The sequence below is a fragment of the Amphiprion ocellaris genome, chromosome 12 (assembly GCF_022539595.1).
Source record: "Amphiprion ocellaris isolate individual 3 ecotype Okinawa chromosome 12, ASM2253959v1, whole genome shotgun sequence".
NCBI lineage: Eukaryota > Metazoa > Chordata > Actinopteri > Pomacentridae > Amphiprion > Amphiprion ocellaris.
The window spans coordinates 11747206-11856002 of record NC_072777.1 but is presented as its reverse complement, the minus strand read 5'-3'; the positions used below and the strand labels follow the sequence as shown (position 1 = coordinate 11856002).

The 108797-nt window shown below is 40.0% G+C and overlaps 4 protein-coding genes across 5 annotated transcripts in view; 2 read left to right on the top strand and 2 right to left on the bottom strand.

Annotated features, from left to right (window-relative positions):
- Nucleotides 1–25230, bottom strand: part of hivep2a (HIVEP zinc finger 2a) — a 126860-nt gene extending 101630 nt beyond the window's left edge. For both annotated transcript variants that reach the window (XM_023267747.3, XM_035947031.2), the window contains exons 1-2: nt 24788–25230; nt 12362–12413 (exon numbers count right to left, since the gene is read on the bottom strand). The gene's annotated coding sequence lies outside the window, so the exon portion shown is untranslated. The remainder of the gene's footprint in view (nt 1–12361; nt 12414–24787) is intronic.
- An 18404-nt stretch (nt 25231–43634) lies between these two features.
- Nucleotides 43635–72491, top strand: aig1 (androgen-induced 1 (H. sapiens)). The gene is made up of 6 exons (XM_023267763.3): nt 43635–43942; nt 51156–51311; nt 56304–56405; nt 69260–69375; nt 70519–70685; nt 71922–72491. The coding sequence occupies exons 1-6, from the start codon at nt 43802–43804 to the stop codon at nt 71939–71941; spliced, it is 702 nt and encodes a 233-aa protein (XP_023123531.2). The 5' UTR covers nt 43635–43801; the 3' UTR covers nt 71942–72491.
- A 6215-nt stretch (nt 72492–78706) lies between these two features.
- Nucleotides 78707–81110, bottom strand: adat2 (adenosine deaminase tRNA specific 2). The gene is made up of 6 exons (XM_035947035.2): nt 80855–81110; nt 80512–80616; nt 80052–80202; nt 79851–79957; nt 79206–79278; nt 78707–78832 (listed from the first exon to the last, which is right to left on the bottom strand). The coding sequence occupies exons 1-6, from the start codon at nt 80945–80947 to the stop codon at nt 78804–78806; spliced, it is 558 nt and encodes a 185-aa protein (XP_035802928.1). The 5' UTR covers nt 80948–81110; the 3' UTR covers nt 78707–78803.
- Nucleotides 81111–82225: 1115 nt separating this feature from the next.
- On the top strand, nt 82226–93975 carry pex3 (peroxisomal biogenesis factor 3). The gene is made up of 12 exons (XM_023267777.3): nt 82226–82438; nt 83496–83627; nt 83736–83817; nt 84058–84101; nt 84298–84419; nt 87010–87076; nt 87167–87221; nt 87496–87634; nt 87725–87795; nt 87893–88015; nt 89861–89957; nt 91630–93975. The coding sequence occupies exons 1-12, from the start codon at nt 82366–82368 to the stop codon at nt 91711–91713; spliced, it is 1089 nt and encodes a 362-aa protein (XP_023123545.1). The 5' UTR covers nt 82226–82365; the 3' UTR covers nt 91714–93975.
- Nucleotides 93976–108797: the final 14822 nt, after the last annotated feature.

The following is a 108797-nucleotide window of genomic DNA, read 5'->3' as shown; positions in this document are numbered from 1 at the left end:
GAAAGAGAAGGCAGGAGAAAAAAATATATACAATGAGGAGTATTAAGAGAAAGGGGAAGAGGCAGCCAGAAAAGAGGAGAAAACAAGAGAAGCAAGGAAAAAGAGAGAAGAATAGACTGAATCAAAAGAGCTAAAGAAGTTGAGAAGACAGAAGAAGGGAGAACACATAGAGGCATGGATGCGGCAGAAGAAGACAAGAGATATGAAGAAAAAAGAGGAGGAGAGGGAGGGGGAGAAAAATGAGTAAAAGATGAGCAAAGTTGGAGGGGAGGAAAGAAAGAAAAGATGAGATTACATGAAGAAAGGAGAAAGGAGGGAGGGTAGAAAGACAGGAAGGAAGGGAGGACATACTAAGAGGATCGGACGAGGACTGGAGAAGAAGAGAAAGAGAACTAATGAGGAGAAGAAAGGGAGAGGAAATGAGAGGCACGAAGCAAACTGAGTCAGAAACGTATGGTGAGGCAGGTGAATGAAAAATGAAAAAGGAACGACAACAAGTATGAAAAGAAGAGCGGCGAAGCAACGAGAAAGGCAAATATAGGAAAGGGAGAGGAAAGAGGAGCACATCAGAGGGGGAGACCGACGGGGGAGAAACGAGTCGAGACAGGATGAGAACAGAGGAGAGGAGATGAGAGGAGGGAAGGGAGGAGAAGAGATGGAAGAGAGGAAAAGGGGGGATGAAAGAGAGGGGAGGATTGAATCCAGGGACAGATAGACAGAGCTTTGAAGAGGAGGAGGAGGGAGGAGAGAGGAGGATCAGAGCGAGCGAAGGATGAAACAGGAGGCCAACGGACGGAGTGGTTGAAAGAAGGGAGAGCGTGGACGGAGAGATGGAGGGAGAGAGGCACAGAGCGATGAAAGGAGCGATAGAGGCAGAGAGAGAAAGAAGAAAAGAGGAATCTTTTAGGGAAGTTTGAATCTTCTGGGTTACATATTTTACAAAATACGCGATGCTTAAATTCTGTTATCAGTAAATATACAAATCAAGACAATGCACATTTTAACTCCACACATGCTCACTGTTGACACATGTCACCAAAAGGAAGATCAGTTTGCAAATGGAAAAATGTATGTTTGAAAATAAATGTCTCTATTTGGACATGGGACTGTTTGTGAAAGAGGATCAATTTCAAAGGCGGACAGACAAAAGCACAATCCAGGAGTCTGCGGGAAAGCGGAGAACTCTGTATTATATTGGTGGTAATTGCATGTGACAGGTCTTGCAAAAATATATGCAAAATATTCATATTTTTTTTTCCACTTAAACCTTAAATGCAAGTAGGAAAAGCCAGATGTGACCTAACTTGAAGTGTACTGTAACAATAATAAGTAGTGTGCAAATGAGAGGGAACATTTCAGTAGCTGTCATCAACACTGATTTATCGAATGGCTTAGAATTCATTTGTCAAAATGTCCATTTTAACTTTTCAAATAACTCCACTGATCCACTGCTGCAGAGCACTGACACTGAATTAGCATTCTTTGTTATGCTGTGGATGTGTCATTTATACTGATACTATCTTCACAGTTTTGATTCTTATCTTATTAACAATATATCTATACAATGATGAACCTGGTTATTAAGAATGTACATAAACCCTCCCGTAATTTCAAAATTAATATAGATTAAAGAATCACAGCAGTACTGGAAGTGTACCAAGTTCAGGATGAACCTTTGAAAGGCTGCAATTTCAACAAGAACATGGTTTTATGAAGGACAGTCGATCAGTCTATCACACTTTATTTGGATGGTACCTTTCATGTAGAGATTGATTATCCATCCAGTTCCTGATAAATTTGTTAAAAATGCACCACATTGGCTCCGACCACTCTGTGGTCTTGGAGAATGTCCCACCCACAGCGCTATCTGATTGGTTATCAATTAATAACATTAATAACCTGAAGAATAAATGGAGAACAGTTCTCTTGTAATTAAACAAATGTAAATGTTGCGTGGTGACATTCTGTGGACCTTTTGATACTGTTTGACATGTTTTTGCTGGGCCACCATAGAAATCCTTCATAGCTGCATCAAGCTGACTACGCTCTGCAAAGTTAAAATCTTGTGTGAATGGTTTATGGTTGAATATTCCTTAAATAATTTTGTGTCTCCAAGAGAAAATCCCTTTGATTTTAGTTTGACCATGATGGAAGTTTATCCAGCTTGGGTTTCAAAGGGTTTTAAGAGATAAAAAGGGGGGTTAGGTTTTTTTTTGTGCACCTACAGAGAAACATTTAATCCGTTTACTGGAGTTAGAATTTGAAGAGAAATATTTGACAAAAGACTACATATAGATCTTTTTCTTTTATTTCCCATTGCCCGTTGGCACCTCACTATAAGCTGTATAAAAGAGACAAGCATTTGCAGACTTGTTAGTCAAACACTCATCCAGGTATTATATGTATAACATGCTGTACATTTCTCCATACTTAAACACTTCTGACTGCAGAGAAGACAGACATTAGAAAATTCAGCTGTTTTCAGGTCGCACCAGATTTACTTCCACCTCTTTGAAGCTCTAATTCTTAGCCTGCTAGACCGTTCTGAGTGCTAACCGTCGCTAGCATGTGCTAATCCCCCATCGCTTGACGGATGGGAGGCACAAGGTGCTAGCCAGCTGTGCTAGCTTTTAAGCTTTAATACTCTGAGAGTGAGTGAGCTAGCGTGGAGCTAATCAGTCTTAATGCCATGCATATGGAGTTAGCTCCGGAGATGGCTAGCAGCAGTAGCAACGGCTAATCCTAGCGGCTAAAGGAACATGCTCAATCCCCTCGTTTCACTAAATATGTCAATTTTAGAAACTGCAGCGTGAGATTAAGATTAGAGGAGGAGAATAAAAATAGTGCAGAGTACAGAGAAGGGAGATGTTATTTGGGAGGGATGCACATGCATTTTTTGAGGACAGCTCATGTTCATACTGAGGTCCAATGTGCTAATTCTCTTTAGAAAAAAAGTGAGGAGTTGAATATTGGCAGTATGTAAAGGAAAGGAATTAAATGCAGACATGGTAAAAGAAGGAAATTGAGGGAGAGTCTACCTACACATGGTGACTACCATAGAGGCCTTCAGGTTTCTTACATCTACAATCTCCCAGCATCAGAAGTGGACAATCAACATATACACAATCAACAAAAAGGCCCAGCAAAGGCCTCACTTTTTTACATGGTTGTAGGATTAGAAAATCTAATTTATTGATTTAGATGAACCATTATAATGGCAAATGTTGGTAACTACCTCAACTTATTATTGTTTAATTTAAACTGAAACAAAATGAAAGTTGACATAATGACATTTGCTTGATAAATTAACTTTTCTTCAGCTTGAGTTGTTGGTTGAGCACTATTTTATTAGAAGGTTCCATAACTCAAAAAAACAAACACATATACAAACTGTTGTTATTCGACCTGCCTCAAGAGCTGCTGATCTAATTCTGCACTGCCGTAATTCACACTGTTCTCTGAACTTCAGTTACTGTCTGCTTCGGATCCACCACCAAAAATGACTATAACACAACTACAACTGCAGAGAAGATCATTGGAGCCAACCTGCCTTCCATCCAGAACTTAAATATGTCCAGAGTTAGGGAACTGACAGGTAATGTCACTGCAGACCCATCACACCCTGGACACAAGCTGTTCCACCTTCTCCCTACCACCCAGTGGTAGGCACTGCAGAGCACTGAATGGCAAAACAACCCGACATAAGAACAGTTTCTTCCCACAGGCCTTCCCTCTGATGAACACTTAAATTAGTCAGGAACAACTCATTCTGTCCTGTCCATTCAGTCCTACTGTACATGTAGTTACACACTCATTTTCCTTTCTTTAACCTATTGGACTTGTTTAAATGCATGTGTGCTTTCTGTGTTGAACTTTGAGAGCAAGGAAAACAATTGAGTCAAATTCCTTGCATGTGTTCACATACTCGGCATATAGCACTGATTCTGATTCTGAGAGAAGACATTTTGAGCTTTTCCCAAATTTTTCCAGGTTGAAAAACAGCAAGTACCAGCTTGAGACACACAGCAGAGGCTCTGCGAGGACCGGAAATGATGTGATGCTGCTGTGGGCACAGAAATATCTCAGCGGCTCTTATCTTTAAGTGCATGTGTGCGCCTGTACAAGTGCTTCCTACTGAAGCACCTGCTGCTCTCTTTCTCTCCCTCAAAATCACAGCCTTCAGTTGGACCCCTCTCCTCTTCCTTTTCCACTTCCCCCTGCTCCTCCTCCTTCCGTCCATCACATGTTATAAGCCTGAGAGGCAGGGCGCTGACATGGGCCACAGTCTCTCTATCGCTCTCTGTTTCAGGCAGGAAGCCACCGAGTGGCACAGCAGAGGCGAGCCACCTGTTCCTCCCTGGCAGAGGAGATCATGGAGGGATGGAGGTGGTGATGAAAAGATGAAGGCGGGGGGGAAACAACAGGAGGAGGTGAGGTAAAGGGGAAGGCCGTGATGATGGAGCAAAGGAGTGGAAGAGGAAAGGCTGAAGTGGAAAAGGTGGAAATGGGAGCAAAGGGGAGAGGCAGGGACATGAGCATGAGGAAAACAGATTCAGAACGGGGTTAGGGAGATTCAGAAAAGTATGAAAATGTGGGAAGGAAGGTGGCAGGTGAAAACTGTGGAGGAAGGAAATACATGATAAAGAGACACAAGGTACAGAAAGAGGGAGAGGGTGGAATAAAGGACAGAAAGAGAAAAAGTCTGGGAAAAGAAAAGAAGATGTGAAAAGAAAACAACAGAGGGAACAATAAAGAAAGAGAGATGTTTGGGTGACAAATCAGGGAAAGAAAAGACTGACAACATGAGAGAAGGAGTGATGGGAGAAGGACAGAAGAAAAGAGAGATGAAGGGAGAAGGGAAAAAAGAGAAAATAAGTGATATGGCATGAAAACTGAGGGATGAAAGAGAGAAGAAAGTGGACAGTGGAGAAAAAATGATGCAATAGAAGAAAGAATAAGGTAAAACAAGAGATTGGGGACAGGAAGGGAGAGGTGGAAGGATAAGAGAGGGTGGCAGAAAAAAACTGGATAGCAGGACAAGATTGGAGGTGAGAAAGAAAAGAAGAAGACGAGAGATGAAAAGACGAAGGAGCAAATAGAGATAAAAGGAAAAAACAGAGATTACAGAGCAAAGGATGCTGAAAGCAGCAGGAGACAAGAAGCAGAGACAGTGGGGGATGCCTAATTACAATCCCTCCTTTCCCTCTCTTGACCTTGCCCCCTCTCCATTCATCACTCCATCTACACTCCCACAAACATCCTGTCTTTCTTTTCAGAATGGTTCTTGTGCTGATGGGTGTTCTACGTCATCCTGCAGCCACAAGTGATGCTCTGACTTGTTCTGAAAATCACCCTTGAAAAGGATGTCACTGCCAAAACACTCTAAAGGTCACATTTGCGGATGAACATTCAGTTCATGTTCAGATGGTCCTGTTTCCAAAACTCATACATATTCTGACTAACATTCAAACTGTTGAACGTGTTGGTTTCAAAATGTTGTGTGTAAAGCTTAATGCTGGTTACTCAGTGCTGTAGTTTCAGCTCTGAAAAATCCCATATTTGATCATTCTTATCATATTTTGGCTTCTGCCTGGTTTTGACTTTCACTTTCATGTGCTGCTTCTCTAAATTTGGGCACCGAACTTGGTTAAGTTTAGAAAAGGATTGTGGTTTGGGGGCAAAATACATCCTCTTCCTACGTTTATCACTTTGCTGAAGATTTAACACACACTTGTTCACAAGACCACAAGAGGTTGCCAGTGCTGTCAGTCATCAAAATGGATTAAAACACAGTTACTGAGCTTCATAAAAGGTGGGAGATGTTCTTAGTTTTGAATATGTATGACAATGCTAGCCATTGCTAACATGCTATTTAATGGGCTGATCACGTCTGAATCTTTCCTCTCTCAACAATCATGTGATGAGCAACAGTTGCATGCAGCTGACATACTGATGATTCACTATTAATAATCTAATAATGTCATGTATGATTAGAATCAGTCAGAGGGATGAAAGCAGGACTTTTACTTTAATACAGTGGCACATTTTGCTGCTCATAGGGAAGGATCTGAACACGTATTACACCACTGTTCTAGCAGTCTGATTTACAAGACACAGACTTCTGATATAAACGTACCATTTCTGACATGATTTGGTGCTGCTTTCTGCTCTGTTTCTGCTATCTATGTGCTGTTGTTTTCACTGATACAAACTCCAAGCAGCAACCTACGTGCTGAAAACGGTTTTGCCAAGGCTACTGATCATGCAGTATTTTAGACATCCTTTGTTCTTTTGGGGAAATTTCCACCAAAACAGTTCCCCTGATACCTGAAGGGGCACCATCGCTACATCCTGGGCCAACGGGGATGTAGTAATGTGGCTGGTTTAAAGAAATACAAAGAATCATAATGAGGCGCAGCCAGATCATTTTCCAGCCCCGAAATATCTGGCTATGTGGGAATACTCTCCTAGTGACGCTTAACTTAGCACCACCAGGAAGTCAAAGTTAGTAAAATATCTTGGCAGCAGATACAGACCATGTATTTGTACATACATGTGTGGTTGCTGCATGATATGATGATCTACAGACTTTTAATCAAACAGGTCAAACTTTGAGTTAGTCCAATGCTCTTGACCAAATAGCTACAAACTGATGACTGTTTTCTATGTTCAGCACAACCTGACAAATTTTAGTAAGCTCATAAGTCAAATCTTTCATTGACACCAAGAGACAACACAATATTACACCTGCAAAACAGACATTCATGCTAACATTTAGATGAAAAAACACAAGTACAGTCTCACAGAGCTGCTAGCATGACCTCAGTTTTGTTAGTATGGTTCGCTGCTATTAAAGTTTTTGCAATCAATCAAATGCTCTAACAGTACAGAGAAAACACACTAAATACAAAGCAGATACACACAAACGCAACCATATACTAACAGCTATGACACATGCATAAGTTAATGCAGCTATACATGCAGAAATGCACCCACTGAACCACATATGCAGAGTATCGTCTCTCTCTCTCACACACACACACACACACACACACACACAAACACACACACACCAACGTGTACAGGAAGTGTGCAGGCTGCAGAAGCAACAAAGCCGTCATTTGCATGAGGAATGATGCGGAAGTGAAACCAAAGCTCTTTATTGTGCCGCACTGCACTCAGACACACCGCCATACTCTCTCTCACACAGACACACACACACATGCTGCTTTTCATGCAATTTGAATGCACAAACAAAGAGGCCAGTGGACTTCTGGTTACCTGGAGGAAATGGGAACCAAACTAACTGCTGTTGTCTCGGCAATGTTCATATCCCATAATGCTATTCAAATTCTGTCGCTCTGTTATCTCACTCATGACCTGCACACACACACACACACACACACACACACGCACACACACACACACACACACACACAGACACACACACACACATGGTGGGATGCCATTCATTCTGACACAGCTGTTTGTCAGGACACATGAACGTCGCTCTGTCGTCCATGTCTGTGTGCGTGTGCTTCCGAACATGTGTTTGTATGCGTACATGTGTGCAAAGCTCGCTCTCCATGCGATGCTGTCAAGGGCACAGCTTGTATCCCTTGTACCAAGCTGTGGTCACCATGGCAACACAACATACACGTCTTCTCCCTTCACCTCCTGCCTTTTTTTTCTGCTTTCTTTATCAGACCATGCTATTTTGTAAGAGTGTGTGCAAATATGTATGAATGCGTCTGTGTGTCTGAGTGTGTGTGAGTTGTTTCAGTCACTTCTTGGTGTGTTTCAGCCAATGACTTGACAGAGACCAATACAAAGCTCTCACTGGTTTACTGTCCACCACTGGTGTGGTGTTTTTTGCTCGGACTCTTTTCAATGTACCAACTCTGTGGTTACCATGGTGCCCACACCTCCATTTGGTTCTCCATCTCTTTTTTTGGAATTTTCATTTTGTTATTTCACCTCATTTGGTGTGTTTTTCAGCTATTTTTTGATGTGATATGGTTTAAGCAGTCAGGGAGTTTGAATCTTGTCGCCTCTTAGCTGTTTGGCCATTTCTCTGTTAGGTCCTGTCTTCATATGCTCGTCATGCTTTTAGTTTTTTGGTTGCTTATTTTCGTCTATTATATTATTAGAATACAGAAATGATTATAATCCAGGCTTGGAGAATCAACAACAACGTGCATTAAAGCTGTTCAGGAGACTTACAACAATACCTCATTTAGACTGTTGTTTATGTATGGGGCCCATGTGCAGGTAATCTGACACACCTATGGAATTACAGCTGTTTAATTTGATATTCTTTTGCATTCTTTTTTATCCCCTCTTCATTTAGAAAGGTTTGCATACAGATCTTGCACCTTTTTTCAAATTTCAAACTGAATGTAGCTACTAGCATTTGTTTTGTCACCATCTTCATCTTTTGACATTGGATGTCATAAAGTAGCAAACCCTCCTTTATCATCTATTTTACCCTAAATGGGATCCTAATTTGCAAATTTAACCCCATGCTGTATTCAAGCAGTCCTGAAACTAGAGATTTAGATCATTTACTCAATTGACAAATGTTTACTGAAGTAACAAATCTAGAGAGAAATACGGAAACTTTCTCATAGACCTCAATACTATCTGAGATCTGTTACCAACCAGAGGAGGCGCCCCCTGCTGGCTATTAGAAAGACTGTTTAGGATTAAGGCACTTCTGTGTTTCCCTCACTTTTCCAAGCTGAAGGCTACGTCCATATTTTACATACAGTATATGCATCGAACATGTAATGTATGCGGACCATTTGGGGAGCAGCTGCTGCAGCACTTTGCTTTCACTCCAGTTGATGAAACATGTACCAGGCATGACAGAGAGCAAAAGTGGTGCATATGATCACAGAGATTCACTGTGGAGATTTGCTCTGTAAATGTAAAACTACAAGTCTCTTCTATCTTTATATATTCTTTTATGTTTTATGTCTTCTTTATGACAGAAATTAGTACTTTTGCATCAAACAGGGCTTCCATGTTGGGGTCTTGATCACCTGTGGAAATTTATTTTCTTGGTACCAGCTGATGGTTGCTTAGTGCCCTTATCCCTACATAGTCTGCTGTAGTTTGTAAAAGTTAACTCAGTGATATTACACAAACCTGAAGTTCCACACCACCCCAACCTTGTTTTGGGTGCAACTCACACAACAATACAGGTGTCATTAATGAAAAGCTACATTCCGCATCACAGTCCACATATGCTAGGTGTGCAATACTGTCAAATCATTAGACAATTAAAGCTCTTAATGATAATGCTATTTTATGGATTCCTCTATTAAAATAAAACAAGAATAGAGCAGAATCATGGGTATGCAGCCTAAATGATCCCTGCTCATTTACCCCTCATGCCCACCTTTACGACTGCAACATAAAATCCCACGTGTATCCATTTCCCAATAGACCACAGTTACAAAAGAGAAAAAAAGAACAGATTTTTTTCTCTTTCGATAGGAATCCTCTGACTGCAAACATTTTTTGATTATGGGTTGTTTATCTGCAAAGTTCAATATTTGCAAAACTTTCCCAGACAGAAGAGCTAGTTTTATGTGCAGGGAAAGAGACGCCAAGGCCGGGTGGAACAGGTCAGACAATACGGAAACAAAGAAGGGAAATAAAGAAAAGTCTCAGACCCTGTGGGAGTCTGACATCCAGTTGTCATAGCATATCCATGCAAAGAAGCCACAATGTCATTGTTTGCAGCTCAGCTTTCACCAGCCTTTTTTCACAGGTTCACTTTATCAATACCACAACTTCTAAACACCAATCAAGCACCAAATGTTTCAATATTTGTACTTTCTGCGACTTCCACTCAGTTTGCTCGAGCAGAAATCCAAAATGCACATAAAAAGATGTGGACGTGCATGGAAACGTATTTTCAGCCTCTATCGGTTTGAACAGGTCGCCGCAGTTTAAAGCAGCCGTTGACATTTGCGACACACAGAGCGTATGCATTTTACACCGCACACTCTGCAAGCGCTGACGCATATCCTGTGCAGGTCTTCAGTTGTGTGTTTGTGTGCATGTGCATGTGTGTGTGTACCTGTGTGCATACTAAGGTGACACTGAATGAAGTTTAAAGGCCCACACGCTTATGCTTTGAGGTGCAGATAGTAATCTCTGCTTTACATGATCTATTTCTGTGCACAGACTGACTCAACCACACACACGAATAGAGTCGTGGGTGACAGCATGTACTGTATAGAAGAAGGAATGATGTGAGAGCGAGACACACAGAGGGGAAAGACAGAGGATGTTTGGATGACATACAGTAGTTCGTCTCGTCCTTGATACCGATCCGCCTGCGACACAGGAAGACGAAGTGACACCACTGACACACAAACTCTCACACACACAATACGAGGTTTCCTCTGCTATCCATCGTATTTGCAAGCGCCACAAATTTGAAAAAGCAAAAGGCCAATCCCTGATCTTAAAACCTCCAGTACCACCACTTTTCCATCCAGAATTTATGGTTTAATCTTCACCACAGCACCCATTTCACAGATTCTCCTTCATGTATTATCCTCTGTCTGTCACAACTTCTATCAGCTCTACCAGTATGCTTGCAACACTCCTTTCTCTAACACTCTCTTAAAATGTCATACAAAATACAGCATTTGTCCTTCATGGTCATTGTGGGGAGATGCTTATGCTGCACAATATGTTTTCAAGGTTGTGAAGCCTCTTGGCCTTTGATCTTCCCAATCTTTTTTGTAGCATTGATGGTCTCCTACACAGAAAACAACTGCACTGTTAGCGCTCCTTAGATGTGAAAGCCACTATATTTCTATAGATGCAATATTTTAAAAAAATGCATCAACTTCTGGTTCTTTGCAGCACATAAAGCCAGAGAAGATGTTTCAGGGTATAATTTCAGCATTTCATAACTAATTGTGCCAAGATTTCTGTGATTAAACAGAAAATTTTAAAATTACTTTTCCTCACAATCACAGGATAATAAAAATGAGCATGTTTCAGATAAATACAGGAATGCAGATGTGTCATGGTGAGACACAACAACCTGAGCAATAATGACATGCATGTGCAGGTTCTAGCTCCAATATTAAACATCGCTGCCAACATAAGATTATTACTGTTTTCATTTTGTTATTTGATTTATTTTTCCATTAATACCACAAATTTCTGATTTTAACATGAAAATGATCTTACAACAGGATTCCCTGTTGTTTTTAGTTTTTTTTCTGGCAGAAAATACACAATTATTGTTGAAATAGCTAGCAGAGCTAAGTATATTGTCACATTTCATCAACATAACAGCAAAATACATCTCTATATTTTCTAAGTTTTTAGATAACACATATGTCTTGCCATTGTTAGCAACTGTTTTACACTGAATAACCAGTTCTGCCACTTTGGCCCAAAACTTTGGAGTCCCCAGCCTGATTACTGTGAGTGCAGAGAACAGAATTAGCTCATATAACAAACAATTTCAAGCTTGTAAAGGAAAGAAAATTACAGAAACTTTACATCATAGCAGGTAGCAGGAACATTAAAGTGAGCTTCGTCATTTACACTCCCAGCCGAGGTCACACCTCCAGTAATGAAGCTGGCCGGTTGCCTCGGCAACCAGCCGGGAAAAAACAGCGAGAGTAATTCTGGTTAAATGAATACAGCTCAACTGCCTCCTTGTCTTACCGTCTGTTTCTCTACGTGAGCCTCCCTCCCTTTCTCATGACAAAAGAATCAGCCATTTTAACTCACACTGATGGTTTATTAACACAACGATCCTTTTCTCTCTTTGTGTTTAAGCTGCTCTCTGTTTGTGCTGACAGACTTCACCTTGGAACACAATGCAACTCTTGTACGTTTTCCTCACTAATTTAGTTTTATCGTGTGAAATGTGACATCTCTCTACACTGACACCACATTTTGCTTTACAAATCTACTCTTACATTACATACTGTTTAATTGTGATGAAAAACACTTATTTCTGAACATCTCAAAACTGTTTAATGTGCAATACTTGAATTTTTCACCAACTTAAGGACACTTGCCTTCTTGTTTTGCTTTGATTTTTTGTTTTTTTATTACCATATTTTACTTTGCAGCCTTTTACTGCATTTTAAGGGATTAACTTAACATCTTTAGCCTTTAGTTACTAGATTGCTTTTTTAGTTACTAGATTGCTTTTGCCACTCACTTTCTCCTTACAACGACTCACTCACTACAATACGAAAAGCAACTTTATAAACCCATTTTATGTATTTTCATGTTGTACGTTTCCGTGTGTGAGTGCAAGCTATAACCATATCATACATGCGCACAGAGTTATTTGTTCTGTGGATCCTACCTGGTGTAACTGTTTGTCCTCTCGTCCAGTTTATCAAGTCCACAAACTGCCCCTGAGGGAGGAAGAGAAACAGAGAACCTGTATGTAAATCCAACAGTTGTAATCACACTCAAAGGCCACATGCATACAACATCTCTGACTTCTTTGCTTGTCCTGACATATCCCCAGATGCCCATGCAGTCTTTAGGCCTGGTGCAGACATGCACACAAACAGCTATGAGCGCCCACGGACTCGTAGTCGCTGCTCTTCTACTACTTTTACTTACTGCCGACCATGCATAGTATTATTCTGTATTATTCAGTAGCATAAGCATAGATAAAATTAAAATTTTGGGATGCACATGGACGCTAGCACAGGAGTTGGAGCAGATTCTTGTGGACACATCACATGGACCCAAGCAGACCCTCATGGTCTCACAGAGACTGAAAATTTCACTGTGTGGTGAGACAACATCAACGTTACCCTCATGTCTGTAAGTCGAATGTAAAGCTACACCCTGCAGTTGCTTAACATAGCTTAGCACAGGAGTTGCAAAGATTAATCAATTAGCCGTCAACTATTAAATTATTCGCCATCTATTTTGATAGTCAGTTATTCGGTAAATTTTTTAAGCCACAAAAAGTCGGAATCATCTGAGTCCAGAATCTTAAAACAGACAATGTTGGTTTTCTTTCATCTTCTGGTAGTAAACTGAACCTCTTTTGACAGAAGAAGACACTGGATGATGTCAATTATAGACTTTGGGAAACAATGCCGGCCTTTTTTTTTTTTTTTTTTAACCTTTTTTGACATTGTATAGACTAAAAATCAAATTAATCATTGAGAAAATAATACACAGATTAATCAATAATACAAATAATCCTTAGTTGCAACCCCACTTAGCACAACAGCAGTAGGAAAACCAGTCTTACTCTAAGCTAAGCTAACAAAAAATCTGCCTAAAGCATCGTTAAAGTTCAACCAAACTTAAATTGCATCAAATTAATCTGGAATGATCATAAACTTCTCGGAGTCGGTGCTGGCTGCCTAGCAACTGCTGCCAACTAAAACTATTTCCCTACAGTGTGCAAGATAATTCAAACAATAGTTTGCTCCATGGGTTAACTTTGTGGCAACAGTTTGGGGAAGGTCCTTTCCTGTTTCAACATTACATTGGCCCCAAGCATGAAGCCAGGTCCATAAGGAAACAGTTTGCCAGTTTGGTGTGAAAAGGCTTTGCTGGACAAAGTCTTGACCTCAACCCCATATAACACCTTTGGAATGAAAAGGAACACCAGTGGTGATCCATGCCAAACCAGCAGACATCACTGATGGACTTCAGCGAAGCTTTTTCCACAAAATATAAGCAAATCCCTGATTAATGCCCCATGACACTGTGTTTAATGTGCAGGTGTCCACGTACTTCTGTTCATGTCATGTAAAAATTAAAACATGGATTGTGAACATATCTTGAATAGTTTCAAAGGTCACGAGCTTCTCTCAGCGCATAAATATCAGTGTGGAGTTTAAATTGATGTCAGGAAATTTATTGAAAAAGCAGTTTCATTTTTGTAAAATCTCCACGACAACACTAGTGACATGTTGATCCTGTGGTTTGTAATCATCAGTTTCTAAAAACACTTCTTCAGTCCCTGAAGTCTCTTGTCTTAGAGGATTCTGAGCGTTTGGCACTGACATTTCAAACTCCGCGATAAATCCAACAATAAACAAATAAAAACAGATGACATTCTGTCTTAGCAGTTTCAGATCACTGGTGTCATCGGTATGTCATCTTGATTTTCATTTTTCTTTTGTCACTTTTCTTCTTTGGGTGATGATGTTTTTTTTTTTTTTCTTTTTTTTTAAGCCCACTGGGGTTTCTGTTCAGCCTCGCCCGCTGAGATTGGATTTCTTTTTATCCCCTGATATTTTTTGAAGTGTTTTTATCTTTTGTATGGATATGCAAATAACTCACCCTAAACCTACAGGAGTAACTGTGATGGTGTTTTCATCGTGCCACCACAAACTCCATGGTAGCAGATAACACCACACTGAGCTGCAAAGCCTGGGACTGAGTCAGATGGTTTAACATTGTTACAAACATTCTTATTTAATTGTATTATTTTTGGGGGGGGGAAATGGTTAAAATAAGCAGTAAATAATATCATCTTGCAACAAGGGCAGCTCAGAAGATATTTCTAACAATTACAAATGAAGGAGTTTTTTTTTTAAAAATGTAAAAAGTTTTTAATTTATTTTTGTTTAGCTATTTTTCATTATTTTTTTAGGCTGCAAATAAATGTTTTACATAGCTCAATGGTTTTAAGAAAATGCCATGTACAGGTATATGAGTTGTGATAAACAGATGTTTTGTCATGACGGTTCAGTAAAAAAATCCCCTCAAATGCATTGCAAACCATGTGTTTGCAAAGTTCAGCTCATTAAAGGAGTTGTTTTATACCCTAGTATTGACACAGCGGACCTAGCGTGCGTCATTTAGTGAGAAAATGAGTGAGAAAGTGAGAGTTTGACACTTTATGAACAACTCAACAGTCGATTTTGCCACTGATACGTATTCTGGCTCTGGTTTCATTTCTGTGGGTGCAGAAACCCATATAGTTTCCGGTCTGACTGTAGAGTGTCGGGGCAAAATAGCGGCAGCAAATTCAAGGGCGACTGACATCAAAAGCTGATGATCACTAGTGCTTTAGATCACAGGAACCTTTCTTTTGTTTTGTCATACTACACTGGAGCTGCTGGAAAAATGATGTCATGTCATCTGCATTTGGGCAGTTATTCATCTATGAAGAAGAAAAACGACAAAAACCAAACAAGGAAATGGTTGAGTGTATAAGAACTGTTTAGAGTCGGCATTTCAGTCGTTTAATTCTAGTATCTATGGCAAGTTTTACTAACTGTAAATAGCTAGATATATGTAATTAAATTCTTCCTACAGTAGTTCAGATATCCACGTCTTTTACCAGTCATGTATATGAGGTTTCTTATTACAGATATTCTCAATTCAGCAATGTGAACTGCAGATATCTGCAGCTGAAATATGACAGATTGTAATTCCAGTTCAAGATATCTACACTGTCCTATTTTAGAATACCATAAAAGTTAAGTTTGAATGAGTCAGAAGGACGTTGTAGATATCTTGAAGTGGAGTTATGAAATGACCAGCTGAAATGACACTGCAGATATCTGTAATTACATCAGAATCTACGGCAAGTTGGAGGTGGGAGCTGTTTGCTTTTTAAACACACAACGACACTGCAACTGTGACCACATATGACATATTACTGCTGTCAGAGCAGTCTGAGGCCAAAGGTCTAGTAAATTTTGACCACAAGTCTCTAATGAATGAAGCCTTTGTTCTCTACAAACTTCTTGATGATAAGCTCGTCCTATTTCACATTTTCTGACAATCGCATCCACCACAACAACCACCAACTTCTTCTCACGCTGTTCAAATTCTTTTCTGAGCCAGAATCCAATGCGAAACCTGGTTTGAGTGACATCAGGCACAGTAATTCTGACTAGTCATAATGACATTTGTGATACTGGCTGTTAAATCTTAGAACGGCTAACCAAAAGTATCAATTAAAAACCAGCTAATCAAATTCAAACCCTTTCAAATGCCGCACTGAAACTCTAAAGTTGCAAATAACTTATTATTGCACAAGAGTTGATAGACTGCTATCAACTGTTTCGTCAAATGACTATCACAATGTCTTTAGGTTCATTTGTTTGCTTTGCTACAGGAAACAAGAATGCAGATATCCTGTTTGCTTTTGTGTTTGTTGGTCTAGCAAGTGTTTAGCCTGGCTAGCACTAATGTATAAAGGCGAGGGTAAACTGCTAGCCAAACTTTTTCAGAGGTGTCTTCTCGCAATGCAGAAGTTGTATTTACAGGTTATATCTCAATTATGTCACATTTGTGCAAACAAAAACAAAGACATGTTAGTGTGGGTGTTGTTGGCTTACTGCTAGCTTATGATGTAGGGCCTAGTTTCTTCTTAACATCCACATTATCTTTACTCAGCCCAGTTGGTCCTTAACGGTGACTAACTTTCTAGCTAACAAGCTGCTACATGCGATATCGATCATTTTGGAGCCTTTAGAAGATCTTTTCCTTCTGACAGAGAGTAGTTGCTTTGCTTACAGTGTTCCATTTACTCTGTGCTCAAAGAATTGGACTTACATCCATTAAGTATGATTTACTGTTATTTTTTGGCACTTGGACTTAACATCAGCATCAATTCATGGTTAATACGATATTATTATTATTATTATTATTATTATTATTATTATTATTACAAGGTTGGAACCCTACAGTATTGTTTTTTATGTGTATTTCCCTAAGTAATGTATATGTTCCAATTAAAACCTTACAATATTGTTGATATAATATTAATTATGCAAAAATGTAACTAACCTAACTGATGTAAATCTTGTGGTTAGGACCCTACAATATTTTACATAATACAAATTAACCAGGCTAACTGAAATGTTAGGAGTAAAAATCTAAAATCTAAAAATATTATAAATTCTAACAAATTGCCTAACTAATTAAATAATTATAGTAAGGCCCTAACAAAATCAAACCGGATAAGCAGAAAATCTTGTCATTTTAGAAGCTACAACCTGAAAATGTTTAGAATTGTTCACTTTTTATCTGAAAATCGATCAAGCTTATTATTTAAATTTAATCTTGTTTTAAACACTGCAGACAGAGTGAACTGGTTAGAGGAGGTGATATATCCTCAGATCACTATCACATATCGTCAAAGAAAATTACAGTGTTACTCGAAAGCATCCAAGCATATCTTAAGCGATCGTATTGGAAATGTAATGTACAGCAGAGGAAACTGATTGTTGCTTGTGTCTGTTGGGATTTCCTGATTACAAAACACTGATTTAGCTTCACTGTCTGATGCATAAATGCATGAAGTGAAGCTAATTACAAGCTGTTGAGAAAGTAGGCCAGTTTGGGTAAAGGTCTCTCTCTGTCTCTGCTCCCTCTCTCTTCCTCCGTCTATCTCTGCATCATCTCCTTGTCCATTTAAACAGCCACAAACACACCTGACAGTGCATCCAGCGCCTCCCTTTGAGTGCAGACGGATTGTATTTCGATATCAACCTCTTTATACCCATCACACACAAATCAACACACAGTTTCCAGCAGGCGGCTCAGAGGTAGAGAAAACAATCACATTTCCCTTCTTGTTAAAAAGCAGCCTTACAATTGGCTGATATGGAGCCACAGAGTTTTCAGGGAGCTTCAAGGTGATCACTGATTGGCTGAGGGATGAAAAAAAAATGTCCTCAGCTGGCGGCGAGGACGGAGAGAGACGGAGGGAGAGTTTCCTTTTTGTACAGCTGAGGACAACAGACACTAACACACACACACACACACACACACACACACACACACCCCGCTGAGAAAAGTGCTTCAAATGTTCAAATGAAAAGTGTGTCAGCCGACAGAAGAGACAAACTCCTCTGTTGGTGCAGCTTGGAAACCTCTCATCCGTTCTCCTCTCCTCTTCCTGCTCTCTGTTACTTCTCACGTCCTCCTCCTTCATCATCCCCCACTCCTTCCTTCCTCCTCTCTGGTTTCCTCTTTTCACCTCGATTCCTCTCCTTTCCTCTGATATCCTCAGCTCTTCTCTTGCATCCTTGTTTCATTTCCTCTTCCCTTCCTGCTCTGTTATTCCTTGTTTCCTCCTCTTCCTTCCCCTCGTCCTGCCTCATTATCCACTCTTCTCATCTCATCCTTTCTCTTATACGTTTGTTTCCTTCTCTTTTCACCATTCTTTAATCTTCCTTTCTTGTTTCCTCCCATCTCCTCACTTGTGCACTTGTTTCTTCAACTCTTCTCTTGTGTCCTCATTTCAATTCCTCTCCTCTTTCTGCTCTGTTAGTCCTTGTTTCCTCCTCTTCCTTCTCTTTCTCCTGCATCATCCACTCTCCCCTCATTCTTTCTCTTAAACACTTGTTTGCTTCTACTCTCACCTTCTTTCCTTTCCTTTCCTTGTCTCCTTTCCTCTTGTTTCCCCTCATATCTGTACACTTCTTTCCACTTCTATTCCCTAATTTCTTGTCCTTTATTTTTCCCAGTTACTTTTCCTCATCTTCCATCCTCTCGGTCTCTTCCTTCTCCCAGCGTTTCCTTTCTTTCTTCTTCCCCCACCTACCACTCTGCTTCTTCTCTTGCTTTCTTTCTTTCTCTTTCCTTCCCTCCTTCTCTCTCTTCTCTCCTTATTTCCAAATCTATTTCTTCATCCCTCTTTCATCCCTTCTTGTTCTATTGACAGCGACTCCTCTTACTTTGTCCTGTTCTCCTTTCCTCTTCTTTCCTCTCCCCGTTTCCTCACCTCCTCCATCATTTGTATATAGATAAGAAACCAAACCACAGAGGAACAGTTTACCTGCAGAAGCTGGTCAACCAGCTCATTAGGCTTTGTGTGTGTGTACACCTGTGGGTGTGTCTTAATAATTTAGCCGTCGCTGTCAGGACCTCGGTCACCGGAGCGCTCTCAGGTTCCTTTACAGCTCTCAGGTGATCACACACACACACACACACATACACACACACACACACACACACACACACACACACACACACACACATGCTGGTGAAATTGTGCAATTGAATTCAAAACAACACAATGTTCACCATGTTGTACGTGCATTATGTTGCAATACAGATGCGGTTTGTTGGCAATAAACAACTCTGACGTGTCTGATAACAGACTGGGTGAGTCAAAAGAAGTTAAAATATAAAGCTTAGCAATGTCATGTCATATCTTTTTGAGGGTCAAAGGTATATTCTAGACCTCTTGCCCTTTAGAAGAAACTAGCAGACTAAAACCGCATCTTTACACTACTTTTTAACTAATTAACAATCAACATGCAGTTGAAAAGAGGCAATAACGAACAAAAGTAGAGCAATTTTCAGAGGCTGGGTGATCTATGTAATTAACTAATTGCTTCAGCAGTAAATACAAGATGTACTCTCGGCTGCTAATTCTATCAGAGGAGAAGATTTATTGCTCCGTGGTGTTTAGCCTCATCTGCACACGCTCTGCACATCAGTGACTCCGAGCTGTAATGAAAGCTGTGTGTGTCTGCGCGCGACAGTGTGCTGCTTTTTCACACCATGCCATACATCTGCAGTCATTTCAAATTCTCCAGCTATGATGTGTGCACTGTGATAACTGACGGCAAATGCAAACTTCACACATCTGCAGCTAACCGGCTGACAGACAGACAGGCAGAGAGACAGACAGAGAGACAGACAGAGAGACAGACAGACTGCTGCAATAAGGAACACATAAGATATGTGAAAAAGGATAGATAGTTGAATTTAACATGGCGGGCTGCTGCTGCTGTTTTGTTTTTTAACATAATGGCAGCTTTAGCTAATGATTTTGAGCCAAAATAGACTTTGTGAGTGTCAAACTACTGCAGCACACTTAATGTAAATCACTTTGGTCTAATGCATCTTCCACAGGACTGAAATGTAATCAAATGAGGGAGCTGCTCACATCACAAATCAACCAACTATACGGTATATGACCACATGACAGCTGACAATGAATCTATCTCCATGACAGCTATGCAAAATCCATCAAGTGCAGGAGACTGTTAGATGTGTTTGAAAGTCATGAAAACGATGAGAGGACCTTCAGTTATGATTTTTTGGGAAACCAGTTTATTATAATATCTGAATCTTCTAAAATTAGGCTCCCTAGTTTTGCAAATTTGCAATATTACTTTGCAATATTAAATATTTTTAGAGAGAATTATTCAACTTTTTAGGCTAAACACAATAGTTAAAAGCCTATTCTGTGAGCAGGAAATGTACTGTCCCAAATGTGAAAACAAAGCTGCATTTCTTAGCTGACATTTCAGAGGTTTTCATAGGACTTTGACAATATGCTTGTAAACATTAGCATATGCAACAGCCTTATGTCACTGGCATATGCCATGTTGGTAAATAGGATGACACTGCTTCACTGACATATACAACTTCTCAAAGACAGGCGCTGTTTGGATGTGGCAGACTGATTCATGCAGGCAGCTGTCCTCGGGCTAATAATTATAGGTCAATTTAAAACCATGATTACAAATCACTCCGCTCTTGAATGTTGTTGTTTTGAACTGTGTTCTATTGTTGTCTGATTTAATTGTGCTCCTGGCATCACTGAAAATGAGGGCATGCCCTCACTGGTTTCCCATGGTTCAAATAAAGGTTGGATTGAATGACTGAAAGAATGAATAAATGGAGAAGCGTTGTTAGGACCTTGGCATACTGGGGGCTCAGTTCCAGCAGTCTTTATACTTTACTGTGATAACTGCATCACTTTCAAGTTATTTCAGAATAAAATACACACAAAATAGGAGACACAGAGCTCTTGGCAATGTAAGGTCATGCCACTTTCTTTCAAGGTGAACCCATGTTCCACATTAACATCACAACAAGTTTAGGCTAGCAGTGGTTCTCAAACTGTGTGCCTTGGAAGAAGTCGATCCATGATGATTTACAACTATATTCCTGTGTAAAGGTATTTCTTGGAAATACTTCGATCCATCAATCCTTTAGCTATATTCACTTTATTCTCTGGAGGTAGGACAGGTCACCAGATCATCGCAGGGGTCCTTGAAAACACTATCCATCCATCCATCCATCCATCCATCCATCATCTATACACCACTTAATCCTCATTAGGGTCATGGGGGGCTGGAGTCTATCCCAGCTGACTTATGGTGAAGGCAGGGGACACCTGGACAGGCCACCGGTCCATCACAGGGCTACATATAGAGACAAAAAATCACACTCACATTCACACCTACAGACAATTTAGAGTTAAAAAATACACCAGAGCATTATTTTTGGACTGTGGTAGGAAGCCAGAGTACCCAGAGAAAATCCACGCATGCACAGGGAGAACATGCAAACTCCATGCAGAAGGATCTTGGAAAGGCAGGGATCCTGTAGACACAAGGTGAAAGTGCTAACCACCAAGCCACTGTGTAGCCCCTGAAAACAACAGTTTAGATAAATCTAATTTACTTAGAATTTGGGTGACCTTTATATAGTCCATGAGAAAAGATTCCGATGCAGGCAAGTGGAATAAGTTTGCTGATAAAGTCATATAAAAACAACAACCCAAATTAATAATTATCAGACAAAATCTTCTGTCTTTGTTGTTGACTAAAAATATGTTCATAGCCTAACGATACCTTGTGACCTACAGCAGCTTTCAAAAAGAAATAAAATGTGTTTTCATTGCTATTCAGCTCACTTTTGTTATAATTTCTAATGCAATTTTATGATTAGAGAAGTCACATTCCATAAGTATTTTTATTTATAAATATTTTAGTAGTTATACAGAAGCATCCATACACACAATATTGTGTGTGAAACTGAAAAATCTCTAATAAAAGACTTAATATGAAAGAAAAATATTTGGACTTTAGAAAAAAATAAATGAAAATCAGACTGTAAAGAAGAGTAAAATGGCATCCCAACAATTTTGATTAACTACACCATATCAACGAATGTGGGCTGCACAGTGGTCAGTGGTTAGCGCTTTCGCCTTGCAGCTAGATGATCCCCGGTTCGCATCCTGGCCTTCCTGGGATCTTTCTGTGCAGAGTTTGCATGTTCTCCCTGTGCATGTGTGGGTTTTCTCTGGGTACTCCGGCTTCCTCCCACAGTCCAAAAACATGTTGAGGTTAATTGGTAACTCTACATTGTCCGTAGGTGTCAATATGAGTGTCATTGTTTGTCTCTATGTGTAGCCCTGTGATAGACTGGTGATCTGTCCAGGGCGTCCCCTGCCTTCACCCTAAGTTAACTGAGACAGACTCAAGCCTTTAAATAAATAAGATTAATATTTATTTTATCAATCTTACTTTTGGGAAACGACAAACAAAAGAAAGCAGATCTCCGGCTATTCATACGTCCAGGCCTGATAAATGAGTGAACACATCTGTTGTGGTGAAGCCAGCAGCCTAGTCCGAGCTAAAGGTACTTGGCCCTTTAAGACTCGAGTGGCCCAGATGCAAACACTTGGCCACTTCCAAACTGAAATGCTCCCAAAACACTGTGGGCCCCGGTGCAACAGTGATTACTGTCAACAAATCTTCAAGGCAAAGGATCAAGAACTGTTGGCTCTGGCGATCATTCCAGCCCCACTGGCTGCTGCTGCTGCTGCTGCTGCTGCTGCTGCTGCTGCTGCTGCTGCTGCTGCTGCTGCTGCTGCTGCTGCTGCTGCTGCTGCTGCTGCTGCTGCTGCTGCTGCTGATGCTGCTGCTGCTGCTGCTGCTGCTTGTACAACTGCAGCATGTTGTTGCCTCAGACACACATCTACACACAGAGTTCCCACAAGGCCTAAGTAGCAAATTAATTGAATGTTTAGTGCAGAATATCAACTCACACCTCATGCATGTTCTCCATACGCCTGTCCTCCCTGGTAACGGGCGCATGTGTGCGTGTGTGTGTGTGTGTGTGTGTGTGTGTGCGTGTGTGCGTGCGTGTGTGCATGGATGTGTGCTCCTACGCAGTACACCACGATGCCCATCTGAGGTGGCAGCAGGACAGATGGTACGTAGGTCGGCCTTCCCCCGTGCACACTCTCAAACACGCATCTGCCAGAGACGTGCACGCTCACAGTCACCAGCATGTGTCCTGACAGCAGAATACATACTGTAATGATCTCTTCAGCTACACACTGCTAACCCCACCAACACCGCAAACACACTCGGGGCCAGTCTCAGTGGATGCTTTTTCTTTTGCAGCTCAGAGACACAGACACAAAGCGCTCACTGACAGTTCTCTCTTTATTTCACAGCTCATTTATTCCTGCCGTTTTCTCTAATTAGTTTGCAGTGCGCACAGCTTTATTTTGTTTCCAAAAATATCACCTTTACTGTGTCAGTTTAAAATTAGCTGCCTTTCTTGACAAAAAGCCAAAAAAACACACAGATGTGACAAAACAGCTAGTGAAATTATTTCTTACCATTAAAATCCTGCTTTCACAACAAAATTTTTGTGGATATTTTGCAGTTTTTACTGGTTTTATTTCTAATAATTTATTATAAAAATAGTAATTATTTAATTAATGCATGCCTTTGACGTGGAAGCTGCTTGATCTTAATTGGTCCTGTTGGTTGGGTTCTAATGTTTTCTTTTGTTCTTTCTGTGACAAATTAAAGTCTACATTTTGCTTTCTGCTCTGAGAAGCAGAGTCATGTCGGCACCAGCTATCCGGCACAGTGTCCTTCAGCTGTTGCAGACCTGCAGCTCAAACCTCACCCTGCCAATCATCTGCCCCGCTGTGCAGCGTCCTTGAGCTGGATCTCCAGCACCTGTTGCATATCTTGGTGTTTGACCCTGACCTTTAACCTCTGACCTCTCTTTGGAGGAGGTGAAGGTGCAGGAAGAAAAGAAAAAAAGGGGGGGGGGGCGCTTCCCTGCAGAGATGGATTATGACGTGCAATAACACACGAGATCTCTCCTCTGGAAACGCAGTGAGGAAAGACTGACATATTTTCCAGCACAAGAGTGTCAGCAGGCTTGTTAAAGGGAGAGAGGGACAGAGAGAGGAGCAGGGCCGGGCCGTGCGTCGCAGTCTCCCCGGCCGGGGCCCCTCACTAGACGACAACACGTCATGGAACATTCCCGGAACCAGCCAGCGCACCACCCACCATCTCTCTCTCCCTCTCTCTCATACACAGACACATACACAGAGGAAACAAACGATGAGCATATGAGATAAAGTCACTCCCATCTGAAAAAGAACTCGCCTGTGTTCCAGCGTTCATTTCTGAAGACATAACCTACTGTACAGCGAGCGTCTATCTGAACATCTGCAAGCTGTCACAGCACTGTAGCAGCAACAAGGAAACGACCACAGAGAGTGCGCTAAGGTCACAGCTTCAACTCACTTTTGAACACTCCGCAGGAACTGCACAGTGATTATAGGATATGAATATTACAGGGATTTGCAGGTGAAAGTCTGTTCAAAGCAACCTGCTGCGGGTTTGTTTGTGTTCCCACAAATGCACAATATCGACCTTCCACACGCAAAAATTACACCATCATACCTATCCGAGCTTCTACTTTCACAGCTTAATACCCACCAACATGCCCCCTCCTCCTCTCCCTCTATCTCTCTTTCCCCCCCGGCCTTGTAGCCAGCCTGGCCGTGCAGGCTACTGCAAATTCCTCAGGATATTACGCAACCCGGGTAATCTGCATGCAATGCAATGCGTGCCCGGGGTATTCCCCCTGCATAGCCTTGTCCTTATAAGCTAAGCAAAAGATCAAGTGACTTGAAAACACATCATAATGTCCGCCATGGCGCAGAAAAAACCCGCTGTCACTGTGATATGTGTGAGAATATGTCCGGTAAAGGGTTTTCCGCTCTTACCTTCTGCCTGCGCTCCGGCTGCGCGTCTCCGTCTCCGTGCGAGAATGACAACAAGCAAACCCCGGTGACAGGAGATCCGATTCCGGGCGGGCTTGCACTCCTCGCTGGTTGCCCGTTAGAAACAGCCGGGAGATGGTTGTTAGAAATCCAAAACAGTCGAGGGGAAGCGGTGGAAACGTTGCGGCGAGGCGGCCGACGGAGGAAAAGTTGCGCGTAAAAATGGAAGGAATCCTTTCCGACCGGATTTCTGCTGCCGGAGCTCCACTACTGCAGTCAGACAGACTGTAAATGTGTGTGTCTGACTGTGTTGTGAGCGTGTATGTGTGCGTGTGTCAGGGTGAAACCAGGAGACACATACACACGCACACACACACTCTTACGCACACGGGGGTTATTCCAAGCGCCACTTCCCAGAATAGCAGCATAGAGGAGAGTGAGAGTGAGAGAGACGGAGCGGCAGAGAGAGAGGGAGAAAGAGAGAGAGAGAGAGAGAGAGAGAGAGAGAGGGCGTGTGTGTGCGTCTGTGTGTGTGTGTGTGTGTGTGTGTGTGTGTGTGTGTGTGTGCGCGCGCTTGCGTGACGTCGTTGGATCCCCCAACGCGCAACCAGGGCAGAGGGAGGGGAGGGGAGGGGAGGAGGAGCAGTGGCCGAGGAGGAGACTCTGTCTGCCGGCACAGAGAGCGCAGGATTCCCCGGTCACCTCTGGAGCGACCTGTCTGTCTGACTGTCTGTCTGACTGTCTGTCTGACTGACTGACTGTCTCCATGCCTCCTTTTAGCATGTCTGTGTATACATTCAGCTATGGAAGTGAATACACATTTGAATACACATCTGACAATACAAAATGGCATATCCTTTTAGATTTATAATATTCTTGTAATTTGAGGCACCATGTGGGGATGTTGGACTGTTGATCTCACATTAAAAAACGTCACATTAGGATCTTGGAATTCGTGATAGGATTTTTATAGACTAAACAGGTAATTAATTAATTGGGTGATTAAATTAAAAACATATTATGTATTCCTTAAAACTCTGTTTTTATAAATTGCATTTTCAACAACTGCCCTGCTGTTATTAATAGTCTTTAGCACCATCATCACTGCCTTTGTTATTGTTGTGTTAAGGCTTATATTAATACTTGCAATAATGTCTATTAGTAAATCTTTACTATATTAAAATCTGTAAAATTAGTTTGTAACATCCACCCTCCTAAACTATTTATGATCATTGGACAATTGCAGTTAATTTGGACTTAAATTTGCCAAAGATGCATCACACGGCTAGAAATTGGCAGAATGTGGCCAAATAAATTCTGTCCTATGGCAGAAAATGAATTTTTGGGGCCTCCATGATCCCCTCTGTGTCTCGCCCAGTGTGTACAGTCTCCGCTGGAATACTAATTGGTCTTACACACTGTATGCTGGGTGTTGATTTTATTAAACAGGAATAATTGGGGAATATGCAAATCATGAGATCAAAACTTAGTAATGAAGGCAACATCACAGTGACAGAGGAAATCAGTGCACTTGGCTGCTGGCCTCTGAGAAACTGTTGAGCACGTACGTAATCCGTTGTAAAACTACAACTTGAGGGTTTTACACTTCAATTAAAAAGGCAAGACACAATCCTTGCATTCCAAATTGCATGTTTTTTTCCTTTCAGGAAGCACTAAAGTTGCCCCTTGAAAGTACACACTGTTGCATGCAGCATGCACACAATTGGCTCAAACTGCTTCATAATAATAAGCTTTGATCATCTTGCTTATATATCTGTTGCAAGCTGCACTGTGAAAACAGACACATGCCCATACCATACTACCATAACATGCACTATGCCAGAAAATGATTTAGCATGTCGCAATACATACTACGGCAAATCGTTTATGCCAAGAATAACAGGGTCTCATATTACATCTGGTTGCATTTTATACTATGCAAGCCTGTATGCTTTTCTGGCCATTCTGACCCACAATCCTCCTCTGTGCAGTGGAAGATACATCACATGTGTCACTGTGTCTTGCTTGAGTAACAAGCTTGAGCTGCTGAGAGTGCACATTTCACACTGCAGACTACAATAGATACACAAGTGAGACAGTTAAAACTTCAGGTGCAATATTATGACACAGCAGGTTCCAGTTATATGCATACTGCACGCAATGATATCTGATTTTGGAGTGCAGGACACCTGTTTATACTCATTTGGAGGCTTGTAACTGGATTGAGTCTTTGTGACGTATGTGACTTTGCAGTGGATTGTGGGTCAGAATGGCCAGAAAAGCATACAGGCTTGCATACTTCAAAATGAAGCCGGATGCAGCCAGACATCCTGGCATTTTTGGCATACTGAATTTGATATGGCTGCACAGTGGCTTGGTGGTTAACACTTTTGCCTTGCAGCTAAAAGATCCCCGGTTTGCATCTTTCTGCATGGAGTTTGCATGTTCTCCCTGTGCATGTGTGGGTTTTCTCTGGGTACTCTGGCTTCTTCCCACAGTCCAAAGACATGCCGAGGTTAACTGGTAACTCTAAGTTGTCATAAGGTGTGAATGTGAGTGTGATTGTTTGTCTGTATATGTAGCCCTGTGATAGACTGGTGACCTGTCCAGGGCATCCCCTGCCTTCGCACTGTCAGCTGGGACAGGCATGTATAGGTGATGGATGGATAGATGGACGGATTTGATATATGATGTATTGCAACATACAGAATCTTTTTACTACATATTATTGGTATTATGGGTACTACAGTTTTTCTCAGTAGCTTTGGTACATTTCTCAGATCAGAATTGAAATTCTCCAAATACTTGTTCAATCTTCACATCATTGTGTCTCTTGTGCACATCAAACAAGCAGTTTCTCATTTCTTTGAACAAGTTGCAAATGCTTTGGTACATCCATGCAAATGATTTTGTACAATTCTCTGCTGTTTCCTTCATTATGTCATGTTGATCAAAATGTACTGTAATGGGTCTCTGTTGAATAGTCTCACCCTCCACAACATTTAGGCATTAGTTCATTGCATAAGTCTTTACATGCAAAATGGTTGAACAAGTTGTCATAATATGTCAGGATATTTCTATACATTTCCATTAGACTTTTTTTCTAAATCTGTCCTGAACTGGTAAATCGCTTCCAGGTGAATCTTGATTTTCTCTAACAAAGGGAATTGTGTGAAGGGTTAGGATTTTCTGAAATCACTCAAAGATGCAAGAGAAGATATTTATGATGTGGATGAGAATTTGTGGCCCAACAGACAGGAACATCAGGAGGTGTAGGAAGACTGCACTGTAATTCCTACAGCACTGCATGTACAGTTTTCCATAAGGAGATTGTCCCATGTTCACATTTATACTTTTGGTTTTTTTTCTGTACTATGCAGCCTGTTTTCTTTTCTGTAGCACAATGGCATGGTCTGTCACCAAATTACAGTACAAACAGTAAAATTGTAAATGTGAATCTTGTCCAGTCTCTTGCAATCAATCTCCCACATACACTGAGGTGTAACTTACAATTTACAATAACTGTCATCAAAACTTTAGCCATAGTTTACATCAGAACATCCCTCCAGAGAACACTGTTAGAATGACAGCATGACTAAGCAATCTGACTGTCTTATCCACACAATGACACAAAGACTAGTCATTCTGATGGCACTGATACGTTCATTGACACAGATATTTACTTTTGAGAGATGAAATAAGGATTCTGAGCAAGAGACTGGCTTTTGCAGGTAATCCATGGTGTTTTGCTATTTGTATGAACTGTTTTGAGAAATGCACTTACTGCTTTGCAAATGTCGAGGATGATTTGAGAAATGTACCAAAGCGACTGAGAAAAACTAGAACATGCACCCAATGTGTTAATTTGTGAGCACTAGAGGTCTTAGTTGGTAGATCTTTTGACTTCTGGACAGAGTCAGAAATTGCTTACAGCATTCATGCTAAGCTGACTGTTTCTTGGCTATACAGTATGCAGCAGAAAGAAATGACGGTAGCATCAATCTTCTCATCTCAAAGATGCAAAAAGGCATATTCCTGAAAAGATTCAACTATTTTTAAGGCCCTTAGCTTTTCTGTTGATTTATAAGGTTACTAGTTTACATTCCCAAGACCATATATTATAGCTCATACAATAAAAGTTTCAGTTAGTTCAGTTCAGTTTATTTGCCATTTGCAGTATAAAACCACATTGGAAAGAGGTGCAAGAAGCTCAAGTGCATTGTCAACATCTAAAAACAACAAATACAGGAGAAAATAGGACAGTAAAAAGAACAGAACAAATGCCACATAAAATACTTAAGGATAAGGTACTAAGATCCAATAAATAGTTCATAAAAAAACATGTTAGAATCAAGGTGCATTATTCAAAGTCATCACAGCTTGTGGGAAGAAGCTCGTAAAATGACGAGACGTGGTGCATTTAATTGACCGATATCTTTTCCCTGAGGGAAGAACTTCAAACATGGCCCTGGCAGGATGGCCTGAGGAATCGTCAGTTAGTGCAGGATATTTTGACAAGAAGTTACTCCTTTGGAACATGACCGTAATAAACAAAAGAGAGAAGTGCCTATTCTATCAATGCACATATTTATGTCATTTTCACAGCTCTTGAGGACCAAGAAGGTCAGGGCATAAATGCACAGCGATTGCATCCATTCGGTTGGCTGTGCCAGATTTTCAGGTGGACCCAGGATTTAAACAATACACCTCCTCGAGCTACTTTCATCTGTAAAACACATTTAGAAATACAGAAGAGCTCATTTCAGAAACCTTCCCGCTACTAAATTAAACCATCCATCCATCCATCATCTATACACTGTTTAATCCTCATTAGAGTTGTGGTGGGACTGGAGTCTATCCCAGCTGACTTAGGGCGAAGGCAGTTGAGACCCTGGACAGGTCGCCAGTCATCACAGGGCTACACAGAGAGACAAACAATCACACTCGCCTTCACACCTATATGGACAATTTAGAGTTACCAGTTAACCTCAGTATGTTTTTGGATTGTGGGAGGAAGTCAGAGTACCGGCAGAAAATCCATGGATGCACAGAACATGCAAATTCCATGCAGAAAGATCCTTGGAAGGCCGGGACGCAAACCAATGACCTTCCAGCTGCAAGGCAAAAGTGCTAACCACCGAGCCACTGTGAAGCCGTAAATTAAAGCAGCCTCCATCAAAATCCTTTTTTAAGTTGAATAGGTTCACATTTTTCAATCCCTTTTGTACTCTTGAACTACATTGGGTTGTGTAAATGCCTTTCAGCAACAAGTTTTTATAAATGAAGGGTCACTGAGCACCCCGTTCCTGAAGCATCACAGGTTTGATCCCTCTGGCATTTACAAGATACAGACCTTAATGTAACGTTCCACTGTGGTAACAAACTAGTCCAACTTTTGCACAGACCTCAGATGTCAGACTTCTTCAAATAGCCCCATTCTACCTGGGAACAGATAATGACACATAATGGTTTCATAATTGCCTCGATGGCATCCATTCGGAGAAGTTACCCAGAGAGAGAGAGAGAGAGCGAATGACAAGGAGGAAAAGATGTGGTTTGTCAGGGCTAAAGCCATCAATGCAATAACAAGAAAACACAGCGACTCCTTGTTGTTGAAGTTTCATTGATGTCACAGTCTATAACATCACCTAGTTTAATCTCAAAGGGTTTTATTTGTAGCATTTATCCTTTAAATTTGGAGTCTCACAATACAGAGAGGTACACTGAGATTCACACAGTAATCATCCTTTGTTGGATTTTACCCGCATCACCTGAGCTAATGGAGCTACCAGGAGATGCGATGGTGTCGTCCTGATGAACTTTCCAATGTTCCAGCATGCAGTGTTTGTCAGTTGTGGTGTGAATATGCAGGGTGTGAATCCCACCTTCCGCTAACAGTTTTGATGCCAGTTAAGCTGGCAGCTTCCCTGTAATTCCAGCTTTTAAAAAACGCTTTGACTGGCTGCACATGATCAGCAGTCTGAGTTGCAGTCGCATTATATGGAGGAGCAGAGTCAAAGTAGAGACCAGGTGAATGCTGGCAACTCGTCAGATATTTTGTATAATTTATAGCCAAGAACTGCCAAAGTCATGCTGAAGAAAAGCCAACACGGACAAATCAAAAACTTTTGTTTCTGCAGTAATGAATCCTATGCTGACTTCTGCTTTAGCCAACACAGAAACTGCAAGCGAGTACATTGTTTCAAAATACTGTAAATTTCTGTGCAATCCAGGCGGCTAATTCGTCATCAGTCACACTCAGAGACATTTTTTGAAACAGAGAGTGTCTTGAGAGTGTCTTTTCTATCTCAACTCTGCCCTGACCCTAACTGCTCAAGGCGGACAGCCGTCCTCCCTGAGCCTGGCTCTGTCGGAGGTTTCATCTGGTTAAAGTGAGTTTTTTCATTCCACTGTTAGCAAGTGTTGGCTCAGAGCACATTGTTAGGTTACTTTTTGCAGTTTAATATTATAAGGTTTTGATGGTTACTGTGTGACGTGTCCTGGAACAACACATGTTGTGTGTTTTTCACTGGAGTTCATGTGTGCAAAAGTGCTACAGCAAAGGTGATGTGCAAAATTTGCATAACCCATAGTCACAATGGGCACAGTTATGAGAGTAAGACTGGAATTAAAAAAATAACTGCATTTTTCTTGAAGCAGAAGACTGAAGCAGAGGCTCCAGTCAGCAAATCTAAGCCAGACCCTTCTGTAATAGATATAAATATACCTGTAAGCTATACACAAATTCAAATTGGGCTTAGTTTTATTGCCTTTATGTTATTGTTGATAATGTTGCTTCTACAACACTAGTCCTATGATGAGAATATATATATGACTAGTGACTATATATTGATCGACAGACAGACAGACAGACAGACAGACAGACAGACAGACAGACAGATAGATAGATAGATAGGTAGGGCCAATATATATGCTATTCCTTGTGTGTGTGTGTGTGTGTGTGTGTGCGTGTGTGTGCGTGCGTGCGTGCGTGCGTGCGTGCGTGTGTGTGTGTCTGTGCGCGCGTGTTTGTGCTGGCTAGCGATAAGTGGATTAACGTCTGCCATCTCCCATAAGAGGCTCATCGGGATGTGACCTCATCACCAGTGACCCCGGAGTCCCCATGGCGACACCGTGGCAACACAGCACCATGGCGACAGAGAGCTGCAGCAGCTTCTGATGCTGCAATTTGCATCTGCTTTTCATATGAAGCCCAGTAGGAAGGTGCATGCAGTCTGGGGAAACTATATGCTGTCTTTCAATGCACTCTTTAGAAACTGTATGTAAGTAAGGAAATGTCTGCAGGGTTTCATCCAGAAACACTGTTCAACAAAACACTTGAATGTCATTAGTGGACCTCTGAAAACTGATCTTCAGAACTATTTCACTAGCAAATGTCTCCAGATGACTCACAGCTGTAATTATTTGTTTTGCTTTCAAGCATGCCATTTCAATTCAGTAGGTGTGAGTTTTTCACAATTCAGTTTGATGAAACTCAAACATCGTCTTCTTGTTAAATGATGTTGGTGCGACCGTTAAAATGTCTCTTTGGATAGTTAGGATAGTTTGGATAAACTGGATACCTCTGTAACCTGACTGTGTGAATACATTAGGGGCATATATGTCTGCTACTGGGTACTGAGCAGATAGCATACAGTCAGTGCCATCAGACCCTTTTCTCCAAAAACACTTTCCTGTCACTGCTGGAAATCAGGTTGATGAACCACTGAGATTGAACCAAACTAACAAATGTGATGTAAAATCACATTTGTTAGTTGGCCATGGCCTCAGTTGGCCATGGCCTCAGACTTTTACACTTGGCTGCAAAGCCAAAGGAACTAAAAATACAATTTAAACTTCAGATAGAACTATAGTATTTCGCCCTAAACACCTCAGCAGCACACCATCTCATCATACATTTACTCTGGATCACGTTACCTTGGCCTCTAGCCCTACTCTGAGACCAGAATATGTCCTTTCACTCATACATAACAAGTGTTTCTAAGATGGGCTCACACTTGTTTTGTCAAAATTAGGAACATCCTGTTTCAGAGAGATGCTAAAAACTATTTCATGCATTTGCTCCTTCTAAGCTGGACTGTTGTAACTTCTTATTATCAGGATTTCCCAATAATTCTGTGGAAAGTCTCCAACTGATGCAAATCATTGCAGTGAGAGTGCTGATGGGAATTAGAGAGAGAGAGTTTCTAATTCTTCCATACCAGCCACTCTTCACTGGCTCCCTGTAAAATCCAGAATAGAATTTAAAATCCTTCTCCTCACATACAAAGCCTTTAATGACCAAGCTACATCACATCATAAAGACCTCAAAGTACCATATAATCCCAATAGAGCACTTCACTCTCAGACTGCAAGTTTACTTGTGGTTACTAGAGTTTCTGGTAGTAGAATGAACACAGAGCCTTTAGTTATCAGGTTCCTCTGTAGTGGAACAAGTCACAGTAGGAGTTAGTGGAGCAGACACCCTCTCTGGTGACCCTGAATGATACCCTAGTTCTGCCGCTACAAGCCCGGGCTGCTGGGGGACCTCACATGATGTCCTGAGCACCTCTCTTCTACCCTCCCCTCCTTCAGTCATGCATGGATTTATACCACCACTGCATATCAGTAACTTTGTGTCCTCTCTCATCCTGTACCTTTCTGCAGGTATCTGTGCCTCTCAAGCTGAATGTTTCTGGTCTCTGGCTCAAGTCTCACCAACCTGCACAGTGTTTATTGTTACATTGTTTGTTGTTTGTTGTGTCTCATCTTTTCTTGCTCTCTTTTCCACTATCCCCTCACCACAACTAGTCAAGGCAGATGGCCACCTTCCCTGAGCCTGGTTCTTTCTAAGGTTTCTTCCTCTTTAAAGGGAATTTTCCCACCGCATTGTCAGCAGTGGAAACTGATGGGTTTGTCTCTATCATATTGTAACACCTTGGTTTTACGACACAAAGTGCACTGAGATGACATATGTTGTGATTTGGAGCTATATGATTAAACTTGAAGTGAATTAGAAGCAAGTAGAGATGCAGAGTTGGTGATAATTCTCTGTGGGCTTGTAAATCCACAAAGGCATTTGGCTCATTTGATTACAGCTAATGTAAGAAATACTGAGTGGAGCATTATGAGATCATGACACAGATGACTCAAATTTAATACTAATTCTCTACAGCTACTGAGCATTAGCATGCACAGAGCTCTGTGTGACAAAGAGATGATTTTGGTGGCAATCCTCTCATCAGATTGAGTATTGGCTAAAGGAACGAGTGTGGCCACAATCCCAGGAAGTGAGTCATGTGTCAGGCTTTAATGTACTGGTTAAAGTCCCAGACTGAAACTCCTAATCCTTTCTATTCATGGTTTGCGTTCACTGTACAGTTTAAAGGAAAACAACCATGAACGAGGAACCTGCTGAATGGTTACGGGAAGTTGTGATTAATCCATTACATCACAGAGGTGAACATACACACACACACACACACACACACGCACACACACACACCCCCATATGGACACACAAACAGCTGAGCAGTTGCCTCGAGCTTTTGTCCCGGAGTCGAACTGTAACGCTCTGCAAGACAAAGCATTTCTGTGACAGCTGACTGATTACTAATGCTTACTCATACAACAACACACACCAGAAACACGCTCAAACACACACATAGACACACACACACAACAAGACCGCTCCCCTCACCACCACACCTAGTTTCCCACAGACTGACAGTTAGCAAGTTGTGTTTGCCTGACACACAGTTCTTAAAATGCACACACACACACACACACACACACACACACACACACACGTACACATCTTGCCATCTTCCAGTCTTTGATTCCTTTTACAAAGCCTCATTAATCCCTGACAGTGTGTCTTTTCCCTTTGCTTACACACTCCCACACAGATGTACAGTATGTTGAGGTGTGGCCCAAATCTTATGTAAGGGTAGGGGAGGGTAAAGGTCAGAGCACCTGGGAGATAACCGCTTCAAGAGGACATCTTCAGACGAAGTGTGTTAGAGTTCACAAGTAATAGATAAACAGAGAGAGAGAGTGACACATATGGACCGTACAGTTCAACCATCAACCTTCGCACCATACTGTTTGGGGCTCAACAGCGCCCTTTACTGGTCAGCATCATACCGACACTGGCAGACGGTGTGGTCAGTGTACACCTGTAATTATGTTTGCTTTGAAAAGATCTCCTTTTACTTAAAAATGCATTCATTGCATGTATTTTTTGACTAAATAAAACAAATGAATGTGAAAAAATAAATGTTCTCAGTTAAAAATCTATTGGTCGTTTTAACTTGTTTCCCCTTTCCATTACTTCAGTATTATTGTATTGTAGTTATTTAACTGCATTTTAGATTTCTATTTTTCTCAGTCACTTTCTCGCTTTGCCTTTAATAAGCAAATTATGGGACTAGTTTGAGATGTCTGCCTCCATCCCATTTTTACTTTTAGCAGCCTAAATAAAATAATGTTAGCTTTTAATGTTATTATGCTACATAAGTGCTGATATCTCAAAATGAAAGCATGTAAAACTAAAAGTATCTGCAGAATTATGGACCACAGGGGCTAAGTAAGAAAATGTGTTTCATATTCTGCAGACAGGCCTCTTTGGAGACTAGATTAATTATATGATAACCAATTATATGTTTATAGAAATGATTGGACATAATGATGCAGCTGCGAAATTAGGCCTGGGTTTAATTTTTTTTCATAAGATTATTTTTTGGGTCTTTTTTGTCTTAATTGGATAGGTACAGCTGAAGAGAGGCAAGAAAGGGAAAGACAGCTTGAGGGCATCACATGCAGCAAAGAGACCAGACTGGAATCAGACCTGAACCGCTGCTGGAAGGCCTAAGCCCCAGTGCATGGAGATAATGGAACTCAAAATAAGTGTGATGAACTGTGTCTTGAACAGTTTTATGTACTTAACTTCAAAGGTGCAGTAAATATTATGACCAACAATATTTTTATAGTGGTAATCTGTACCTGCACGAAAACAATGTTTTAGGAAATGGTACTTCAGCCAAGGTAGCCATGGTATAACTGCCATTATTATTGTGTCAACTGTAGAATATGTGGACCTACTCTTGTTTTCTCTTTCTGACAGTCAGCTGAGTTTCCACAGCGGAACATTTTGGAGAATGAAGAAGGAAGATGAGAAGGTGGAAGAATAAGGAAAGAGGAAATATGTTGCTGCCAGCTCCTCGGGGACCCCTCATAGTTTGCAGTGTGTATGTGTGTTGTGGAAACTGACTTTCTGCTACTAGTGGCTTATTTCCACAATGGGGAAACTCACGTGTCCCAAACTCACGCAGACACACCAGCATGTTTATATGCCTACCCATGTGAGGACATGTACTGCTCTTTGAAAGTGTGTCAGACAGTAAAGAAGGCCAGACAAAATGGTTCTCACAAATATAGCTAAACACAAATGTGCATACTGACACACTCAGTTTTCTCCTGGATTCTCACAGATCTGCAAAGGACATAATATTCCATCCAATCATGCTGGCATTTCCCATAAACTTGTCCAAACCCCAAAACAGGCTGTATTAGGATCTTTCTCTCACTACAACCAGATTGCTGGTCCCCCAATCTGGACTAAACATTGTTTTTCGTGTTGTGCATTAACACACTAGAAACAGCGTGTTCAATAAATGCTCTCAGTGAGCAGCAAACTGACTGTATTTATGTGCGTCCAAAGCCTTTGCCATCGGCTGAGCCTTCACCTTTAGAAAGTTTTTCTTTTTCTTTTCTCCCTTTACAAATGTGACCTTGTGGCTATGATGTAGATCCAGTGGCCTTTGCAGCTGTGGAAAGTGAGTAAGTGTTTCTCTGTTGCATTTGTGTGAGAAGTGATGCTGCAGCCACTGTGAGATCATGTAGACCACGACCAAGTTTCACTGGAACATGACTTCCAAATGTTATCTACTTGGTTTGATGCCAAAGAAAAGGACATGAAGGTTCATGCCACATTGTGATGGACAGTTAGACAAAAAAACGGAACAGATCAGAGGTCTCCCTATAAGATTAGGAGCTAGAAATGCAATTACTGATTTCTGGAGTATCAGCCATCTTTGGGGTTTGTAATCATGATGCAGAAAGAAGTTACTTAGCTCTTGAGTAACAGGGAATTCAGAAGGATAGGTAAGAGGAGGTCCTGCTGTAAATGAGCACCTCACAGCAACTTATAAAATAAATAAATGAACATGAACTAGTTCATTCTAGTCTGTGAAAAAAACCTTTGAGCTCTTGTTAAGTGTAAACTCACACAACATTGACATTTTCATTCACTCAACAACCACAATTGATGTGCTCTTTAGCAAGGTAGACAAATCCTTCAACATCCTCAGTGGAGCTGCTCCGTTGGATCAGTAGTTATACTGGAAATTTCACAGGTATAGAAATAGTAGTGATTACAAAATGAACATCAAACCTACATAAAGAACGAAGAACGTGTTCATTGTCATCTTGTTTTTGCAGCCGCACAGATTGCTCACATCGCTCGCAATTTAAGACTTGATTTGGAAGTGTCTGTCTTCTCACATTTTATTGCATACTATGAGCTAATGGTCATCTGACTGTGGAAATCCCAAACCTTCCCAAATATGGATCATCACCAAAACCTATTCAGTCTTCCCTCAGCCCAAAGTGCTGCAGTCAGACAGCTGGACAAAACCACTGATGTCTTTGGCAGAGGTTTTTCAATGACTCAGTGTTTTAAAGGGGTGCTTGACAAGTTTGGGCTCAGACCCCACACATTTTTAACAGAAAGCTTGCATCATAAAGATGGGGTGTAGAGTTTGAATAATTTACAAGGCATGAAGGGGCTTGCAAAAGAGGCGGCTGAGTCATGGGAAGTTTAGAATCCTGTTATTTGACCCAACTGGGGATGAGGATGTATTGATTTAGGCCCCTCTCTTGTGAATCTTGTGAGTCTACCAACGTAATGGAAGTGCAATACTAAGTTAGTGAAGCACTCTTCTTAGTTGAGATGTTTTGTATTGAATCCAAATTTTGCAAAATTGTCAGAACAGACATCAGTTCAGTAATTACACCAAACCAGGCAGATGAAGGAAAGAAAAGGTCAGGCTCCATTCTCAGGTAAATGTCTTCGTTCATCTATTCACACCTAGTATTTATTTATTACCTCACAAAACTAGAAGACTTTCCAAAGTAAGAAAGGTTGTAAAAATCTTTCAGCACCATTCACCAGATAGCAATCGACAATGTACATATGCATAGCAACAATATTGAGAACTCAGTTTACCTTAATCACAGTAAACTTTTCACCTTATCTGTGGTGTTTATATCCATTGAGATAATTTTACCAGTAACCATCTCTGATTTGACAAAGGGTTTCAGTGTTAACAGCACAGAAAGCAAAGTTCTTCTTGATTATCTGGTAGCATTTATGACCCTTAATCAAATCACTGTGTTGAAGTTGTGCAGTTGTGAGAAAACAGAAGGACGTTTCTTGTCATTTCTTGCTGGAGGCTGGAAAACCATTTTGTCTTTTCCTCGAGTGCCTAAATGATCTCGCGTCGACAATAACTTCTTGCAGTCACACAAACAATCAGTGTCTTGTCTGAGTCTGGGGAAGATGGAAGGAGGGTGCACTCAGTGATCCGCATTTGATTTTTCCAGCGTTCTCCCTCAGTCCAAAGACATGCTGAGGTTAACTGGTGATCCTAAATTGTCTGTAGGTGTGAATATGAGTGTGCTTGGTTGTCTAGTCTCTATGTGTAGCCCTGTGATAGATTGGTGACCTGTTCAGGTGAACACTGCTTTCACTCTGAGTTGCCTGGGATAGACTTCAGGCCCCCACGACCCTTATGAGGATTAAGCGGTGTATAATTAATGGATGGATGGATGGATGGAACTTCTAACTTTTAATCAATATATAGTCAAGTTCAAGCGAGTTAACAAAGTCAAAATACATTCAATTCTAGTGGCAGAAATGGCACAGTTTTCCTGTAGTCAGTTGCATGAGTGTGATCCCTGAACTGTGATGTGTAATTACACCACAACCTCCTGTAAGTGGGCCAGCACACAAGTGAGGCAGACAGGGCTCAGATGTGTTCTTATGTTTACACTAGTTGTAGAAACTGGAGACACATGGATAACATGAGGTAATAGTTGGGTCAGGATTGACGTCTTTTGGGCTAGATGCAGACTGAGATTCTGACTTTAAAAAAATTACGTAAACCTGATATAAACCAAGTAGCTTCCCATTTCCTTCCAAAAAGAATGTTTTTTATGACATTCACTGTGTGGGAGCCATGGCCATACTGGTATTTGACAGTTGTCTAATCCAGTAAGTCGACTTCTGTTGATCTCATTACTGTAGCCAGAGAGAACCTCAGGGAAAATTTGGGAATAGGTTCACATACTCACATCTGGGTTTGGGTTTACATGTTTATGTTGCTGTTCACCTTGCATGCTTGGTACGACCACCAACTCCAGAGCTTGGGAATATAGTGCCTCAGCAATCACTGACCAGAAACTAACTTTCAAAGCCGCAATGGCTCCGTAATGCTTTATACTCACTGTTTGGACGCTAACAGACACTGTAGACCTTCTTCACCTTCATCAAACATGTGACTAAAACTGATATAATTTACAGCAAAACTCTAACATGGTCTAATGAAGATTAGCATGGATGATAATTATGTTTGTCATGCACTCTTATAACAGACAAGTACATGTGAAGTTGCTGTAAGACTGGAGTCCACACTGGGTGCAGCTGTGCATCTCCTTTTAGAATTCAAACCAATGTTTCAGACTCCATAGGGAAACCCAAAGCTGTACTACACTACAGACTACAGACGGTCTGGATTTAAACTGCTGCTTGTGAGGTTCTTGCTGCATTCTACTGAAAATCCTATTTTAATGTGGCTTTATGTGAAAGAGTAAGTGTATAAAAATGAAACTGGTGAACCCTTCTTTCCAGTCACCTGATGTTACTAAATGAGGATGTTACATGCCAAAAAATGATCTGAAATTGGTGAGTTAAACCAGCAGCTGGTGATTCTTTTGGCATATGATCATGTTTTTGTGGCAACCAGCAGTTATGGACCAACCTTTTCATTCCTTTGAACTCACTTATGTGTCCATTTGGTTAATGTAAATGCAATATTTACTCCGTTTAAGCTCTGTTTTTGGTCTCCACCTACTCCTGAGGGAGATATCTGACTCTTAAGTGGCTAAATGCTCCACTGTGTTCACCACATCTGCTCTAACTGGATCTCCTTGCTGTTTAATGCTAAGCAGATAGTTCGCAGTGGATTTTTAGAGCTTTTAAGTTGAAAACAGCTGCCTACTGTGGCTGAACACAACTCAGTGTGAGCAGTGAGAGTGGAGTTACAGGTAGAGGTGGCGGTTCAGTTTGTCTTGTTGCCAAACAGCTACAGGTGGAAAACCCGATCAACACAATTCCATGACATTTTTAAGAGATGTGTGTAATTTCTATCTGTACATGTTCCCATCCATCCATTAAGCTGTAATTGCAGGGACGGCAGCACACTTATGCCTGAGTAGCTGTTCAGCGTCGCCGTGGCAACAGCATCACCTCTTTCCTCGCCTGCCGAGCCTCTTTATATACTGTATATATTCTAACTTAGTTCATTTTCATTTCAATGGCTGCTCTATCGGTTTTCCTTCCATCGCCAAAGTAGATGACATGATGCATTTACACTAATTCTTTATTATTCAGTCCTGCAGGTGAGTGACAAAGACAGTCCACCATCATGCAAAATGCATTTTGTGTGTTGACAAGGCTGGACAAATCCAAACATCCAATGAGCAGTACGAAGACAATATTTCTAATCATGTATTACATCTGTGTTTGCTTGTTAGCATGTTGTCGTTTCCTCTTTTTGAGCATTTCTTTGCACGTTAATACTGCCAGCTATCCTTGTGCAAAGTAGCCATCAGCAGGAACATGTGATGTATGATACAGATAAAATGGGAACCCACCCAGAGACAAATTGCTCCATAATGCTACTAATGGTCAAAAACCTGCATAGAACACCTGTAATGGTGATGTAAGTGTATGGCTGATGACATGTGCATTTACTGTTCTGTGCTATATGGGTATTAATACTGTATGTGTGCATTTGATTGGCTGAAAGGTGAACCCTAGAACCATGAAAGGCACGTTATCACCAGAATTATACCATTTATCAGTGTCAGAAGGGAAGATTCTTTCTGAAAATTGGAAGAATTGTCAGATTTTTCAGTCCTGAACTATGTGATGTGCAGTTCTGTCGGGGAAAAACAAAACAAAAACAAGACTAAAATTGTGATATTCCATCAATATAACGTGTAATTTAAAAGTTCACAAAAAAATACATCGTTTGCACTAGATCATCTGAAAAAAATTAAATATTCTGTGTTTCTCAGAGTAACTGAAAAGACATTGGTCAGCAGTCACTTGACAAAATTCCAGGGACTTTATAGGGGATGTGCAGGCTGTGTTTATGCAGAGCAGAGAGGAGACAAGTAGAGAAATTATTTAGAGAATGAATGAAAAATAAAACACTTGATTCATAGAATAAATACCTCATTGCTCAAACACAGTGGGAGGGTGTCAGCAAGTTGTTGGAAGATACATTCCTCACGTTGAAACTCTACAGAATTAATTTGGAGGATACCTTGAAGAACACCTAGCTCATAAAGACGGTAAAAGTGTAAAAAGTAAAACACGTATAGAATGTAGCGGCACCTGTGGGCACTAGCTGTACATGCTGATGCCAGGTTTTGTACATTTTTATAAAATAAAAAAAATACAGAAATGATTATTGTTTTTATTTTTTGTTTCAATATTGATAACATTATAACTGTGCCTTTTTTTTTAGGTTCTCTCCACTTACAGCCATCGTTGTTCTATTTCAAAAGAGGAGCGGGACTGTAGACTGAAGTAACAAATGAGCCCAAAATGTGACAGGAACAAAAAACATCCAGAAACGTCTTTGGAGTTCAGTGGATTAAACTGAAAGTGATAGGAGAAAAGGCCATTGTAAAAAAAAATATCTATCATGAAGTCTAATTTAATGATAATAAAATTTTAATGAAATTATGAACAATGAGTTTAAGTCAGAATGATTTATTTATGTATTCATATATATTACACTGGATATTATATATTTTTATGTATATTTTTGCAGCTATTCTCACTTCTTTTGGTTTTGTTTTATTGGTTAGAATGTATTCTAAAGTTGGCTCTTTCATTTAATTAGTCTTCAGACTGGCCCAGTGTTAATGTGGGCACATAACTAACGACTAATGACTTTGTTTATTGTCATATAGCATGGGATAAGGGCTGAATTTTAGGTTCAAATAAATATAATAATAAATATAACAATTAACTTATTACTCCACCAAGTAATGCGGGAGAGATATGTGATAATCAGCGTTAGTTTGTCTGTCTGTCTGTTAGCAACATTACTCAAAAACAGACGGATTTGGACGAAATTTTCAGGGAAGGTCAGAAATACACAAGGACCAAGTGATTAGATTTTGGCAGTGATACGGCTTATAGTCTGGATCCATGAATTTGTTACGGATTTCTGCATCATTGCAAGATAGCAGCATGGCGTCACTGTAACCATGACTACAAGTGAACACTACATCAACTGCCTGCTGATGATCACATGATTGCAATCCTACTACAAATCAACTGCTGTGGACCACAATTTTTTTTAAAGATTTCATCCGTCGGAAATCATACAACGACTGAGCTGCCTTGGCAGAGTCACTCTGAGTGCTTTTCTTCTTTGCATTGCTCCGTTTGGAAACAAATTAGATGGTGCTTTAAAACAAATGTCAAATTAGATAAATAATGAAAGCAAAGTCAAACATATGAGATCCTAAGCATGCAATTTAACAAGATAAAATAGTTAAGTCAAAAAAATGTTCTTCTTTTTAAATAAAAAAATAAATAAATATTGAGTGAAGATCCTGTAGTGTTATTTATGGTGTGATTTATAGGGCCCAACCGATCGGCTGGCCAGTTAAATCAGTCAGTTATAGCCCTTTTCAAGATAACTGTCATCGGCTGGAGTTTTTCTGATTATGGCTGCATAAATAATGTTTTGCCAGTAACTCCACTCATTATGTTGCTTCTATACAGCATATATGTATATATATATATATATATATATATATATATATATATATATATATATATACATAACCTACCTCTAATTTGCAGCAACAACAAGTACAAGACAAGATGTATTTCATAGCTCATTTAAAGATTGATTTTTTTAAGGTTACATAATCTCTCAGAGGTTTAATGCTTTGTTGCACATTTTTGTACTTGAAAATTCCTCTGTTATAAAGTTAAATACTAAAGATCAAATTATTGTAAAACAGTAAAATGTTCTGCCTGTAATTCATATCTTTGTTATTGTAAGCGTCAAGGGACCAAAAAAGAAGTTATTTTATTCAATGTACATCTTTTAAATTAATCTGCCGATTAATCGGTTATCTGTATTTTTTTCTGCCAACTATCGGAAGCAGCATCGGCCTCAAAAAATCCATATCGGTCTGGCCCTAATTATACTTCGTCTGGCTGTAATACATATAAAGGCTGATAAAATATAGTGTTAATAATTGTGGGAAATAACCTAACTAATGTATTTCTCTAGCTAAGACCCTCAGGCATTATACATGGAATAAAGAAACAAATAAACATTTTGTACAGACTTAAGAGAATGTACGTCAAATCAGGAGTTCGACTGATTTAGACTCAGTAACAACGTGTCTATGATCCCGGTGTAACAGAGTGTCCAGGCTGGATTTACACCCCTCCCTCCCCCTTACATCATCACCATAACACGGAAGCAGTAGCAGCAGCAGCGGGGGGCAGGAGAGGCGCGGAGAGACGGAGAGGTTAAGACAGGTGAAAAATACCCACAAATAGGGACGTTAGAGGGACAAAAACCGGCGCAGAGAGGTAAAGACGGACGAGCAGACGGACACAGAACGAGCATCATGGCGCTGATCCCCTCTCAGGTCCTCCGGGTCGCCATCCTGCTGTCTTACTTCTCCATCCTCTGCCACTACAAAGCCCTGGACATGCCGGCACACCAGACCTACGGAGGCAGCTGGAAGTTCCTGACCTTCATCGACCTGGTGAGATCCCACCTTCCGTTTCATTTCCAGGCCAAACAGCCCCGTGAAGTTAACGCAGAGGTCGAAGCGCTGCGGGAGCTGCAGAGTCGGTGCTTCGTGTTGTCATCGGGGTGAACTGGTTATTCAGCGTTTTCGCCTCCAGCCCGCTCTGCTCCGAGGATTCTCTCGTCCTCAAGGGGACAGAAGCTGCTAATATTTGCTCTGAATTACACTAAACTGTGACTGGTGTCGCTGTGAAGCCCCCAAGCGTGGGTTTGACGGGCTGAATGGGCTGTGTTTGAACCGGAACAGGTGTTGTGTTTCAGAATGACTCCTGTCGTAAATGCGTGCTCTTGGGCGGGAGCGCGCCGCGCGTGCACCAGCGATTGTAAAAGCCTCCCAGTTTGGGACTGATTCATAATTATTAGGAGGGAGGAGATCGAGGAAGTAGGAGGGTTGTTTGTTTTTACTTTTAATTTATTGTAGAAATAGCTGTAAATATTAAACTGTGCAACACCAGGGCTGCAAATGATAATTTATCAGGATTTGATGATTATTTTCTTCATTGTTTGCTGTGTCCTTTAATGCTACCCGAGGAATAGTGTCAAACTTGAAATGAACTGCAGTCCAGAACAAGTAGACATTAAGGGAACTGATTGCACTTAGGCTTGTGTTATGTAAGATAAGATAAGATGAGATAAACTTTATTGGTCCCACAGTGGGAAAGAGTCACCGTTACAGCAGATCAAAAGACAGGGCTATAAGGGCAGGTTAAGATTATATCATATACACAGTGCAAAAATTGCAGAGAAACATTATATACAAAAGATCAGATTGCAACACATTATTGCGCGTGAATTACAGTAACATCAGTAGAATGTGTATGTAAAGAGAAAAAGTGCAGCAGTAAATGAGGTAGACCAGGGAGTTAAAATGCGACATGGTACAGTCTCCTTCTTACACTTAGGGTGTTTCGGTCTGATTAAGGCACTTAAGACACTCACAGTCTGATACAGATGGTGGGAGGTGTTTCCTGTGACAGCGGACAGTTTGGCCAGAGCCTTTCTCTCCCACAGACTGAGCTGGCTCTTTTTATCAGTCTGTTGAGTCTGTTCTACCAAGTTCTCAACCTCTACACTGACCTCTCTGCAGATCTCTGCAGACTTCAGCGAGCACCCCAAAATTTGCATCTGCATGGCTACTTCAGGCCAGTTCACACTTTTTGTATCGATATGTGCAGATTTCAATAGCAGATGTGCTCATGTCTATGTTCATACTACAGTAGGTCTATTGCATCACCCTTCATATTTAACACAGAAAACCACACACAGAATATAGCAGCTACTTACAGATTGGCCTGTAGCACTGTCTGAATTTTTCTGAGGTGTGTCGAACACAGTGTGCGAAATAGCACCGGATTTCTGGTGGATTTGGAGCTTCCCACTCTGTTTGGCCTTGGCCTTTGCCAAGCATCTACAAATTAGAGCTCCTCCAAAGTTGGCCAGCAGCTACTACAGCCACAACTTTATGATGAATTATCGAGGTGTGGATGACCGATGATCTCCACGCACAGTCTCTCCTTGAAAAAAGTATTTGTTTTTAGCATCATGTGTTTTCCTGGCACACGCGTGCAGTCACAAATCTTGAGCTGCAGGGAGGTCCACCGAGGGACACCCTCGCAGATTCGAGCGGATTTATGTCTCATCTACCCTTGCAGATGCGCCAGCAAAATGCATGTCCATTGTGTCCACAGTTGACCGTGTGTGTGTGCCCAAGACTTTAATCTTGTTGCCGTTTTTTCCCAGTGGTCAATCCTGGTATTTAAAGCAGGCTACTTACTCTACACACATGGACAAATTTGTTGGTACCCCTCGGTTAATGAAAGAAAAACCCACAATGGTCACAGAAATAACTTGAATCTGACAAAAGTAATAATAAATAAAAAATTCTATGAAAATTAACCAATGAAAATCAGACATTGCTTTTGAACCGTGGTTCAACAGAATTATTTTAAAAACTAAACTCATGAAACAGGCCTGGACAAAAATGATGGTACCCCTAGAAAAGACTGAAAATAATGTGACCATAGGGACATGTTCAATCAAGGTGTGTCCTCTAATTAGCATCACAGGTGTCTACAAACTTGTAATCAGTCAGTCGGCCTATTTATAGGGCTACAAGTAGTCACTGTGCTGTTTGGTGACATGGTGTGGCTTGTTCCAGAGCCTGGGTGCAGCTACAGAGAACGCCCGGTCACCCCAATGTTCGTATTTAGACCTGGGTATTCAAGCAGCCGCTGATTGGATGATCTCAGAGCTCTTTTTTGGTCCTTAAATATATATTGTACTTAAATTTTGATTTATAGACTGGCTACCAGATGGTCAAAGCTAAAATCTGCAGGTTTAGCCATCATTGGCTGCAAATGCAAAGTGATTGTACTGAACAGCTTTGTATTACTGCTCTTGAGCTGTGAACTAGCTGGCTACAGCACAGCACAACTTTTTTTCAGTCCAATATTTGATGGTTGTGGTGATGTTAGGCCACATGTCTGCCACAATAAACTCTTTTTATCAGTGCTCTTTTACTGTACTTAAAAAGCTGCTCTGCGCATCAGATGAGGGGCAGCAGCAGGCAACATATTAGTCCTCATAATCAGTGTTATTGATTCTGAAGTGAAATTAAGTTAGGGACTTTACACTGGAAGAAGACACAAACGCACACAGCTCCTGTTCATCCCAAACAAAGCCTGCATACATGCACTCACAAAGAGGCGCTTCTATTAGAAACCAACACACCAATATAGCACGTCAACTCAAAAGTTAGTGTGAAGTAATTGTGGACATTTTTAGACAAATATTTAGCTAAAGGTTACCTTTCAGTAATAACTATTGTCTTTGAAGAATAAGTCAGCACACATTTTTTGAGTTGTTTCTTTGTTTTCCTGAGGATGTTTTCTATTTCTGTTCGCTGTGGTTGAACTCCAGCCTACTGCTTGAACTGTCGTACTATTATGGAGGCAATAGGCAAAATACATTATGAGAGGAGAATTAATAATTGGTAGAGATTTTGTCTATTTCTTTGTGATATGTCTTATTCATCCTATGATAGACTAACACATATCTGGTTTGTGCTTTGATTTGGAAAGGTTGCGTTTTTCTTGTTTATCTCCAATGACCACATCACTTCTTTCCACATTTCTGTTGACCAGTGAATGAATGCATGGCAGCCCCATTATAATGTCCCTTTTTTATGTACTCGGTGACAGACTGTTCTTGGTGACATTCTTGGGAACAAATTCATGCTTCCTGCCTCTGTGTGCACAGTCCAATGCAGATCATACTGCAGTTCATTCTACAATAGGTCTGCGAGCCTCATATCGAACACGAGACAGTTTTTACAGCATATAGCAGCTACTTCCAGATTGGGCTGTAGCGGTGTGTCAGTGAATATTCCTGAGGTGTGTCAAGCACAGTGGACGGACGTAGCACAGGATTTCTGGAGAATTTAGAGCTTCCCTCTGTGTTTTACCTCCATCAATGCACGGTCTGTGACAATACACATTTTAGGCTTCTGCATACAGAATTATAGTTGGATTACAGTGGATGATAAAATTTATCACGCCTATACTTGCAGAGCACGAATTGACCTTAGGTTAGCTAAGGAAATGCTGCCCTTCTGTTATTTCTTAAAAATCACGCTAATGCACGAGCATTAAATGTGTCGACCACAATTTCCGAACATATTTGCTGATGTCTTTTGTCACTTCAGTCATTATTCCAATTAAGCCAATTGAGCATTCTTTGTGACTGAAGCTCCTGCCATCTGTGCCCAAGCAATGAACCTTCTTTCAAAGTCACTCAAATCGTTTCCTCTTTCCACTGTGATACAAAATCAGAATTACCAGGGCCTGCTCAGCATTTTTATACACACAGCCACAGAGCATGACTGGATGGTAATTGCTTAATTGTACCATGCAGCGCACCTGAGTGGAAGCATCTGCATTCATTATGTTTCTCCTCGCATTTATTGCGATTTTTTTCTTGAATTTGTCACCCGTCTATATATACAAATTAGTTGTAATAAAAATGATAAGTGTTGTGTAATAATGTGTCTAATGAAATATTAATAATAGGCCAACAAAGCTAATGAACATAGTTTTCTTAGCAGTTAAAGCCTTTTTAAAGCCCAAATAATCGCCTCTGAAGAGCCTTGCTGTGTGTGTGTGAGCCTGAGAAATAGCTGTGTCATATTTTCCACATTAGACCTCTCCTCCTGGTTAACTGTGCTGTTAAAGACCTGTACGCACCAGCAGCCAGGAAACACATAGTGCTGCTACATCTGGTTCCTGATCGTACAGTGTGTGTGTGTGTGTGTGCCAGTTTCTCATGAACAACATGAACCCTGCACATGGGTACAACAGAATTGCAGACATGATTGCTTTTAGATTCATTTCAAAAATAGTTGTGTGAGGCTCCTTCAGTGCCTTATCGCTAGCTGAGATTCCATAGAAAGACAAGATTTATGTAGCAGACAAGCTACTTAGACGGCCCTAGATCTGTTCTCCTGTCATTAGCAATTTCTGTTAGTCGACACACAGACAGAAGCTTCACTGCCAACTATAAAATGTCATTATTCACGCGATAGGATCACATACATACAGAAGCTTTCACATAACTCTGCATGAATTGGCATCTGATAGCTTTAAAAGTGCCTTCAATGACTAACTACCCCCACACTGAGGGGGTGACACTTTATACCCCCAGAGGGAGAGCGGAAGAGAGGAGACGAGGGCAGTGGAGGAGAGATGGGTGTGTGCATCCTCTCCATCTTTCCCTGAAAAAGGAGGTCACATCCATCATGGTGAACATATTGATGAGAGTGTTTCGTTACACAGAGATGGAGGTTAAAATACTGAGCTGTTTTTTTCTCTCACCACAATCCACTTAATGTCATGCAGCTTCTTCTGAAAGTGAGTATTTGAAATTCATGATCAAAGTGAAGTATTTTTGGTACATGTTGAAAGAAGCTTTGCGTGGTTTTATTGAAATATTGTCTTGGGAAGAGGAGGGTTTTTTTGCAGAAAGGCCACAGTGTTTCCTGTTGTTGGAGGTTTTGTTCATGTTGGACAAACCCTACAGCAGGGAGTATTTAGGAAAGTCACTTTTGCACATTGGCATTACTGCACATTAATGCAACATTGTGACAGACTTTTTTAATCAGACCAGTGTTTTAAATGTAGTTCCACATGATTAGAAGACAGCTTTAGCTTATCATCAACAACAATAAGTAGGCAGACTTGCTGGTTTTCTTTCTTTCTTTGTCTGAAAAGTGACAGCTTTGTAGCGTCCTCACTCTTCATTATGTCAAAGCTGCTGCGGATGTATATTTTTCTTTGTCAGATTAATAGGAGCCACAATATACTGCCCTTTTTAAAATGAGGCTGTATTTTAACATGGAAAGTCAAGTGGAGAATATGTTTGGCATTCAAGTGGTTTAAGTTCGAGAACATTGTTGCTAAGCGACGTGCAATAAAATGGAAATATCCTTCCTCCCTTTTGAGGATAATAGATGATTTTGTATTCATTGGATCTTACCATTAGGTTCAAGACAAGAGTAAGCCATTAAAAACTGGAACTAATTTAAAAGTGAACTCGTAAAGTTTCAAGCTATTGGAAAATTTCTGTATGCAAAGTTTTAAATAGCATGTCAGTGTGTGAACACCAGTAGTCTCTCTAGTCATTGATTAAACTCATTCCTTTAAAGGAATATGGCATATTTTGAAGTATTTTTTCCATTAAAATTATCCCTCCCTGCCCTAAAACGACTTACATGTATTTCTGCACTATTGCTTCTTGTAGAATATGCAGATCTATGAAGTCCCTGCCTCTCTCTCCACTCACCTCTCTCACATTCACTGCAGCTCGAGCAAACCAGCTCACCTACATGTCTGCTCAGACACTGTAAAACTACTCTGCATTACACAATGACAAGTTGCAATATTGGAGTAATTCAGCCACATGCTTTCAGGCTGAAATCTGCACAAGAATAATGATACAGAAAGTCCCTCCGTGCCAGTTGACAGTAGGGCTGTAACGATTCCTTGAATTATTTGAGTAGTTGGATTACTAAAATTTCTCAAGACAAAATTCTCAGAATTGAGGCTTAGTTTAATCAACTGCAGTCTGACTCCAGACCCAGACTATCCTATGTGTCCATCCTGTATGGACACGGACCTTTAATCAATAAATTATAAGGGTATTTTAATTTTATTAAATGTGACGGGACACTTCTATTTTAACCGGCCAGTTTTTCTAGTGTTTATGTCATTGAATGCTTATTTCGCTCATTATATGTCTTTCAGCATTTAGAAAACACCATATAGACACAATAACAAGGTATAAAACTTGTTTTTCACTGGTTGAGGTCTTTAAAAATCATCTCAAAAAAGATATCCATAAATACAGGCATAGGTTCATAATCTATGAGGCATGATGTTCACAGTCACTTTTCTCTAAAGACGTCTTCAGACTGAACTTAAGAAGCAGCTAAGTTTCACATAAAGTCAATACAAAAACACTAGTCGAGTCACACAGATGGAAGTTAATTCTGGGTGGAGAAACAAAGATGTTAATGCAAGTAAAAAATTTGAACATTTGACTTAGTGCGATGACTTTATGGCTTGAATTCATGAACATATTTCAATAATAAAATATCAGTGGGATATGAAGTAAAATGTCAGAACGTACTCTCACAGGCTGAGATATTAAACAAACACAGCAGCGGCTCACTTTGCACATTGGCAACCAGCTGCAGCTAACGTCGGTACAGTCAGTACATCGGTGGTTTGTGGTGAATAAACACAAACCACACAAACACTCCATGGTCGTATTTGTGTCGTACACTGGTTCTCCAGCTGGCTGGGTTTTGACATGTTCGCCTTTGATTGAAGTCGGTTTTTCAGGCCCCCGGGATACTGAAATGACCTCGGGGTAATCCTTGAAATGATTGACTGAAGTGCAAGTTGGCGAGACAGGTTAAGGAAAACGGGTAAACCTCCAGATGTAATGATTCCTTTGACTCCCGCTCAGTTTCTCATCCTCCTTTTCCCTCTTTCTTCTCCTGAGAAATTGGCCATCTAGCTCTGGCTTTCTCCCTCTCTTTTCATCTCTTTGTCATGTGGAACTGTTTCAGCTGGTTGGAGAGCTTGCTGAACTCTCTCTGTTTCGCTCTGCAGGTGATCCAGGCTGTGTTTTTCGGACTGTGTGTCCTGATCGATGTGTCCAGTCTGCTGACTAAGGGAGGCGACAGCAGGGAGCAGGAGCGGCAGCTGAGGAAGCTGATTGGCCTGCGGGACTGGATGATGGCCGTCCTGGCCTTCCCTGTCGGAGCGGTGAGAAGCGAGCACGTGCACACACACACACACACACACACACACACACACACACACACACACACACACACACACACACACACACACACACACACACACACACACACACACACACACACACACACACACACACACACACACACAAAGGATCAGCCTCCCTTGCAGGAATCAAAGGCCTGTGTAATGTATTTGCAGTATAATCAAATCTATGCCGCTCTCCCCTTTTCTTACGACCTCTCTCACCCTTATTTTCTCTTTTCTGAGGGTGTTGGCAATTTTCTACAAACCTCTAATAACAGAGATTTTTAGTGTCAGTGGCCTCATTGTTGGTTGAGATTTTGAAATCCCCACACGGAGCAAAAGGCCATTTATTTGCATTTTTTTCAGGTTTATCACATGGTTCAGTTAGCCAGCAGCTGTCTAAATGAGCTTTCAAGCTTGATGGATTACTTAACAACAATGATAAACTGTTCAGCGCCATCTTAGAGTTATTTAAGGCTCACCAGAAGGTTTGTCTGCCAACAAAGATACTGATCAACAAAGGTAGGAGGAATTTGTTAATTATGAATTCAAAAGTGTGTCTACAGTATGAGATCTGAACACTGTCAACCCAGCAGGGAGGTTCGATGGTGAAACAGGAGATTTAAAGTATGTTTGACCTCTTAAAAAACAAAGAGAAATAAGTATTGCTGAAAATTATGCTTCAAAGCACCAAATATTTTGTGGCCTTTCTCAGCTTTTTTCTGTTTACCGTCATGGAAAAATTATTAGACCGCCCTTGTTTTCTTCAATTTCTTGTTCATTTTAATGCCTGCTACAACTAAAGGTACATTTGTTTGGACAAATATAATGATAGCAACAAAAATAGCTCATAAGAGTTTAATTTAAGAGCTGATATTGAGCCATTTTCCATGTTTTTTTTTGATAATAACCAAAATCACTTAAGTTTTTACATCAATAGCTATGGCATTGTGCTGCCAAAAACAGTGCTTTTAGGCATTCCATGTTTTCTTCTTTGTCTGTTTTAGTCACATGATACACACAGGAGTTAGTACTTGATTGGATAACCATTGTTTCTGATGACTGCAGCCATTCATCTTTTCATGCTCTCCACCAGCTTCTGACATTGTTCTGCTGTCACAGCAGCCCATTCGTGTTGCACAAATTCAAACAAATGTGCTTTGTTTTTGGGCCTTTGGTTCTCCATTTTGCATTTTATGATTTTCCACAGGTTTTCAATTGGATTCAGATCTGGTGATTGAACAGGCCAAGGGATGGTTCCAATGTTCTGGTTCTCCATCCAGGCTTTAACTGACCTTGCCATGTGGCAAGGGGCATTGTGTTGTTGGAAAATCCAGTCACTGGAGGCACGAAAGAGTTTTCCAGCCGATGGAAGAAGACTGTTTTCAAAAGTAGCCCTGTACAGGACCTGGTTCATTTGCCCTCTTCCACCCATACTGAAACAACCCCAGATCGTAACTGATCCACCCCCATGTTTTACTGTAGAGGCACGACAGTCTGATTTGTAGCTTCTCCAGGCTTCCTCCTAACCAGTAAGTTGGCAGGAGTGGGCATCAAGTGAAAATTGGATTCATCACTGAAGATAACTTCAGCCCAATCATCAACAGTCCAATCCTTGTGATCCCCAGCAAAGAGTATCTGGACTTTCATCTGCCTTTCCTTGATGAGGGGCTTCTTTTGTGTCCTGTGTGACTTCAGACCAGCTTCAACAAGTCGGTTTCGAACTGTCCTTGCCGAACAAGTCACATTTCTCCACTGTGGCCACTCATTTTTAAGGTCCATGGAGGTCTGACGATGATTCCTGACACAGGAACGGATGAGTGCACAGTCATCTGGTGGGTAGAAAGATGTTTCCTGCTGTGAACAGCTAGCAATTTTGTAGTACCATGTTCAGCTTGTTTTTTCTTGGTGTAATCAACGGCTGTCTTGGAGATCTTCAGTTTTTTCGCTACCTGTCTCTCTTTCATGCCAATTTCCAGCAGTGGCAAGATGGCTGCCTTTGTGGCTTCACATAATTCTTTTGTTTTAGATAACATGTGAGAGCTGACACAGGGTTGTGCTACGACTTGAATGTAAGCAGGAAACCACTCTAGGCCTTTGCATGTGCAGTGCTGCTTATGACATGAAATGTCCTCTTATATATCCTGGGAATACAATGAAGCTTATGCATGTCAGATAGGACAGAAACTATTATGTAGTCAGCTGCATTTTTTTGTCATGATTATTGTATTCTTCAGGTAATGTACCTTTAGTGATACCAGGCATTAAAATGAACAAGAAACTGAAATAAACAAGGGTGGTCTAATCATTTTTTCCATGACTGTATATTATCATCACAAATTATGACAATATTGTTGTAATTTTCTATCATTATTATTTTAAAAACAATGGAACGAGAGACTTCTTTTGTTATAGCAGTATGCCATTTGTCTTGTTATGTTGTGAAATCTTTGATGTTGTAATGTCATAACTTGTTATAAACATTTTCACATGACAACAAATAAATGGAGGACAGTTTCGAATTCACATGATTTTATTTTCAGTTCTACTCTATGTTTGGATTGGGACATGGTGAAATTCTGCTGCTACTGGGCAGAATAGTTAATATAATGATGAGTGATGTGACTGCCATCAACGGTCAGCTGAACAATGAGAATAGATGCTAGGTTTCCTCCAGAAGTTCAGACACATTCTTCCTTCTCTACAGCCCCATGCATTTTAAAACCCTTCTTTGTATGCGCACATTTATCATAATATCATCCACCATAAGAGTTACTTGAGAGTGAATCACAGATTTAAAAAACAATTAGAGAGAAAGGACACATTTTGATCGGTGGAATAAAAAGAAATAAAGTTCAAAGACTATCCAAAGTGTCAGCTTATCTATTTGGACCTTCAGCGGTGCATGTCAGCTCAATCTTGCCGTGAATAAACAGAACAAAGGAAACAGTGTGGAGTCATCCTCTGTTGCTTCAGACAGCCAGACTGTGACCTCTGTCTGATCCTGAGGCTGTTCTCACAACACTGGCAGACTCCACCTCAGCTTCACACACACACACACACACACACACACACACACACACACACACACACACACACACACACACACACACACACACACACAAACTATTATTCCAGATTTCATTTGGCAAGGTGCCCTATTCATGCCACATTGTAGACCTTGTATTGCCGTCTGACCATTACCATATCCTAGGTTTCCACACAAAGTCATGAATATGCACATTATACACCCTCGGATACTAATCAAACGCAGCTGATCTCTAACTGCCCCAAGCAAACTGAGTGCCAGTCAGATTGCTGCAATAGTTGAGGCTACGAAAAATCGTCTCTCTGACACACACACACACACACACACACACCTGTACAAGCAGTCGGCTGGCATGTTGCCATGTGAGTGAGTCGGAGTTCAGTTTACACACAGTACAATAGATATGATTATCACCACAGCTAATGCCTGAAACCTTGCCTGACTGATACTGGAACAGTGTGCATGTCTGCATATGTGTGTGTATCTCCAGTTTTATATATGTGTCACATAGGAACTGAGTGTGTGTGTGTTTCCAGGCACCACCGGCCCGTTGAAAGCAGAGAACAAGCCGGTCAGGGTACAATAGGTGGGGTTGGTTCAGATGCCTTGAACTGGAACCCATATGACAGTTAGGTAATTCCATCCCCGTCCTGCAGGACATGTTCTGGCTTCAATCCAAAGCGTCGAGATACATTAGACCTAGAGGTTGTTAGCTTATGGTGCATTCAGGACGTGTGGGACACAAGGTGGCTGTAACTCATCAGGATGCTTTCAGTGTGTGGAAGACATACAGCTGACCCCCTGCATCAGACGGATTTAAAGGAAGAGACACGCAGACAGTGTATCACAAGATGGTTTTAGCCTGATGGTGGTGCAAGAGGCCGTGTTGTTCGGTAATACAGACCTCGAGCTCAGTGGTAGCAAAAGCATCCTAACATCTAACATCACTGTAATAGTAAGTGGAACACATTCAAGCATTACATGCACATTTCAAGCTAAATATTAGCATGATAACCTACACATTTTAAGCATGTAACATTTTCCGTGTTGCTGTTATAACATTTTAAACAGTATGCTAACATCAACACATCTTGAGTTGAAGTTGAATTTTCTGACAGGAACTCTGATCTGCTGTTGAAACTGCAGTAGAACAGGTGAAGAGATAGCTGGTTTCATCCTCTGAGGACCATGACTGTGATTCTTTAAACTCTACTGAGGAAGTATGCTCTGTTTTTTGTTGTTTCTAATGTAGCACAACAAAAATGTTCCCTCTGACCCTCAAAACCTGCTGGTGCATTTGAAAGACGTGTCACCTTTAAAAAGACCTAAAATGATACCATTCATCACAGCCAGAAACTATCAAAACAGAAAGAACTGTCTGATTTTCAACTCTGAACAGTCTATAAACTGATTTTCCAGTTTCGTCGGGAACATTAACCAAATCAAAGTCAGTTTATTCTGTGCGTCTCTTTATAAAATAAACTAAGCCTAAAATATAAAATAAACAAGAAGGCAGAAGCCATGACAAACTCAACTGCAACCAACAATTGACAGATTTATGGCATTATAACTATTAAACTGCACAGAGGGCACTTTTCTGTTATCTCTAATTCTATCCATGGATGTCCTGGTTTCATAGAGTTGGGAAAAAAAGCTCAAAATTTGACAGAAACAAATAACACACTGAATCTACTTAGGGTTCAGAGGGTTCGTGGAGGTGACTACAACAAATTAAAGAAAGATAAAATACTCTCTGACACAATATAAGTGGTAGAGAGGAGGATTATTTCTTATCTCTGACCCCACAGCAGAGCAGACGTGATGTAAATACCAACAAGTTTGATAATGTTGCAGCATACTTCAAGTTCATGCATCCTGCTGGCCTCTGGTCGGTAACATTGTGTTTTCTTTTCTCTCTCTAGTTTGTGGTGTTTACATTCTGGAGTCTCTACCTGTACGACAGAGACCTGGTCTACCCCAGACTACTGGACAACTTCATTCCTCAGTGGCTCAACCACGGCATGGTGAGTTGGATCATCTGATTAGTTAATGCACTGATGGTTGTATTTGCTGACATTACAAAACATCAATGCAGAGTCATGCAGTAATAAGACAAAGGATGCAGATGAGATGAGAACAACAGCATAAAATAGATAAAATTACAGATTTAAAAAAAAAACAAAAAACAGTAGTACAAAGACAATTTAAAAAGTGCAGTAAAGATTTTACAATTACTTTCATTTGGGGTTTATATTAACTGTGAGAACAGTTTCCATTGGTCTGAATAAAAATTCAAGACTGCAGCTCTTCTGTTTACGTCATCCATGAGTTGCCTGCATCGTATTTATTTTTTACCCATGCCTGTAAACCTTATTTATATAGTGCCTTTCATTTAATTTCATTTTAAGTGTGCATGTGAAAATCATAAAAAACGCAGTCTTTTAAAATGTCCTACAGAATGATTTGATTTGATACTGCAGAGTAGTGTGTTCAGCAGTATCAGAGTTCAAACATCAAAGGCCCTTTAACATTTTCTTCTCACATTTTAGGGAACTCTGTGCAGAATAGTGAGGCTAAAGATCTAAAACATGAAGCAGACAAGGTGGTGGGCTGAGTTATTGAGCCAAGTGCAGGACTCATATATTTACTTCACAGTTATGGGGAGCTGTAGGATATTTCTGTGGAGGCCTCTGTGAAAACTGACCTTACCTGCTCAATAAGTGGCACAAAACTTTTGATTGATGGATCCTTACATTAGAGTTCTGCATGGCAGGACATGTAAAGCCAGTTCTTCTTGGATCATTACTCATGTCAGTGGATCATAAACTTGATAAATCTTATCAGCAGTGAAAGCTGGTGCTGGTGAACCTCTGAATTTGAATAAAGTCAGCGTCTGGTGGCTTTGATTTGCCATCTAAAGGAAACAAGTCTAATCTAATGTTTAGACAACGGCTAACACACTGCACACAGTGTCTCCTGACTGATAACACTGTCGACTGTATGTGTGTGTTTAAATCCGCCTGTGAGATAATCTGAAAATGTTTCCAGCGCTCTGTCTGTAATATGCAAAAGCTCCTCATGAAACTTCCTCCCAGCAGAATGTGATCCTCGGCGCGGTGTGAGGCGAGGCTTGTGCGTTGTTGTGATCCTTCCCATAATCCCTGTTCAGTTGAAAGAGACAAAGTCAGTGTGTGTGTCTGTTCTGGTGTCTCTTCTCGTACTCCAGGCGGTGATGTAATAGAGTGGTTGCTATGGCGCTGTCACCAAGGACCAAAACAACCAAAGCACCACCAATGGTTGTGTATGTGTGTGTGTGTGTGTGTGTGTGTGTGTGTGTGTGTGTGTGTGTGTGTGTGTGTGTGTGTGTGTGTGTGTAAGACAGAAAACGTGAGGAGGTTTTTGTGTGAGTGCACGCCTCTGTAAAGGTTTGTGTGTGTGTGTCTAAGTCCAGTCTGGTTGTAAATATTTTGCGGTATTCCATGGTATCGTTGTTGTTTGTTTACCCTGGCTACCACGGTAACCATGTCGCCATTCCCATCGGAGGAGGGAGGGGTCGGATGATGTAGATTGAAGGAGAAAGAACAGACACAATATTTTTAATAACGTGCCCAACGCTCAGGCCTAAAGGCTAATTGAAAGTGAGCAAGTGGAAGATCGATTGCAGACTTTGAGCTGAACTGTTATGGTTTATCTGCTGTATACCAAAACTCATGTTGTAGTTACTTCAGACAGATATAAGTGAAGAAACTCTTTAGCTTGTGTTTAAACTTAGAATTCCTGCAGTTTTAGGATTTGGGTTTCGGATTAAAGTTAATCATCTTCTGGCATCACTGTGTGTGAGCTAATCACACTTCAGGACAGGGTATGGAATGGAGTTGGAGATATTTACTAGAAGCAATTGTAAAAGTGTGACAAGGGCACTGGACTGAAAATTCAATGATCATGATTACAGATCTGACCAAGATAGCAAGAGAAAAGAAGACATATGTTAAAACTTTATTAGTCCTGAAGGAATTAAAAAAAATGTTATGAATAAGAGTAAATGTGTCATAAAATTAACTCTCATAGCAACATGTACAGTGCTGCACAAAAATATTGAATAGCAGTTAGTCTCTTCAGTATAAGGAAGTAAAACATGGTATTTACCTTGTAAATATACTCATTACTCTGCCAAGGAACGTGGCGAACTTATATGACAATCAGCGTACGTTTGTCTGTCCGTTAGCAACATTACTAAAAAATGGAATGACGGATTTGGATGAAATTTTCAGGGAAGGTCAGAATTGACACAAGGACCACCTCATTAGATTTTGGCATTGATGCGGCTTATAGTCTGGATCCATGGATTTGTTAAGGATTTCCATATCATTGCGAGATAGCAGCACAGTGCCACTGTAACTATGATAACAAGTGAACACTACGTCAGCTCCCTGCTGATGATCACATGTTTGTGATCCTACCACAAATCCACCGCTGCGGACTTACTGGGACTTATCCGTCAGAAATTATACAACGACTGAGCAGCCTTGGCGGAGTACTGCACTCCCTGAGTGCTTTGCTTGTATTATAAAGACTTAAGATTGAAGCCAACATGAATCAACAATTACTTTAAATTTTGTACTAGCAACACATTAGGTGGCCGTCGACTGCAGGAACTTGGTGCAGGTGTAATGTGGCATAAACAGTCCAGTTCCAGGAGCATGTGAGAAGACTGTTACTGAACATGAACATCATGAAGGTAGAAAAGTGGTCTTTGTTGACCTCTCTGAGTTTAACCAATCAGCATCAAGGCTGCTAAGAAGTACCTGCCCTGGAGCAGTAGTTTTTATCTTCCTGAAAACCGCCCTTAAAAAGGTTCCACAGGAGCAGGTCTTGTGGTCGGAATACACACCAAATCTCAGGCTGCCCTAAAATGACAACATCCTGCAGTGGAAAACAGCCAACAGGGACAACCGTTGCTGTCTTGGAACTGTGACAGTAGAGGCTGCTATTAAAGAATCCCTGCAAAAGAGTGCTCTGCTTGAACCATGCACATTATTATTTTTTTGATTGCTGAAACTGTAGATTTATTCACTGTGTATGAACAGTAGAGCTGCAATGATTAATGGCTTCATCATTTAATCAATTAGTGGTCAGCTGATCAATTAAACGTGAGCTGTTGAGAGTTTTGATCAATCGGCTTGTGTAATCCTTAAGGTTTCCAGCTTCTGGATATGTAATTTCTGGTTTCTATGCTCCTGTTTGAGTTGTAGACAAAAGAAAACTTTGAAGGATGTCACCTTTGTGTTGATTTGCGTCTATTTTTACATTCAACGTTGCTCACCAAAATGTGTGTATTTGTGTGTATCCTTGAGGTCTGGAAAAAAAAAGACCTTTTCAAAGTTGAATTTAAACTTAACATTGTTTATATCCATGTTTCGGCTTCGTGGTGCGTTGTCACCACTTGTTGATCTTAGGAAAAGTGAGACACCATTGGTAGGATTTTGTGTCATGTTATATGCATATGTGTGTGCATGTGTGTTCATTTTTATATGCATAAGATGAACAAAATCCATGTATGGAAAATCAATCTATAGTGATACAACAGACCTCTGGGAACCTTCAAGATTTGTTGTCATGTACAGATTTATGCAAATGCTTGGTGTGCTTGTTTAAGGTCTAAAAGTCTACTCATAAATTATTGCTTTGTTCATTCCTTCCACTATAACATGATTCAGGGGTGGGGTTTCCTTCTGTTCGTGCTGGTTACTAAGAGAACAAGACAAAACAAAACCCCAGCTTTATTTTAATTTTTTAGCTGAATGAGTTGTCGTCCCATCCCCACTTAGGGTGAGCCTCCTCTGGGTGAATGTAAGCCAAAATACTGTCCTTATAAGTATAGCAAAACCAGCAGGTCTGATTGTGTGTGTGTCTGTGTCTATGAATGTGTGTGTGTGTGTGTTCTCTGTTAGCCTTGCAGTTCATGGAGGCAAACACACACACACACACACACACACACACACACACACACACAGCGAGGTTTCTCCTAGCAACAGAGGATTATAACCTCACACTGGGTCTGACGCTATTGACCTGTGACACACACAAAACACACACTCTCTCTGCTTTTGTTATTAAAGCTCTGCTGGCCGAGGATCAGCTGTTTGTTCACATCTGGTGAATCATTGTTGGGTACATCCACACGCACTCACACATCTTCACTTACAGACAAACCTGAGATCAACACTTAGCCTTCACCTCTGTGTGCTCAGCTTGTATTGTTATCACTGTGTGAGTGTGTGACTGTCTGAATCATCTGATGTGCCAGTCTGACAGTTGCTGTTATTTTTACCTTTTAGGTGTTTTAGTGACATGTACAGATGGAATCAGCAGTGTGATCATTATCAATCTTCCTACAGCCAACAGTAAACAAAGAGACAAAACATTCTGCCTATAAATGCAGTGCTTTGAGCTGTGATACTTTGTTGATTTTTGATAATCGATATACTGTTCTTTTTCAAGCCAGAATTCCACTGAAGAGTCATTGTTTTGCTTTGTGTCACGTGATGCAAAGTGAATATTTTCGGTTTGGGATTTTTGGTTGAAATAAACCAGCAATTTGTTCTGCTAAAAATGAAAACCCGTTCTTGATTAAAATTTTGCCTCCATCCCTGTCGAAGTAGTCTTGAACGGCATAGTATTGTACCACTGTTATGTAAACATGTCAAAAACCAGCTGCCGTGAGCGCTCAATTTACTGAACTGTGGCAAATCTGGCGCCTCTTGGCCAGGTCGTGTTTGCAAATGAGAAGTGGTTCTCAAATATTTTTACCTGGCAAAATGGTATCCTTCAACTGGAATTTCATTTTTGGGAAGAGGAGGAAGTTGCAGAGAGTCAAATCTAGTGAGTAGAGGAGGTGGGTGTATTGTTGTGGGCAACACACCTGTGCGTAATCACCACACTGTGATCGGGCACACAGTGAGGACCACCCACATGCCTTTGCACCACAGTTCAGGTCATTTGACTATTGTTTCTTCTCTTGGTGGTAGCTGCAGACCCACCTCACACCACCAGGGATGATCCTCCACATGAAGTTTGGATCATCCATCTGTTGACAGACAAAGAATGTGATGTTTGATCTCTGCTCCAATTTGAGGTCCATGGAGAAACACAAATTGTCACAGATCGCGTGTAACACAAGTCCTGCTGCTGACTGCGCAGTGCGACACAGTCTCCTGACTCGTCACAGCTGTGGCTCAGTTATGTTGCATTTGATGTTCATAGAGTAAAATATTTAAGAAGTAATTTGTAGGTTAATTAATAATGGAATTAATTGTTTTTGCAGGCCTTGTATCATAAATTATTATTGCACAAAACGTTGATGAATTTACTGCTGTAAACAAATGAGAACATACTGCACATAATTGGTTTGAAAGGAACTGAATTTAGAGCTACTAAACGATTTACTTTACTTGCACTCTATGCATGATAATGTTGGGCTGTTGGTTGCCCTGACTTTTCATTTAGTGCCATTCTCAGCTAAAAATATTTCATGTTAATAAGCAAGACTAATGACATTCCCATTAGCTTCAACAGTGCTTCGTGTTTAATAATAATGTTAACATGTTGATATGCTAAGCTAACATGATAATATTGTGAAAAAGGTGATCATATCTACTTAACATCACAATTATGGCATTGTCATTGTGAGCATGTTAGCATGCTTATGTTAGCACTGAACTAAAAGCAATGCCTCTCCTATTTGTCAGATCCCAGAACTGACTGTAAAATCATCTCGTTTTTTGTTTTTCATTTTCACTGAATTCAAGCTCAATGTGAACTCCAGTTAAGAAGTCGAACCAGTCCTGAGTATCTGATTTTGAAGACTTATATTAGAGGACATAGTACCAGACTTTTGTCTCCGTTGGGTGAATATGAACAACTTCAGTACAGATTTCCTTGCACAATTGTAAGCATTTGGCTTTTACTCATTAAACATAATAAATACTTCTGAATAGACATTCGAAAGAGTAAATAGCCAGAGGAGATTGTGAAACATGCTAAAAGCAACAAAAACATTGAAGCATCAACAAAAGCTTGACATTATATGGCTGGAGTGCACTGCAGAAGTTCAAGCTCAGACACAATTTCACTGCAGCGTCCCACTGTGACATGATAAGCTCCTTAAGGTAGAAAACTGTTGAGAGAAGTGTCAACAGGATACTTTTCAGTTGACTTTTAGGGTTCGAGTGGAGTTCAGTTTATCGGTGCAGGGTCTCAGGACTGAGCAACAAGCTCTGCATCAGCTGCTGCATTTTGACCGCTCTGAAGCACACACTAGTGGATTAATTTCTGTCATTGCATGTGCTGAAGCTAAAGTTTTGGTCAGAGTCCACCAAAGCTTCTGTTTAATTCTGTCCTGGCTACAAAAGTTTAAGTGCCTGTTGAATATTCCAGTGAATGTCACTGATGAGGATCATACTGTGTAGCTTTAACGAAGTGTTGGAATTAGCAAACACAGAGATTGTAATCCACTTTAAAAATGTCCACAATCCTAAGGCTGAATTAAAAGGGAAAGCTAAATAGATTACACAAAAATTACAAGGTCAGACTTTGTCAGTATGAACAAGAAAAACAAGTTGTACAAACTTTTTCAAGCAAACTTTTAGGGATGACACTAGCAGTAATTTCATAATCAATTACTGGTTTTTTTCTATTAATTGATAATTATTCTATAAATTGTGAGTAAAAGAGTGAATTTTTTCCTCACAACATCTCTGGATACAAGGCGATGTCGTTAAATAGTATGATGGCAATCAGTTATCCGATCAATTGAATAATTGAGTGACATTAAGTGGACATAGTTGTCACAACAAGTAATCAATAAACAGGATACAGATGAAAAATCCAGGATACAACTAGCTGAAATGGCTTCCTTTACAAGGCTCAGCCTTATAGATAGGATAAGGAGCTGGGAGTAGAGTTGCTGCCGCCAGCTAAGGTGTTCAGGCATCTGATTAGGATGCCTCTTGGGCGACTTCCCTTGGAGGTTTTCCAGGCACTTGTAACTGGGAGGAAACTCCGGGATAGACCCAGAACTCACTGGAGGAATTACATATCTCATCTGGGCTGGGAACGCCTTGAGATCCCCATGGAGAAACTGGAAAATGTAGTTGGGGAGAGGGATGTCTGGAATGCCCTGTTTAGCCTCCTGGTACTGCAGCCCAACCCTAGATAACTGGAAGAAAACAGATTGACTGCATGGATTTTACATGCAGTTAAACTGTCTCCAAAACTTCATTTTTTGTTTATTATTTTGTACATATTCTTAAAACTTTCAGCATTTATCCTTCAGTATCGATAGGCTGTTACTAGCGGCTTGTAACCGAACAGACAGTGCTGTAGGTGGGACATTACTCAAGTTAGGGTTAGGGTTAGCCCAGAGTGACTACAGATAAACAGAGGCAGCTGTGTCAAAGCCAGAGTAGCACATTTAAAATGACCCTCAAACCAAAATCCCTTTCAAACCCCTGTATTACTCCTGTCAGCTTTTTCCATAGGTCCCTCTTATACCAACTGCCCCAGCAGTATGAGTGTATTCAATTTCAGTTTTAGTGCCTTGCAATGCCTTGAAATTCAATTTCCTCCGCTAATTGTTTTCATCAGATTTTGTAGTTGAGACCGCAACGTTCAGGTCACAAGCTCTGCTTCTAAAACTCCTCCAAGTGTGAATTCAATTTTAGTTTGTTTGCCGACACTGGAAGATGTTTGACCTCGTGAAACCTCCCTCAACCATGTGACCCTCCCTTCCAAACCCCCCAGCTGTGCATCTCTGCGTGAAATGGTTTGTCCTGTTTTTAGCCCCAGACCACAGGATCGAACCACCGCTGTCTGTCGAAGAGGGGGGATTTTCCAAGGGGGTAGAAAGCTGGCTGCTCGAGTGAAACCGCAAACCTCGGAGGGGAGAGGGACATAGACAGTGAGAGAGAGAGAGAGAGGGGGGGGGGGGGGGAGGGGAGGAGAGGAGAGGGAGGACAACAAAGAGAGAGACCTAGAAACAAAAATAGAGAGGGAGAGAGAGAGGGACAGCGAGAATAAAGGGAGTATTATTTACGAGCAGAGAGTCCTCTCAGCAGAGACTAAACTTAAACATGACCGGGAGACTGGAATTCCACTGAGACACACTGGGCAAAAGTGCAGCGTCAGGACGTGTGTGTGTGTGTGTGTGTGTGTGTGTGTGTGTGTGTGTGTGTGTGTGTGTGTGTGTGTGTGTGTGTGTGTGTGTGTGTGTGTGTGTGTGTGTGTGTGTGTGTGTGTGTGTGTGTGTCTGTGTGTGTGTGTGTGTGTGTGTACAGTATAATGATGGGAGGGAAACCTAGAATTTAAGACCCCAGGAGAGAGAGGAGAGAGCTATTCTGTCCTGATGTTTTTCCTCTTGTTAGTCTGTACATACTTGGCATTGTCAGTCTGACCTTCTGAGTTCAGATCCTCTGATTGGCCAAACTTGTGTTGTGACACAGTGGCAGTGTCCTTTAGAGTGTAGTAAATCAAGCACAGCCTCGAAAAACAGGCACTCAGAAGTGAGATTTTACTGTGAAATCCTCTCTGAACACTTGAAAAGTGGGAGACAGTAAATTAATATCTCTAAATCCGTTGCCAGTGTGCCAAGATTTCTAGATCACTCAGTGCTAGAAAACAAGTGTAGGCGTTCAAAGTTCTTAAAAAACAGGGATTCCTAACAGGAGAACAGCAGGTGATTTTAGGGTTTTAGCTTTTAAACAAACTGAATTCACTTTAAAAGTCTCGGTCGAAGTCATGTTTTTGTTCGAAGATACTTCATCAGAATATGTAGGACTAAGGAAAAACGATGAAAGTAACTGTTGAAGAGGAGAACCCATTGAAATGCATTGCAGCCTAAGTAGCTGCTATTCCAAACTGTCTCTCCATGCATCAGTGTTTGCGATTTGTGGACAAACTGAGCAACTTTTTTAGCATTGAGTAAATGGCTTCCTTCAATTTTTCCCTCTGTGTTCCTGTTGACTGGTTTTCTACTGTTTCCAAATGCGAATTGGTAGAAAAATCAGACCGGACCACAGCCCAAAGAACCGTCTTTATTGTGACTCCAGAAATGTTTTCTTAAAAATGCGAGTTACACAATAACATCAACTAATGAACCTCGAAGTAAGGAGAATGTGTCATTCCGTAATGTTTTAGTGCACATCCAGATACAAACTAGGAGAAATGTGTAATTTTGTATTTAAGAGAGACATTTAATGCAACAAGGGCTGCACAGTGGCTCGGTCCTTAGCACTGTTGCCTCACAGCTAGAAGATCTCCGGTTTGCATCCCGGCCTAGGATCTTTCTGGGTGATTCTAAACTGTCCAGAATGTGAGTGTGATTGTTTGTCTCTATGTGTAGGCCTGTGATAGACAGGTAATCTGTCCAGGGTGTCCCCCTGCATTCACCCTAGGTCAGCTGGGATAGACTCCAGCCCCCAGTGGCCCTAATGAGCATTAAGTGGTGCGTAGATGACAGATAGATTTAATGCATCAAAGGTTTAGTTGAAATGTAATCTATTGTGATAAGTTTGTGCCAGCTGACAATCATGCCAGGTTAGTTGTATTTGATGTTTTTCCATTGGAACCACTTTAGCATGTCACAGTCAATAGGAGACCCACATTAACCGTGAAATACCAAAAACCGTGCATTCTTTTGGTGCATAGTTTGGAACTGCTGCTAAATTACTTACTTTGAAACCAAAACCGAACCATCCGCGCTCCCTGTTTTGATTTTTGGCTCTGACTCATTCATTCATTTTTATCAGTCACCACACTGCACTGTTTCTCTCCATGTGGTTTCTGACTTTGTTTGATTTGGAATCAGTTCAGTTTTATTGTTCGCCTCCTACATGTTAGCTATCCTTTGAAACAACTGAACTAATTGCATTTTTGTACGAGTGAGCAGTGTTGCCAGACTGGTGATTTTCTCCTGTGATTCTGAAGAGAAAATTCAGCTGCTTTGAAGTGGGGTTGTTAGAGGTTCTTACCCACAGTAGATGACACACTCCCAGTTTAGAAAAGCATAAAAGAGTACTGGCAGGGAACTTATTTTAGCCAACTAAAAAAGACTCCGATTTTTTTTGAAGCAGTTTAGGTTTACGCTATATTTACATTGTCATTGCCTTACCTTCTATGTTTTGTTCAAAGCCACCAGAATCGGTTGACTAAAACAGTAATCTTGCAGAACATGAGAGTGGCTGGTCTACCGCTACCTCAATTTGGTTGTTTGCTTGTATTATTGCTTGAGTTTTAAGTTTTACCATGTTAGTTTGAATTCTAATTAACGTGAAAAACCAATGTCATACAGCGGTAAACCAACAACTCCTGGTTTGGCATGGTAAAATCACCACTTTTGTCAATGGAAGATAGTGGGAAAAAAAACTACTGTAGTTCAAGGCTGCCTGACAGCAAGATAAAGCAGTGAGATTATCATGAATGTGTCTTATGCTTTAACTGATATTATTTTTATTTTGCTGGACTTTTGTCTTATTGGACCAAAATACATTTTGCTACTGACCTCATCCACAGCAGTTCATCCATTAGCTTCCATGCTAGTTGTCCTGTCTGCTTCCTAAACTGGCTGTATGCCCACTATCATCTACTGTATACACTGACTATAGATAAGTACCTCATACAACCCCGTAAAAAAAAAAAAGGAAACAACCATTTAATCAATGTGAACCTCCCCACGTATTGATTTGTTTGATGTACACAAGACCGTGTTTGTACTTTATGTTCAAACTGAACCCGTCCAGAGCTGGTGTGTACACTGGTTACACATCCTGTTTCTGCCACTTTGAGAAGTTGATGTTATAGTTTAATTAAATTAAAGCTTGCAGCTTAATGCAACTGAAAGTGGGCTGTCATGTGAAGGTCTGCTGTGCTCAGTTGAGGTTAGTTTTGATGCACTTTCTGCACTTGTATTTACAACTGAGAAAGCACAGATTAGCTCCTCACCAGAACATGTCAAGTCTTGTCAGTCAAAGACAGTAACCATAACTGTAACGTAGAGACGCATTTGGTTGTAACAAGCTATATTGTTCATTGTTTATGCTCTAGTCCACTCGATTCCTGTACCTACACTACCGTTCAAAAGTTTGGGGTCACTTAGACATGTCCTTTTTTTTGAAAGAAAATCATTTTTTTTTCAATGAAGATAATATTAAATTAATCAGAAATACAGTCTAGATATTGTTATTGTGGTAAATGACTATTCTAGCTGGAAACAACTGATTTTTAATGGAATATCTACATAGGGGTACAGAGGAACATTTCCAGCAACCATCACTCCTGTGTTCTAATGCTACATTGTGTTAGCTAATGGCGTTGAAAGACTAATTGATGATTAGAAAACCCTTGTGTAATTATGCTAGCACATGAATAAAAGTGTCATGGAAAACATGAAATTGTCTGGGTGACCCCAAACTTTTGAATGGTAGTGTACATGTACGTCTACTGTAACTCAGAGCACCAGACTCAGCAGCATCCTTTCTGACCATCGGATAATCATCTAGGGATAATCAGTTTCTGTAGTTTTCGCTGTAACATAACGAGGCTGACAAACACGACTGCAGGGGTCTAAGGAGCTCAGCAGTGTGACTTTGCTCAGGTTTGAGACACACACACATCTACAGCTGTGCTCCTGAGAGTGCAAATGAGGTAAGAGGTTGAACTCTGCTGAGACAGTTACACCTGTGGTGTGCGTTTGTATGTTAGTGCCCCCTAGTGCACACAGAGAGTAGTGCATGTATCAGCTGGTAGACTTGGATGGTTTGATGAAATGATTGAATCGCTGTTGTTGGGTCAATTTAAAAAAAAAACAAAAAACATGGCAGATGTTGAAAGCATGCAGGGAACAGGGAGACGGTGTTTGCACTCGTGAGATTTCATAAGTGTGTGTAAACAGCTGTTAGGTGGTGAGTCACAGCAGCACCATTACAGACTATTCTCCTGTGTATGTTCGTAAGAAATAGCTTCACAGAAAATAGCAGCTTATGCCGTGACCTCCATTAAACGAGCCTGTGTGTTTAGATGGATTACACAGGTGTCTCTACGCACTCGCACACACACTTTATATTAATCTAGATGAATGAATTCCTGAGAAGAGGACAAACCAGTACCAGTTGGAGTTAAAAGTGAGAAGTGTACAGGGATCTTTTTATTCCCAGTTATTCATTTGCCCGTCATAAGAATTACACCAACCCTGGCAGTATTTTGTACAGCTGCAACACTATGTTGATTGAAAGAAAAAAAATCAGATGAATTGTCATTTTTCAACCAGAAATATTCAAAATGTAATACATGATTGGCTAGAATGCACATCTTCAGGTTTTGGATTATTAATTGGACAACAGCCCACTACAAGATAATGCAAGTTGTGTTTTACTTTGGTTTTGATGTTTTTCAAGCATGAGAATAATTGATTAATCATGAAAATAAACGAGAGGGAAGGTGCAGGACTATCACTGTGGATGAAAGCCGGTCAGTACTGAGGTGCTGTTCCACAAATGTCCACTAGATGGTGTTTTCAAAAGTCAGAGGCTCTAACTTCTCTCTTTAAAAGATTTTTTACTCCAAGTTAGTATAGTCTTAGCAGTTGGTGTCATTTCTTGTGAAGTGTATAAAGAGATACTAAGACTTTAAGAAGAGCTCTGTCATGTGAGCTGCACTCTTCTGGGCCCATTTTAACTGTGGAGGTGGAAGCTAATCCTCATTTCAAAGCGTTCCACAGAAACCTATGAATGATTGGGATGGGGATGTTGTCAGTTTTTAAGCTGTTTATTCACGTTGTTTTTATCTGTACTTCCCTCTCTTTTCTCTGTCTTCCTTGCTCTGTCAGCACACCACTGTTCTTCCCTTCATCATCATTGAGATGCGGACAACCCACCATCGGTATCCCCGCAGGTCGTTGGGTCTGGCAGCGGTGTGTCTCTTCGGCATTGGATATATCCTCTGGTAACAAATATTTTCTCCTTGCGACATACAGTAACACACGGCACATACACTACACATATTAGAGTAGTCCTAGTAGTTATCTATCCTATGTTAGACTGAGCATTATGGGATGTAGTTTTCATTTTAAATGAATCTAGTTAGACCTAGTTTGTGTTCAGGGAAACTTATTTGTGTTCAGTTTTGAAACCTTTACGAGGCTAATTGAATTCAGTTACATGAATCATTTTTGATGTAATCTCTTAGTTAATTTCAGCCTTCCATAATAGGGGCGATAATTTATTGATCTGAATTATCTCAGGAGCTAATAATTGATCTATATTTTATTATTTATAAGTGAGAGGCGTGCCACTTAAAGAATCCTTGGTAGAAATCTATAGGAGAATTCCATAATGCCAAAGATGGCAGTTGTACAGTCTGACACATGTCCTGCCTCTACGTCCCAAAAGAAACAATCATCTGTTTTACAGCAGCCGAACAGCCAAAAAAATCCAGCTGAGTAACACGCCTTGATTATAAGGACTTTGTTTCAGTTTTGTGTTTAGGTCAGGAGTAGCTGAGTAGAGCTGCCTAAATGAATTTTAGTTCAGTGTGGTTTGAATCTGCAGCTTTTGATAGCTGATTATTCCTCTAAGAAAGGGAAACTAGCAAAAATATTAAGGATTTCTTTCCTGTTTTGTGGTTTTCTTGGTGTTTTATGCTATTAAACTGAATATCTCTGGGATTTGGACTGTTAGTCGAACACAACAAGACACTTAAATGTGTGATCAATAGTGGTGCCCTTGATAGCTCAGCTGGCTGAGTGGGTGACCCATAAACAGAAGCTGTAGACCCTGACGCAACGGTCACGGGTTGCACGCCTGTTAAGTTTATTTGTGTCTGCTTTAGTTTAGGCTTATCTCTGAAGGCCAGTTCATCTTTAGGCATGTCTTTCTGGTTTATTACAGTTGAAATCTAGTCTAAATTACACACGGTGACACAAAATTGGTCATTTATAGTTAGGTTGACCAGATTAATTTATTATTTTATCTATAATAAAGGCTTTTTGGAGTTGTTCTATCTGAAGTACTAGTTGATGTCTATAATGAAACATGCCCAAAATGTACTCTGAACACAGATTAACTGTAGCTCTCTGTGCCTGTCCAGGACGTGTTGGGTGCACCAGGTGACAGGTGTGTGGGTTTACCCGGTGCTGGAGCGCATCGCACCGCTAGCTCGAGTCATCTTCTTCAGCGTGATGACGCTGGTTATTTGCATCTTCTACGTCCTCGGGGAAATCCTCAACAGCTACATCTGGGACCAGCCACACACAGGTACACAACACACACGCCACAAAACACTCAGAGACAACACGGTTCTAACACTGTATACCCTGCTGTCTTTCCAGAAACATTACACAACATCCATCTTTCCTCAAAGTTAAAGTGTTGAAGTTGTATCGTTTTTTGAAACAACTGTAGAATAAAACTTACCAAAACCTTTTAACCAGACCATTATTATCCACTTTATAACACACACTCATACATTTTAAGAGGATACTTTAAAAAGCAATCAGAACATCTACAGATGTCCATCAATGACAGAATTTGCAGAGCATGCAGGATACATTAAGAGTGGAAATGAGTGGAAAGATCTGAAAGCACACAGGGAATGTTTTTTATTATTGCCATAGACTGAGTGAGAAACTTGAACGCCATAATTGAGATCATAAAGTCATTAGAAAAAGAAATACTAAATCAATACATCAAATAAAAAGAGACGTCATTTTCTCACAGACCCCTGTACAGTGTCACTTATTTTTGCCAGCACGAGAGTCGCCCCCTGCTGGTTATGAGGAAGAATGCAGGTTTAAGGCGCTTCCATATTGACTTCACTAAAACCGAGAGGCTACATCCGTCTTCTGTATATAGTCTATGATGCAATTTAGATGAACTTTATAATGATCATGCAGCTTTGTGTGGCTCTACACAATGTATAACCACAGCAAAATGTTTTCATCCCTCTGGTGTCATCATATTAATAAAATTCAACCCTGATTGGAATATAAATATATCCTAATAAAGCATGTCTGTTCTCATTCTCAAGCATTCAGCTGATTTAAAACTGATTGTGCACAAAGTCAGAATTATGTGCACAAAAGTTGTGCTGACAAATGTGCTGTTTTCAGACTGAAAATAGTCTCTTTTAAGTTTTTTTTTCCCAGAAGTTCTACCGTTAGAACACTTTTCTTAGATTTGTTGGTCAGTCTGGAAAGTGATAAAACGCAGACGGAGATAGAAGCAGATGTAGCATCTGCCGAGCAGCCGCCTCCCTCTTTCCCACTCCCACATTCACACAGACGCTCGCTCTCCCCCATCCATCTGCTCAACAGGTCAGCAGGTAGCACTCCACCCACACCACAGGGAGACCGGCTGCGTCTGTTTGACTTTTCTGACGAGAAGTCTGTAGCCCAGCTCTCTAGCCAACCCCCCACAGGACACAGTTCACTCGCCATCCTCTGTTTTTTCTCTGAATCTTGCTTTCTCTGTCTTTTCGTCTCTTTTTCTCAGAAAAGGTCAAAGGTGAGTGATCTTCTCTCAACTGTGTGGGCATCGGAGGACCAATTGTGCCCCGCCCACCCAGGACAGCACAAGATCGAAAACAAGCGACCTCTGCTAAAGTGGAACAGACCAGTATCTTCTGAACTGTATCCATACCTATAGGAAAAAGAGAAAGACATCATCAGTTAAATGTAAATACAGGCAAAGTCGATGAATGAACTCATCTCTTTTGTTTTTTTTTGTTTGTGTTCTTTTTTTGTTTTCAGTGGCAAGAACTAAGCAATTCTGTTGCATCTGGCAGCAGATGGAGCACAGTGGACAAAATTCGCTCATACATGAATCTACACAAAACATAGGACGTAAACACCGACATGTTGTACACGTATGAACACATAATGACTGGGAGAGAAACACACATAAACAGTAACATTTGCCTTTCTGGTATAAACTACTGATCAAAGTGAATGAATTCCTTCAGAAGCTTCTGTAGAACAAGTAAACATTGTTATTATTCATCTCATGACATGTATGGAAGAAACAAAGACTGTGAAAAAATCAATAAAGTTCAAGTAGAAAATATTTCCACTCAGGTGGTCTGATGTGGATTTTGAATGGCTCTACAAAAACCAAAGGATCGTACCTGAAGCACGTCCACCTTGACTCTAAGTCAAGAACCTGACAAAGAGTCTGGTGAGATGAGCAGCTGCTTTTGCTCCAATTACACTGAAGGCCTGTATTTGGGGTTAGTGAGGTAACTTCAAGTTTAATCTTGACTTTTCAGGATAGTGATTGTGGTTCACACAGTCAGTTCTCCAGGGTGGACCATAAGTTTCCATACATAAGAAAAATAAACATTTTGTGTTGGACAACCATTTTTATTTGTATAATGCGCTCTATATGATTACTATTATTTCGAAAACACATATTAATACGTGTTTTCCACTGTTGATGAACTTGCATTAGCACAGTTGAAGTTATGCTTGTAATGGCGTTGGTGATACGTTCATTGAGATGATTTATGTCTCGTATCTTCACCTGATGCACCATGGCCTTCAAGTGCCCCCAAAGATCAAACGCATCTTCTAGGGTATCTGAAACATTAAAAAAATATACATTATACACACGTGGACAAAACTGTTGGTACCCCTCAGTTAATGAAAGAAAAACCCACAATGGTCACAGAAATAATTAGAATCTGACAAAAGTAATAATGAATAAAAATTCTATGAAAATCAACCAGTGAAAATCAGACATTGCTCTTGAACTGTGGTTTAACAGAATTATTTTAAAAAATTTTATTAATCCGGAGGGAAATTCAAGTATTCAGCAGCTTACATACAGCAAAAAAGGTAGGTTACTAACGAGATTAACATTAACATTAAAGGTTAGTGTATACTCTAAAAGGCTCTACAGTACTGTAAACTTTGAAACAGTGCTCTAAATTTAAACTTTAGTGGACAACCTGCTCTACAAACCTGAGCTGCTTCTGTCAGAATTACTTCAGTTAATACAAGGAGGTGGTTAGTAACCCCTCACCTTGTAGAAATGATGTTTGTTCCTCCTAATGTGCTCACATTGTACACATTATATTTTCACCTGGATGAGGCTCGATCTCAATGCAAGTTTGATCAAATGTGACCTGCTGATCAGTTCAGATTGCATTCTGGTCCAAATGCAATTTGTGTATATTTGCAGCTGCCTACAGGCACTCTGCACATCCATCCATTATCTATGCACCGTTTAATCCTTGTTAGGGTCATGGGGGGCTGGAGTCTATCCCAGCTGACTTGAGCTGAAGGCAGGGGACACCCTGAACAGGTCGCCAGTCTGTCACAGGACTACATATAGAGACAAACAATCACACTCACATTCACACCTGTGGACAATTTAGAATCACCAATTAACCTCAGCATGTTTTGGGCCTGTGGGAGGAAGCCGGAGAACCTGAAGAAAACTCATGCATGCACAGGGAGAACATGCAAACTCCATGCAGAAAGATCCTGGGCCCAGTCCAGAACGTTCCAGTTCTGGACTGGGCAGGGGGATCTTCTAGCTGTGAAACAACAGTGCTAGCCTCCGATCCACTGCACGTCATTTATCATGTGTAATAGTTAACAGATTAAAAACTACTGCAGACAGTGAGGCTGTTCCCATTGGAAGCATGTAACACAAAACGTGATCTAGGATTTGTCTTATTTCTTCTAGTAAAATTTGAACTGCCTTGAAGGATAATAAAACAATGACTAGCCGGTCACCGACTTTGCATTGAATCTAAATGTTTATGTTCTGACCAGCAACGTCTTGCAGGTATGACATTTAGAAGCATAAAATGTTGGAGGTTAATACTCAGTTGGTTGCAGTTGGTCTCTGACTGAGAAGGGCAGTTCCCCAAACATTAACCTTGTCGTCTAGCCTCAGGCAGACATTAAACACAGCCAGACAGGCAGGCGGACACGTGGGCAATAAACATATTTTGTGTCACTGACTAAACTTAATGCTTTCCACAGTTAGTGGTGACTCAGGCTCCTCTCAGAGTGTCTGTACGTCTGTTCCAGCGACATGTTGGAAAGACCTCGGTTCAAAGTCACAGTGTGACCGCTGAGAACATCACTTAGTCCGTTTTATTACAGACTTACTTCACACAGTGGCCGGGTCAGACTGCTGAACTGGGAGAGAAGCTCTTTCGCCAACCTACCCGACTGAATTTCCAGCTCTTTGTCACCATGGAAACCCAAAATTCAAACAATTAGAACATGATATGAATAGCACTCCACATTTACCACCTTCTCTAATGACACCCTATTAGCTGGAAAAGGCAGAGGCAGACAGAATAGAATATATAGAGATCTGCTGTCCAGATGTGCAGACTTAGAGGTAATATATCAAGAGAGAAAGAAGGAACTGATGCAGTCGATCTCATAGTGAAAGAGGAACTGATTGAAGAAAAAATAAAACACACTGGGATATTAAGAAATGAATGAGAGAGAAACAGATAACAGGAAGCAAAAGAAAATAACTAAGCAGTGGGTTTCTCAAGGTAGGAAGGGCGTGACAAAGAAAAGAGACATCTGAGAAGACTGAGAGAAAAGCGGACGAGCATAAAATAAAGATATGTGGACTGATTAATACATAATTAACTTTAGAGGATGTCAGAAGCCAAACTTGTAGAACAAAGAAAGAAGCTGCAGCACCGCTGAGCAGAGAGGTGGAGCGAGACCATTTCACTTAGTTTCTTTTTCTCTCGACTGTAAAGGTTAAAAGAGCGAAACCACAAAACACATCAAGGCAACTGGTTCCTGTCAACACAAACCAAGCGCCCTCCGTCTGCCTCCCCCTCCATCAGAAACAAACGCACCTCTCCCCCTCCTGTGGGTCATCTGGCAGCGAAATAATAAAACATCATCTTTGTTTTCTGCAGCAGTGTTGCTCCCTCACCTTTACACAATGTGCCATCTCACATTACAGCTTTGTGGTGCTGTTCGACTGTGTGTGTGTGTGTGTGTGTGTGTGTGTGTGTGTGTGTGTGTGTGTGTGTGTGTGTGTGTGTGTGTGTGTGTGGTGTGTGTGTGTGTGACTCCACTCCTCTCGCTGTCGTTTTGGAAAGGAGAGTTTGACACGACACACACTGTTCATTAACAGCTAACTCTGCACCGCTGTGTGTGCATGTGTGTGTGTGTGTGTGTGTGTGTGTGTGTGTGTGCATGTGTGTGTGTGCATGTGTGTGTGTGTGTGTGTGTCTTCATTAACACGTCAACTCCTCCACTCTGAGGTGACACATTAAAACATTCTGGAATATTCTGCTCTGCATTAATTAGCATAGATTTACATGTTAACGAGCAGAGAGGAGTTGAACTGAGGCAGACATAAAACAAAAAAAAGCCCCACTGATATATCTGTGATTAACTGGTGTTAGAAAAAAAAATGTTTGTATGAGAGTATAAACTGAAAACACACATGACATTATGGTAAACTGTCTGTTTCTGGCAATGAATTTGTTTTTTTTTTGTTTGTTTGTTTTTTTAAATCGCAGAAAGTGTGGGTGTATTTTCTACAAGTCTATCAAGAGAGAAAAGGAAAAATAGATTCAGAGAAATGGTTAAAGAAAGCATGACAGGCCGTTAGAGAAACAAGAGGCAAGAGGAAAAATATATATGATGAAAATGAAAAGAAGACACGTTGAAATGCTAAAGAAAGGAAAAGATGGAAGGAAATAGGGAGTGAAGAGGGGTGTAAAAGAAGTCGAATATGAGGGAGGAGAAAAATATCAAACAAAGTTAACAAGAAAATAAGGTTAGAAATCAAGAACAACCAGAGTGAAGGACAGAAATGAGCAGGAATTTATTGATTGAATAAGACAGCATGGGTGTACGTTAGGAAAAAAAGGATGGATGAAAGGAAAGAAGAGAACAAAGGAAGGTAGGCAATAAACAGAAAAAGGAAGGAAAATGAGGGGAGATATAGGAGAATAATTCACATGAGATGAACAACTGACAGAACATAAAGAAGGATGAAAAGAGGAGGAAAATGTGTGAAAGAAAGTGAATAATAGGAAGGATGGAAAGTAAAAAATGTTAAAAGCAAATAAAATCAAAAGACAAATAAAAGGAATTAAAGAAGAATGTGGAAAGAAGGAAGCAGGGAGGGAGGCTGTAAAAGAAAATCAACCCGTAAGTAAATATAAAGAAAAGGAAAGAAGGACAGAAACGGAGAAAGACAGGAGGGACAGAAAACAAGCTGCAAGGAAGTAGAAAATAAAAAAGATCATGTAGAAGATCTTCATCACTAACAGATAAAGTTGTAACACTCAAAAATGCTGTAAAAAAGCGACATTTCAACCCACGTTTTCTTTAATTTAGAAAATACGTTCGTTATTAAATACACTGAAGTTATTGTATTTTTTTAAAAAATCAGGTAATTCTGAGGAGGTCAGGGAGCAACTTTTTTAGATTTAGTTGATTTTTATTGTTTTATTTTTGACACAGTTAAAACGACATATTCAGGTAAAAATGAGACCTTGTTCTGACCGACCACCTTTAACACATGCTGATGTTAGTTTGCCCAAAATGCACTTTTAAAGGTTTTCTCCAATAAAAACAGACAACACATCCAGCTTATTTTTCTGTATCTATAATATGCAGTTTTGCTATTGAAAATATCCCATGATATTGATGCTCAAAGCTGGTTTTAGAAAAAATAATGCTGAACAAAAAATGATTCTGCCTTCAGATTGGGACACCTGCAGTGGACTTAATATTGATTTGGTTGCAGAGTTCAAGTGTGTTATTCAGCCCTAAAACCTTATGAGGCTATCTTCTGAACTTATGAAGTTATAAGGGCTTAGAAATACTGGAGAAAGTAGCGAGAATTAAAAAGCACAGCCCTGTGCACTTCAAAGACCTGTAGCTCAGAAAACACTCAGTCTGAAGGTAAACTATTGTAGCTCAAAAAAATCTGCTGATTCTAGGCGGTCAGATGGAATATTCTGTTAGATTTTGGTTCATTTTATATGAAATAACCTCAAAACAAATGATGAATAAATTGAAAAAAGGAAGTATGGGTGAAAAAGAAAGCAGGGAGGGATGCTGTAAAAGAAGAGTGACTTGTAAAAACGAGGAAGGAAAGAAAAGAAGGTGAGAAATGAACAAAGATGGACAGGAAGGAAGGAAGGAAGGAAGGAAGGAAGGAAGGAAGGAAGGAAGGAAGGAAGGAAGGAAGGTATCAGCCATTAAAAAAAGGAAGGAAGTGGTGACACACACAGAAGAGAGACAGTGAATGAAATGAAAATGTCTCCATTGCGTTGTTGGAGTCAGTGGAAAGAAAAAAACAGCAGGACACCTGAAACACACAATGTACTGACCTACACACACACACACACACACACACTTCTTTCAACTTCTCCCAGCTGCAAAAGCTGCAAACACACACACACACATACCACAATGTGTGTGTGTGTGTGTGTCAAAGAGGAAGTAAGAGTCTGAAATGTGTCACCGTGTGTGTGTGTGTGTGTGTGTGTGTGTGTGTTCCTGTGTGTGTGTGTGTGTGTGTGTGTTACATAAGCAGTTGAGAAGCTGTGTCTCTCACACACACACCCTCCTCTCCATTTCTCATACTGTCTATGAGGTTCATAGAAAAATGAGGACTTCTATATTTACAGAACATCTGTCTGGTTCTGAATCCTATAAATCAATATTATGATCGACAAAGAAATTATGCGTTTAAAATTCACCAACAGCATACCTTGAAATCTGCCTTTTCTAAATATTTGCACTTTCACATGCTCATAACTGTCTTGTTTCTGTTTCAGTTGCAGCGTCACACACTCATCTAAGAGCTGCGGCTCATCGGAAAGATGAAATACAAACTCAAGTTTCATTTCTTCCTGTTGGGGTTCAGTGTGATGGGGAGTTAGCTGGTGTGCTGCTCCTCCTGCTGGTGGACTGAGAGGAAAATAAGACTGAAGGAACCTTACTATGTATTCATTTTTCCATTGCTTATACACTGTTTAATCCTCCTTAGGGTCATGGGGGGGCTGGAGTCTATCCCAGGTGACTTAGGGGACTTTGGCAGGGCCAGTCTATCAGGGCTACACATAGAGACAAACAATCACACTCACATTCACACTTACAGACAATTTAGAATAATCAATGAACCTCAGTATGTTTTTGGACTGTGGAGGAAGCCAGAGAACCTGGAGAAAATCCACACATGCACAGGGAGAACATGCAAACTCCACACAGAAAGATCCCACACCACCTTACTATGTACGTAACACATACATACAAATACAAAGGTAAAAAAAACACCCAAACATTTATTGCTTTTTTTTTTTTAAAGGTAAATACAAACAATTTCTTGAAAGAAGCATACAACAGCACATTTCTTCGGAGGTCAGTCCTTCCTTGTCTTTGGTTTTGGGGCTGAAAAAGATGGAAGCAAAACTGTTAGTAGGTAAATCAGACAAGCTGAATCAGTAAAAAGTCAAGAAAAATACATTTTAAATAGGAAAGAAAATGGAAAGAATGGTTAAAAAAGAGAGAATGGTAAAGAAATAAAAATATTAATTTTGTGCTCTTTGAAAAACTGAAAAACTAAAGTGAAGAGAAAAGAGGAGACAAGATGATGCCAACGAATGAGAAGAAATGGAATTCAAAGGGGAAAATGGAGACAAGATGGCAGATAATATTACCCGAAAAAATTTCAAGTAAAAAATAGAAAAAGACAAAAAGCAACAGATGGAAAGGGAAGAAGGGAAAAAAGACAAGAAGAAGAAGAGATGACTGTTCAAATGACCATTAGGATTCTCCTGTTTGTAGAAAGTCTTCAGCATTTCCACAGCTTCTTCTGCTCGGTGACCTGAAACACACTGAACACATATGACACACTCGGTCAGGTCATTTAAACGGCAGGGACTTGCAGATCGTTTAAAAGCAACCTGAGTCCTTGCTATGGAAACAGCACAACCACAGCTAGGAGGAGCTACATCTAAAAAATGTCATCTATGCACAGTTGCGACAAGATGACAGAGTTATGGTGTCAAAAATCATAAATAAGAAAAGGGAAAGTTGAATTTATTTGATTATTCAGGTGTTACCAATACCGGAGAAAACGTGAGTCGACATATTATGGACATTTTACTACTTATATTCTTAATTTGTTTCCATACTTGTCTCCTCCCTGCTTTGTATAAACACAGCCTGCAGTTCAGCCGAAAACTCCCTGATTTTTTGTCACAAGACTATTGCTCAGAGCTGAGTCTGAGTGAATTGGTGGCTTGGATGGTTTAAAGTTAACGTGTCTTTTATACCCACTGGTGATTTTTCTGTGTTCAGGGAGTTAATTTGCTGCTATAGCTGCCAGAAGTCCTTGAAACTCTCCTGCAGTGACCAAAAAAAAGGATTCAAGCAGGCATAAACAGCCAAATATACAAACACAGACCTTGAATGTGGTCCCAGTCTGAGGTAAGTTTGCAGACGAGACGTCCAGAACTGAACCGCAGCCTCCGAAGCGCTCGTTCCTGCAGCCATACACGACCACCGGGAGATCTGACAGCTGGTGAAGGAACGACAGCTCGGCCAAAACAAACACAAACACACACACACACACACACACACACACACAGAGGTAAGAGGAGGATACTGATCAGCCGCAGAGCTGCAGCACACATGATGCACGGCTCCACGGTGACGTACAGGACCGTCCGTTCAAACACACTCCTCACATCCAGACCGCTGCAGCGACACCAGTCCAGGACCTGGTCCACAGCAACCATCTCAGCGTGCCGAGTCGCCTGCAAAACATCTCACACACACACACACACACACACACACACACACACACACACACACACACACACACACACACACACACACACGCACACACGCACACACACACACACACACACACACAAATACACAGAGGACACACAGAGAAGCATGCTATGATGAGCTGCTGCTTTTAGTCTATACTGATCTGCCTGTTTTGCTAAAAGACAGATTTCTGTGTGAGGCTCAACCTTGAGTTTTTAAGCCATAAAAATCAGAAAAACAACTGGAAGTTTTCAGAATGTCAGAAATCTTTTAAAATCATTTTTTCGTACATTTTTCGTCTCGTTGACTTCATTCCTTCCCTTCCCCACGACTTCATCTTTGTAGACCATCAGACATCCGACAGGCACCTCTCCATTCTCCAGAGCTTCTCTGGCCTGAACCAACACATTTACAGCAGGTCAGCAAGCAGCAACGAAGCACAGACATTCAGGGAGAGTTAAGCAGAAGCTCAATATCATGACAAAATCATGATACAAATTAGCTCAAAATTATACTGTACATCAGTTGTATACTACTTTAAAAGAATATTTGAAACCTGGGAACCTTAAGAACACGACAAAAACAACTTAGCCACCGTTATTTGGCTGAAATGTTAACTAATAATTTACTCACCATGTCGAAAGCGCTGGACATCCATTTATCAATATCCTCGTCACTCGGAAAGAAACTCTGCAAAGACTCAGCTTCACAGTCCTCTGGTCCCATTGCTACTGCCGCTACTGCCGCTCAATTTAACGATTCATACTGTTAGAACAAAATGATGGCTTGAGGCATATTGCTACACTTTTTACTTCGTTCGTACCGGTGTGGCTACCATGCAGCGACGCTGGTGGAGGAAGACAATATTGGACGGACCACTTCCAGACGTGACCAATCGATCTCCGGTGCGCCGCGCATTTCCACGCTCTGTGTAGATCCTGTAGCGTCAAGTTGACTACTGTAGTCTGGATGTGAACCGGAAAGGTGGGGATTCTATTTATAAGATAAAAGCACATCTACAGATGACCTCATATCCTAATAATGTTAAATATAAACTAGCTGTGGGGAGTGTCTTTTGTCATTTTTTGTCATTCCTGTATATATTTGGTTTGGAGACAAGATTTAAAGTCATGCTGCGGTATAAAATAAGATGCCCAAATATATATTTTACTTTTTTTCTTTTTTTTTATAACTAAAATTCGTATTAAACCCGTAGCCTGCTGTTTGGATCTCCTTCCCACATATTTTAAAAAATCATTTTACAGCGTTTTTTATTTTATTATTATTTTTTTAAATGAAGATATACTACTGTCTGCTTGTGAACGTAAATTATTCTCCTCTGATGACTGTTTTCCGTACTGCTCTTAAGTCCATTATCGTTAAACCTCTGAAGAGAAATAAAACAGATGCTTGATAACAGGTCAGTATCCAACTGAGAGACTTGCTTTTAACAAGTTGTTAATAATTTTATGAATTGTCATCACATTCCCGAGAAATACCAATCAGGTTTTATAAACAATTATAGTACTGATATGAGCCTCTGATTATATTTTCCTAAATTACAGAATACAGATAGAAGCTCATGTTTAGACTGTGTTCACTTAAAGGCAGACTTTGCCTACATCGGTACCACATAAACAACGCTTTTTGTTCTTATCTTTTTGATTCCTTCATATATATTCACCAAAATGATGTATTATGTAAATGTAAATCTAAAGCTAAAATGTAGTGAAGCCCACAGGAACATATCAAAATACTTAACAGTTTTGTGATGAAATTTTGCCTATATGAATTTAAAAAATATCCAGATACATAATACAAATAGGTTATTTTATTTTAAAGTGGTCGTACATCCATTTTGATCAATTGTATAGTGAATATTTTGACCTAATTTGACGGAACAGCTTGTAAACGGTTGGATTTCATCTCAGCCCGGCTGGGGTTTTATTTTGAAATAATAGCTTGATGTACTTTTCTCAGTCACTCTGTCTAACTTCACAGACACTTTGCACTTTTGACAGTTAGCATGTTAGCAGCGAACTGCTAAACTCTCCAGATAACATGTCCGTAAAATAGCGAACAGTGAGTGAAAAGTACGAAGTGTTTCTGGAGTTTTTTCTTGGTGAACTCTTCACTGTCTGAGGATGTTTTCGTCTGCCTGGAATTTTGTTAAACGCCACAAAAGGAAATTTATTTTCGCCGGAGCTGTAGTTGGAGGTAACTAGTGCTCCGTTTAGCTCCCTGCTAACAGTGGATTGTAGCAGCACGACAGACACCGCCAAACTGTCTTGTAATAGCCTAGTTTTAAAAATATTTCTGTAGTATGTGCATGTTAGCATATATTTTAATAGCATTCATGAGCCGTGAGGTTTGTGTGATTAATTCGGCGTAACATTTTCTCCATTTAGCAACAGAATCTGTATTAAAACTACATGTTGCCAACCATCCACCAGATGTACTTTCAAGGAGGAGAACTGTGTCAATACCGAAGATGTCTTTAAACTGACTAAAAATTGAATGAACTTTGGTGTGACAACCCATGCATGCACAGCATTGATGGATATTAATTGTGAGGGTATTGAATAATCCTTAAGCTGCTTTAAGGAAACACTGGCTTTAACTAAACTGCTGACCCATGAGTTTTAGCCTTTTATCTCATGTGGCTTTATGGAAACTGCAGCTTGCTCTAATTGTATTGTCCTCTCAGATGGATGATTGTTTCTAGTAGGAAAACAAAGCAATAAGCATATGCAGCATTCATTAACTAAGGCACACATTTGACAGTGAATGATTTTGGCATTTGGAGCATGTTTTAAGTGTAATTTATGGCAGTATACACTACCAGTCAAAAGTTTGGACAAACCTTCTCATTCAGTGGTTTTTATTTATTTTCTACATCGTAGATTATTCTGAACACATCCAAACTATAAAAGAATACATATTGAATTATGTTGTAAACAAAAAAGTGTTGATCTTCAGTATTAATCTACAATGTAGAAAATAATACAAATAAATAAGAAGTATTGATTAAGAAGGTGTGTCCAAACCTTTGACTGGTAGTGTACATGTGTATCAACATGCCTGGGGGAAAGACAAAACAACAAAAAACGACATAAAAACATAAAGAGTGTCATTTTATGAAATGGTAAAATATATGTATGCTACAGAAAGTACAGTCCATGGGTATTACTCCACATTATAAGTTTTTCTAATGTCTTGATACGCTTGAAAGGATTGTTTCCTGTGTGCTACTCGTGTATTTCTCTGTTCTCAGGCGTGTACGTCCTGGGTAAATATGCTCAGAAGAAGATCAGGGAGATCCAGGAGAGGGAGGCGACGGAGTACATCGCTCAGGCAAGAAGGCAGTTCCACTTCGAGAGCAACCAGAGGACCTGCAACATGACCGGTAAGTACTTTACACATGTCCTTAAGGCTAATTTTATGTCAGAATCAGTGCTGAAAACAATCAAAATCGAGAGTTCGTCTTTGCTCACGTAGTGTTTGTGTGTTTCAGTGCTGTCCATGCTTCCTCCGCTGAGAGAAGCCATCATCAGTCAGCTTAACTCAGAGAGTCTCACTGCACTACTGAAGACCAAGTGAGAAGAAGCCTATTTTACTATTGCATATAGTCTGACTTTTCAACACAGTACTGTACATTGTTGTATCTTTTAAGGCTAAAAAAAAGTTGAAATTTTATTTCTCTCTTCATCGGTTTTCTTGCTTCTCTTAAATAACCTATATTATGAAGTATTACATTAGTTTATATAGTGAAAGAAAATGTACTATAAAGTGTGATGTTGCTCACAATCTTTTTCTTTTCCCACATTTTCTCACAGACCAGACAATAAACTGGAGATCTGGGAAGACTTAAAGATCATCAGTAAGTGTTTTTTCACATCAGATAGCACTAAAGAATGCTTTACACAGTATGACGTTAATACTAAAGTATAATGTAGTTAAATAATCTCTTATATGACTTTGCGGTATAAAAAAAAATACAAGGATTACCAATGTTAGTTTTCTATTTTGTTGACTTGAGACCCACAATTGAATCACAAAGCTTATTGTCTTGTCAGGTTTCACCCGCACCATCGTTGCCATCTACAGCACCTCCATGCTGGTGGTCCTATTGAGAGTCCAGCTGAACATCATTGGAGGATATCTGTACCTGGATAACTCCACAGGAAAGAGCGGGACGGTGAGTGATTCATAAAGTTCTTTAGCATACAGAATTGAAGAATTACATTGTGAGCTGTTGCCTTCTGAATCTCATATTATTAGATTTCCACAAAAAAAAAAAAAAAAAGTCTAATCTTTAGTAGTTCCTTTCAATGAGGGATGTCCTGATCCAGTCTTGTTTGGGTGTGATCCCAGTCCATTCGTATTACTAATGTCAGATCAGATCTAATACTTGTATTTACTTCAGTGTGAATTAAATATTAGACTTAGATGACTTTATTAACCCTCGGAGGGTAATTAAGTTTATAAATATATATAGATATGTATCTTTTGATATGAATAAATAACAATTGTAGCACTGTACATTTGGTATACATGATTTTTTGGTAGCTACTTGATCAAAATACTGATATATAAACCAAAAATACTGACTGTCAGGATTTGATGCCTGAAGCTGACACTGTTATGGGATAGAAAACGTTAAACTCTGTTGGGAATTGTTACTCCAGATACACCCAGTTCTACTGCAACGCTACACTATGGCGCTAGTCCAGAGCACTCACACTGTTATAGACTAGTTCTTCTTTTACCTCGTTAACAGTCTTTGGCAGAGACACAAACCAGCAACAGCCAAGTTTTATTCTGGCCTGCAATCAAGTTACTCACGGAATTAAGATTAATTAAACACAGCTGCGTTGACCTGCTGCCTGTGATGTCTGTCCTTTTAAAGAGTGTGAGAGTTACCATCAGCTCTGGCTAGAATAAGATGCTGCTTCCTGGATGAGCTGCTCGCTGATCACTTTTAATCAGAAAGAGAGAAGAGAGATTTGTTACAGTTAGTTTGGGAAGTTGTTCAGTCGGTCACCTGGGAGACTGAATAAGTTTTCACATCACGTAATTTCACATTGACGCTCGTTTACAGAGTGATCCTGCAGCGTGGAATTCAACTCTCATTAAGAGGAGCAGCAATGCTAGCGGGTGGAGTTGGATAAAACAGAGTAGAATACAGTACAAACAAAGGATCCGTGTTTTAGCCAATGATGAACATTTAATACAGTATACCTAGATCGGCTCAGGACATACAGGTAGAGGTTCAGAAAAATAAAGCTAACAAGACCCTTGTGTGTTTCTGCGAATTTTTACTAGATAGATAGATAGATAGATAGATAGATAGATAGATAGATAGATAGATAGGTAGGTAGGTAGGTAGATAGATAGATAGATAGATAGATAGATAGGTAGATAGATAGATAGATAGATAGATAGATAGATAGATAGATAGATAGATAGATAGATAGATAAAACCTTTTTATTGATCCTGCAGTGGGGAAATTTGCAGTGTTCCAGCAACAAAGACAGAAAAGACAGTACAAAGAAAAAGAGTAGCACACAGATATAAATAGATGCTTTCTCCTTTATTTATTTATTTAACTGTTAAAGAGGCTAAGCCAATGCTTTAAGCCACTGAGTGAATCCAACCGGGAAACATAAAAACTTAAGTGATGCGCTTAATTGCCGTAACAGATGAATGAAAGTCCAACTCGATTTACTTTTCAATGCACACAGTGTCTTTATTTTTTGTCCAGAAAATCTCCAAAGTGCATAAACTTATATATCCACACGTTGCTGTTCAGCGCTCAGCGGTCAAAAACTGGTTTGTGCCCTTCCGGTTAGAAAAACCCCACATGGACTCAAAGGTTCCTACCTTATATAGGTAAAATCGACAATTAACCCATAAAGGGGTGGAACCCACTGACACCATAATAATTACCTGCATTTCCTGATCTGCTCCTACATTAACCTTTATTTAACCAGGGAAGGTAGTTGAGAACTGATTCTCATTTTCAATAACGACCTGGCCAGGAGGCAGCAAACAAACAGAATGAACAACAAAAATAGACTACATGTACAGCAAATCACACAATATTACTAAACAAATTATACAGCGACTTTTAAAAAGGCTATAAACAGGTGCAGTGCTCCTGAAGCCTCACTCTGACTGACTTTTTAAACGACGAGAGCGATACGTATGAAGTGATTTTTCTTGATTGTTGCAGAGAGTTCCAGTCATTAGCGACAGTAAACTGGAATGAGGATCAACTGAGAGTGGAACGGACTGTGGGAATGTGGAGGTTAATGAGACTGTTAGAGCGAAGAGCATGAGTACTTTAAGAGAAGAAATATAAATGTTTATAGTATCAAATAGAAAAATCTAAAATAAGAATATGGTCATGTTATTGCACTCTATGGAGGTATTGTCTGTGATATTGTGCATAATGTTTGTCTTATTTACATTGTAAAACTAAACCTTAGTCGGTCTTGTTGCAGTCTAAGGCCTCCGTCTCCTGACTTGGACTTTTCAAACTGTAAGGGTTTCCCATTATGTCATAGAAAAACATTTCTTTCAAAACATATTGCAGCTTAGATGCATAAGAACTGTACTACAACTTTAAGCTCCTCCATTCACACTGTGTATATCATTTGTCTGAATCACATACAAATTCAACAGTCTAGTTATCAGGATTTCTGTGGGAAAAGTGGAGAATAAAGCAGCTGTAGGGGAATATATTAAATGCTTATTTATTTCTGTTTTGTGTGTCTTCTCCCAGACTGTTGTGGCTCCCCCAGACGTCCAGCAGCAGTACCTGTCCAGTATCCAACATCTGCTGGGGGACGGTAGAGGAAACAAACACAGACACACAAACACACACCAGGATTACATCTGCCAGCACAGTGTTCAGATTCCTTCTCTCCGTCTCTCACCAGGTTTGACAGCGTTGATGACGGTAGTAAAGAAGGCGGTACAGAACTCACTGGGAAGGTGAGTTTCTGAGCTTATATTTATTGTCATTATCCATTAGCCCACTCATTGATTCATATTACTGACCGAATAATAATTTAGTCCAGAAAAAAGAAAAAGTAAACATTTTACTGAACCTGCACAGCGTCTTGGTTGTTTTCTGCCAGATTCCATGTTCAGTGATATTAAATAGAAATCAAGTAGACATGCCTCTAAACTGAAAACATGTTTCACATTGATTATCTTGATTCAATTCATTGTCTAAACAGTCGATTCATTTTCTGTTGGTCTTGAGTTTGTCTCTGAAGCAGAGCTTGTCTGTGCTGGAGTTGGAGCAGCAGCTGAGCTGGATCAGAGCGGAGGTGGAGGCCGGCTCTGAGCGGTCGCTGTCCTGGTACATGCTGGCAGACGATGAGAACGCTCTCACCGACCAGGTCACTGCACACAGTGGGCTCTACAGCCGCACTCATACGAAGAAGTCTAATAGAGAATGTAACAAGTCTCTTTTCTCCTCTTCTGCTTAGGCCTGTGGGTTAACGGAGAACGACGTAATGACCATCAGACTGTTAAACGAGACTAGAGACATGCTGGACAGGTAAACCCCACACCTGTTTGTGTGTATTTTCACGTTCACTTGTTTGTGGTTATGCACTTGTTAAAGCTGAATGTCTGTTTTGTGTGCGTGACTTCAGTCCAGACTTCACCACTGTTCTCAACGCTTGTCTGAACCGGGGCTTCTCTCGTCTCCTTGACAACCTGGCTGAGTTCTTCCGCCAGCCCCCCAGTGACTCCGCCCCCAGCTCTTTTCCTGATAGGTAAGCTTTTGACTGGCATGTCTAGATATCAGTAATAATGGTTTTTCAACAGATATGTGATTGTTTAACTTTTGTGTGTGTTTCTAAATTGAACTGTGACTGAGTTCCCCTAAATATAAGAGTTATATAGAATATGAGGTATCTTTTAATGCACATCGCTGTATGTATGATCCCCCTCTTTCTAGGTTACTGAGGTCATATTAAAGTCTGAATTGGTCACTGAACTGGTGTCCTGTCACAGCAGACTTTCTAAAGTGTATTAAGCAATTTCATCATGGTGTTACAACTGGCTCTTAGGCACAACAAAGGAGGGGATGGCCAGTCTGTGATCACAACACCAGAGCTCTGTGGCCGCAGCAACTGAAAGACAAAGTTTTCATTGCAGAAATGCTTTAAAGGCAACAAAGTAAATGTTGTGGAGGGACCAAGTCAGAGCCCAGATCTTAATCCAACTGGGATACAATTTGTGGCTTGATTTGAAAATGGCTGTTCACTAACATTCCCTATAGAACCTGACAGAGCTTGAACAGTTTTACAGAGGTGTGGATAAAATTTCAGCATTCAAATTTCAAGCTGGTTCAGATCTATCCAGACAGACAGGCTCGATGCTGTAACTAAGACCAAAGGTACATCTACTAAATACTGACTTGAAGTGACTGAATATTTATACAGTCATTTATTTTGCGTTTTATATTTTTATTTATTAAACTTTACTTTGTAGAAATCTATTTCCATTTTGACAATTCTTGACATAGACCCAAAATTATACTGACCACGATTCAAAGTTGGAAAGCCCTGAAAGGGAAACTTCAAAGGGAGATGAATGCTTTTTACAGGTACTGTACTTACAGTACAGAATGTAATATACTTGTTTTTGCTTTTGCTTTTTTGCTTTTGAAAGTTTATTTTGAACATTTCAACATAAAAAGAAAACAACAACAAAAGACAGCGAATAAGTTGCTCAAAAATAAGTGGGAAGAAGTCGCAGGTTATCTAATCCCATCCCTTCTCCTTACACAATGATTGTAAATCTATTCATTCTGCTTCTCCAAAACACTATAATTTATAAACAATAGTAATAATAACAATAATAATAATAGTTAACATGATTTAGAATGAATATACACCAATATGTCCATTTACATTTATACAAAAGGACGAACACAAAAGGACCTAGCAATAGCAAAACACAACAGAAGGAAAAGACCCAACTAATAATATGCATAAATAAAGAAAGAAAACAAATCATTAAAGAAATAAATAATAATTAACAGTAACCTGTGCACACCCAGCAATATAAATTCTATATAGTATAATGAACATGAAACTATTTATGGTCAATGTCTGATTAGAAATGGTCTGGAAAACCTACAGAGAATGCTGGAAATTCAAGCCTGGAAAAGTCTGGAATCTTGAAAGACTTGATGTGTTGGAACCCAGAGCAGCATTCAGAAATCAGGATAAGGTGTTTACATGCAGCAGAGCGCTCCAACCACATAGTCAACTCTACTATAACTGGGATAAGGGTCAGTTAAGATTTTTGAAACCAGGATATGATGTTTAGTTACTCAAACACAAAAACTGGCCACTGCTCATAACCAGATTGCTCATGTCCGTGTGAACATTGTACTCATCATGTCACTAATGACTAATGTGTTCCATTCAAACTCTTTTTATCTTTCTTTCACCTCTTGTCATTTTGTATGACTATGCCAGTGACTAATGGGACATGTTTATCTGTTTAACTGTCCAGTTATCTGATCAGTGTGGCAGGATGCTTGTGACTGTATTTTTGAAATTGATGCCAGCGTTTCTGTCCGTCTGTCTGTCTGTGTGTCTGCTCAGTCTGTCTGCTGTCAGTCTGCCACTGGCCAAGATCATCCCCATCATCAACGGTCAGATCAACACCATCTGCAGTGAGACTCCCAGTCACTTTGTTCAGGTAAAGTCAAGCTTTCACCAACAGTGTTCTCTTTGTTCAAACACACAAACGTTACAGTAGACAAACAGGAAAAGCTTCATCAGGTGGATCTATGTCAGTACTGGTCCACATTTAGACAAACAGATATTCAACTTTTGGCAGAAACCAGCAGGTCGAGCTGCACTTGTTTTTGACAGCAGACTCTCAGTTATCTGTAAACTAATCAAAGTCCATGCATTGTGTTTGCATTTTGTTTTACTTTTTCTTTATTGATATGTGTAAATTAGTCTTTAATGTGCAATTTGAGAGTCATTCAGGGTCAGTTCAGAACATCTGTTCCATTTTAGAGGGAGTTTTAATTTAATGTGTTTCAAACACTCTTTAATCTGGTTCATTTGTGCCTGTGGGTTGTGTATTAGCACTGCCTGCTAAGGTTTGTTATCAAACATCTATACATTATTGATAGCAACTCAAATCATCAAAACAAACAAAAAAAAAAGTCAGCACCAAAAGCTTGCATGGAGTGTCTTGTGGGACTGCTTGTGTTTAGATGTTGATTTAAAGGAAAATTTGTTCTTCTTTTGAAGTTTTCCAAAACATTTTTTAGGATTTATTTGTATTTACTTTGAAAACATATTGTAGTGCTAGCACTTATTGTTTGTAGTAGTATTTAAAATGTTAAAACAGTAAGTGGCACAAATGACCGTTATTGAACATGATACTAGGCCTTGTGGTCCACTAAAGAAAATCTTGGTCTTCAACTCATCGATTGGTTGTGGGGAAAAATAATCTGAACACTGCTGTGCATTAACCTAATAGGCCACAGAGTTCACTCTGGCTGCTGGCCCCAATGAATTTTAAGCAAACTAAGCTAAGCTAACATCAGCTAGTATTTGTGGCATATTAAGTAAGTTTAACCTGGTTGTTTTATACCAAAATGGCAACAAGAGACTTGTAGCAAACAAGCACACACCTGAATATATTATATGATTTTTAAAAATAAAACTGTATCAACTGGTGATCCCCGCACAAGAACTATTGAGAAATTTGCACTCAAATTCTTGGCCATCTATTTTAAGGAAACGCAATCAAAGCGACAATTTCTTTGACATGCTGTCAGTTAATTTGGAGCTGACTCCATTTTAAGGTTAAATAAATCACCAGCAGTTTATAGTTGTGAAAACAAGGGGGTGAACACAAGTAGTCTGTTACCACCAAAAATAATGGATTAATCCTGGAAGGCTGTTGATGTAGCGCTTTGCCTCTTATAAAAGTAACACCAGCGATTATCGGACCAATGAGAATTAGGTAAAATGAGTGCATACGGCCAACCAATCATACATTATTTTAATAACAAATTCTCCTAAAAATTACTGATGGCTGAGCACTACTTTATTTTTGCCATAGTGCTTAATTTCTTTTGTAAACACATTATCCTCCCATATACAACCCCTTGCAAAAATGATGGATTCTCCAGTCTTGGAGGATGTTCATTCAGTTTAATTTTGTAGAAAAAAAAGCAGATCACAGACATGCCACAAAACTAAAGTCATTTAAAATAGCAACTTTCTGAATTTAAGAAACAGTAAAAGAAATCAAGAAAAAAAAATTGTGGTAATGTTTCAAATTAAAGCTCTTTCCCGTCCAAAAAATCCAACCAGAACCGAACGTCTTTCTCTCCGTCTCTCTGTAGGACCTCCTGATGAACGACCAGGTGAAGGAGTTTGCAGCCAACGTCTACGAGACCTTCAGCATGCCGCAGGAGCTGCAGAAATAATCATCAAGATAGGAGGAGAGCTTCAGAGAAAGAATAGGGGGACGAAACCAGAAATAATTATAGTCCCGGACTGTTAATCCCTCCTTCCTTTCTTTGAGGCATTTTTCTCTGCAGCATCTTGCGGACTTTTTGCTCTCGATGGTGAAGATTCGTGGTGATAATAGCCACAACAGAACAACAAGGATCCCTGCATCCCTTCTGCTATTAGCACCAGGTTGAATTATGGGCCTGCGCCAGGAAGAGGAGACCTGCACTTGGTTTGTAATCAAAGCAAAGCCTGCAGTTACAATTAGAACCATTGCATCTTGGGGACTGAAATCCCATTAAACCCAGGAATTATTGTTTTAATTACCCTGAGAGGTGGAAAAGAAGGTGAAAATACTGAAACCATCAAAGTGCGCATTGAAGGATCTGTCACTGCTGTTCAGAGCAGGGTTTTCAAAGATGATACTGAAACATTTTCAGTTTTTTTTTTGTTCATATTACAGATTTTAGGATGATTTTCCTCCTTTCTATCAGTAGTGATGAGCATCTTATGTCTGTTCACGTTTCCAGCTGTTCGCTCTGCACCTCATGTGTTTCAAGATCAGAAGAGTTTACAATGCATTATGTTTTTCTTTGGTTTTTCTTCACTTAAACAAGGTGGTATTTGTGCCAGATTGAACTAATGTGGGTGGATCTTTATAAGCTGGTGATTTTTTTTTTATTACTTTATTTTTTGGGGGCTAATATGTTTTTCAGTGTTTTTAAATTTCACTATTTCCATGGTGGAAATGTCTGCAGCGGCTGGGTTGTAATTTGGCGACGTTACAACTTCAATGTGAGAGCGAGAAGCTGAGCTGTCCAATCAGAATGTCATATTAGCACAACCAGAGTGGCTCAATACAAACTAAATACGTCGTCAAAATGAAAACTCAACAGAGGTGACCAACTTTCAGTGGTTGACATTTTATTTTTCATAAAATCCCATTAAAAGCAACACTGTAAACATGGTGATATTAATGTTCTTGTTTTCCACGCAAAAGACAACCACAGAGCAGTTTAAAACATCCAGAATTTAATTTCGTTTTCACTGTAAATCTGTATTTTAAGCAGTAAATCCTTTCTTTTTAGTGCTGTTCTTTTGTTGCCCACAAGGTGTCACCCTTCCTCAACTTGTTGGAATCCTACACTCCCCTTTTTCCATCCATAAGCAGGGTTTTCAAGTTACATTTTCTTTGTCATTCTTTTCTTCACAGTATTGCTATTACATGCTGGTAAAATTTTTCTCACAATATCATTCTGTAGAGCAGTTTTTCCCATATTTCTTTTTTTTTTCAGAACTTGTTTTCCCCCTCAATCTATTTGTATGCGGCTTCTTTAAAAGTTTGAGATCATTTTAGATTGTGTTGAAATTACAAGACTGTTATCCAAAGCCAAGAAATCTGGGACAGCTGTACTTAACCTCCTGTCAGCCCCTAATACTTCACGTTTTCAAACTCTTCCCACAGTAGCCACATAAGCTACATAAATCAGGTGTGTTCAGAGCTGGTTCACACCTGATTCCACTAGTCATGTATGTACAGAAGAGGAGGGTCCCCAGGAAGCTCTGAGCTAAAAGCTGTGAGTCATTGTTGCAGTTACAAGTGTTTTTATTATTCCTAAACTCCTGGTTTCAACCATACACATTGTTTGTTTAATGAATGGTTTCACTTAGTTATTTCTTATCTGACACACTAAACGCAAACTGTCCATCTTTGATTACAGCTGCTTTATATTTTCCACATACCTGTAATCACAGTAAAAACAATCTTTAGATGATTATTTTATTACTTCGCACCATGAAAAAAAGATTAAAAATTAATCCCACCTCTAAAAGATTGTGATTATTCAAAGAAGAACTGTAAATGAATCGTGTAAACTGTGGATCTCTGTTAATCTCATGAAAACGCTTCGTTGGCTGGCAGGATTAACTAGAAACCAGTTTGTGGAGAAATGAATCCACCTTGAGGCTGTTTTGGGGCAGATGTGCACATTAACCCATCAGTTAGTTTCCTTCTCAGGCGATGAGAAGAGCATCATGTGACTGCTCAGGTGACTGCTCAGCTAACTTAGTTCCTGGTTTCTGACTTACACAATGAGCACAGTCGGGTGAGAATGTAAAGCTCTGTATGTAACCAGAGACGTTACGCCTTTTTAAAGCGTGATGTCCCGAATGACAGCTGAAATGTATGTTTGTAGCAAATTATTGAAGAGATAATAAATGTAAAATGTGATTTCATATACAGTCTTCATATGGTGTTTTTTAAAAGGCTGACATGACATTCTGTAGTTGGAAATGTGAACAAGTTGCATTTACAACACAATGACTCAACAGGGAAACTGTTAGGAATTAACTGTGTCAACAGGGGGCGCTCTGCCACAGCTACATTCAAAGATAAGATCCATACTGGAAAATGCTGGTGTTGGAAAATATTCAGTGCGCTGTTAAAGTCCATGACACATCTGATAATGGCATCATATTTTAATGACTGAACTCTACCAAGAAAATTTTTTTTATCTTGATCTATAATCAAGATCATCTGTTCATGTGATTCTAAAACGAACCATTTGTTTCCATCATGTTTTTTTTCCGATGATGGATGAACTAACATGACCTCTAACTAACCTACTGCTTTCATTATTTTTGTCACACTGTTTTGCTAAAATTTAAGGACTTGTAATGAGATTAAAAGGACAAAAACAAGAACTTCACAAACTGTGGGAAACCTTTTCTGAGCTATGTTGTGAAATTATTAAGATTTATTTTGTGGGATTAACATGATGATGAACATGATTGAACTGTGATTTATTTCTTTTTTTAATGCAAACTGCTTTGTCATCCTGAATACACTGCATGTTGCATCCAGCGTGTGCAACAGAGAGTGATACAGAAACAGAGTTGTAACATAGAAAGTGAGAGTATCAGTGGCCTAAAGATTAGAGAAACTGGCTCATGACCAGAGGGTTTGACCAGCAGGAGGACTCAAAGCAGATAAAGTGAAAGAGAAGCTCCAGCAGATCAGACTGCGGTTTACCGGGAGACTTCACATATTCCAACCACAGTGTAACATGTGAGAAATGCAGTCTGGTGAAGTTATAATGTTACTTAACAGGTTTCCTTCCTCGTCTCACCAGATGCAGGTGCACCATGAAGATACACAAAGTGGTGCCATGCAAAATGATCAAAATGGCCAGAAGGTTTGTTGGAAGTTAAGGAAATGTTAGAAAATGTTTTGGTTCTAACACATTAAATGTATATTACAGCATGTGGAGATGTTAATATGGTGATGTTTTCCTGATGTGCATCATGTTTTTGTAGTTAAATGTCACATCACATGTCTTGGTGATACTCCAGAAATAAATAGTCTTGTATAGCTGTAATAATGCACAAACCAAGAAGTGCTCAGTGTTTGGCTTTTTTAAAAGTTCATGTTTAGTGTATTGAGTGATACAGATATCATGTGCAGATATAAAATGAGGTTCTGATGTTGTTTTTGGACAGTTTTTAATATTTGTCACACTCCACATATAAGAAACTATAATATATACACTACCATTCAAAAGTTTGGGGTGACTTAGAAATGTCCTTATTTTTGAAAGAAATCTTCTTTCTGAACGTAACATGAAATGAATCAGACATACAGTCTAGACAGTGTTAATGTGGTAAATGACTATTCTAGCTGGAAACAGCTGATTTTTAATAGAATATCTACATAGGGGTACAGAGGAACATTTCCAGCAACCATCACTCCTGTGTTCTAATGCTACATTGTGTTAGCTAATGGTGTTGAAAGGCTAATTGATGATTAGAAAACCCTTGTGCAGTTATGTTAGCACATGAACAAAAGTGTGAGTTTTCATGGAAAACATGAAATTGTCTGGGTGACCCCAAACTTTTCAACAGTAGTGTATATAATGACATAACTTATTGTGCAGTGGATTGGTGTCGAGATCAGTTTAAAGAAAATGAAAAACTCAAGCCAACTCTCACAGAGTTGGCTTGAGATCGAAGGAGAAAAGGATCGAAGGAGAAAAGGGATGATTTAGAGTCATATATTCGAGGATAAAAACATTAGGATTAGTGGGAGGTGAGTTAATGTATTATCCTGGTGCTGTTTTTTCCATCATGTTTTCAAGTTCAACGTCACACTGCAAACTCTCAGTTGTAGTTACCTGAAACTCAGCCGTGCTTGAGGGAACTTCCTGCTGAGAAACTTAATATTTGACTTTACAGATTATAAAAGTGGGAGGGAACCTGAGCCGTCATCAGTGCTGCTCTGTGTGCATCCTTACTTTGGGATGCAGGGAGAGTTTCAGTCGGAGCATCTGTTTCAGTTTCAGCATCTAAATTAAGATGCAGCTCCAGTCCCTCTGGTTGTATCCATGAAACAGTTATTAGATTGATCAAGTACAGATTTATCAGTCACATGAAATCTGTTGTGAAATGTATTTAAAAGTGAAAATATGACACTTTATCTGAGTGTGCACTGTGGTTTTTCATATTATGAGATATTCTAGTAATGTTTCTCTTTTTTGTTTTGAAATTCGGGTGATGTATATAGTTGGCTAGTTAGTTACTATTTCTTTTTTTTTATTTATGATTGTTTTAATTAACTATGGTTCTACAGAAAGAGATTTAGTTAAAGCGCTTGACCCTCATTTTTACTTGGTGGCTACTTGTATTAGCTACATTTTAGATCAGAGATTGTTTCAACTTGTAAAATTCCACCCACTGCTGACTACTGAGACTTGTTTCCTTTATTTTTTATATTTATTACCGTCTTGGGCCTGTTTTTATTACATCACTCTGTCCACACAGACAGGCTCCTCCACACCTCTGCTTTATGGCTACTGATGGATGAAACGGAAAGACTGTAAGCAACCGATGCCTTAAACCCTCAGCAGAGTTTCTTATAACCAGTCTGTGTCCTCACATGACTTGCCACAGGGATAAAAATCTCCCTGTACTATCTGCCCCTGTTTGCTACACAAACAAAACATTCCCCAAAGATTTCCTCGGAGATGTTAAATTGTCAGGAATTATGGTGACAAGTAATTGCTCTGTAAACCTTTGCAGGAGCGTTGAGATTTCTCTCTGGAGGGAAATCAGAAACGCTTACCAGGATGAAGAATTGCAAACAGTGGGGGGGAAAAGCGTCAGCAGACCTATTATCAGCAAAGAAAACAAAAGAGACGTCACTGCACATGAGTACAAGGGTCGACTGAGAGGAAGGAGGAGACTTCAAGCACCAATCAGACAACAGTTTCACTGAGATTGATTTATTTGATTGTGTACTTACAGAATAAGACAGAGTTTGGAAATAAAAGTCAGTGACAATTGTGTGTGTGTGTGTGCAGTGTGTGTGTGTGTGTGTGTGTGCACTCGTGTAACTTTACACATAACGACATTCATCTTCTTCCTGGTTGACTCTGACTCAACATGACTTCATCTTCTTTCCTTACCCTAACAAACATTTTCCCTTATAAGGAGGCATGAAGAAGAGTTGTTTTTTTCCACTCTGACTGATTGGCCAGATTAAATGGTTAACAGTATATGATATTACATTAGACTGAACTGAGCTGCTTTTGTGTGCTGCCCAAGGGTAGTTTTGAACTTTTTAGAGTCCTCACAATTTCAGAGCTGCATAACTTTGATTTATTAACATGCCTTCAGATTGTGTTACTGTTGTGAATAAATCAAATGGTGCAGGACATGTGGTCTCATGGTGCTCAGGTAAGCTCCTATTGGCCTCCAGACTTTGACATTTTTGCATGTATGTTTATCTAGACAGCTCAGATGACAGCACATTGATTTACTCCCTGGATTTATCACTATCAGCTTTACTTTAATCCTAAACCACCTTACATATAGATTTACAGGGATGTATTGTCATTTGCGACCATCAATCTACACTTGGTAAACTATGACAAAGGTAAAACATGTTTTTAGATTTTTTTTCCTCTTTTGCAATTAAAAAAACATAAAATTCAACAATCTAATTAAAGATTTTCACACTCTTTGCATTCTAGACCTTGACTGAACTTCATTCGTGTTTAATGAAAAAGATTGAACAACTTATAAAGGCGCACACCTGTATATACAGTCATGGAAAAAATTATTAGACCACCCTTGTTTTGTTGTTCATTTTGTTCATTTTAATGCCTGCTACAACTAAAGGTACATTTGTTCAGAAAAATATAATGATAGCAACAAAAATAGCTCATAAGAGTTTAATTTCAGAGCTTATATCTAGACATTTTCCATGGTTTTCTTCATAATAACTAAAATCATTTAAGTTCTTACATCAATAGCTATAGCATTGTATTGCCAAAAACTGTGTTTTTAGGCATTCCATGTTTTCTTTTCTGTCTGTTTTAGTCACGATATAGACAGGAGTTACTACTTGATTGCATAATCATTGTTTCTGATGACGAGAGTAATACTTTTTTTCCCTGACTGTATAAGGTTCCTCAACTGATACTGCATGTCAGGACAAAAACCAAATCAGGAAGTCAAGAATTCCTTGCAGACCTTTGTGATAAAGCTGTAGTCAGACACAGGTCAGTTCAAGAGTATGCAACAATTTCTTGAGCTTAAATTGTTCTCAGAAGTACAGTGGCGTCAATAACGGAAATTCAAGAAGTTTGAAATGACCAACTAAATGAGCAAGAAGGACCTTGGTCAGACCAAGAACCCAACAGTCACTCAAAACAGAAGTTCAGAAGTTCGCTGATGGAGAACCTGCCAGAAGGATGACCATCTTAATAACTTCTTTTAGTGTAGAGTGATAAAAAAAAAAAAAAAATCCTCCCTTGAGTAAAAGGCAAACTACAGCCAGCTTGGAGTTTACCAAAAACTTTTTTAAAGGACTCTGAAAGCTCAAGTAAAAAGATTCTCTTGGCCGACAAGATGAATATTAAACAGCTTGGACAGAACTCCAAGCACTATGTCTGTTAAACATCCAACATTGCTCATCACTTACTAATAATGTCCCTACATTGAAGCATGGTGGTGGCAACATCATGCTATGGAGTAGCTTCTTGGTCAGAGCTGAAGGAAGTATGAATGCAGCCAAATACAGAGAGAAAAACCTGCTCTGACATAAGAGTACTGAGATTGGTTGTGATGGCTCTCCTTTCAGCTTCACAATAACCCAAAGAGAAAAGCTAAGACAAATTTTGATTGGATTCAGTTTTTAACTGTCTTTGAGGGACATAGTTAAAATGCAGATTGTAGAGATTTACCCAAGACGACTAGAAGCTGTAAGGGCTGCCACAACAGCTTCTACAGACTGCATAATTAAGAGTCTGAATTCTTTGAGAATACATTATTAATTTAAAAAAAAAAAAAAAGACAATAAATGTCCAATTATATATTTTTAGTTTGGGTGTGGAATAATGCCAGTTTTATTCATTTAAAATCAAAACTCCAACACAAGTTGCACAAAAAGTGAGGGGTTTAAAGGTTTGTAGAGGTGACTATGATTCTGTCAACCCTTAAACCTGTAAAAAACAAAAAAAAGGGGGGGATCAACTCTCAATCAGGCCTTTAAAGAATTAATGGCTGGACAAATGTCCTTTAAAAAAAAAAAAAATCCTCAAGGTCTATATTTCTCACAATCAAACACACTTTGTGACAGCTGGTTAACAGACTGCCACATGAGAGGAATGCCATGTGGTTTGGAAACTGTGATTGTGTGTGATGAGTTTGACCTCCAGTAAGTTTCAGAGTTTCAACACAGAGCTGCTAGTCAGCTGCAGCCTCATGACCTTGTGATCTGCACAATAGATGCTGAGAAGTGACAACACTCCTCTGCTGATGGTCTGATATGCGGGCATTAAACGTCTCACCGTGCCTGTCATGCTGATGAAATAACTTTTTGCTTCCTAAAATAGAGCCAGAGCCAGTACAAACATGTCGAATCAGTCAGTGTGGCAGAATGGAGGCTTTGTTCCATAAAGAGGTCCTTTATTTGCTGAGTAACTGCATGTGGTGAGCCAGTTTTCCATTAAAGTGCTGTTGGGCAGATTGAGATTCAGCACTGAAAAACAGGTTCAGCTCAAATTAGCCCGCACCACATGACTGTGTGTCACAGTTTGAACTTTTGTCGTGGAGCTGTTTGTTCTTGTTCCACACTCTGTGATTGTCTTTGCCCGATTCCGTGGTACAAAGCTGGAAATCCCCCTGTTGTTGAGCTCAAAGTCTGAGCGGCTGGTGTTTCTAAATGCTGTGTGGCTGCAACGGTGTCCCTCATGTCTGAACCACTGACCCACATTGCAAAAGTGGAACAGGTAGCTCCTGTCTGTCAGAGAAATAAACACGCTGCATGGTCATACAGACGTTCTGCTGAAATACCAATAAACAAAAGGGTATTAAAGGTAGAATCAGCGATGCTAATCCAATGCAGTTTTGATCAAATTAAGCGAAAATCTTCTCTCAGCCCATTAAATGTCCATTTTCTGTGCATGTGTATGGAAAATAATCTACACAGTGCTGGTTCTGTTAACAGGAAGTAAAGTGGCGTTGACTGATCCACACAACACTGCTCTGGTGAGTCCCGTCTGCATTCATGCATTCATGCACAGAAAAGAGCAATAGAAGGGGAAAGCAGGCCGTATGTGACAAGGAAGCATGTTATCTACTATGCAAATTAGTTATATAAATATTAACAATCTTTCCCCAAAATCACATCCTTCACCTTCAAATTCATCAAGAAACAGGGAAGCCTGTTTGCTAAGCTACAATTAGTGTATTCTGGCAATGAATTTAAAAAAGCAGGGCTTCAATTGCCACAATAGAAATACATGGGTTCTTTAAATAACCACGTTCTCAGCTTGTAATAACAAATACGAAGGAACGCACCTGGTCATTCCTAAGTCTAAACTCTGCAACATAACCGTCTGTCACTGATGACGTTTTTCATAGTGGTGCTCAGATGGAACAACATTAAAACCAAAAGCTGTACCTGCATTTCAGGAATTCTCTTGTTCTGATGTAGCAGGGAGTTTACTTGAAAACTGTGTCATTATGAAAGTTAAGGAACTGTGTACTGATATACTTCAGTTTCTTGTTTTACAGTTATTATTACAAATTGTTTGATGCGCCTAGACAATAACTGATGCAGTTAACATTTTGAGTCCTACAACGATCCTGTTTTAGTGTGTTATACAGTCATGTAGGTGTACTTTCAGACTGAGACAACACAGTGACATTCACTGAAATTTAGATATTGGAGTTTCAGTGAAAGAACTCGACCATTTATCAGATCTTGGGGCAGCTACAGGGTTGGCCCTGTACCTGGCCCCTTACACCGACCCGGCATAACATTATGACCACCTGAATGATATTGTGTTTGTCCTTTTAGTGCTGCTAAAACTCCTCTCACCCAGTGGGGCATGAACACAGGACCTCTGGGGATGTCCGATGGCAGTGGATCCTGTGGGTTGCAGGGTGGGACCTACCTAGATCAGGTTTATTATGGTATATCCTACAGATACTCAGTTAGAAATGGATCTGGGGAGTGTGGAACCCGGGTGAACACCTTAGCTCTGTTGTGTTCCCCAGGCCACTCCTGAGCAGTTTTTGTGGTGTGTCAGGGTGCATTGTCCTGCTGAGGGTGGAAACTAGCATCCAGGACTGCTGTTGCCATGGAGGGATGGGGGTTTGCTTGACCTGCAATGTTTAGGTGGGTGGTACATGTCAAACATCCACATGAATGTCAGGATTCAAGGTTTCCCAGCAGAACATTGCATTATAACAAGATGATCAATGTTATTCACTTCACCTGTCAGTGGTCATAATATTGTGGCTGATCGATGTGTATACTCAAATATTTAAATGTTATTATATTATAATTCATTAGCGATGACTGAAAGATCACCCAGTATGCTGCACTGTATAGTTTGTGTAGATAGAAAGTGTGGTTAATATGGCAAACATTTGTGGTTTGTTTGCTCTGTTCACATTTTATCTGTTGTAGTAGTTACTGGTACATTAAACATGATGATGCTCTTTTTTTTTTTTTAAAGAAAGTATTTTCTTCTTTTTCTTTACATGGGGATTTTGTAAAGTCTCAGCAGCAACTCTCAGATTCAGCAGATGATATCACGAGGTTTATCTGTTTTTCTTCAAAAGACATAAACGGACTGAAAGACGTGTAATTTTTAGCCTGACAGCTATGCAACACAATCATATCTAATCATTGTTTTACTTCCTCAATGCATGAAAGGTAATAATAGACACTATTATTTCACTTACAATAAAACATCACCAATATTTGATTTAGCTGTGGAGCTAAACTACAGAGTCGACATCACAGTAAATGAGCCATTTTATTGACCACAATGGCTGCGAAATCTACAGTATTTGTATCTTAGGAATGATTACCTTATCTGAATACAAACATTTTTGCCCTTAAGTGCTTATTTAAAGAAATCTCCCCACCCCCACACATTTTCTGCAGCTTAGTGATGCCAGAAGTTGTTCCATGTGGGCGACAAAGGCAACAAAGACTCATTCTGGAGTCTTAAACAGGAAGAAACATAGAGCTTTCACTGTCATAGGGAAAGATTCTGCTTTTTCCTGGGAGTGGAGGATCAGATATGAAACCTGTGTAGGCAAAAAGAGCGGTTCTATCTGTCATAAGTCAAAGGCTAATTCCAGCTAAATCTCTTAAATATCAACATCCTATTTTCTTCATGCATTTTAAAACACTGAGCGTGGGAGTGGTGTATAATATGATGCAGAGCTGAATGCATCAAAATGTAATTGTGTCAACTGTTGGCGTGAACCTGTGAGTTACAGAATTACAACATACTTTAAAAGCGGTCAAAGAACAGTAAACAACATGTTTACGAAACTCACATGGTGTGTACCTGAACTGAAACAGAGCATGGATCTTGTCAACACTTGCATGATGTGCCCACAGAAGTCATTCATGCCAAAATTAGCGCTGTGGTTTGACCTCAACTCACTGAATGTGTATAAAGATCAAGAATCAAGAATCTTTATTGTCATTATGTTTTCACATCGCGAAATTTTGATTGCTGACTCCCAGCTATAGATAAAAAATAGAAAACAATAGAAAAAGACACTATATACAGATAAAATAAAATATGGATGAACCCCTGAGGTTTCCTGAACAGTGGTATTGGAACTCAATGTTTTGACTCTGGCCATTGACATCTTGGCAGTTTCTGACTCTGCTGAAGCATGAGTGGAGCTGAGATGGACAATAAAAACATCTCTTGGCCATGGCATCACCTGTGATGGTACCCACCTGCATAATTTAAACACGTGAGTTTTATAAAATTTCCCCACCTGTAGAGTTGTCATGAATGAGGAAATTAGCTATAGAGACCAAAACAATTTTATTCCAGGATGTAAACGTGTTCTTTTTCTGCTGTAACATTAATCATTGTAACAATGTTGGCCTATGGGAATTGACTCACTTTTGGAGACAGACTCAAGTGGACATTTGAGGAACTGCAGTTCTTGGCACTTCCACATTGGCTTCATTTTTCAGCCACGGAGGTTCCTGCTTTCTGGAAACTTGGGAATTTATAGCTTGATCATCTTATTATTATCGTCTTCTACGGCGTAGGAGTGTCCATGGTGGCTTGAAACACTTTGAAGCAGTAATCGCATCACTCAGAGCAGTCTTTGCAGAAAGGATCCTTGAAATGCAGCCTCACCAGACTTCATGTGTTTTCTCTGTGGAAGACCCTGTGCAAGCAAGGCTGGATTTGTCGCACAGCCCCGTCTCCATCACCCAGGCTACATGAACCACCAACTGTCCTCATCACAAGTGATGTGTCTTCCATGAATGCAATTTCATCTACAAATAAATACACAAATCAGTATGTGTGTACATTCCTCATTGTTTACTTTGTAATGTTTACTTCACTATTGTCGAGGTAAAGAGATGCAGAAATGGTCAGAAATATGATATATTTCCAGAGTTGTCTTGTTCAAAAGGTATGATTTCCTGTTAGAATGCTCTAGGTGTTGCTTCTCAGGCTACTGACAGACCCTGTATTGGTCCACGGGATCCATCATTTCCATACTTAACATTCTTCATCTATGTAAGCAGCCGTACAGTATACTCTGGTAATGCAACGTTGCGTTTCGAAAGATGGCGCATCCGCTTTTCTGCTCCTAATTTGCATAAAGTTAAGATTTTGGCTACTTTTTGCAAAGCAAAAGCTGAGTCCAGCGCTATTTGGCATCTTTGGACACTCCAGACAAACTAATAAACTAACCACTGTCAATGTAAAATCAGGACAGGTTTAGCAGCTGTGTGGCTTATCTCTCACCTAAAATGTTTTCAGGAATACTTTTGGGTGAACTGTTTTCATAATGTGATTTTCAGACAAGCCACCTTGGTGGTGTGGTTTGAAATGCAGGAGCAGACAGCTCACAGGTGAACGTCAGTGTTTGTATGGTTGTAGGCGAGTGTAGCCTGTGTTGTCTAGTTGTACACCCATCTGGTGGTGCACTTGTAAAAATGCCTCTGCGGAAACCTACAATAATAGAAAGAAGTTGTACCTATAGCCTGAGAGACAGACTGCAGGGGTGAATTGGATGTAAAAAGCAACCTGTATGGGATGCCTGGATAGCTCAGTGGGTTAAGAAGGTGACCCATGACCCGATGCAGTGGCCTGGGTTTGATTCCTGCTCACAGCCTTCTGCTGCATGTCTTTTCCTCACTCATCTCCCTCCTTCCCTGTCTGTCTCCACTGCACCTATCAATAAAGGCCAAAAAAAACCCTGTAATTTTTGCTGATAGTATCATTATTACTGCTAATACTCTGTGAACAAACTAGAGCTACTTATGTTTAGTTGCTGTTACTGCAAGCCAAAACAAATCCACAAAAAGAATGTGGAAACCAGTTTTCCCTTCAAACCTGACAAAAAAGAGAAGAAAAACAGCAACCAAAACTCAATAATCAGTGTGAGAACTGAGCCAGCAGTTCAGTTTGCATGTTGGAGTATCAGTTAAGCTGATGCAGACAGTAACAGTGGGTGACAGGTAAGCAGGGTATGACTCCATCATGCTGGTTTTACATTGCTTCTACAGCTATGACTCACAGCTGCTGGTAATGAATCATATATAAAACACTGAGATCATCTTGTCCTCTGTGATTTCTCACTCCACTCTCACTTTTCTTCTTCTTCCTCTTGTCTTTGTTTCTCTCTTTCCTCACTTCTTTGTAAGTCAGTCGGTCCCTCCCTTTCTCTAGTACACTATCTGCCTTGCCATTTACTGTAATGGTAGTAAGGGCAAGCTCAGGGCAAAAGAGTGTGTGTGTGTGTGTGTGTGTGTGTGTGTGTGTGTGTGTGTGTGTGTGTGTGTGTGTGTGTGTGTGTGTGTGTGTGTCTCTCTGCATTATTGATTCCCTCTGAGCACCATGCAGGCAGTAATCTGTGCTCTGAAAGCTGATTGGCTGTGTGCCGTCAGGCCTCATTACCTGATAAGCCAGACCTCTGCTGATTGGACGCTGCAAGATCCCTCATTAGGAATTCATGATGATGCAAGCTGAGGTCACGCTTCTAATTGGAGGGGTGATGTCATCTCACCTGAGCTGTATGATTGGCCCAAAGTGACCCACAGACATAGAAGGATGGATGGATGGATAGATAGATAGATAGATAGATAGATAGATAGATAGATGAAGTTTACCAAATAAGGTAATTGAAGTTCCATACATTCAACATAGCTTAAACTCAGTTAATCTGGAAATTTATGCCGGCAACCTGTCAGGTGAACTGTCAGTCTAAGTGAAATTCAGCCAATGTGAAAGCATTTTATTTTTTTAAAAAATCAAAGCACACAATTGCAATAATCTCAACTACTTGTGTCAAATTTGCCTGATAACATGAAGTCAAAGAGACCTTAATGGAACCAGTTTAATCCTGACTGATTTGTTAGGTTCATTACATGTTGGACTTTAATCCTCACTTTTACTAGCACACTTTATGGAACAAGGGTCAGGTAAGATTCCCAGCTTAAGTTTTCAGGATGAATTTGTTTTATGCTACTGAAATAACCCGACAATAACTCTGAGTAACTGAAATAAACCTGGCTTATCTTGCTCTATGGAACAGGTCCCATGCAGTAAAGATGAACCATAAAAGAAATTATTTGGGATCTGAGGGAGGACTAAACATGTTCTAGAGTGAGATAAGATGAAATAACAAGGAGTAACAAGAAAAGCATTCAGAGAGCACAGTACTCCACCAAGGCTGCTCAGTCGTATCATTTCAGATAGATGAAATCTTTGATTGAAACATTACCTTGCGCTGAGCACAGGCGTGTGTTATGCTTGTGTACGTTTTGTACAAATACCGAATCACGTAACCTAAATATGTAGCGGGCAGCGCGAACTGATGGGACTCAGAAACGCCCCCATAATTTAATCAATTGTTCCTTGAATGATTTCCGACAGTTAAGTCTTAGTAAGTCCGCAGCGGTTGATTTGTAGTAGGATCGCTATCATGTGATCGTCAGCAGGCAGCTGACGTAGTGTTCACTTGTTGTCATAGTTACAGTGACGCAGTGCCGCTCTCTTGCAATGTTTACAAAATCTTGAACAAATCCATGGATCCAGACTATAAGCTGCGTCACTGCCAAAATCTAATCACTTGGTCCTTGCGTCATTTCTGATCTTCCCTGCAAGTTTCATCCAAATCAGTTTGTCCATTTTGAGTAATGTTGCTAACAGACAGACAGACAGATCATCACATAACTAAAATAAAAATTAAAAAAAAAACAAAAACTAAAGTGTTGAAAAAAAACTGAGAGGAAAGATTCCATAAAATTAGAAAAAAAAACGTCAGATTAGATTAAATGAAAGATGAAACCAGTGGAGCTGAGCAGGGAGATGAAATGATACGTGAGGGAAAATGATGCACTTTCACATAAGATGAAATGAGGTTGCACACAAAAGAAAATGATGAAAGGAAGGTGAAAAATTAGACTAGTTTTAGTTCATCTGCACTGAAACAATTGTGGTCTTCAGTCTCCAGCACACTGAGCGCCATCCAGCTCGCTTAGATTGCACTGGACTTATGACAGAAGTCTGCAGTGGCTCAGTTTGCAAGTCTGAAAGGTGGACATGAGATGATGAAGGAAATCAAGCAATATATATATTAATATATGACAGCTTATGTGAGATAACATGATATGAAAGAGGGTGATGAGCTGCATTAAGTCCCTCAAGTGCCACTCTGGTGATTTAACCCATAAAGTCTCATTTCACTGAAAAATAGCTTTATACTACGCAGTTGCAGTTCGTAAAATTAAAGTAATTCAGCCACATGCATGTTCGTGGTGGAAAGTCATTCTGAAGAAGAATAATGATGCAGAAAACTCCATCAGATGACAGAACTGGTTCCTCAGGTTTGTTACATACTGGAAGACTGGATCTGTGTTTTTGAGACTGCAGTTTAACAGTGGAAATGCTCAACCATGGCATCCACTGCTTATTTTGGCCATGATATGTCTTCTAGGATATACATAGCATCACACTGACATGTTTACAAGAGAACAGAACCTCCGAGAGATAAGCTGAAAAGATAAAAAAAGAAGGTAAAGTGAAATTAAACGGCATACGATGAAATGAATGATTAGATCAGGTCAACTTGTGATCCAGATAAAGGGTTTGTCCAACCACCACAGCTCAGAACTACTAAAAGTAAGACAACATTTGAGTGTAAGTAGTTTTTTGAGGTTTGTTTGCATCCATGATATTTTTAAGGAGCCAATATACTGTGACAGAACTGTTGTTTGAGAGGGTTCAAGGATATCTCACCATTTCTGTAACTTTCAAGAAACAATTATCCAACACTTCCTGGCTCTTCCTGCTATGATCAGTCAGCTGTGTGGAGGAAATAAAGGGTTTGCACGACACAACTGTTGTTACACAACTGTTTTTGGCTCCTTTAATGTGTTCAACCAAGTGCAACATTATGAATATCTTTCTCGTAAGACCATCTGAAAATGTTATGCCTCACATATCGCTTCCCTTTTCATAAAGTCCAGTTTTTCAAGCACAGCAACAAATTGGACAACACATCACACTTATTGTCTGGTATGACCCAGCCCTCGCATTACATAACAGTCACTCACTCTAGTTTTTTTTCTTTTTTACCCTACAGTTCATGTCCTACTTAGATAAGGGGAGCATTCTGGGTTTCAGTGTCAAGTTGAATGACAACATACAGTATGTGGGTGTAACAGAAACAGAAAATATCCATTTTTAGTTACAGAGGAAACTCTAATGAGCTGCCAGGATAGTTTTTGTTATTTGATGGATTTATTTAACATTTTTAAAATGTATAGGTATGCCATTAAATAACAGAAATTTTTCATTTTTCACAATAGAAACATAATACAATATTGTTACTGTTAAAAAATAGGAAATGCTTTGTTTTTTTTATTGCAGATACATCATTAAAATGTAGAAAATGTTTAGTTTTTCACAATATATATACCATAAAAAAAAGATACTTTTTTTTTCACTATAGGACATTAAAATAAAGAGTTCTGTGTTTTTTATTGCTTGTTTGTTTTTTACGGTTAATTACAGAAAATGCCAGTTTCAATGTCAATGACCTGTTGCTACATTTTCTGTTATTTTATAGATTTTTTCTTCGAGTGTAGTAAAGTATGTGTTCTGTGTTTCTTCTGTGAATTCCCCATGATTTGTTCCCTTGATTATCAGATCTATAGGTTAAAAATGCACTTTGAGCCTTTAAGTGAAAACATTTGGACTGACAGATTGAAACTCATGAGCTGAGATTTCATAAGCTACAACAACACAGTGACATTGTAAAAAACGAGCCGGTGTGTGATGAAATGACTCGTGTCACATGAGACGAGGTGAGACGGACTTAAATGATGAAACGTGGTTGAAAACGGTGTAAACCAGGTCACATGTTCCCACACTAAGCAGGCTCAGAACTGCAAAGTCATGCAGCCTGAGCATATGAGGGCGAAGCAGGAAAGTAGGAAGCAACAAAAACACTGAGACTGTGCTGGGAAAGAATCCACACCGACAAA

Excerpts from the sequence above, each read along its gene's own strand:
- aig1 (XM_023267763.3), top strand. The coding sequence starts at position 43,802 with ATGGCGCTGATCCCCTCTCAGGTCCTCCGGGTCGCCATCCTGCTGTCT. Across the intron at positions 51,312-56,303 it reads TGGCCTTCCCTGTCGGAGCG|TTTGTGGTGTTTACATTCTG; the intron begins GTGAGAAGCGAG and ends TTCTCTCTCTAG. Across the intron at positions 70,686-71,921 it reads CTGGGACCAGCCACACACAG|AAAAGGTCAAAGGTGAGTGA; the intron begins GTACACAACACA and ends TCTTTTTCTCAG.
- adat2 (XM_035947035.2), bottom strand. The coding sequence starts at position 80,947 with ATGGGACCAGAGGACTGTGAAGCTGAGTCTTTGCAGAGTTTCTTTCCG. Across the intron at positions 80,617-80,854 it reads TGTCCAGCGCTTTCGACATG|GCCAGAGAAGCTCTGGAGAA; the intron begins GTGAGTAAATTA and ends GTGTTGGTTCAG. Across the intron at positions 78,833-79,205 it reads CAAACAGGAGAATCCTAATG|CCCCAAAACCAAAGACAAGG; the intron begins GTCATTTGAACA and ends CATCTTTTTCAG.
- pex3 (XM_023267777.3), top strand. The coding sequence starts at position 82,366 with ATGTTTTCGTCTGCCTGGAATTTTGTTAAACGCCACAAAAGGAAATTT. Across the intron at positions 82,439-83,495 it reads CGCCGGAGCTGTAGTTGGAG|GCGTGTACGTCCTGGGTAAA; the intron begins GTAACTAGTGCT and ends CTCTGTTCTCAG. Across the intron at positions 84,102-84,297 it reads GGAAGACTTAAAGATCATCA|GTTTCACCCGCACCATCGTT; the intron begins GTAAGTGTTTTT and ends TTGTCTTGTCAG.